The following is a 144179-nucleotide window of genomic DNA, read 5'->3' as shown; positions in this document are numbered from 1 at the left end:
CACAATTGATGCTGCCTCAAATACTGAAGTGTGAAAATATTTTAATCAATAACAAAATAATGCAGGGATATTGCTTGACATAGTTTCCTATTCATGCTGTAATGACATAACAAAATATAATAGCAGATGTCATGAAAACAAGACTCGATTATCAATAGAAATATCTATGAAGTGCTTTGCAGAAACTTCTCAGTTATCAGAGTACTAATGAAAGACAAGCCATCATGTAGAAGTGAATTCTGTTGAGCATCTTCAGTTGTCAGGCAAGAGGAAGGTAAATGTTTTACCGAGCTAAAGATATATTGAAGGAGTTTAGAAAATATATGACGTGGCTTCTTCTTTTCATATGATATGACTGATGAAGTATATCTATGAACAACGTACACGTATCTTTCTTATTTTGGGCGGCATAATTCTTATCCAATGTTGGCAATGTCTGCGTCAACTGGTGTACCTATTAATGTTGGAAATATTAAACATGTATAAGACAAAGATGCAGTAAACATGTATGAGGAAAGAATTTGAAATGGAATGCATGATTTCTTATGTAGATATTGACAGAGAATCATCGTTTGGTGCTTTTAAGAAAACCATACTGTTGGGGTGTCTTACAATGAATAAGAAAATGTCTTGTAAACAAACAAGTCATAATTATGATAGCAAACTCAAAATGAAAGTATGCAGATCAATCTTATCGAATTATAATATAAAATATAACCTTAAACTAACTCTTCAGTTCTTCAATACGCACATCCTTCCATTTCCATTTATAAAGAATTATTGAAAATCCATCCACAAGACATCTAACATCACTATCATCTCATGCGGATATCTAAAAAAAACAAGAGCAACATCTTTCACTTAAAATTACTAATACAAGTTCCCAAGCAAACAAAATGTAAACGAGAATCAGAGACAAAACTAACCTTATAGCATAGCCACTTGAGTACCTTCAAGTCATTGAGCCTAAAAAACTTGGTGGGGCCGACATCTGCTTAAAACAACGAAACAAAATTATTTGTAGTTCTCAGTAGATTCCTCCAAAAGACAAGTATATGGGTTACACAAATGACAAGATCAAGGAGTTGGTATTCATTATAATGAAGATATTATGTGTGCTGTTTATGGATGTGGCTTGGATGTAAATACAAAGGCAATGTGAATAAAAATGGCGGGATCACAAGCACAGCTAGCATATGGATGTTGTCTTGTGCGTATTAATCATGGATGACATGGAGGGACAGGAGGCGCGATGTGAATAAAAATGCAATAGAAAGATGAACACAACCACAAGCATCAATTTATTTACCCTGTTTTACAATCGCCTAAATCGAGAAAGTTGACTCCTACTTTTCTTTTATACAAGGGTTTGATAGAGGACTTTTCAAGCACCCACCAATTAACGAATAAATCTTAAATAATCTCTGGCTTAATTCCGCAAACATGTTGAACTCACAAAATTTCTATGCGAGAAACATGTAAAATCAAGATAGTTAACCATTTGAACCCAACACAAATCTTCAATTATCAAAAGAACTTGGATTGGTCAATAGGATTTGCCATATATAGAGAAATAGTCCAAGACGATATACATTGAGTTATAAAAATCAGAACACAAAAACCAGACCAAAAATTAACCTTGCTCTCTCAAAAGCATTAGTTTCAATCCAGAAGCAGTTAAGCACAAATTCCCAAGTAGAATAGCTAAGGGTTAATTTTGTTCAATTGCACTATCTAAACAGAGGCATTGGTACTGATGAGTGGTAAAACAATTTTGAGATTGTTTCCATTGAAGTGCCGTGAGATTGCTAATATATGGTTATATTTGTATTCTAATATGGTGTAAACAATAATGAATATCCAATGAGTGTCATATGATTTTCATGTCTAGCTTATTCATAATAAACTAGTTTTTGAAATACCTTTAACATCGCAAACAACTTGCATAGCCTTATTGGCAGTGGATAATAAAGACTGATAACCTGGGTACCCCTGAACGAACATTATGTCATCTACCTGCCTAAATTTTCCAGGATCATCGCCTTTCTGCAGTCATTGAAATATACAATAAATAGGTTTATAAGTTTGTTCTCCATAATGGGTTCAGAAAATAAAAGCCTGCTCAATGAGAACCAAGAAGAATATTTCTGAACAAAAGTTTTTCATTATCTTTCATGACCTAGCTAACATTGTAGAGGATTAATCTATCTAACAAGAAGATTTCCCAAAACTAACAAAGCAATAAAAATTACTTGCAAATAGAAATACTGCCCACAAACCTTCATTCGAGCTTCATCAAAGATCGGCAATAGAATGAAAACAGGATCAACTGGAGTGGCAGCATACAACCTACCGTCTGTATCATTCAACCAACAAAAGTATAAAGAACATGCAACTAGTTATTAATGAATGGAGAAAAAGAATGTCAGGGCTCTAGAAAAATTCATGAGAAAAAGAGAATAGAGATTTGGTTGATGGAAGCTGAGATCTGCCAAAATGAATCTGATGAGCATATCCAGTAAGTAGGATGACATAATGCTGAAATCTAAATGCATTTTCATACCTTCACACACATAATCCCCAAGGAACCATGAGCCATAAGATTGCTTAAACCAGTGAAACTCTTGCAGAATTCCATCATTATGCAGGTAGCACATTGTATTCCCTGTGATGTCGAAATACATCTTTTACTATTACAAATAAAATTACAAGTTCTAGACACTCAATTTGCATTCGTGTATCCCATATGTTCTCTTGCATAAGACAAGAATATTAGCAGGAAAAACAAGGGTAGAGGCATAACCCTGCCTCATCAGTCCTTGTAAATAATAGAAATAAGCTAACTTTGGGTTTTAACCTCTTCAAGGGTAAAGACATAGGCCAGGAAATTGAAGACTCCAACAATGAACTAAAAAAACATGGATGTGTAAGATTAATCCAAGCCAAAGCTTTAGGAAGGCTAGCAGAACAAATATACTAAATGTAAGAATAGAAGGATTTAGAACAGATCGTTAATTTTGTTAGTTAATACCTGTTTTGGGATGCCGAAGTGACAAAAATTCACCAGCATGCTTTCCACTGCGAGAAGAATCTGCAATCAAAACTTATAAACTGCAAATTGAATTCAACCCAACCCATTGAGACACAAGCAAGCAATTCTGGGGAAAAGATATGATGATTACACAATAATCTTGTGGAAAGGTTGAAACTTGAAAGCAAAGTTCATACCTTGTGCAATAAGAACACGAGTTTCATTAGCGCCTTCCCACCAAGCCATTCTAAACACACATCAAAAGAAAAGCCAAATGAAGACAAAATAATAATAATAATAATAATAAAAACTCGAAATCCTACATTTGAATGTTTCTAGCCTAGGGCAAGGGCAAGCGCCGTCCTTACCCAGACCCTGCTGTCTTCAGTGCAAAGTGGTAGCGCGCGGGCTGTGTCGCGATATTCAATTTTACCGACTTCGGGCTAATTGAAGAAATCTGGAGCAAAGAGAAATGTGCATTATAACAGTATAAAAGAAAATTGACTTTTGGATTATATTACATAATAGTAAAAGTGTTCAAAGAGTGTGTTTGGTTGAGGCCGCAACTGGATTGGCAGTGCAAACAAACTTTTGGGAGAAGACGAAGACTCCAGAGACGAGGTCGAGGTCGAGGTTGAGGTTGAGGAAGAAAGACGCAGCGGCGGGCGAAAGACAACGAGCACCAAGCAGAGGCAAGACAACGGGCGTTTAATGTCATTTAAGTTTTAAATCTAAATTAAATAACAGTTTCTTTTATCGATTTTCCTCGTACTCCTATTATTATTATTATTTCTTTTGGTTTACTGAACAAGCTGTTGGATCAGTAAAAAATATTAATTTAATAAATATTTGGTAAATTACCTTTTAGAAATAGCATTTTGGATCCAAAAAGTTAATTTATGAAAAGTTCATCTACCGGTGTTTTGAAAGAATTTTTTATTTTAATTTTGGTTATTTTCTTGTTTATCCTTGATGTATTTTTTCAACAAATAAAAAATAAAATTCAAAGATGTAGAAAATATCTTTAAACTTGATTAATTAGCGTCAGAGATTAGGAATCTCTAAACACTATACGGAACATAAGAAAACATAACTGGAAATTAAAATGCTGAAAATTTAAAATGATGATCCCCGAATCTGACTTTACTTTTGTTGAAGTTGATTGAAGATGTCTTCTTCACAAAAATCCAAATCCTTAAATATTCCTCGAAGAAAACGCTTGGAACCGTCGTCTGGTCGGTTACAGCAACCGCCGTCAACCGCCCAAAAGAAACGTTTTGAAACGTCGTATGGTCAGTTACAGCAACCGTCTCGCCAACTGCATAACCCAACCGACTAATCCAGCGACTAACTGGTCGCTAGACCAAAAGACTCCTTGGCCGCCCCCACCAAGCGACCAAACTACTGTTCACTTAAATGGGCAATCAATTACCAGACCTTACTTCGCCCGACTTCCCGACCTATGGACCATTCGACCCACTAACCAACCGACCGCAGACCTTCCGACCTATGGACAATCCGACCCGCTAACCAACCGACCTGACTATCCTACGCAGATCTTCCGACTTGCCTATCCGACCGAGGACCAACCGACCTGCCTATCTGACCGAGGACCAACCGACCTGCCTATCCAACCGCAGACCTTCCGACATGCCGATCCGACCGAGGACCAACCGACCAGACCAACCGACCGAGGACCAATCGACCTGACCAACCGACCTGAGCGCAAATTTTTCTTCTTTTCCAGCCGACTTCGTGCCTAACTTTCTTTAAGATTCTGCTGTCCTATTTTTATTATTATTATTATTATTTGTGCGTAACAATCCTTAAAACTTAATTATTTATTTTATACATATAAATATATTTTCATAGCAATTATTTTTAATATATTTAATTTATTAAATTATATTTTTATTTTTATAAATTTAAAATAATTACTATTATTAATTATTACATATAAATTATTTTATTTGTAAAATATATAAAATTTTAAAACTAAATCAAATAGAAAAAATAAATTTATTAATTTATTTATATATTAAAATAATAATTAACATAATAAAAATATATATACAAAAGATTTATTATTTTATATTGTATATAATTTCAATAAAAAAATTATTATTTTTTTAGTAAAAATAATTTTATCAGATCTAAATAATAAAAATAAAAATAAATATTTTATAATATTTTTCAATTATTAATAACAAAAATTCTTATAAATTTCAAACCAAAATGAAAAAAATTAAATATTTTTAAAAATAACATATCAATGTCCTTAATAGTCATTTTATGTATAAACAGCTAATGTCAAACCGTTGTTTTACTAAACACTTTAATACAAACCGCTAATTGAATCGACTAGTCAAACCAATTAATTAAATAAGCTAACAGCTAAAAGCTATAGCTAATTGCCAAACGCACCCCAAATAAAATACTTCATTATAGAATTAATATATAATTAAAAAATATATTAATAAAAATAATTATAAATAAAAATTAAAATGAATAAATTATTTAATTAAAATAAAAAATATTTCTTCTATCCCAAAAATAAAAGATGATGGTGTCTGGTACCCTATTTAAGGAATAATAATAAATGGGTATAAAGTAGGTATTAAAAGACAAAATTATCCTTAAATTAAATGAATTGAAACAAAAGAATATCATAAGTATTTACAGCGAATTTAGAGTGATTAAATAAAATAAATGTAATAATTAAAAAAATATACATGTAGTAATTAAAAATAAATAAATAAATATTAATCCTTCAAAATCAACCTTTTTTTATTAAAAAAAATTACAATTCAGTAGAATGAAAGCACAAGATGTAAGGATGGAATAGAAAACAACATGGGCTCAGCAGCATGCACAAACATCAAATATAAAGACATTCCAAACCGTCATAAAATGCCTCAATCGACATGCATCTAAACACGACAATTTCTGATAATATAAAACATCAGACTTTCATATATGTCGATAAAATAAAATACTCTACATCATTTTTTGGAGAATACAAAGAATTACATTTCACCAACCACAAAATTCACAAAACCTTATTTATTTCCCTCTATATCAAAAATAGAAGGACAAACATATACTCTCTTAGAGAAAAAAAAAATTGTTTCCCTCCATTAAGAACTCATAAGTAACCAAAGAAACACACCATAATTTCATTTACTTCTTTTTCAAGATGGCCAAAAAGAATTTAAGCAATGAGCAACTCAATCAAGTAGTCACATTTTTGTGTTAAAATTCATCCAATGAGAAGCCTCATCGTGGCAAAATCACGAAGCTGCTACAAAAGTAGGTTTTTCAACAAGGACAATCAGCCGTATATGGAAAAGAGCAACAGATCAACATAAAAAAGGTAAGAACATGTTCTTAACCAACTAAAAAGCTGGCAAAGGAAGAGCGAAATCAGTGCAATTTAATGCAACCGGTTTGAAAGCTATTCATTGCAGTAAAAGAGGTACATATAGAAGTATTGCCAAAGATTTACAAGTGAGCAAAAGTAGTGTTGGGAGATGGTTCAAAGATGGATTATTCAGAGCACATACGAATGCAATCAAACCAAGCTTAACCAAGAAGAACAATGTAAGCCGGCTCAGATTTTGCCTTCAAGCATTAGAGGTGCTAGAGGAGTCCAACATAATAAAGTACAAAAGCATGTCCAATATCGTACACATTGATGAAAAATGGTTTAACTTATCTAAAGATAATGATAGGTACTACCCAACAAACGATGAGGTTGAACCATATAGAACATGTCAAAGCAAAATGTTCATTACAAAGGTAATGTTCCTTTGTGCCGTATCAAGGCCATTATATTATATAAATGGGAAATGTGTGTTTGATGGGAAGATAGGAATCTTTCCATAAACAAAGAAAATGCCCGCCAAGCGTAACTCGAAGAATCGGATTGCCGGGACAATGGAGATAAAAGTGTTGGACTCTATTACAAAAGAAGTAACGAAACAACTACTAATAGATGAGGTAACCACACTATTTATAAGTAATTGGCTTCATCTTATTCAACTCTCAGCAATAATCCAATATTTGTTAGTCATCAGGCATAAGTTACAATAATGAATATAAACTTAGATGATGTGCTTCCACTTTTGCGTGCAATAGCATCAGGCATGAGTTATAGAATAAGAACGTTTAAGGAATATGTGATCAATCGATAGAAATTTAGTACCTTTGAACAAAGTGATGGGCAGGCGAGTCAGAGATATGGAGTTGCAGTGCAATCTAATAGCAATGACGGTACTTCAATAGAATACTATGAAGTAATTGAAGAGATTTTGCAAGTGCGTACGATTACATTATCACATGAATGTGGTTTTGTTCCGTTGTTGATGGGTTGACCCTAAACAAGGCACGCGGCGCCATTATACATATGATTTGGTCGATGTGAACTTTCGGTATCTTCTTAGGACAAAAGAGCCTACATACTGGCACAACAAGCAAAACAAGTTTTTTTTTCGTTGAGTATGCTAAAAAAACTAAATCCAACTCCAGATGGATGGTTGTTATGAAAACCAGGCTACATAATGTGGTGGACGTGATATGGGATGATTTGACGTATCAGTCTGATCGAGTGCAAGGATCCACGACGTGGATAGACTCTAATGCATCTCACAATTTATCTGATACTGTTCAATTTAATGTAAATGTAGCTTTACATGTAAGTCAGTTGGAATCTTTTGTAAGTAAAACTAATGACCGTCATATTTCTGACTGGGAAAAGGTTGATGTACATGAACAAGATAGTGATTAATTTGCTAATTTTGTTGAATAAGTAAACACTCTTGATTTGTGAGTTCTCATATATTATGTTGGAACCATTTATTTGTATTTCTACAGATCAGATGCAATAGAAAATGTTTTATGCCTTTACCTGTTTTTTTTTTTTTTATTTTTTAGTAACAGATAAGGTCAAAGCTTGGCTTCGTGTGATCCTTGGTTTGACAAAGTTGAAAGGTTCATGAGAGGATCCTGGAACATAAATAAAGGTTTGGAAGTTGCAACAAAGATTATTTTTCAAGATATCAAGCTCTTGCATTTATTTTCTTCGATCAGTGTTGAATTGATTTGAAATATGGTTCATGCTCTGAAATTTTCTTATTTCCCAAGGATTGCAACATGAGATGCAGAGAGCATCAATTTTCTTGTTACTACAACTTCAGTGTTCTTTTAAGTTCTTTAGTGCAAAATCATGTTGCAATAAATTCATGGTTTCAGAGATGGGCATTTGATGCCACTGAAAGTTTACCCCTACATATGAGGTTATTAAGAACGAATAGAAGAATGAAATCCGGAGGTGAAAGTAAGTTGTGGGTGACATATAAGAATGGTTAATACAAAATAGGCATTTAACAGTTTCATTTATTTGTCCTTTTTCTTTACAATAGGTGGGAATCAATCTTACAAGTTCCTTATTGTTGGGCTTTAACCAGTTAAGTAAGGTTTTCAAAATCGAATACGAAACATGTTATATTGAAATTTTCTTATGCAGGGTATGACTCGGAAAAATATGCTAGCATTGGTATGGTTTCACTAAGTTATGTCCAAAAAGGATGTCCAGAAAGTGTCTAAAGTCATGATAATCTTGGTTGATTTTGTGGTAAAGTTTCTAAAACTAGTATGTATGGTTGTGTTGAGTTATTTGCATATTAATTTGGTGCTTTTGAGAAGTGTTAGCTTGATAATTTAGACCTGGTGCAGAGAGAAGAAGCTTCATGAAGCTATGGAACTGCCTAGTGTAGCATCTTCATCTACATATTGCATTTCTGAGGAGATCTAGAATTCAGCTACAAAGATGAGTAAGAACCATTTATTTTGTGCATGCATATAAATATACACATACACAAACACATCCATCTTCAGATAATTTCTACCCTTAGATTGTGAGATGTTTTGTCCTTTTTCTTCATGAAGGAGGATCCAGACAATGTCGGTCAGGAAAAGTATATAGTGACTCAAAATATTATTTCTATCTAATCATCTTATCCACCGTATTTAAATTTTTTTTAATTTATTTGCAAACTGAAATTCTCTTATGTTGATTATTAGTAGTATTAGTTATTGTTTATTTGCAATTTGAATCATACATATGATCTTTTTAGTAGAGTGAAGTAATTTCATGCATTTTACTATTGCGTGGTCAATGAATATTCCAAGATATTCATAACACATTTTAGAATATCTTCTTTCAAAATGAAATGCTATACATTATGGGGAAATTGTATTTTTGAATTCAAAAGTACATTTTGTTGAGTTGACAAAAGTAGATTTTGAAGACAACTAGGACATTGTGGATATCTTTGAGAAGGTACTTTACTTTCTAAATTTCTATCTCTTACTCAAAGTATTGATATCTAGTGTTTTGTTGGATGTTTGGTCACTGTAACGTAGATCTTTTTTCTATCATGTAGCATAACTGGTTCATTTTACACTTCAATGTGTTTTCATGTATTGAGATTGTGGCTTTTTGTTTAAGGCTTAGTTTTCTTAAAATTTGATTGTGTTAATAGTGCACTAACATTGTAAGAATGGGATGGATAAACTATTATGAAATCTCTTGCAGCAGTAGGTACTAAAATTCTAGTAGGCACATGAGTCCTTGTAAGTATGTGAATTTTCATCTTTGCATGTTTTTCGATGTATCTGAGTCCAATAGCACCATCTTTTTCATCAGGCACTTGAGGACGGTAAAAGCAACATTATATTGAATTTTTTTTCTTCAGAGCAGGGCATTGAAGCTGACGCAACCAATTTAATTTTAGTAAGGGTCTGCAAACCACTTAACTCAATGTCAAGTGCTTTTTAGAACTTGACAATACCAACTTCAACTTTGCCAGTTTTTTTATTATTTCAATTTATATTGCAAAAAAATTTATGCAAAAATTGCATTCTCAAGTTGGTACATATTATATATCATAATTTATTTAATATATTTTTGTTTATTATTATTGGCGCTGAATTCGGCGCCAATGTTCTATTTTTAATTTCCATATTGGCTCCGAGTTTGGCCTCAAAGTTTTATTTTTATTTTTAATTTTATATTGGGGCTGATTTCAATGCCAAAAGAAAGAAAAAAAAAAGGTACAGTAAGTGCTGAGTTCAGCACCAAGGTGAATTTTATTTTATTTTTATGTTGGCTCCATTATTGACGCCGAAATTTTTTATTGGTGCTGATACCCGCTACTCATTGGATAGGAACCAAGAGTCCGTAACGGAATAATATAGAGCCAAGAACAGTGCCAATTAACTAAATTTGGCACTATTTTGGCACGGTTTCTTCCATGTCTAAATGTTGTTTTTAGAGTAGTGCTAGTGAATGAAAAATTTGCTTAATGACTTACCATTTTTATATAATAAAGCTCTGTATATTTTTTGTGATATTCTATGATTCTTAATTGTCTTAATATGTAATATATCTTAATGTGTTGTTGTAGTTGAGAATATATAATGATCAGATAATAGAAATACAATAATAATTTCGTTATTCAAACTTGAAACCGAGCATGTTGTATAGAACGGGATTGGATCACGTAACTCATTCGTGTTCGCACATATGGATCCCGTGACTAAGGCCACTTCATTTAATTAATTATAATTGCTAAAGTTTAGCGCAATATCTTCCCTGCTAATCAATAATTTCAATAATTTTATATATGATATTATATGTATACACTAATAATTTATATTAAATTATATAATGCTTATAAAAAAATTTGAAAGAAAATAAATAAATTAGATTCTATTTTCATTATTCTGGCCTGATGTACTATAATAAATTACATCTAATTAAAATTAGTAGAATTTGAATATATAATTTATATTTCATATAAATTCAAATAAAAATATATTTATTTTGAATAGCATCATTTTCGGAACAATAAATATTATGAATAAAATTTTAATTAAATATATTTATCCATAAATAAACTTAAATTCAAATATAATTAAATTTTACATAAACATATGAATAAAAAATATGGCGGGAATTTTCCCACATAGCTAACTCTTCACTAAGTCCCAACAAGGGCAAGCGAAATTTTTTTCACTTTCACTCCACTCTCCCATTTACTTCTATCCACGGTTGATGAAATATAATAAATTACATCTCATTAAAATTAGTAGAATTTGAATATATAATTTATATTTCATATAAAGTCCAATAAAAATATATTTATTTTGTATAGCATCATTTTAGTAACAATAAATATTATGTATAAAATTTTAATTAAACATATTTATCCATAAATAAACTTAAGTTCAAATATAATTAAATTTTACAGATACATATGAATAAAAAATATAGTGGGATTTTTCCCTACTTTCACTCCACTCTCTCATTTACTTTTATCCACAATCACATTTACTCACCACTTATTTTACACAATTCACTGATTAAACTGTATTCTGCAAAATATTTATGTTCTCAGACAACCCTGTTCCTGCCGCCGGAGAAACTTGCTGCCACCATCGGATCCATTGTTGACACCGCCAGAAGGACCACCATTGCAATCGTAATATCCTATATTAAATATAATTTTTTTTATTTTAATTTAATCAAATTTCATAAAATGACATAAATTATTTACTCCTGCGTTAGGTATCGCTAATTTGGTCAATTTTATCTTGCGTAATTGAGTAGAGACAAATGATATCCTTCTTATTTGTTTCACTGCTTATCACACTAAACTTTATCAACGATTTTTCTGCACTGCCTATGGCATTTTTTTGACGGCATACACGACGTGGTTAAAGTTACATATTTTCCTTTTTTTATTTTTATTCCTGTTTTGGATATGCGGTAAATTTTTGCTGTTTTACTGTGATATGTTGAAATACGAAACTGATCTTAGCATGGTGATATAATGAAATAGGAAACGGATGTGGATTTGTAGAAGGGAATTGATTGCTATATAATTTGATAGCAAATGTTGCAGGATTTTTTTTTTTCTTTTTCTTTTCAGCACGATGCATATGTCTTGCAGAATGTTAGTAATTAGTTAGATTAATATACTACACATAATGTATAATAATTACTTAATCTTTTTAGGTGATTTATCTCTTTGTTGTTTGCTCAACATGAATGACTGACCGCCATTATTTCCGAATAATAATTCGAGTGATGCTCCGAATGATGGTAATAGAAATGATCCACCTAACAATCTCCATCCGGATAATGAAGTTGGTGTACCCTTCAATGATGAATACACTTTAATTAGTTCATTGGTGTTTGAGTAAGAACATCTATTTATATATACATAAATTTTTGTAATTCCAAACTTTCTAATAGATATTTGACATGCCAATACGTTTTATCATCCATTTCACTTCTTATGAACCAACAACATATATTCTTTAATATAATAGTGCTATCCATGGTTTGGTTGGTTGAATACGAAGCATTATAACTTCGAATTACAATGGTTTCTGAATCTTTTATTCAGATATCCCAAATTGGAAAAGGGATGAGCGGTTTCATATTTTTAAGGTCATATCTTTGATCATTTGGATTACATTTCAAAAGTTTGTATTTTTTTTACTAATTACTTTTTTTAGCACTTCTATCGTTGAGAAATTGCTCATGAGCATGCAATTAGTGAGTTATTCAATAATAAGTGCTCAGACGTCCTACGAAGTGCTTCAGATGCCGCGGTCAAAGAAGAAAGTGCCACACTGGTTGAATTCCATTTACTTTTGTGACATAATAAAGCAATTGGAATAAGAGAGCTATCGCAAACTTCAAAAAAGAAATATTGACAACCGTAATAAGAATCTTGACGCAAAACTAAATAAGTACCGTGGTGGATGCTTGTCGACTGGTCTCGTTAGGAAAAAAATGGTATTGAAATTCATATCTTTGTATTTTTCTTTGCAAATATTCATTATGTTTATATAATAATTTAGTATGAATCTTATTCTTATTTGAATATGTCACATTGAATTATTCATTTTTGTAAGGCGTCAAGTTCCATGACTTTACGCTATGTTTAGATTTGTGTTAATATCTTGAATGGTATAATTGTAAATACTTTTATAGATATATATATGTGTGCGCGTCGAAATAATTTAGTGATGATATATGTTGTAGGATTTATAAATATGCTGCCCATTTTTATTTTTTTTATATGCTGCATTTTTTTATATGTGTTGCATGATTTTTATGTATGTGATGCACGCTATTGTATATATATGTGAGTGTGATGTGGGACTATTGAAATCTTAATATCTTAAATGTTATATAGTTATTTCAATTCAACTCGATGTTCTAAATCATGATATTTCCATCAAGTAACGCTTCTAACTTTTTTTTTTTTTTTTTTTTTTTTCTGATCTTGTGTAAAGTTTGTAGTTTAAGAATTAGAAAATTGTATAAGTATAATCATTAATTGTTGTTAGGATTGAGTTCTGTACAATTTATTTGAACATACCAATGTATGATTCTTCTTAATTTTAATCACGAATAGGAATTGGACCTAGGCCGAATACCCTCAGAGCTTGAAATGCACCGAAAATGTTGGCAAAAGCCGGATGGCACATATGCATCCAAATCGGCGGTTGAAGTCGAGGTAAATTATTCACTTACTAATTTTATGACATTGCACATTTTTGTATATTTTTCGTAATATTCTCTTCTACATATAGGAAACTCTTATTAATTCTACTCAAAGTACTCAAAATAGCTTTGTTCAAGCATCTCCAAATAATCTTGTTTATGCATACAGGGGATTTAATCGTAAAGGTCGAGTGCCAGGGTTAGGATCACGTGGAAAAACGGCTAGAGTGGTGCTTCGTGGTTCTTGTTCTCGAGATTAGAAGTCAATTATAACCGTTAGAATTTTCTATATTAATAACTAATTACTATATTAATTTAAGCATCATGAGTCTGCTTTCATTTATTAGCATTATATATACATATAAGTTCCTATTTATTTTTACCTGATTTGTTATTAAATTGGAATATTATATAATATTTATTTATTGATTATTTAGTACTACTAGCACCGGTATCGTTGCTAATATGAATTATATAACTTTCTAACTTATTAATAGAATAATTATTCCTACAAATCAGGTGCACCAAATTATCCGTCACCTCATTCCACGGACCATTTAGATGAAATTCGCTCGACACAAAATGAGTTGGCTGAACAAAAAAAAGGCACTCGATGAGGTTAGTTTCATATCAAATAAATTATTTGATTATTTTGTATTTTATTTATATAGAATTTTATTAGTAACTTTTGCATAATTACACAGATGAAGAAACGAGTTAAGGCGCTATCTCAATGGGTTATGCATATTCATAATCCTTACATCCATTTTAGTGAAGATACTGGTCCTTCTCAACAGTCGATGCAAGCCTCGAGCCATATGAAAGATCCATCATTTTTAGATGAGAATGATCCTATTGAATTTATTCCAACATATGAACGAGATAATGAAGAAGAGGATGATGATGATAATATGGTGATGAGACAACAAATGGCTCTGTGTCGCATGAGGAGTGAAGGTTTTTAATTGCACTTATTACAAATTTAGTTTATTTCTACTGTTTTACTTTTTATACTTATTACCATGACAATTTATAGTTTTATTTTGGTGTGTGGTAGGATAATTTCAAATATTAGTGTTATTTATGATATTCATATGCATTCATTTTGGTGAAAATAAATAAACTAATCAAATTAATCAACTTATTTTAGTATTAGAGAGAACAATGTAATTTCATGTGTTGCTACAATTATTTTGAAATAAAATATAGTACACGATTTAAAATATTATTATAGTTGTTTGAGACAACATATCATCTCAAAAATTATCACGGTTGTTTGAGATAAAATTTAGCCAAGTTTAAGAGAAAATATAGTCTCGATAATTGTCATTGCATTTTGGAACAATATTTAGTTGTGAAATTTTGGAGACAAAATATTGTCTCAAAATGTCACGGCGGTTCAAGACAAATCACGGTCTCGGCTGTTGTCACGGTTGTAGGTGACAAAATATAGTCTCGGGTGTTGTCACGGTGGTTGAAGACAATTTTAGGTCAGGAAATTTTTCATGAGTGTTAGAGACAAAATATAGTCTCGAATGTTGTCATGGTTGTTCACGATAAAATATAGTCTCGAATGGTGTCATGGTTGTTCGTGACAAAATATAGTCTCAGATGTTGTCATAATTTTTCGAGACAAAATTTAGTCTCGACGGAGTTTGCGGGAATTCTCGAGACATTTTATTGTCACGACAATCTCTCAGTCAACTTGATGAGACAATATATCTCGTCATTTTGTGACTTTCGCTATTGTCACGAGCAAACGGCCACGGAAACAGTTTCGAGACAATTGCCGAGATTATTCAATTAATTGTCTCGTATTCATAAACACGCTGAGACAATTTTCTATTTTTCTGGTAGTGTCAGCTAATAAATATTTAAATAAGTCCCTACATATTACTAGAGGACAATGCACTCCCTATTTTTGCATAATACTTACATTCCACTCGCTACTACTCAATTTGCCCCTGAAATAATGAGTTAGTGTAACGAAATTTTTATATACTTCGGTTGATTTTATATAAAATTATGTTTTCTATTTACATACTCTAAAATTATCCCGTTGTACAAACAGAATTTCAAAGTAACGTATTTGAATTTTTATTTATGTACTTCTATCGGTTACAAAAATAATATAAAATTGAAAAACACAAACAATCTCACGATCTCAATCACTTTTTTTCTTCAAAAATCATTCTCCTTCTACTTTCAGCCCGTTGCCATTGAACATATCCGTGAATTTCATCGCATCAAAGATGAAAAGAGAAGATAAAACAAAAATACACTACCTACTCGAAAATGTCGAAAAATGTTTCCTTTCCGAAATAGAGTTTTAAGGAGTAAGTTAATTTTTTTTTTGTTTTTTCTAAAATCGATATTTTAGTTTTACATTTTTTTTTTATTCGTGATATGTTCCTATCTCTTTGTCTTGTGCCTTTGTTGGGTGATTTTTTAAGTATTAAGGTGTCGGACAATGTCTCTATCCTGGAGTCAGTTATAGATGTATCTATGTTGTCGATTAGTGAAAATTTTTATTTGTTGTTTATATTGTTTGCGAGTGTCTTCCAATGCCTTTGTTGTGCCTTGGTTGTTACGTTATACGTCTCAAATAAAATATTACTTACTTTCGTAGTTATGTCATAAATTTGTATTTTTTTTTGTATACTCATGAAGATATGTCTTTGTTTTAAAATCATGGTAGGCCCGAAAAGAATACAAATGGCTTACCTTCAAATTCTTTATACCTTTCTCTATATAAATATGGTTAAACTTAAAGTTGTGATGAATGATAAACAAATGAAAGCTCTGCAACTCGCACCGTTTGAGTATTTTCTAGATTGCCCGAAAAAAAAAAGTTACATTGACATCGGTTATGACCGATTTCTCATGTGGAATGACTTTTTAAGTATTGAATGTATTTGTTGATTTCTCTTTCACATTGTTGGTTGTTCATGTACTTATTTTGTCGATTTATAAAAATTCTATTTATTTTTATTATTGTGCGTTAATGCCTCCAAATACTTTTAGTTACAACAAATGATATATGATGTGTGGCCTGGTTTTCAATTGACGTTCCTCTATAAGAAAGTTACATACCTATATAGTTATGTCATAAACTTGAATATGTATTGTACATATTCTTACAGGCTTATGTATGTGTTTTAAATGTTGTCACGCCGAACGTGAGAGCCATGATTGTAGAACACTAGTATGTATTTTCCTTGAGAGTTATGCTTATGCAACACAAAAACTTATCATCCTAGAATATGAGCTATCGAATTCGATACGTGTCTGTAGGCATTAAAAATTAAATGTCTAAATTAAATTAAATATATGTTGGAAGAATATAAAACTTTAATAAAATAAATATATGGTATTAAATTATGCACACATGTTAATTTTTGTACAATAAATATCAACCATTAATGCAAAAATCTGCTTAAAATGGAAGATATCGTACAAATATTACGTGCATAAATAGAGCCATAATAAATTTGGCAGCAAAATAAATAAATCTTGTCAATAAAGGAAGTATTATAATTAATATCTTCCGAAAAAGACAATGATATAAAGTTCTTGGCGAGAAAGGAATGTGCACAATCAAATCCGTCAAGAATGGAAAACAACATATGAAGGAAAATGAAAGATTATAAAATCTTCATGTTGGCCAATCAGGACGCGCCACGTGGCACCGTAAAAAAAGGAAGCCGAGACCACCCTTCCCCTATAAATAAGAGTCATGGCCAGTTCATTTGACACACCAAAGTTATATTGAGGATTCAAGCAAAGGGGTAAGTTTCTAGACTCTCTCTGTATTGTTCTTCATGTTCTTTTTGTTCTTCGAGGTGTTCTTCATCGAAAGTCACTACTTTAGACAAATGATCCAATATTGGTTGACGAATCGATGAAGTTAACATTCTTCGTCGTATGCCCAAGTCGGAGGAAGGATCAAAGCTCCCAAAGTCGTTGAGGAATTCGTCAATGCCAAGGGAAAGTCTCCAAAGTTCCTCTCAAAGCTTCAAGATGTTCATCGCGTTCTTCACGAAAGCATCAACTAGGCCCTTTTTGATCCAATAGTCAAAGGGACACGCCGCCAAAAGTGTTATGGAGCACCAAATTCACCTCCTCAAAAGATCAAAGTTTCGGATCGTCCAAAGAAGACATCAAATCCAAAGCCTATGATCAAATCGCCCACACGGAGACCAAAGCCCAACAAAAGGTGGTAAAGCCAAACCAAAGATCAAAGTCGCGGATCGTCCAAATAAGACATCAAATCCAAAGCCGATGATCAAATCCCCCCCCCACGGAGACCAAAGTCCTCCAAAAATGGCGAAGCCAAATCAAAGACCAAAGCCTCGGATCGTCTAAAGAAGACAACAAATTCAAAGCCGATGATCAAATCGCCCACACAGAGATCAAAGTCCTCAAAAAGCGGCAAAGACAAAGCAAAGATCAAAGACTCTGATCGTCTTAAGAAGACATCAAATCCAAAGCCGATGATCAAATCGCCCACACGGAGACCAAAGTCCTCCAGACTCGCCAAAGCCAAAGCAAATATCAAAGTCTCAGCTCGTCTAAAGAAGATATCAAATCTAAAGCCGATGATCAAATTGCCTACACGGAGACCGAAGCACTTCAAAAGGTGGAAAAGGCAAACCAAAGATCAAAGCCACGGATCGTCCAAAGAAGACATCAAATCCAAAGCCGACGATCAAATCACACACACAGAGACCGAAGCTCTTCAAAAGGCGAAAAAAGCAAACCAAAGATCAAAGCCACAAATCGTTTAAAGAAGACATCAAATCCAAAGCCGAAGATCAAATCGCCAACATGGAGACCAAAGCCCTCCGAAAAGGCCGCAAATTAAAACCAGAGATCAAAGCCGCGGATCGTCCAAAAAAGACATCAAGTCCAAAGTCGACGATCAAATCGCCTCCCACAGAGACCAAAGCTCTCCAAAAGGCGGCAAAGCCAAACCAAAGATCAAAGTCGTGGATCGTCCAAAAAAGACATCAACTCCAAAGTCGATGATCAAATCGCCCACACGGAGACCGAAACTCTTCAAAAGGTGGAAAAGACAAACTAAAGATCAAAGCTTCGGATCGTCCAAAGACGACATCAAATCCAAAGCCGACGATCAAATTGCCAACATGAAGACCAAAGCCAAAGCTCTCCAAAAACGGCAAAACCAAACCAAAGATCAAAGCCTCGGATCGTCCAAAGAGGACATCAAATCCAAAGTCGACGATCAAATCGCCCGCACGGAGACCAAAACCCTCCAAAGTCCGGTAAAGTCAAACCGAAGATCAAATCTCTTCGGATCGAATAAGCTATCGAAAATCAAGTTAGAAAACAAATCGACCCGCAAAGATAATTAAAGGACCTATTTAGATAATAGGACCTGCATTAGATTCAAATCAAATATAATTTGTACAAATTTTGTGTTTATTAAGAATAACACAATTTTTTGTCCACAATGTCGAAAAAATTTATTGTGAAAATTTTATCATGAGACCCTGGAGGGATTGCCTAGTATCATTTATCGGGTTTGTATGTTAATTTATATGCAAAAATTGAGAATAATTGAGGTTTGAAGCATATGGTTGTCAAATTGGAGTAGCTCGTCATTGATATTATATTTGGCCAAAAACTTTAAGAATCATCATAGTTTCTAATTAATATATGACATGTGTGGTTCTCTATAAGTATGAACCTTTAATTAGAGGTACGTATACAATGAATTAAAAAATATATTTTGGTGCGCAAAATTTCATGGTTGAACGTAGAGAAACCCCTAAATTTGAACAATGTACCCCTAAGGAAGACATGTTTTCCTTATTTAATTTACTTACATACTTCTGACACGATTGCATATGCTATTATTGAAGAATAGGTTCTATAAGTAACTATGTAAATATTTGACATGTAGTGAAAAGATGTATACTCACCATATTGTCCTGAAAGCATCGATAGACACGTTCAATGTACACTTCAATGACAATACTCATTTATAGTGTGTATAGTTCTAATATGTCTTATGTATAATATTTACTCCGTATACCTTTAACACATTTGTTTGTTGGGATATTTTTTCTAGTCTACAAAATTCTAACATGGACAAAGCCAATAAAGAGTGTAAAGACTAAGACATATCTAATCAGTTATTCAGTAACTCATCGATATATCTTACCATGATCCACAACATCATATGTTATGTCAAACCTATGTGACATTCTAATCCACCCTTAAAAACATGAACAATTGATCCCAATGATCGTTTCAATAATATTGGTTGATAGACACCAATATTCAACGAAATTGCAATGATCTTATTCAACCCATAACCGTCAAAACTAGCCACAATTATAGTTGGGTGTCAAGAGGCCCCTAAGTGGAAGTGGCATACCCACAATAATGATATTTGTTCTTTTATTTCACCAAGTTATATACTTTTGAATTGATTGAATGTACTTGTATTAAGAAACATGCCTTATAAGTACTTATATATATTCGACGTAATTTTAGAAAATATATATTTACCAAATATTCTAAAAGCACTGATTGGCACATTTTATCTACACATCAATAACTAATACATTCCTTGTAGTATGAGATGATTTAATATGTCTCATGCATAACACTATGGGCCATGTTATACCATACCGAGTACTTAAGAGACATAAAGGACCTTAAGTATCATGTAAAATTTAATAAGAAAATTCTTGTGTACTTTATTGTTGTTGCTAACAACTATTACTCTTGATCATATATTATATAATTACAATAACCTGTAACGTACTTTCGTATAAATTCGCATACCCTTATTTTATACTTTGAAAGAATTAGTTTGGACTGATATGTACCACGACATAATAGTTGTGTACACTCAATAATATACAGGGGAATATCATCGAATATAGACATCACGTGTTTCCTGATGGAATAAAAAAACCCAACAAAAAGTAATGACCTTGCTGAGGCACCCAAATATTCAACGACTCGGCTATATTGTTATTTATTATCCCCCAACGAGTATTTTGGAATTATCTTCATCTAATACTAGCAATGCAATTATGCAATAAAGTTTCATACAAGTGTCATGACCTCCACAATATACGTCACGTCATATGCTGCTCAAAATTCTTCTATAGGGGGCATAGCCGGTTTTTTTGAAAATAGACGTCCACCGTTTCTTGTTGCACATCGGAGATCTCCGCATTACCTATATAAAATGTAATTACCTTGTTATATATATCATAATAAATGATACATATATTTTACACATACCTTAATCCAAAAGTTGTCCATTAGGTGCCGGAAACAATATGCGTGGTGGACTTCAGGAAGTCCAACAGGAATGAACTTTACAAGTTCCGAGTGTCTATCCGAAAAAATGTATTCTTTTCAATTATTGACCATTAACGTGAATACCATACTTAACCTCTAGCAAAATCATTTACAATTTTTATCATTTTTTACAGACACCACTATATATCTGTAAAATTTTAACATTATTTAATACAAACAAATAAATACCATTGTATTGGTATTTTGTATATATATATATAATATTTAATTATGAACCCTATTTGTTGAGGATGCGTAATTCAAACGATGAATTTTCCTTTGACATGCTTGCACAACTAACTTAAAATTCAAGGTTTATGAAATGTGGGTCTCGCACCCCCTTTAAATATGCATATATATAAATATATATTTAAGTTTTTCATACTTTATAAATATCTGTTAAATAATAAAAATATATAAAGTAATTTTATTAAATAAAATAAAATAATTTATTTATATATTCTATTTTAATAAATAATTTTTTATCATGTCTATTCAATTTTAAATACTCTTTCAATCTCATCTTATTTGTCTCATTTTATATAGATACGAGAATATATACAACAATATAATTAGAGAATAATTAAAAAATATATTAATAAAAACAGCTATTTTATAATATAAATAACTAATTTATTTAATTAAGATTAAAAAATTTATAAATTCTGAAATTTAAAATGCAATTAAAATGTATAATTATTTTTTAAAAAGACAAATTATATTAAACGGAAAAAAAAATATTGACAAATTATGTGAAAAATAGAGAATAATGATTTAGAAAAACATATATAATTAATAATAATTAATTATGATCCATATTTCTTATACCTAATAAAAAAAGAAAAAAAATTTCAAAATTCATAGAAGAGTTTAGGATTTGTACAACCAACCAAAAACTTAAAAAAAAAAAAAAAAAAAAAAAAAGCAAAATACCAAAAAACTCCTCGGTGATTTTCTGAATTTGTTGAAAACTCTTCATGGTTCTAAAATTCCAAAAAACCTACTTTTGGTTCCAAAATATTGCAAAAGCTCCCCATCCGTTAGGATATTACGGCGTTTGTATGTCACGCGCATGAAATACGATTTTTTTGTTCATAAACTTATATATTTTCCTATAAAATTACTAAAATACCCTAATGACTGACTTTTTACCAAACTTCTTCCTAATTCTCCTTCTTCTTTATTCTTCTGCTTACTTTTAAACACAACCAAATTTGAAATAGATTCCAAATTTATAACACAATTAATCGACCGGACATGGAGACGGAGACGAGAATACGCAAGTTATTACTCAATGGAAGAAATCCCAAAAATCTAAGAAATCAATTTGACATCCAGATCTGTCCATCTTAAACCGGCGGTTACGGTTCAAATAGAAACCGGATTCAAACCGACGGCAACTGTGAAGAACAAGAAAGAGAAAGAATAAGGGAAAGAACCTGGTGTTGCTGATTGCGGCGGCATAAAGAATTGGAGGATAAAGAAGAATTGGGGAGAAAAAAAAAAAAAGGGTGTTGATGTAATTTTTCAACAAAAATAAAGTAAAATTCAAAGATATAGAAAATATCCTTAAACTTGATTAATTAGTGCCTGAGATTAGGAATCTCTAAACACTGTATGATACAGAAAATAAACTGGAAAATAAAAGACTGAAATTTAAAGTGGTGATCCCCAAATCTGACTTTGCTTTGTTGAAGTTGATTGAAGATGCCTTTTCTGACGGATTTGAATCCTTTAAATAGCCTTTCAGAGAAAACGGTTTGAACCGCCGTCTGGTCGGTTACAGCAACCGCTGTCAACCGACCACCAATTTCTCCTCTATTGACACGTATTACAACTTCCTTCAACCGTTCCCACCAGTCACAGAACTCAGACCTGCCTCTTACCCGACCTGCCTGTCCACTGCCAAATTTCTTTTGCCCGACTTCGTCCTTCGCCCGACCTGCTTCTTCGCCCGACCTCACTTGGGCCGACCTCCGCATCAGCCGCCCTCCGTCTTTGACCGAAGACCTCCGCGTCTGTCCGTACATCTTCCTTGCCCGACCTTCCTCTTGACAGACCTCCGCGTCTGCCCGACTTCGCCTTCCATCCGATCTACGGTTTACCCGACTTGGGTACACCTTTTTTTTTTAGACTCCGCCCGACCTTTCTTCCTTTTCCCGACCTTTATTCTGCCCGACCTCCAGACCTTTTGGCTTTCATTCAGACCCTACCCAGAATCCTACTGCCACTTACTATTATTATTATTTTTTGTGCTTAACAATAAGCCTCCTCCTCAAGACTCCTAAACATCACTTCCAGTGATGTTTTAGGAGTTTGCAGGCCGGCATCCGAGGCTACGTCAGCCTCAGATCCGACCTCCATCCTTCGAGGCTACGCTGGACCCGACCTCCATTTATCGCGGAATGGTGCTGGCCTGGACGTTGGTCGATCTTGCACTAACATTGCTTCAGCATCTCCCCCCTGACGGAAGTCATGATTAATTTCTGTAAAAAAGGATTCTAACCTTCTTGTCGTGGATGCTAAACTGGCCAGATCTTGAAAGTCGTGGGCTGTCAGGGCCTCGCGAAGTCTGGTATGCATGTTCCTGACCACCAAATTGGTCATTTCGCTTTCATTGATCATCGTAGGACATCGTCCCTTCATCAATCGCATCCTCTCTATGAATTGGTAGCCGGTCTCTTCCGGCATCTGCGTGATCTCCAGAAGGTCTATCAGTGAGACTGTCGGCAGAGGATTAAAGAACCTTCCATGAAAATCTGCCTCTAAATCTTCCCAAGTTTGCAACTGTCCAGGCGGCAGACTGACATACCAAGAAAAAGCTGTTCTTGTGAGCGACAACCCAAACAATTGTAACTTGTGAAACGGATTGTTGCCTACTTCTCCCAATTGAGCCGTGAAGCGACCCACATGCTCAATGGTAGAGGCTCCGTCTTCTCCCGAAAAAGAATAGAAGTCTGGTGGCCTATAATTTCTCGGGAGAGGATGATCGTTAATGATCCTTTCTGGAAATGGCCTCTGGTAAACCGGCCTGTTCACCGTTTGCGGATTCATTCCGAAATGCACCCACAGAACTTGAGCAATATCCTCCGGATCTACTCTGGGTGGAATATGGTCGAACACTGGAATGTGATCGTGAGTCTGACCTCCCAATCTTTCTTCTCTGGAGAAGGCTGGTTCGGCTGGGATGGGATTATGAGTCTGTCCCTCTAATCTCTCATTCGGCTGGGTATTATCAACCCTCGGTCCCAAAGGAACATTCTCTGGGAAAGTTAGAGGAATCTTCCCCATATCTGTTCGGTTGAAAGTTGTAACGCTTGGAAACGTACTGTCAACGTATGATGGTTCTGCAAACGTTGATCCTGAGAAAGTCGCCTGAAAACGAGAAGGTGACACGGCTGGAAGCATGTTTGGATACAGGGTGAATCTGGAGAATGCCTGATCCAACATGTTTTGCATTAGATTTTGTTGTTCACGCAACATGCTCGTTTGTTGCTCACGCAACAAATTCTGCATAACCAAAGTATGCCGGTTGTTCATTTGTTGAACATAAGACCACCAATCAGTTGGTGGTTGTGGGTTTTCCCCGGCATTTGGCACAATAGGTGGTGGAACGGATTCTCCCGCCGGTGCCGAAGATGATTGCGGTTGTGAACCTGCCATATGGACCCTTCCGATGATTCGGCCGGATCTAAGACGTATGAAATTATCGCCGGAATTGGAATGAGCAATTGTGTCTTGCTCCCACTGTGGTCGCCAATTTGTTGATGTAATTTTTCAACAAAAATAAAGTAAAATTCAAAGATATAGAAAATATCCTTAAACTTGATTAATTAGTGCCTGAGATTAGGAATCTCTAAACACTGTATGATACAGAAAATAAACTGGAAAATAAAAGACTGAAATTTAAAGTGGTGATCCCCAAATCTGACTTTGCTTTGTTGAAGTTGATTGAAGATGCCTTTTCTGACGGATTTGAATCCTTTAAATAGCCTTTCAGAGAAAACGGTTTGAACCGCCGTCTGGTCGGTTACAGCAACCGCTGTCAACCGACCACCAATTTCTCCTCTATTGACACGTATTACAACTTCCTTCAACCGTTCCCACCAGTCACAGAACTCAGACCTGCCTCTTACCCGACCTGCCTGTCCACTGCCAAATTTCTTTTGCCCGACTTCGTCCTTCGCCCGACCTGCTTCTTCGCCCGACCTCACTTGGGCCGACCTCCGCATCAGCCGCCCTCCGTCTTTGACCGAAGACCTCCGCGTCTGTCCGTACATCTTCCTTGCCCGACCTTCCTCTTGACAGACCTCCGCGTCTGCCCGACTTCGCCTTCCATCCGATCTACGGTTTACCCGACTTGGGTACACCTTTTTTTTTTAGACTCCGCCCGACCTTTCTTCCTTTTCCCGACCTTTATTCTGCCCGACCTCCAGACCTTTTGGCTTTCATTCAGACCCTACCCAGAATCCTACTGCCACTTACTATTATTATTATTTTTTGTGCTTAACAAAGGGAAAAAAAAAAAAAAAAAAAAAAAAACTCCTGGTGGTTCATGTACCGCTTCTTCCTCTTCTTCTTCCTCTTGTTCTTCTCCAATAAAAAAGAAAAAAAAAAATTGGAGAAAAATAACAAGAGAAAGAAAAATTGGTGCACGTGTGAAGAAGAATTTGAGGAAGAAGAAAGATGGAAGAAAAAAAATCTGGTGCAGTTGGGAAAGAAAAAGAGAAAAAAGAGAAAAATAAATTAAAAATTATATAAATAAGGGTATAACAATAAAATCTGATCAAATTTAACGTGGGTTACTCAAATTTAGAGAGACAGAGAGCGTGAACATTTTGGAAACCACAAGTAAATTTTTTGGAATTTTAGAACCATAAGGGTTTTCAGTTCATTCGAAAAACTACATGAGTTTATTTTTAGTTAAAAATAATTTTATTTTATTTTTTTTTTGAAATTTTACAATTTTATGAAAAATTATACTACTATAAATTATAAAATTTTGAAATTTTAAAAAAGTAATACTCCCCATCTCAAAATAATTGTGATCTAAAAAATATTAATATTATATTAATAGTCTATAAAAATATAGATAAAAGCTCTTGTCATTGTGTTTTAATCTAAATGTAAAAAAATAGTAATATAATTTTGTGATTATATAATTATTTATGAAAATAAAACTATTATTTTAAAAAAAACAAAAATAATAAACTAGGACTATTTAAGGATATAGTATTTTTTTTTTTAAAAGAAATTTATACTTCCTCCATCCCACAAAATTGGTTCACTTTTTCATTTTTAATTGTTTCACCAAATTAGTCCACTTTTTTTATTTAGAAATAATTAACAAACATATAATAAAATTAAAATATTAATTAATCTAATTATTTTTATCAAATAAATTACTTTCTACATCCCTCCAAATTACTCCGCATTTCCCTTTTTTTTGTGGTTGTAATATAAAATTAGTTCCATTTTCTAATATAATAGTAATTACATTTAATTAAATTACTAATATTTTTTGGTTTTATTGTTTGTTTAATTGTAAATTTAAAAGTTGGAATATAAATTTGAATGATAAAAATTTAAATAAATATTTAATAGTGAAATTTCTAACTTTATGTAATTTTTAAAATTTCAAATTAGTTTTTAATGTGATAGAAAAAATAATGTTTGATTTGGTATTATATGATTGAAAATTTAGTTAGTAGTGACATCTAATTTTGAATTTATTTTTTCTTTGTTAAAAAAGATAAAAATATAAAATTTATTTACCGCACAAAATTATGAAATTATTTTTCATGTTAATATTTCGGCGTAAAATATTATATTTTGACATTGTATATATAATTCGGTTAGTGATGGTTCAGTACGGTATATCTGACATACTTAGTATACGGTACTAATTTTTTTAGTTTGTTTATCGATATCTTAATATTATTTCAAAAATCTTCGTATGTTATATTATAATCAACAACGAAAGGTCATAAGGAAAGAACGTCACAATATCAATTAAATTTGGCTAATCCGTGATTTAGGTCCGTACTAGAAATTATGTATTTTATTTGTAATGATTATTTTTTATTTAGTATTCCTATTACTAGTGTTTGTAATATATATTTTTAATTCAATGAATTTTGTTGCATTTCTTTGTAATATTATTTTTAATTAAATCAAGATATTAAATTTTTTATTTATATTGGTCAATTAAATTTTCTTTTAAATATTCATTTTATGTATGTTACAAGATAATTTATATATTTTTATTTATTTACAAATATAAAATATTATTGTGTGACAAAGATATTTATATAAAAATTACTTTGAATTTATTACAAATGTTTTAATTATTTAGTGAAAAACTTAATACATTTAAAACATAATTTAAATTATAATAAATTAAATATTATAAATTTTAATCACCAATAAATAATAAAAATTACAAATAAACATAAATAAAAATAAAGTTTCAGATTGGTCCGTGCATAATTAAAACATGGACCAATATATAATTTTTTAAATTTTAAAAAAAATAAAAATAACAACGTCGTAAAATAGCATTGCTACAATGAAACACCATAAATGATGTCAAATATAGCGCCATAAAACGCAGACCTAGTGATAATTTTTATCACTTTGTTGATGCTACAATATGATTTTATTATATATAAAAATACTATTATTTGTTGGAACTATAATATAATTTTATTTATAGACAATATTGGGAATAATATCCAAGATTTCGGATTTGAAATTTTAAAAACATAAAAATATTTGACTAAATTAGGTTCCTTGATTAATATTTCATAATGTATCTGAATTAATTAATACTTAAATTACAGGGCAAACTTATTGGTATTATAATTGACAAAATTATTATTTCTTAAAATATGAATATAAATTAATTTTTGTTAATATTTATATGATCAAAGTTGACTAAATTATAACTTTAAAAGCTACCGAAATAGAATTTATATATATATTTTTCTGTAATGCAGATTAGTAAGCAAAATTACGTAATTATGATATATATATATATATTAATAAAATAATATTGATCCATTTTTTTAATTTCGAATAAACAATTCAAATATTTTAAAGGATTAGCAAGTATGAAATATCATAAAATATTATGAACTTTGGAAGTTGTCCATCTTAAAAATACTTTCAGTCTTTCTTAAAAAGACAACTAATAATATGTTGAACGTATTATGATTGTGTTGTGTATTTTAAGATGTTAGTAGAATTGACGTAAGATACTATTTTGAAAATCTTATATTTTTCAATTTAATTTTTATTTCTCTCACCGGATGCTTTTGAGAGAATAAGAAATTTTCATTTTTCTGAAATGATTTTAACATCTAATGAAAAATAATTTGTATAATTATATATTTTTATATTTGTAATGATTAATTTATGCACATAAATAGTGAAATTAATATTCTAATTAAATATATATGTATATATATATCAAATAAAATTCTCCTATAAATATAGGATTTGTTTGTTGAATGTTTTTTATCTGATTTTTTTTTTTTAAATATGAAATTAAGAAAATCGTGTTGGTAATATAAAAAAATAATATTGCAAAGAAATCTATATCTTGATCCATGTATCTATATAATTAATGTAATGATTAAGATTTATTTAGGACGGTTTAGCAGCATAGCCGAAGCCCCAAGAACAGTACCCCAAATCATTTCCCTTTATGCAATAATTGGGCCCAAAATAAACTGGGGAGAGCCCATTCATGGACAGCCTTAAATGACAGCTGTACTTACTTGCGGTGCATTTTTCTCATGTGTACTTTTTTACCCATGGGCCATCCCATCCCATCCCATTCCCATATTACTCACGCAGCTGATATATATATATATTTATTTATATATAGAGAGAGAAAGAGCCACAGAGAGAGAGAGAGGGAGTGAGGGATGTTTGTGTCTTTCTCTCTCCAAAACTGCACCAAGGGCAAGGAGCATGTATCGTGTATGTATATATGTTTGGGATTGCTACTTTTTTTTTTTTTTTTTTCTTTCTTTTTTCCTTCTCTGGCTCCGGCTCGGCTTTTCCCCCGCCCCACCCCAACCCAGTTAGCGTGCTATTATTATTCATTCCCCAACACCAAAATAAACCCCCCCGTCTCTGCCCTGCCAGCCATTTTCGCCTACACAGACACACTTGAGCCTGCCTGCCTATTTCGTCAATTTATCGACGATACCATAGCTTGGATTCATTCATTGCTGGGCTGGGTTTCATTTGTTGCTGCCGGCACTGGTGGTGGTGGTGGTGGTATTTGTAATAACTGAACAATTGAAATTTTTAGGGCTGGGATCTTGCCCCTTTCTACGAATGCTCCGTCATTTTGTTTCGGGCAAGGTAAAAAGCACGGGCTGGAGCTCAATTTGATTTCATACTACCGTTTAAACTTGGGGGATTTTAATTGGACGACTGAGGTTTTCCTTGTTTTTCCATATACATATATTTTCAGATTTGGATTTTGGAAATTCGAAGGCTTTTTGGTTTAGTTGGTGGTGGTTTTGGACTTTTGGAATAATTTCTTCGATCCGATTCTTCTTTCGAAAGCAAATTTCTTCTTTTGCTTCGGCTTTTCGAGGAAAGTTTGCTGCTGGATTTTGGACCTGATTTTTTCGGCAAAGGAACCGGAAATTCACTTTGACGAATTGAATCGGAAATTTCTTGATCGCTTCTTTACAGTTTAGGGTTTGATTTTCAATTGACTCACTGATGGTGGATTTTGTCTAGGGTTTTGGAATCGGGAGGGATCGGATTGCTGATGGTTGTGTATGCACTGTTTCAGTTAGGGTTTTGATCAGAATTGAGGCGTTCAATTGGGAGCTTCCAAGTTTTTAAGTGCTTTGCTGTTTACAGTTCTACTTCTATAGATTGTAAAATCCTATGTGGTGGTGACTTTGAACCCAACAAGTTCAAGAACTCATCTTAGGTGCAAGCATTGGCACTGTGCGGAGCAGTTGGTTATGGAAGAGGATTGCTCACAAAAGTGTACTTGAATGAGACAAAAATAAAAATCCAAGCTTCTTGAATTTCCAAAGAAATGGGTGGCGGTGGGTTTCGGATGTTTATATATTCAGCTGAGGGAATGGTTAGGGGTTTATTTTTGGAGATAAGTTGGGGGCTGTGATTGTAATGATCATTTAGTGCCTCAAAAGGATCCAGTTGGATTGACTGTTTGCCCTCAGTTTATTTTCTCAAGAGCTATAAATATCTGCGTTCTGCTTCCGTAATTAGTTTCCGACTTACAATCAGTTACTGTGGGGCCTACAATTGCAGCAGTGATTGGATATATATCTAATTTGTTTTGCTGTAAAAGTTGCAACGTGTTTTAGCTTAAGCTGGGGACACATTGTTGGGTTCAGTATATATTTGGAGTGACAGGTGAGTGTGGGGAAGTGCAGTTTGGGTATGCTAATCAATGGAACAACAAGCATGTTCTGGAAATCAGTGCAGGATCTTGGCATGGATGGAAATATAATTGCTACTATGTCGCTGTTTTCCTGGGAAAGTAATCCAGGAATATCAGTTTCTTAATTATTGTCTTCTTTCGCTGTGTGCACGTGGAAGTGTGCAATGTCTCGCTGTTTTCCATTTCCGCCTCCAGGATATGAAAGAAAGCATACACCAGAAGATTTAAACTTATTGAAAGAGGTTCGTTTGTTTCCTTCTTTGTCTTTTTATTATTGCTCAGCTCCTTTAACTAAACTTAATGTATTACTATAATAAGTGATTGGTAGAAGTGATCTTAATTCCTACTCTTGTCGGGTAGTTTTTACGACATCTGTTGAGCCTATCTAACTGTAACTTTTTAGTTGTGTTAATAATGTTGATACCTGATATATTATTTGTCGCAGCGATGCAGTTGTGTTTTGGTTGAGTGTTTTGAGTCTTAATTTTGTCTTCTTGTGTACTGTCAGTTGAGATAGACTTGCGTGTTTTTTTTAGATACTGTTTCCTTGATTTTGCTGCATTAGGTTGATGCTGTGATAGTTATATCTATCAATGCCAGCTAGACTTTCTTTAGTGATTTTTTCCCTTTTCCTTCCTTAATTCAGGGAAAAATTATTCTGCTTGCCATTCATAAAATTTAAATCGACATATTACACAAAAATAAATAAATAAATATAAAAGGATGGGTACGATTGTATAAATGCAGAGTTGTATCTGCATTGCATCTTATCTTTTACATCTCCCGCCTCCATTATTTCCTAGCCCTAATATCCCTAATAGGTTATTTTCAATTTAAAAAATGTTCTGATGTGAACTATGATGATTTAAATTTTATTTAGAAAGTTAAAAGTGGCCTCTCAGCATTATCCGGATGCCTTATCATTATGCAATAACATGATGACCTGAATTTATGGGCATTGTTGATTCTAATTCATTAAGTAATGATGGCTGATATAATCGTCGTATAATAAATAGTGTATATCCTGTAATTTTGTAACAGTGAATGGCCCTAAGCTGCTGCAATCATGAGGTCAGCTTTAGATAACATAGTTAGTGTCATTCATATAATATGACATGGAGGGAAATAGAAAAATATTTCTATCCTGGAATGCACTTGGTCTTGGAAGCATATAGCATATGAAAGCAATTTCATAAATTGGTATGAGAACACAAATTTAAGCTGCTTGTGTTTGTTCTATGCTGAATGATGATGGCAAGTGTGACACCCCTGCCTGCAAACCACGTGAAGTCGAGACTGTCGGGATTGTAGACTGGCCCCATAGGTCAATACGAATCATTTCAACGCGCTTCTGTCATCACTTACGCGCATTATGGAAGACTTTTCATCCTCAAATTATCCTAGGGCAGACACGCGTAACTCTAAGAGTTCTTTGAGCAGGGTCTATTAAATTCATTTAACCTCTAATCAACTTCTAATAACCTAATACCGGCTCATCTACACACGGGAGTTGGCCAAGTAACGGCCTAACTCCGAGGGTTATCGCAACAAGGGAAGTTTTTCTACAAATAGTATTTCTTATACATGGATCCTTGCATTAAGAAAAAATAAATTCTGGGAGTAACATATGAGAAACTTAAACACTTTTAGACATAATTTTGTGCTTATTTGTTATAAATCAAGTCTAGAGAGTAGATTCTGATTGTTTTGGTTTTGCACTTGATGGTACCTTATGAGATAGCCAGATAGTTATATGATGATTAATCTGACAATCAGGATTCAGGATTCGATCCCCTCCCTTTAGAAAGTGCCAACAGAACCCAACTGCCAAATTGTTTTGACTTGCTTTGGCGAGACAAGTGTGCTACTGAAATCTCTTGCTGATGAAGTTCATACGGCATTTTCATCCTTGATCGTTCATTTGGAACTCATTGCATTGTTGCTCTTCTCATCTTTGATCTTATTAAATACATAACAAGCTAACTTAATTAAAATTATTCATAACATTGAAATTGATAACAGCATCATTTAAATGTTTGGAGAGAAGAAAAGTGTTTCCAGTTGACCCAGAAATGCTGCTAGATCTTAGTGTTGTTTGATATTTTATCGCGTGGTTCTAGTATGTGATGCATATGGATGTGGGTGTGAAAGTTACATTTCTTCTTGTTTTCATTTCCTTGTTTTATTCATTGCTCATTTGGTTATGAATGTGTAGAGAATATAGTTTTCAGAGGTTGTTTGGTGGACAAGTTGTTTGCCTTTTTTATAGATTCCAATATTATATATGGTACAGTTGTCAATGGCGTGCCATGGCTTAAATGACACATGGTTTTTATACGAGGCACTTATCAGTTATCACTGAGCATTTCTGTCCCATTTGTCAAGGCTTTCATGTATGCCACAGTGAAGGCATTTCAAGCATAAATTTCCCATTATTTTATAAATATTCGTACAAAATTAAACACGAAAGGGGTTGATTTGAACCCAATGGCCATGGTTTATGGCACATGGCACACAACACAGCTGTGCACCACTACAAAGTATATCGCAAATCTTTATAACCAAAAATATAAATTCATGTGGCAATAATTGAACATAGAAAAGTATAAATTTTTACTCCTCATTTGTTATTCTGGCTTTCTGCTAAATAGGGTTTAGGATTAAGTGATTGTTTTTTAGAAGTGCGTATAAATTGTATTATTATTAATAGCTGAGATTTTATATGATTTTTTATTATTAAATTTGATTACTTTTCTATGTGTAGTTATCGCCACATAATATATATTTTTTGTTATAGATATTTGCAACATACTTCACAGTGGCGCACAACTGTGTTGTGTGCCATGTTCCATACACCATGGCCCTGGGGAGCCTTACCATGCTGCATCGTTTGCTGTTCAGAACCATGATCTACTGCATTTTGAAGAGCTAGTAGTCATGATACTTGGGGTGTTTTTCTTTGTGCTTTTGAAAAAGCATTGTATGGCATATGGTGGACACTCAATGCACTGCCAACATCCTCTAGTTAAGCATGGAAGCACTATAGCCATTCTAATTTGTTTAATTTCTTTTCTTTTGAGGGTCACCCATAGGAGTACAACTTGTAGACTTCTCTTGATGGCTGTTTAACATTAGTCAAATAATACCAAAGTTCATTGCATCCCTATATTTGTTCATTGCTTCTAAACTGTCATTAATTATGATTAATTTTGAATCTTAATTTTGTCTTTAATGAAATCAGGAGTTATCCCATTGTACATCATTTAGGTGAAAGGTGTTTTGAGTTGCTTATTATGAAGTTGGCTGCACGGAAGTTTCCCTTCCTTTCAAAGATCCTGAATATGTTTCATGTTATATGCGTTTGTAATAGTTATAATTTATATCTGCAGGTGGAATTGTCTGTCTTGATTATCTATTTCGCTTAATTTATCTTTTTGTTTTCATTTAAATTTTGATGCAAAGAAAGATCTATGGCCTCTGTTAAGAAAACTGCCAGCTGTTTTTAATTTTGGATATCTTCCTGTTCCTGATGCTCTATTATAATGGCATACACACAGCTGCAGATAGGTGATTATTGTTATTGTTAAGATTAAAATGGCATGTTGTTTTGCAAGGTGCAAATTAGTGTAGTGGACTGAGTTTTGGACTTAGATGCTTTTGTGGAAACTGCTAATTTTTTGATTTTATATTCTTGTAAGGCGGGTTATTTATTGTATTTGTATTGCTATCTTGGTTTATAAATTTTGTGTGTGTGTTCTCTGTTCTCTTCTATGGCACTTTCAAGATTTAAGGAATATCAAGGCACTCCAGTCTTGCTACAAAAGGTTTCATGCAGAGAGATTTGTTTTTCTAATTTAACATTAGAGAATTATTTTGAAACTCCCTTGATGTTGCTATATCATGCCAACTATACATAATGAACTCAAACTGCAGTTAAGTAAATATGATTTTTGTATTGACTTCTGTTTCTGTCTGGATCAAAGCTTTATTGTTGGTTCAGTATCTTGTTATACCGATTTTGGGTGGAATGTGGTTCTAACTCCCAGCATTTTCAGGCGAAGCGCAAAGAGAAAAAGCACAAAAAGGAAAAGAAGGACAAGGAAAGGAAGAAGGATAAAGAAAAGGAGAAAGAAGGAGGCAATGAGAAACACAGGGAGAAGAAAAAACAGCAGGAAAAACATAAGGACAGGAAGGATAAGCACAAGGACAAGAAGAAGGCCAATGAGGATCGAGGAAAAGAAAAGGAGAAAAGCAGCATTTCTGAGGAGGCAGCAGTTTCGGGAAAAGTTGACGAACAGAGTGAAGGGAAGCTTCTTTGGAATGATCACAGCAAAAATAGCAATTTGGTCCTCTCTCAGAGCCAAAATGGTGGGAAGCCTTTATGGAGCAGCCCTTCAACCCAGAGAACCGACACTTCAAGATTTGTGCAGGAACCAGATAAGAGGAACAGAGATGAGAAGAGAGGTAAAGGGAGCCAGTTTTTGGATAAAGTTGAACCCATGGGCAGAAAGGATCAAGAGACAACAGCCAGGAATTCTTCAGTTGTACGGACTGAAGAAACAGCTGATTTAAAAATTAAGAGAGTCGATCGGAAAATAGATCCTCAAGGCCCAGGACTAGTGACTGAGAATGTTAACGTTTTGTCACAAAGTAAGCTTGAACGGATCTCAAGACCAATGGAACAGAAAAATTGCAGGGGGTTGCAAGATAAAGAGAAATACAAGGAAGTATGCAACATTACTCCGGGGCACAAGCAGAAAGATAAAGAAAACCATGGGAAGGAAAAGGACAAGGAGAAGGAGAGAAGAATGAAAGATGCAGAAAATTTGAAAGACGAAAATAAGAAAACTGCGCACAGCCTGCTTGAAGATGATGCGAGGAACAATCCTGATGGAGCTATCAGCAATGCAGGCCCATGCCCTGGTTTGTTCAACAATACTGCAGTTCATGAAGCGTACATCAGAAAAAGAAAAGATATGGATACAAACGGTCTAATGCACGGTCAGTTCTCTGGTCTGTCAAGCTTTGCTATCGTATAAAAGAATAATAAGATGTTCACATTGGAAACATAATTGATTTTGGATTGTGTCCGTGCTCCTTTTTTGTTGAAACAATATCTATTCTATGTTTCCAGTTGTGAATAGTTTTTGTTTACAGATAACGAAATCAGGCCACATAAAATTCAGAAGCCAGCTCCAGCTCCAGCTCCTCATCAGTCGGTAGAGAATGGAAGGAAACTCAAAGGTTACCAAACTCCCTGTAAACTGCCTCCTGACAAGCATGTCATCCACAACAACATTCAAGTGGATAAAAGGGACCAATTGGCTAATGGCATCGTCGAAGCCCATAGACCATCTCCATCCAAACAAAATTCTTCAGCGGCAACATTTGTCGGCAACCATAGTGTTCAAGCTTCAAAACTGCCTCCTCAAGATCCCAAAAATTTAAACAAGGCAAGGAAGATTCCAGATTTAGAGGTTCTAATTGGTGAAGCATCAAAGCGGCCTCCCCATCCTGATTCTAAGTATTTGAGCGATGCACTAAGCGTACCCAAGATGGAAGAATGGTCCGAAATTGATGAGCAGGACTGGCTGTTCAACATGAAAGATCCTTCCAGTAGGGCATCTGGGGATAATAATAGGGAGGATCCATGTGTATGGTCAGAAGCTGTACGTCTTGAATCAGTGGACGTGTGCGCTTTGCCATATGTGATTCCTTACTGACAACATTATTGGCCATTAACCTGCTGCTGGGACAAAATGCCTCCGAAAAAGGTCAGCCTATGGTGGAGTCCGTGAAGGCAGGCAGGCAGGCGCTGATCCAGATAGTTGATTCTAATCATAGAGCTGGTAAGAAGTGTCCGGTCTGGTCTGGTCCGACTAGCTGGTTCTGGTTCCTGTTCTGTCTAATATGGATGGCTATGCAGTAAGAGATACGGTCCTGTGCCTAGCCGAGCCAAGAAGATGATGTGAATGCTGCGGCCTGCGTAGACTAGAGTTGGTGATGATATATGGTGGATGGATGGTTATGGCTTTTACATTTAGCTCACAATTTTGTCTCTGGGGTTTTTTTTCTTTTTTTTTTTTTTTTTGTAACATAGAACAACTACTCTAAATTAATGAATGTAAAGGAGAGAGAGGGAAGCGAAACAAGGGAAGGGGTGGGCCATTATTATTCATTTGATTAAAGGAGGAGGAGGAGGACTATGTAATTGCTGTCGATAGTGAGTCTTCATGAGTCTTACTTTTCTGTTCTATTCTATTCTATTCTATTCTTAGTTGTCTTGAAAGATGAAGTGTGATGGGAGTCAATTGGTACAAGAGGGTGGTTAGTAATGAGTAATCATGATGGCTTCACATAACTTCTTCACTTGTCTTACGCTAAACTACTACTTCTGTATTAGATATTGCTCACTATTGTTTCTATTTTCGTATTATCCTATTTTTTAAACTATGATTATACATTTTAATTGTATTTTAAAATTTAAAATTTGTATATATGTATATATATATTTTTTAATTTTAATTAAATTATTTAATTATCTTAATCTTTAATTATTTTTACAAAATAATAATTATTTTTAAGTTAAATTGTACAAAATTCATCTGTGGTTTCAAGAAATTGCACCAAATTTCTCATACTTCTAAAACTGCTTCAAACTCTCTTGTGATTTTATAAACTTTGCGTCTAACCCCCTCAGCGGTCCTTATTTAACAGTATTTGATCTAAATGTGCTCAAACTGAGAATAAATTTTAGAATCTCAATTTCTAAACCCCTAAAATTACAAATATATATTTTTTTATATTTACTCTAAAAAAATAGTAAATATACTAAAAAATAGCTATTTTTCTCATGTTTTAAGTGTTTATTTTTACTATATTTTAGGCTAAATATATAAAAAATAAATATATTTGTAATTTTAGGGGTTTAGAAATTGAGATTCTAAAATTTATTCGCAGTTTGAGTGCATTTAGATCAAATACCGTTAAATACGGACCGCTAAGGGGGTTAGACGCAAAGTTTATGAAACCACGAGGGAATTTGACGCAGTTTTAGAAGTATGGGGGATTTGGTGCAATTTTATGAAATCACGGGTGGATTTTGTGCAATTTAGCCTTATTTTTACTAATACTATTTTTGTTTTTATCCATCTTATATTTTATTTCATTTTTTTTTAATTTTAATTAAACTTATTGTTGAGTAAAAATAATAATAATAATATATAGGGTTTATAAATTGGATTGATATATAGTCCAATGGGCCTGATAATGGTAGCAGGGTCTTAACGGAGATCGGTCAAAAGAGGAAGTCGGACGAAGAAGGATGAGACGGCCGATACGGAGGTCGGTCAAAAGAGGAAGTCGGACGAAGAAGGATGAGACGGCCGATACGGAGGTCGGTCAAAAGAGGAAGTCGGGCGATGAAAGATGAGACGGCCGATACGGAGGTCGGTCAAAAGGAGGTCGGACAAAAGGAAAGGTCTATTAATTGGTCGTTTAATTAGGCGGCCTGTTAATCGCCTGATTGATTGGCCGGTCACTTGGTCAGACAGTAGTTCAGTCGCTTGAAAGGGCGGTTAGTTGGATTGGGCGACCAATGAGTCGTCTGGACGAATGGTTGTTCGACCAATTGAAGGGACCAGATGGTGGTCGCTTGATTGGGCGACCAATGAGTCTTTTGTTCTACCGACCGGTTAGTATCTGGATTGGTCGGTCGGTCGAGCCGATTAAGTCCTGTAATTGGCAGGAGCGGTTGGCGAGACGGTTAAAGACACGTGTCAATGGAGGAAGATTTAGTGGGCGGTTGAAGGCGATTGCTGTAACCGAACAGACGACGGTTCCAAAACGTTTCTTTAGGGAATATTTAAAGAGGGGGTTTGCAACTGGTAAAGACATCTTCAATCTTCAATCGACATCAAATTCAAGTGAATTGCTTTTGGGGATCACCATTTACTTTTTCAGTCTATAGTATTTATTTTTCTAGTTTACTTATGTATCGTACGGTGTCTAGAGATTCTTAAATCTCAGGCATTTTATTTTATCAAATTCGAAGATAATTTCTATTTTCAGATTTTACTTTTTATTGTTGAAAAAATCAATCAACAATTTGGCGACTACAGTGGGAGAAAGGCAAGATTGCTGATCCTACGTCAATAGAGAATTTTATACGAGTGAGGTCCGGCCGAATCATCAGAAGGATCCATATGGCAGGCTCACAGCCCCAAGTATCTTCAACACCGGTGGGAGAAACAATTTCACCACATGCTATGCCAAATGCAGGGGAAGCACCACAAGTACCTGCCGATTGGGTGTCTTATGTTCAACAATTGAACAATCAACAAACTTTGGCTCTGCAGAACATATTGCATGAGCAACAAAATCTCATGCAGAACATGTTAGATCAAGCTTTATCAAGGGTTACTCTGCAACCCACCCAGTCACCCCCAGGGAAGTCACCATCCAGATTACAAGCAAATTTTGCGGGGCCATCAGATGTAGACAACAGTCTTCCAAGTGCCACTACCAGGGTTGATAGGGGAAAGACTCCTCTAACGTATCCAAATAATGTTCCACTGGGTGTCAGTGCCGAACCAGCCTTCCCCAGAGAAGAAAGATTAGGTGGTCAGGCTCATAATCCTATTTCTGTGTTCGATCCTATTCTATCTATAGTAGATCCGGAAGACATCGCTCAAGTTCTGCGGGTGCATTTCGGAATGAATCCGCAAACGGTGAACAGGCCGGCATATAAGAGGCAATTTCCAGAAAGAATCATCAATGAGCATCATCTGCCAAGGAATTATAGGTCACCTGATTTCCACTCATTCTCGGGAGAGGATGGATCATCGACCATTGAGCATGTGGGACGATTCACGGCTCAACTAGGGGAAGTGGGCAATAATCCGTTTCACAAATTGCAGTTGTTCGGGTTGTCGCTCACCAGAACAGCCTTTTCTTGGTTTGCCAATCTTCCGTCAGGGCAGTCGCAAACTTGGGAGGGCTTAGAAGCGGCCTTTCATACAATGTTCTTTAATCCTCTTCCGACAGTCTCACTCACAGACCTTCTGGAGATCAGGCAAATGCCGGAGGAGACTGCCTACCAATTCATAGAGTGGATACGACTAATGAAGGGACATTGCCCGGCAATCATTAAGAAGAGCGAGATGACCAATCCCTCTTTGGAGAAAAGGATCACAACTTCTGTCAAATGGCCATTGTCGATACAGAGATGTATGCACCAGACGACGAACAAGGGGAAGGTGCTGAGAAGTGGGACAGAAAGGATGGCTCATTCGAAGTGGAGTTAAACGACAAAATGGTAGTGCGAGATCGACCACCGTGCAGGCCACCACCAGTCCACGATAAATGAAGGTCGGACCAGAGGCTGACGTGGCCTCGGATGATAGAGGTCGGATCTGAGGCTAACGTGGCCTCGGATGATGGCCTGCAAACTCCTAAACGTCACGAGAAGTAACGCTTAGGATTCGGGCGGGAAGAGGCAAGTTGTTGAGGTAAAAATAATAATAATAATAATATATAGGGTTTATAAATTGGATTGATATATAGTCCAATGGGCCTGATAATGGTAGCAGGGTCTTAACGTTGGTCAAAAGAGGAAGTCGGGCGAAGAAGGATGAGACGGCCGATACGGAGGTCGGTCAAAAGAGGAAGTCGGGCGATGAAAGATGAGACGGCCGATACGGAGGTCGGTCAAAAGGAGGCCGGACAAAAGGAAAGGTCTATTAATTTGTCGTTTAATTAGGCAGCCTGTTAATCGCCTGATCGATTGGCCGGTCACTTGGTCAAACAGTAGTTTAGTCGCTTAAAAGGGCGGTCAGTTGGTCGCTTGATTGGACGACCAATGAGTCGTCTGGACGAATGGTTGTTCGACCGATTGAAGGGACCAGATGGTGGTCGCTTGATTGGGCGACCAATGAGTCTTTTGGTCTAGCGACCAGTTAGTATTTGGATTGGTCGGTCGGTCGAGCCGGTTAAGTCTTGTAATTGGCATGAGCGGTTGGCGATACGGTTAAAAACACGCGTCAATGAAGGAGGATTTAGTGGACGGTTGACGGCGGTTGCTGTAACCGAACACACGACGATTCCAAAATGTTTCTTTATGGAATATTTAAAGAAAGGGTTCGCAACTGACAAAGACATCTTCAATCTTCAATCGACATCAAATTCAAGTGAATTGCTTTTGGGATCAACATTTATTTATTTATTTATTTATTTTTTCAGTCTGTAGTATTTATTTTTCTAGTTTACTTATGTATCGTAGTCTAGAGATTCTTAAATCTCAGGCATTTTATTTTATCAAATTCGAAGATAATTTCTATTTTTAGATTTTACTTTTTATTGTTGAAAAAATCAATCAACACTTATTTTTTATAATTATATAAATATTTATATTATATGATAATTAATTTTTAGAATGTTACTGAGTTTATGACATGCCCCCTGATTTACATTACAAGCAATTGTAGTGGCCCTTTTTTCTCAGGTCCATTTTGAATATTTAGATGTTTTTTCATAGCCCATCTAAAATTTCATTGTCCAATGACCTATTGGTAGAAGTATTATTTTTGTCCGTCAGTGGATGTTACTTGGTGCAGAAGAAGAAGAAGGCGACATCGAGGTAACATGTCAGATTTCTTTTTTTCTCTTCGTTCTTTCAAAATTGATTATTATTTGTATAGCGATTTGTCTGTCGATCAATGTATTGTATGTCGATTTCTCTCTTGCCGGCGGACTGGTGACTCGTCCCACCAAAGGTTCTCTCCGGCCTCTAATTCGGTAATATTTTTTTTTTTTAAAATTTTCATCTATCTTTGTTCGATTCTAGTTTCCTTTTCTGAACTTGGTTTGTGAAATAGGGTTTCGTTGGTGCGATTTGTGGTGGGGGTTTGTGAAAGTACAAAACAATAGCAGAGTTTTCGAAAAATTAATAGCGAGAGAGAAAGGGGGTTCGAGAGCAGAAAATCTATTATGTGCAGATTTTGATAATTCTATATTCTTCAAAGTAAAAGGATTTGTTGGTTGCATCTTTATTGCACAATAATGTTTATTTTTTTTTTCATCGAATCTGTTAAAATGTAATAGAATGAGAATTCAACTGATATTTTATTCAAGAAGTTTTCTTGGGTTGAAGGATAAATTACATACGAAGTGTATAAGAATGAGTCTGGTCAATTATTTTCTAAGTACGGTTTATGTTTTTCCTGTTATTAAATGATGTTAGTGAGTTGAGCATTGATGGAATAAATTTATCATACTTTTTCCAGTATAGTTGTTTTGTTTATTTTATTGAATTGAACTTATTACAAAGGAGAAAAAGACATAGGCTTTGAACGATGAAAGAATGTTTAAAGTTTCACAGCAACTCGTGCGAATGGGGCGATGAAGTTTACTTTTGTTGAAAGAAAGCATAAATCCAAATTGAGTTTCAGGACTCCTGAGTTTTGCAGGATCAACAACTCTAGAAGGTATCTGCGATCCAAACTGGAGGGCATTGATTTTGAGGAGAGAAAGATGACCTAATGAGGTGCGATTAATGTACTTTTATCTATGTGAAACTAACTGAAAGCATAAGCCCAAATTGAGTTTCAGGACTCCTCTAGTGAAACTAATACTATCAAAGTTTTGATTTTGCTACGGTGTAATTGTAAGGTCAGGTAATAATCTTGAGAATGATGTTCCATGTATGAGGGTTGTTCGAAAATCAGCTCATCGAATGTTTAAAATTTTGCGTAATGTTGAATTTGTATGAGGAGTTCGCTGATTAGGCTGTAGGATTCATTGGAAGTTCTCTTCAATTATTCATCATTGTTTATTGGTCTAATTGATTATCCATTAGTTCTTTGATTCCACATATATGATCATTTAATTTTAATGTGTAACACAAGCAAACAGCTAACGTTATATTTGATCAATCCATTGCTACTGAAAATTTATCGATATGAATGCTAGTTTAACAATTTTATTTTAGGTTAAATTCCAAGACGTGTTATGGAATCTGTTGTTTGCATTTGACTGTATTCCTGTTTCAAACATAAATGTCTTCTCTTAGCTACTTTAGCAGAATTTACACTAACAATGATTTCATGGAAAAATAGGTCAAGAAAGAAATTGACCTATGCTATCAACTTATACATAAGCTTGGCAGAGGGGTGGTGTACTTGGGTTTATCGAGGTTGGGATTGAGGCATCCTCATTATATTGCTTTTGTATAAATGAAGTTCATTCCGATAGCTGATTTACTTACTTTTGTTATGTTATCTGAAGTCTGGAAGATGAACTGGTAGTTTGTTTTGATAAGTAGGGGTGATTGGTTAGAAGATATTGTTGTAGAAATTTCTTGTGCTATTAGGTTTTGCTTCGTTTATTTTATGGAATTGAACTTATTACAAAAGAGAAAAGACATAGGCTTTGAACGATGAAAATTGTTTAAAGTTTCATAGCATGATGTGCTTAGTGTCTTACTTTACCCATATACGTTTATATTAGCTATAAATGATATATACTACTGTACAAATGTGATATTGCTGGTTTTGATTTGATTTGATTTTAATACTCCCTCCGTCCGAGATACTATGTCCACGTTGCTGTTTCTGTCCGTCCCACATACCATGTCACTTTCCTTTTTTGAAAAATGATTACACACTTTAATCTCATTTTAAATTTTTTAATTTTATTTTATTTTTTAATTTTAATTAAACTAATTAGTTATCTTAATATTAATTTATAATTATTTATATTATAGGATAATTATTTTCACTAATACATTTTTAATTATCTACTAATTACACCCCTTCTAAAATACCGTGTCTACAGTGTAGCAGACACGGTATCTGGGACGGAAGGAGTAATATTTAATAGATGGACGATGCTATAAGCTAGGCAGCTTATAGGAAAATGTGAGAATAAATGAATTTGATTTAGAATTTAAAGAAGGGTGATGATTAGTAGTTTGTTGCCTTTAATATGGAATTTAACAAATAGGTGGTGAATGGATAATTATTTTGTTTTTAATAATAGAAGAAATTATTGAGGGGGGATTTGGCAAATAGTTTTTGAAGAGCTTTTATCTTATTGATTTGATCAGTCAAAAAGCTAATTTAGGTGTTTGGTAAATTAGCTTTTTGAAATAGCTTTTTGGACAAAAAAAACTGATTTCTGAAAAGCTAATTTATCCAACGTTTTGAAATAGCTTTTTCTGTAAATTTTTTTTTTTATTCTTTATATGCTCTTAAAAATTTATTATACATTTTACACAAATAAATATATTTTAATTATTTATTAATTATATTAGTGTTGAGCACAAAAAATGGTGGATAGGATTTTTGAGAATGGGCCTACCAAAATTAGGTTAAGATTTATTCGAAAAGTCTAGTGGGCTCTTTGAAAGTCCAAGTATAGCTGCAATAACTGGGTCGGATGAGCTTAAGGTCGGACGTTAAGGTCAGACCTGGTCGGGTTAATCCCAAAGGTCGGACGTTAAGGTCAGACTTGGTCGGGTTAATCCCAAAGGTCGGACGGGTGATGAGACTGGACCTGGTCGGGACAATTCCAATGGTTGAATATAATAAGGTCGGGTAGTGAAGCCGGACTTGGACGGGATCTAATAAGGCCAAACATCGAAGTCGGACCTAATCGGCATAAATCTCAAAGGTCGGGCGTGCGAAGATTGGGCATTGAAGTCGGATCAAGTCTAAAGGTCAGGTGTAATAAGGTCGGACACAAAAGGAGACAGTACAAGGTCGGACACAAAAGGAGACAGTACAAGGTCGGATGATAAATGGCCAATTTGCAGGTCGGGTGAGGGGGCAGTTCCTGGTAGTGGAATGTAGTTTCAACTGGCGAGCGGTTTTCAAAGGTCGGACGTGGGAGGACGGTTGACACACGTGTCAATAGGAGAATTTTTGAAGTGGTTAACAGTGGTTATGGTAACCGACTAGGTAGCGGTTCGAACCGCATCTTCAAGGGGTTATTTAAGGATGCTATACCGTACAAAGAAGGGATCTTCAATCGACATCAAATTCAAGAGAATTGCTTTTGGGGATCACCACTTTATTTTTCAGTTTTTATTGTTATTTTTTCTATTTTATTTTATGTATTCTACAGTGTTTAGAGATCTCTAATCTCAGGCATTCATCTATCAAATTCGAAGATATTTCTCTATTTTCGGATTTTACTTTTTATTGTTAAAAAAAAATACATCAACAATTTGGCGACCACAGTGGGAGCAAGGCAAGATTGCTGATCCTACGTCAACGGAGAGTTTCATACGACTGAGGTCCGGCCGAATCGTCGGAAGGATCCACATGGCAGGCTCACAGCCTCAAGCATCTTCGGCACCGGTGGGAGAAACAGTTTCACCACCCGTCATGCCAAATAAAGGAGAAATGCCACAAACACCTGCCGACTGGGTTTCTTATGTTCAACAATTGAACAACCAGCATTGGCCATGCAGAATATGTTGCGTGAGCAACAAATGTTGTGGGAGCAACAAAATCTTATGCAAAATACGTTAAATCAGGCGTTATCAAGGGTTACTTTGCAACCCATCCAGACGCCGCTAGAACTATCACCATCCAGATTACAGGCAAATTTTGCGGGGCCTTCATATGTGGACAACACTTTTCCAAGTGTTATTGCCCCGAGGGTTGACAGAGGGAAGACTCCTCTTACATACCCGAATAATATTCCGTTGGGTGTTAGGACCGAACCTACCGACCTCAGGGGGGAAAGATTGGGAGGCCAGACTCACAATCCCATTCAAGTATTGGACCCTGTCCCACCACCCAGAGTAGACCCAGAGGACATCGCTCAGGTCTTAAGAGTACATTTTGGAATGAACCCCCAGATAGTCAACAGACCTGCGTACCAGAGGCCATTTTCAGAAAGAATCATCAATGAGCATCCGTTTCCAAGGAATTACAGACCACCCGATTTTCATTTATTCTCCGGAGAAGATGGGGCATCAACCATTGAGCATGTGGGACATTTCACGGCTCAATTAGGGGAAGTGGGCAATAATTCATTCTACAAATTACAATTGTTCGGGTTATCGCTTACAGGGACCGTTTTTTCATGGTTTGCAAATCTGCCATCTGGGCAGTTGCAAACTTGCGAAAATCTGGAGGCTGCATTCCATGCAAGATTTTTTAATCCCCTCCCAACGGTCTCACTCACAGATCTTTTAGAGATCCGACAGATGCCAGAAGAGACCGCGTATCAGTTCATCGAACGAATACGACTCATGAAAGGCCGGTGGCCGACAATCATCGAGGAAAGTGAAATGACCAATTTGGTGGTCAGGAACATGCATTCCAGACTTCGGGAAGCATTGACAGCCCATGATGTTCAGGACTTGGCTAGTCTGGCCTCCAAAGTAGGGAGATTGGAGTATTTGTTCAGAGAAAAAGATCACAATTTCCGTCGGAACAGGGTACAACAAATGGCTAGTGTTGATACAGAAATTTATTCGCTAGATGAAGAGCAAGGAAATATCATTGAAGAGATGGCAGCTGAAATTGTGAGTGGCAAACCGTACGTTTGTTCGAAACTAAAGCCTTTGTCAGGAACAGAGGAGAGGGAACAGCCGACCTTCGATGTATCCAAGGCCGACGAAATCTTCGATATTCTGTTGGCAGACGGGCAAATTCGCATTCCTGAAGGGCAGCGTTTGGCAACGAAGGAAGAAATAAAGGGAAGGCCATACTGTAAGTGGCATAATTCCTTTACTCATTACACTAATCAATGCACACATTTCCGAAAGGAAATACAGAAGGCTATCAAAGCAGGGAGATTCAAATATGTAACAATGGGAGTAGAGCATCAGCCCTTCCCAAAAGTAACTACTGCAATGATCTCTTTACGTTCTTCACAAGTTGTGCAAAGTGATGATGAAGAAGACACCAAACGAAAAGAACGCAAGCCTAAAGAACGGGAATCCAATCAGGAAGTGAAGTTCAAAGTTTGTGAAACTAGAGTGGCAGAGAAATGGGATAGAGAAGATGGGTCTTTCAAAGTAGAATTGAAAAATAAAGTCGTGGTACGAGACCGACCAACGCGCAAACCATATCCAGTCCAGGACGTCTGGAGCCGGAATAGAAAGTTTTTTCCAATAGACATTGATCCTCGATTTCCAGGTATGAAATCGCACACAAATTCGTAACGCTAAACGCAGGTATGCAGCGCGGCATGGAAAGCGAGTAGATAAGGGTAAGGAAAAGAAAGAATCATCACCCAAAAGGAAAAGCTCGAATGAGAGACCTGAGGAGCAGTGGCAGATTAGCCAGCCTATCAAGAAGGCCAAATGTTTTCGATGTCAATTCTGCAAGCCGATTAATATTGATCCTGAAATAGAAAATGCAGAGGAACAAACTCCTGAGATAATTTTTGGATCTTTTGCCCCGGAAGAGACGAAAGTCTTGCGCAGCGAGATAGTAAAGCTTGATAAAGCAGGGTTCGAAGTCAGGATGACAGATATGCGATGGTTCATCGAAGAAGAACCAATTTGGGCAAAGTTCGTGGAGGAGGAAGAACCAGAATGGGCGGCGATGGTTGGAAGACCCCCACCTATGGTTTTTCCACCTATACCAGAAGGAGCAATCCCGCATTTAAAACCACTATATGTTAACGCTCACATATGTGGTAAGCCGGTTAACAAGGTTTTTATTGATAATGGGGCAGTTTTCAATGTCATGCCTCTCAAAACTTTAAGAAAATTGGGCAAAGAGGTTGGCGATTTGTCTCCAGTAGACATCGAGATGACGAGCTTCACAGGACAACCGACCAAACCAGAAGGGATGATGGTGGCACCCATTGAGGTCGGACCAAAGGTGATTTCGACCGTGTTTTTTGTTGTGGATGCCAATACTACCTACTCAGTTTTATTGGGGCGAGACTGGATTCACGCTTCCAAGTGCGTGCTTTCTTCTCTCCATCAACAGATTATGTTTTGGGAAGGAGATCGGGTTTTCACTATGGAAGCCAGTACAAATCCGTTCGGTTCTACAGAAGGAGTGGAAGAATCGGTTCTTTATACGGAGTACGTACCACCGATTTCACGGACAACTATGGTAGATGAGTATCCCTGGAAGGGCTGTAAGCTCACTACGCAGGGTTGTGTGTTTCATTAGAAACAATCTTCTGTATTATGGCTCTGTTGTTAGCCAAAATAAACTTTTATTTGAAGTTTAATTTATGGAAGAAATAAATAAATGTGATAAACTGATTAGGCAGTTTTATTTAAACCAATTAATGGTTAGACTACATAATAATAGAATTTCCAACAATAATGTTGGTGAAGAATAAGGTTTTCGCTGGCCTGACCTCTTGGAAAAGACAGAAACTTCTTTGTCAAGTCAGGATCCTCTTATTGAATATAATGTGGGAACCAAACAGATACCCAAGATGGTCAGGGTAAGTGGTTTACTGACGAAAAATAAACATGAGCGAATGGTAGCGTTAATTCAAGATCACAAGGAATGTCTGGCATGGGATTATTCCGAAATGTCCGGACTGGCGCGCAGTTTAATAGAAGATAGGTTGCCTATTATAAAGTGGTTTAAACCTTATAAGCAACCACCAAGGAGAGTGAGTCCAGAATTGATGCCCCAGATTAAAGAAGAAATAGAGAAGTTATTGAAGGTTGGTTTCATTCGTCCATGTCGATATGCAGAATGGTTAGCCAATATTGTTCCGGTAACCAAGAAAAATGGAAAGATCCGAATCTGCATTGATTTCAAAGATCTCAATCTTGCCACTCCAAAAGATGAATATGTCATGCCTATAGCAGACATGTTAATCGATTATGCAGCAGGGCATCGAATTTTAAGTTTAATGGATGGATATGCAGGGTATAATCAAATTTCATTGGCAGAAGAAGATATACCTAAAACCGCGTTTAGATGCCCAGGAGCATTGGGAATCTATGAGTGGACAGTTATGCAATTCGGGTTAAAGAATGCTGGAGCAACTTACCAACGGGCTATGAACACCATCTTTCATGATCTATCTTTCATGATCTAATTGGGCGGTCAATGGAGGTATATATTGATGATGTGATCATTAAGTCTACCGACTTTGATACACATTTGGTTGATTTAAAAAATGCTTTTATTCGAATGAAGCAGTACAACCTGAAAATGAACCTAACGAAATGTTCCTTTGGAGTTTCGGTAGGGAATTTCTTGGGGTTTTTAGTACATGAAAAGGGGATAGAAATTGATGCGAACAAGGCCAAAGCTGTTCTGACAATGCGGTCGCCTCAGTCGGTCAAAGAAGTTCAAAGTTTTCTGGGAAAGGTGAATTACCTAAGGTGTTTTATATCAAACGCCGCAGGGAAATTAAAACCTATCACAAAATTATTACGGAATAAGGCCACCGATTTTTCTTGGGGTCATGAGCAACAGAAGGCATTGGAAGAAATCAAGAAGCCATTGATTAATCCACCTGTTTTGGTCCCTCCAAGAGGCGACCGACCTCTTCGGCTATATGTGGCGAATAGTGCTGGTGTTGTAAGTAGTCTGTTGGTACAAGAATGGGAGGATGGTAAGGAAAGAGCCATTTATTATTTAAGTAAAACTTTGGCAGGACCAGAATTGAATTACAGTATGCCTGAAAAAATGTGCTATTCTCTAGTCTTTGCTTGCACTCGGTTGGAACATTATATTCTGCCAAGAGAGACCGAAGTGGTTTCTAAAATGGATTTGGTCAGACTAATTCTCCACCGACCAACCATGCAAGGAAGATTAATGAAGTGGGCCATTAAGTTGGCTCCTTTTGCATTGCGGCACCGACCCCGCAAAGCTGTAAAAGAGCAAGTTGCGGCTGATCTGTTGGCAGAATTTACAAGTGTTGGGTCATCAGAAAACAGAATAATGCCCTACATCGGCACCAGTCCTTGGAAAATATTTTTTGATGGTTCCCGTTGGAAAGGAAAGTCAGGAGCGGGAGTAATATTAGAAGGACCAGGAGGTGGCAAAATTAATTTGCAACTTCAAATGGAAGAGATGACACATAACTCCGCAGAATATGAATAATTGATTTTGGGTTTGGAAGCACTTATCGCTAAGGGAATGCAGTCTGTTTTAATCTATGGGGATTCTCAACTTGTTATTAACCAAGTGTTGAAACGGTACGCTTGTAATTTTCCTAATTTGCGTAAATACCGAGATGTAGTACTCCATCTGTTACATAGAATTGTGGAGGTAGTTTTTGAGCATGTACCAAGAGCAGAAAATCGGTTGGCCGATAATTTGGCTCAGAGTGCTTGTCAGCAGATGATTGGCAGTGTTGATTCTGAGATTGATTGGAGAACAAATATCATGGTGTATTTGGAATCCCCAAATTCCACCACTCATGTTCGTCCGGTTAAAGGCTTTACGTTTCCAACTTATTGATGGGGTTTTGTATAAAAGAACCTTTGAAGGGATTTTATTGAGGTGTCTGGGACCTGAAGAATCTATTAAAATAATGGAGGAGGTCCATGGAGGAATATGTGGTGCGCATCGGGCAGGTTTAAATATGCGATGGGCTATCCATCGTATGGGATTCTATTGGCCGAAAATTTTTTATGATTGTATCAGATTTGCTAAGGGATGTCAAGAATGCCAGAAGCATGGTCCTTTACATCATCTGCCAACAGTAGATTTGCAGACAATGGTTAAACCTTGGCCATTCAAAGCTTGGGCGTTGGATGTAATTGGGAAAGTTCATCCGGCCTCGTCGAAACAACATTCTTTCATTTTGGTGGCGACTGATTATTTTACCAAATGGGTGGAAGCAGTTCCCTTGAAGAATGCGACGCAGAAAGAAGTGATTGAATTCGTACTCAATCATATCATCTATCGATTTGGAATTCCTCACACTGTCACAACCGATCAAGGGTTGAAGTTTGTTGAGTTTTTGGCTGAATACAATGTTAAATTACACCATTCTTCACCGTATTACCCACAGGCGAATGGATTGGCCGAAGCAGAAAATAAAATTATTGTTGGCATTATTCGGAAAATGGTGGAAGAGAATCTAAGGAAATGGCATACTTTGTTGTCTCAGGCATTGTGGGCTCATCGAAATAGTAGAAGTACTTCTACTGGATTCTCCCCATACAAATTAACATTCGGGCAAGATGTAGTATTACATGCAGAATTTGTCGTGCCTTCACCCAGGGTGACCAGTACAACAGCCTGTATCGATGAGGTGTATTTACAAAAGATGTGGCGACAATTGAAAGAGTTAGATACAGATCGATTGAACGCTTTGGACCAAGTGGTTAGGCAGAGCGAGATTAGGGCGAAATACTATGGGAAAAAAGTGGTCCCTAAGTTTTTTGCAGAAGGCGATCTAGTCTGGAAGACAATTCTGCCGACCTATAAGAAGGTGGATCAATTAGGGAAGTGATATCCCAACTGGGAAGGTCCTTTCATCATTCATAAAGTAATTGGAAATGAAGCCTTTATTATTATAAATCAAGAAGGAAAAATGGTACATGAGAATATTAATGCTAAGTATCTGAAGAGGTATTATCCTGCCTTTTCGGAACTTTGTCATTAATTATTAAAAGAAAAAAAAGTTATATAATAAGAACCCTCCAAAGGGTTCGAACCCATTGATAAAAGGGTTCTCTAGTCATCAGAGAGATTAATGGTATCATCCCAGCCCGCCGAAACCATTTCAGGTTCTTCTTCCAGAAGGTCATCCAAATCCAGGCGATAGCGATCCCATTGGTCTTGCATATCTTGAAGATTTTGTTCAGTTCGGGACTTCATATCTTGCAGGGACTGACTCTCTCGTTCAGCAAGGACACTCAGTCTGGAGAGTGTCGATCTTTGTAGTTGGAAATCGTTGTTCCAACTAAGGTCTGGGAGAATGGCGGTTACATGATGGTTTATCATGTCTAGATGGTAGTCAAGATCCGATATGCGTGTAAGTATGTCAGTATAAGGTTCGTAGCTGGTGGATATACGCTCCATCAGTCAGATGGTACGATGAATGGTTCTCCTGCCTCTACCGGAGAATTTGAATTTAAAATCCAGTTATTTCAAAACCTGTATCATGTCTTCAGCATGGTGACCTATGGGGTGCTTTCCTACTAAGAATGGTTGAAGAGCACCTTCCCAATTGGAAAGAGGAACGCGGAGGCGAGGAGAAACCATATTGAATAAAAGAGTAATGATGATGACGTTTCGAGGTTGGAGGTACGGAGTTTATATAGATATTTTGGTTTCTAAGTTAGGTGATTTAGTAATAGGCAATAAACATGGATCTGTGTTTGCATTTTAGACTTAGTTTAAACGCAGGGAAGATAGGATCTATTTTCTGAAAATAGGAATTATGTACAAGTTAAGTCTGGGGCAATGTATATGATATTTGCATTACATAGAGAGAAGAGCCCGTAAAGAAGTTTTGAGGTCGGTTCATTTTAGTTCTAATTTGATGGCCCGTCGACGTTGGTAAGCTTCTTGATGTCTCTGGACGAGTCTCATTTGTATAGCTGTCTGAAGTTGCTCGCAAAGACTTGTCTGGTTAAGGTAATGTGTTTCAACCAGACGACTTCCTTCCTGAATGCTATCATCTAGAGCTTCCAACTGTTCTTGAAGTCGTCGAAGTTCTTCGGTCTTTTGGGAGATTTCAGTAGCTAATGAATGTCTTTCCTGTCGGAGCTCGTCCAGTCGGGCCCTAGCCATGTTGAGGTCCTGATCGGCCTTCCTCAAATCTGCTTCAATGTTGGTGGGATCTGCAACTAGCCGAGATGAAGTTGCCTCGGATGATGGGGGTCGGATCAGAGGGAGTTCAGCTTGAAGTTCGGTGATCCTGGCCATCATCCGATCAAGAACAGGTGAAGCTCCCGACTCCAAGGCAGGTTGGACCAATAGGGTTATTGCGACTTGGACTAGCGCCGAAAGGTCAGCCACTTCCAAGTCAGCAAAATCCAAGTTGGCGCAGCGTTCCACAATGGTTCTGACGGGAGTCGGGAGGTTCATTCGGGCCAAAATGTTCATCTCTTGGGTAGCCTAAACCAGGAAGAGAATAGTAAGTTAAGGAATATGGTGAATTCTTTGAGAGATAAGGTTAGAAGGTTACTTGATTTAGGGCAGCCGTAGCCTCAAAAGGGGCCATGAGTTGGAAAATTGAAAGGTTGACTGGGCGAATAGTCGGACCAGCAACTGATTCATCCCCTGGTGGAAGATGATGGGCGGCTGCTAATTCCATACCCTGAACAAAGAACAAAATTTTAGCACCATTGGGTGGGCGAAAATTAAAAATAGATAAGAAAAAATACCAACCGGACCTAGCGGGGCAAAATTGACGGAGGCTTCACCCGACTTTGAAGAGGAAATTTCCTCTACATCGTGGGGTGGTAGGTCTGGTTGGACTGGTTCGGGGGCAGCAAGAGGAACCTCATCAATTTGTTGAGCGAATGGGTCGGGTAAAGCCACGACCTGGTCAGGTTCGGGCAATACCACATTCTCAATGGGTGCCTGATCGGAATAGGTTTTTTGAGTATCAGAAGTTTTGTAAAAATACGAACTTTGAAGAAGGTCTAGTACTTGTTTTGGTTCTTCAATTTGAGCGGGAAGGGCAATGAGTTGGTCGGGCATCGATGCAACCATATCTGATGTTGGGAGAGGAAGTAGCCTTCCCGTCGATTCTTCTGGTCGGTGTGCCTACAGTAAAAGGTTTGAAGTTATTGTTTAAAATTGATATCTGTTTGTCTGAGGAATGTCAGAAATCATTTTACCTCTGATTGTCTGGGAGTTGGTTGTTTGGTGGTCGGGACCACAAGTAGTTGTTCTGTGGTCCGGACCACGGATGGTTGTTCTCTGGTCGGGGCGGCAGTTGATCGGGATGAGGATAGATTAATGGGAAATTGTGTCTCGGGTGATTGATGGTCGGTCGGTTGAAAGATGGTCGGACCAGTGGTCGGTGGCAATGAAGGACCTTCTGAAACAGAGAGATTGAAGTTAAAGGGGACCGTACGAAAATGATATAGTGAAAAGAACAAAACTTACCAAATTGTTGCATTAAATACTTTGGCATTCCGCTGGTGTCTATTGGCAGAGATGCCAAGTATTCTTCGATAGCCTATCTATCAATGGCAAGAGTGGTCTTTGTCTTTTGCCTTTTCGCTCCCGACCCGCCTGCAACAGGCCCCTGCCTTTTTCTACCTTTGGCTGCTAGTCAAGGAGAGCCAAGGATCAGGGCTGGGGGTTGAGCAAGTTTCCCGACCAGTTGGTCAGTTGAAGTGGCAAGCAAAGACCAGGTGGCCGACCACCAGGCGGGGAAAGTTTCAGTTGTCGAGGATTTCGGGCAAAAAGGTAGGTATGAATTGGAGGTAATATAGCTGGTGAGTTGGGAAATATAGGTCGGGAATTACTAGTCCCTCGAGGCTTTGAAATATTAGGTGGGGACTGGCTAATGGTCCTGGTATACCCTGACAGCAACCAAATTGCTTCGACAAAAATTGGGGTTGATAATTGTAAGTATAAAACGACCTACGGTTTTTCTTATCTGACCTCCTACTGGAAAAAAGAGATCGGGGTTTCATCGCGACGTCCCAGAAAAAAGTGTAGGTCGGATGAGGGATAGGATCAGGGCGAGTTAAAGGATGAGTTGGGTCAGAATAAAGGAAGAAAAGATCAGTCGAATACTGTATTAAGGTTGTGTATACAAAAAAGCGGGAATTGTTTCGATCTTCAGTCAAAATTTGGGTTATTACAGAATCGGATTATTTTAGACAAGAAGAATTCGGGGTTAATCTGGCTAAGGCATAACCAATAGATCTATAAGGATTGGGAGAAATAGGGAGGTGACCAAAAAATGCAGAAGACAAGTACAGACGGAGCCACAATTCTAGGAACCAGAATGGTCCCGAGGCTGCAGTGTCCGTCTTTTTAGTATCCGTAAGACGGGAACTTACTCGAGTTAAACCTTTAAAGAGGTTAGCTAAGAATAAGGTGCCTAATGAGGAAAATTGGCCGCAGGCCAACTGGATAGCTAGGTCAACTTGAGTAGAAAGAACAAGTTTGGAAGGGGAGAGAATGATGTACCTGTGACGAAAGAAGAAAGAAATTTAAACTCGAATATCCAAACTTTGGAGACACAAAAGAAATTAAAAAGGGAGAAGATATACCTGCAGAGCCAAAAGAGGAGGAAAGCAGTGTGTTCCAACTCGGAAACAAGGGTACCCTCCTTACCCTGATATTTGTTGACGAAGTGTGTCTATCCTCTTTCTCTTTCGGGAAGCTTAGCTAGGGCCCAACCTTGATGGTTGGGAGAAGGTTCTTGATTTCCGAGAGAGACCAGAACGGGGTCCTCGCCTGTGATCGGCAGATGCGCAATAACTGCTACGTCCATTAAGGTCGGTCCCATAGGACCTGAGGGGAGGAAAAAGACACCCATTTGAGAATGCCAAAAGGCTGCCATGGCCATTAAGACTTTATTGTGTAGATAAGGGGGTTGCGTTGAAAGAAGGATAGCTTTATCAATCCCTTGGGTTTTCCATTGGTTTTCGAAACGGGGAAGGAGCCTTGCGTACCATTTGCGATAAGCATCTTTTGGATCAGTCAAGTGAGTCTTGATACTGTTCAGGAGGCGCTCTGGTTTGAATGCATCGTTGTTGACGATAATGGGAGAAACTTGCGCAATAACAGATCTTATGCGCTCAGCATCTGCAGTGGTGGTGCAGTAAGGGCGTACGGTAGGAGTAAGAACTTTGGAAGCCACAAAGGGTACTGAGGGTTCGGTTCCGTCGAAAGGAAGTGCGGGAACATACTGGTTAGCCATTTACGCGAGGATGAAAGAGATAGAAATGAAGTAAATATCAAAGGAGGAAGTTAGATGGAAACACAGAAGGGGATTTTCAGAATTGTGAATGCGTGAGTTTGAGAAGATGAAGGTAGGGTTTAACATAAACCCTTTGATTTGACGCGGCACAGTGTGATGATCACACTCTGTAACCCTAAAACGTCACGTCTTCCGTAGTTCGAGGAGTGACGTTTCGGCGGGAGGAGGCAAGCTGTTGAGCACAAAAAATGGTGGATAGGATTTTTGAGAATGGGCCTACCAAAATTAGGTTAAGATTTATTCGAAAAGTCTAGTGGGCTCTTTGAAAGTCCAAGTATAGCTGCAATAACTGGGTCGGATGAGCTTAAGGTCGGACGTTAAGGTCAGACCTGGTCGGGTTAATCCCAAAGGTCGGACGTTAAGGTCAGACTTGGTCGGGTTAATCCCAAAGGTCGGACGGGTGATGAGACTGGACCTGGTCGGGACAATTCCAATGGTTGAATATAATAAGGTCGGGTAGTGAAGCCGGACTTGGACGGGATCTAATAAGGCCAAACATCGAAGTCGGACCTAATCGGCATAAATCTCAAAGGTCGGGCGTGCGAAGATTGGGCATTGAAGTCGGATCAAGTCTAAAGGTCAGGTGTAATAAGGTCGGACACAAAATGAGACAGTACAAGGTCGGATGATAAATGGCCAATTTGCAGGTCGGGTGAGGGGGCAGTTCCTGGTAGTGGAATGTAGTTTCAACTGGCGAGCGATTTTCAAAGGTCGGACGTGGGAGGACGGTTGACACACGTGTCAATAGGAGAATTTCTGAAGTGGTTAACAGTGGTTATGGTAACCGACTAGGTAGCGTTTCAAACCGCATCTTCAAGGGGTTATTTAAGGATGCTATACCGTACAGAGAAGGGATCTTCAATCGACATCAAATTCAAGAGAATTGCTTTTGGGGATCACCACTTTATTTTCCAGTCTTTATTGTTATTTTTCCTATTTTATTTTATGTATTCTATAGTGTTTAGAGATCTCTAATCTCAGGCACTCATCTATCAAATTCGAAGATATTTCTCTATTTTCGAATTTTACTTTTTATTGTTAAAAAAATACATCAACAATTAGAATATTTTTTTATATTATAATTTTACTTTTATAAATTTAAAATAATTAATTTTTATATAAAAATTAATTTAATTGTAAAATATATAAATTTATTAAAATCAACATAAAATAGAAACTATAAATATTAATAATTTATTTATATATTAAAATTATATTATATAAATTTTATACAAAAAATAAATTAAATTTATTGAAAATTATAAATATAATAAATTAATCGATAACTAACATAATAAATATATACACAAAATATTTATTATTTTATATTTTACATTATTTTCAACAGAAAAGCTATTTATATATTTTTAATAAAAATATATTATTTTTTAAATCTAACTGTAATAAAAATAAATACTTTTATAAAACTTTTACAATTTTCAATAACTAATAACAAAAAATTTTAAATATTTTAAACTCAAAGGAACATAATTGAATATATTAAAAACAAAAATAAAATAGAAATGTCTTCAATTGTCATTTTACGTATAAACAACTAATATCAAACGGTTGTTTTACCAAATATTTAAATACAAATAGCTAATCGAATCAGCTAGTCAAACCAGCTAATTGAATCAGCTAACAAATATCAGCTAATTGAATAATGGCATGTTTGTGCGTAGTTTTGATTGGAAAAGTGATATTAAAAAAAGACTTTTTCCATTATCTACTTTGAAGTTTGGTTTGTCTGTGGAGTTCATTTATTATACAAATACCAAATTTTATTGTGTTGTTGTATCATTTATTTTTGCGTGTCAATACAAGCCATTAACATTAAAAGAAGACTTTCTCCATTATCTACTTTGATGTTCACTGTCAGCGTGTCTCTTATCATTTAGCTGTCACATTCAATATTATATCTAGATTGTCCATATTTATTGCAAATGCAAAGAGTAATGTTTCATCATTATTAAATGGATAAAAAAAAAAATCTTATAATTAATTAAAAAAATCAATTTGATAGATGAAGAAGTCCATATTGATTGCAAGTGCAAAAAGTTATGTCCATCATTATTAAATAGATAAAAAAATAAAAATTAATCTCAGAATTTAATAGAAATCAGTTTGATAGATGAAAGAACTCCCCTCATATTTATTGCAAGTGCAAAAAGTAATGATTTCATCATTATTAAATAGACTAAAAAATTAATCGCAAAATTTATTAATAAATCAGTTTGATAGATAAAGAATAATTTTTTAATTGGTGTTTGATACTTTGATTATTTAATTTATTATTAACAAATCTAAAATAAAATAATTAAATAATAACTTTTTAAACTTAATTTCTTTGAAAACAATCCAACACAAGATAACATCAACGTATTTTAACAATTGCTGCATATTTGAATTTTTAATGGAGTATGTATTAAAGTGATTTATTTAATTCATCAATTAATAGCTCAATAAAGCAGGTAGAAAGGTAGGTTGAGTGAGTGATTTTATATATAGGTTATATAGGGCTGCATGTGTATGTATATATATATATATATGAGTTTGTTGAGTGTAATGCTAATGTAATTTATCCACCAACCTTATAAACATAGCACTCCATCCTTGCTTATTCTAAAGTGCAAAAGGTTTACTTTCTTCTCCATGGACGATCAAGACGATAAGTCTGATTACTCCGACGAAGCAGGTTACTTCCTAGAACAAGATCAACGACATGCGAGGGAGCGACGCCGTCGGCAGAAACAATTACTGTAATTGAAGGGAGAACAATTCTACCGGTGGTTAACAATCTTAACCGCTTCTTCTAATATCGAAGTGAATCCAGCTCCAACACGAAGAAACTACATGTATAGGGATAGAGAAAGAAGACATAAAGAGTTGTGGATAGACTACTTATCTAAAACCCCTTGCTTTCCTGAGTCTTTCTTCAAAAGACGATTTCGAATGCGAAGGGTTGTTTTTCACATAATTTTTACGGAGGTATGTAATAATAATTCTTACTTCAGTCAGCGATCAGATTGTACGCATTTTTTTGGGTCTTTCACCTCTGCAGAAAATTATGTTAGCTTTGCATATCCTCGCGTATTATTTTTGTTTTGACAGTGTTGATGAAGTGATAAAGTTAGGAGAATCGACAGCCCGAGAGGCAACCCTGAATTTCTGTAAAGCGATTATCTCAATATTTAAGGACCAGTATTTGCGTGATCCGACCAACGATGACATCACACGATTATTAGCAGAGAACAAAGAACGTGGTTTTCTTGGGATGATAGGTTCTCTAGATTGCATGCATTGGCAGTGAGATGCGTGTCCCATTGCTTGGAGAGGGTAATACAACGGACATTACGGGTAACCGACACTAATATTAGAGGCAGTTGCTTCCCAAAATTTGTGGATATGGCATGCATTTTTGGGAATGCCCGGAACTAATAACGATGTTACAATTTAAGATCACTCTCCATTGTTTGACAACTATATGGATGGGACAGCGCCGCTGATTGAGTACGAGGTGAATGGGAGGCACTATAACCTACCTTATTATTTGACGGACGATATATATCCTAGACATGCAATATTCATCCAAGCAGTAAAAAATCCTGTTAAGAAGCCTATCGTAAAGATATTGAAAAAGCTTTTGGTGTACTTTAACAAAAATGGCATATATTGGCGATGTCAGCTATGATACAAGCAACAATCGATCTTCTGAATGTCATGACCACGCGTATTGTATTGCATAAGGTCCATGGCCTAGGCTGGCGACCTCCATTGCACGCCGGAGGAGCGCCCACCTAAGGTCGGCCCAAAGTGGTCGAGCCTACGTCATAATTTGTGCATAATATGATTGTTGAAGATGAATGTGGTCAAAACTTACCCGATTGGACCAACAGCTGAAGAAATCAAAATGTGTCTGTCCTTGAGCAAGCGGTTGAAGATGTCCGTCTCTTATATTAGAATGGGCATAATTTGTGATACGGATGTAAACACAAAACTACGATAAGATCTTATTAATCACCAGTGGATGGTATCGAGTGGTGAAAATATTTGAATTTCAACCGATTATTATATCTCTCTTGTGTTTAATTTCAAGTATTATATTTACGTGTATTTCATATCTACTGTTGTATTTAATTTCAAGTACGATATTTGCATGTATTACATATCTAATGTTTATTTAATTTCAAGTAATATATTTACTTGTTTTACTTATCTAATGTTGTGTTTAATTTACGAGTGACGTGTTTAATTTCCAAGTGATGTGTTTAAATATTATTTTACTGCACATTATCAAGCTTTAATTTATATTCTCTTTGTCATTGACTGAAAAAAAAAATGTATTTTTTTATTAATTTTAAAAAGTGAATTTTTTTGGATAACAATAAGTACAAATTTGAATAATACATCAAGTAAATGAATTTAATATATAAATAAATATATGTAAATATTTGTTTTTAATTCTTATATATTTTAAATAAAGCATCATATTCGAACGTTCATAAGTTATCGAGTTTGTCTTAAAATTTCAAGGTACATCTTTAGAATCCTGCAATAGTCATGTCACACTCTAAATAAATAAACAAAACACATATGGACTTTGCGCCTCTGCTGCTTCTACTTCTTCGATCCCATTGGAAATACTACAGGAGCAATGCATAACTTGAAATTGATACAAAATAATACCTAATCAACTCCGAGATAAAATACATCCTGATACAAAACAATATCTAATCAAATCCAAGATAAAATACAGCCTGATCAAGCAGCAAATCTATTCATCGAGACAACAACACTGCTGTCAACAAAAAGATCAGGTAGGCTAATATATTCGATGCCATTACACAAACTCCATACTGCACAAAATGCATTTCAATAAAAGCAAATATCAAACCTTACGGACAACATCAATATAATATAAACTATAAACCGAAATTCTTATGACAATTAGTCATCTTCATTTGGGTGGCGAACTTTCAGAACCACTAGGTTCATTAAAAAGTCGTTTCCTACTATCGGTATGTATTTCCAAAACTTGCTTCGTCAAGTGATTGGAGAGTTGCTTTCAATCCTAGGAATTTAACAACTTTAGGAAACAAAAATTTAGAGTTTCGTAGCTGTAAAATGTAAACGAACTTACTGTGATAAGCATGTGTGTAGTGGTCCACTTGTTCCTTACGCATTGTGTACAGGCTCTTTTCATTCTCAGAGTGTAGATTATCATTGTCCATGCTCATTCAACTTTGCTCGCGCAACCGTTAACCTTTCACCAATATTCTCAATCTCTTTCCCTATGCTTGCATATTCTTTGTTAATTTGTATTGAATGCTGTTAAAATTGTGGAACATAATAGTAGAGAGTTGTCAGCATTACAATTAGTACTAAAAAAATATATCAAATACAATACATATTTGAAGTTACCTTTATTCTTGCTCTTTCGGACACAATCTCGTATTCCTCATTCCTTTGCAAGTCTCTTTTACGATTGCCCTCTTCAATTTTCGACCATCTTTCATTGCTTACAGAATCAATTTTCATCAAACTAGTAGTAATGGTGCGAGTCATCAAGGCTTGAGACTCTTCGTGCCTTTGTATCCGTCGTTGTCGCTGGTTATTTGGCTTGTTACCTGCTTTAGTCTTTTTTTTTTTTTTTTTTTTTTTTAACTCCAATAGGACGTTCCAAATCAATTGCAACATGGCCTCATAGCTTTGAGGGGGACGGGCCTTTTCCTGATGAATTAGTATTTATATGTACCGCCTCTAGACTATCATCAGTAGGGGTGACTGGAGAGTGGCCTAAATGGGTCTCTGAACTTCATTTTCCTCCCGAACAACTTTAGCGAAGGAACTTGACCGCCCATTTTTTTTTGGTTTTCTTTCCTTTAAATTCCATCCACTTCGGCTGATCTTTTAATATATGCCAACATGCCACGAACTTGAAGTTAGATCGATTCCTATCATAGAATGTTTTGTGGCAATATTGTTCCTATAAAATGACTAAAGTTAGTGGATTGTTAATAAATTACTTATTGGAAAAATACAATAAAGAAAATTTAAAATATACTCACAAAGTCTGCTGGGCTCCATCCGCTACGATAATGCGGTTGCGCTTGAACTCGTATGGCTGACCATTTGTTGCACTGTGATTAAATTTCAGTAAATCGATTCTCGCAGCCTTCTGGTGTTCTGTTATTTTCTGATCTACTTAATCCATGGTTCTCTTCCATTAGCCCAAGAAACGTTTCGCACACACGCTCCCATAATCTTTGCTCTTTTTTGTCCAACACCAACTCATGCATCCGTTTTCATGTTACACCATGCAGTAGTCAATTCCAAATCCTCATCGTCACTCCAATTCTTAGATGCACGTTGGTTTTTTTTCCAACAAGCCTTACTGCAGGGTTATGTTGAGAATGAGCATGACACTAACTAGGAGGACGTTAGCATCGAAATGTGATGTATTGGCTTGTGAGGTCTGGGTCTCATAATATGGAACTTGAGGTGAGCCTTCAGGTGGGATAAAGTTCCATATATTTGAGTAAAACATGAGATTATTTCGATGGGGGTAGTATTGCATAGGAGAGAACGCACCACTTAAACTTGTATTAAATTGGCTCGGGAATGTATTTTGAGATGTAGTCAAATTCAGGGTACTTTCAATACACGGAGTTGAGGTAGTTCACATTACCTAGGAATTGTCCTTTGTCTGAGACAAATCCTTTATATCGAAAACAACATCCACCCTTTCTCCATCAAGTCAATCTGTCATGACAGTATTTTCTAGAAATCGCAATGGAAAGAAATAAAACTTATATAAAACAACATCTAATAACATCAAATAAGTGAAATTGACTAACGAATCTATAAACTAGGAAAAGTAACCAATAAGTAACTCAGGCAAATGCACAATACCAAAACGAGAAAATGAATTATCAATACCAGTGGACACATCACAAGTGAATATTTTCTCACATTGACATAAAAGTTTTATGACATTAGAAGTTGTTCTAGCAGCAATTCTTATGTCTGTTTTTTTGGAAACCAACACAATACCATTACTTCATTATAGTAATTCTACAACGACAACGTTTAGAACACTAACTTTAACTTGTTATTGCAATGAAACACTTAAGTGACAACTAAGACATGAAGTCTCGTATGTACTTTTTGAACATACACCAAAATTTAATAATTGTGGTTCCGTAGATATAGACTTATTAACACAACTCATATCCCATCTTTAATTTTGCCAAAATAAAAATGAGGCATACGGTGCGCGTGTGTATACAACATGTAAACAACTATATATGTACACATACATACAAAGTGTACATACAAACTTCAAATTGCTTTAATAGAAAATAGAAAAGCCTAATTTGCTTACCTACGCACAGGAACACACCCAAGCGCGAAAGACACGGATTTGGAAATTATTTTTATCTGAAATCATAGAAAATTTCCCCAAATTATTTTTTTCAATTCAAAATACGTATGGATATATATGATATTGCAAGATGCTAAAAGTTAAGAAAAGTGTAATTTGACCACTAAAGGGTTTGAAGTCCAAATGACGGCAGACCTACGACCTAGTCCCCTTGAAGATTGTGGTGATTGATGACAATCAACTTATCCAAGAATAGGTGCATTGTCTCAAAAGGTTGTTTTTCTAGAGAGATGATTGATCATTTATGTATATTGGGGCTAGACGAATGTGGAAGGTTTTCCACCTCAACAAAATAGCCAAGAAGACGAAGAACTTTTTCTGCCAATCCAAAGGACAATCATTCCCTTTGAAGCTCAAGATCCATTGAAGGACATTAATATGGAAGATGATATAAACCTGCGGATGACAAGAATCAATGCTTTATCGAGTCAGAAACAAAAACACCAGCTCGTTGAATTGATTAAAATATTTTAAGATTGTTTTTTATGAAATTATCTCGAGATGCATGGGCCGGCTCGAAGCTTAGTAGAACATCATTTTCTGACCAAGCCTTCTTTCCGCCCCCTTAATCAACCTTTAAGGTGTTTTAATCCCAAATTTATCCCCAAAATTAAGAAGGAAATTGAGAAGTAGTCGAAGGCCAATTTTATCTGTACATACCGATATCTAGAATGGATCTCAAATACTGTACGAGTACGGAAGAAGAATGAAACAACCTATGTTAGCAGTAGAAGGTTGCTTAAAATCAAGGCTGCTTGAGTGGCCTAATTGGAGAACCTACTAGATGAAGAGTCTGTTCTGAACTCTAACCCTTACTGCATGACCAACTTGTATGAATATCCTTGGCTACCATTAGGAAGAAAAGTGAATGGAGGAGGTGAAATGGGAGAAGAAAATAAGAATTCTCCAATGAAATGATTAAGTTTATGCAGTGAGAAATGATTGAACTATATACCTCCAAAAATACAATATAAAATCGTGGTTATTCATATATTATTTTACACTATATTTTTTTGTGAGGACACTTTTAATACCCCGGAGTTGGGCCGGTGCTAGACCAACTTTCGTAGATGAGCTGGTGTCAGGTCATCCGAGGTTGAATATAGGTTAAATGGATTGAATAGACTACTCATGTCAACAATGTGCACATTTCTTTTAGGGAGCCTTACTGAAAGAACTCATTTGAGGATGGTTGACCTCTTCAGAAGTCTCCCAAGGTGTGCACGTTTTGGATGTTTTTAAAATCAACAATTATGGAGGTTTTAAGATGATTAATAAAATTAGTCAAGCTTTGGGGGTTACTTCATTTAATAAAATGTATTAATGAAGTATAATTAGAGAACAAAAGTGAGGGTGAGGGTACCGATAGAAATTTATTAATGAAGTGTAATTAGAAAATAAAAATTAAAGGAGATAGATTCAGACGGACAATAAGGTACACACCGAAACAACTCCCTTCATAGTAAACTTTGACAGCTTTGCTCATGTTCTTCCGGTATTGCTAGTTTCATAATATATTTTTGTATTGTTTGTTTGTTGCTGGTTCTTGTTTTGGTCTTTATTTATCAATTGCTTAATTAATTAGACACAATATAAACTTCCAAGACTTTTTTGAATTCTTTGGGAAATTTATATAATTAGCCCTTAGATTGGCCCAATTTGTAGGCCATCTAAGAAAAGTTGATATTTAGGGATAACAATAATTAATTTTATAACTTAAGGTAACAATAAAAAAGAAAGTTCATATAAATAAGTACAATAACAGAATTTGTGAGTAACGATAAAAAAAAAAAATTTCATATAAATAAGTGTAATAATAGAATTTGTGAATGTAAAAAGTAAATTGACATAAATAAAGTGAAAATAAAATAGATTGGAGGATTCTAAAATAACTTTTCCTAAATTTAATGATATTTGGTTTAAGACTAGTCACATTAAAATCATGTTCCGAAGTATGATCAAAAGATACAAATGATTGAGCAAATAGGGTCGGTTAGGTCGTGTCTTCACAATTTTATTTTCACTATATATTTATAATAATACAAATAATAATACTAATATATATTTATTTTTTTCAATAATATATTACATATAAATTTAGATTCTATTCGAAATATAATATAAATACGTATGTATATTATTGTAAATTGCACAAATTTTAATTCAAAACTAACATAGCAAAATATTACCAAACAAACCCCTAAGACCATCCGCATTGGGCACTCGCCCTCTTAGGAGATGCGCCACATTATTATTTTTTAAAAATAAAAATAAAAATTAAGATATAGTTTGTCTCCCAACATCTGATGTTATCAAATTGTCATGTGTCCCAATTTAATTGTGACACATGAAACTTATGTTTTGTTTTTTTAATTTATATTGAATTTATTATTATATTTAAATTTTGTAATATTTTTATAATTTATAATATTTTGTATTCTACGAAATGATATCAATATTGAATATATTTTATCAATTTAAATTTTAGAATATATAAATACAAATATTATATAAAAATAAATTTAAAATAAATTAAAACTAAATTTAATTAAATAATAAGTAATATTCCCTCCCTTCGTCCCAATACAATACTCCTGTTTACCATTTTTGTTTGTTCCAAAATAATAGTGTGATTTTCATAAATAATCATATCACTGTAAAACTAGCCTTACTTTTTTCATTATTATTACATAATTACCACTACTTTTTACACTAATACACTCACAAGGGCAAAAAAGTTTTTATCCTTACTTTTTATCCACTACCAATATAATATCAATATTTCTTAAATCCCGTGACAAACACAAGCCAGACTATAGTTTTGGGACGGAGGAAGTATAACTTTTTTCCCATAATTTTATAATAAATCAAAATATTGACAAATAATATAATAATTAAATAATTAATTAATACTAAAAATTATAATTATAATTAAAAATAATATGTATATATAATATGAAAATAAAAATTTATTAAAAAATTAGGATAAATATCTTTGTTGCGAATATAAAATAGAAGAGAATATTTCTGCTGACGAAAGTGATATGGATAATAAAAAGTAGTGGAGATACCAAAAACGGATCTCTTCATTGCGGATAGTAGTAATTTCTACATTCGTACAATTTTAAAAAAATAATAAAAATAAATATGAGCATGCACGGCAAGCATGAACTTTTATTTATTTATTTATTTTTTCAAGCATGAACTTTGGGGAGGAATGGACGCACATTTAATTAAGTGGTAATACGTGTCATCAATAATTTTATTTTATTAAAAAAACCATTTTTATAATTTAATAATTATGCTATTAATAAAATACTTTAGTACCTTATGTAAAATTCAAAATACTACTGTTATCCAATTAATATAAAAAAATAATTAAGTGTGTCCTATTAAAATTAAAATCACTATTACCCAATTACTTAAAAATCCAATCTATTTAGAATAATTAATTTGCATTTAAAAAATATAAGTGTACTTAAATAATACTTATATAATAAAATTTTATATAATACAAATAAATAAAAAAAATATATTTATTTATTTATCATTATCATAAATTAGTTTTATAAAAAATGAGGAGTTTTAAAGGTAGATAAAAATATTTGTTAATTGAGAAGAGATAGAGAAATAAAAAGGTTTTTGAATGAGTTCTACGTGTAAGATATTACAAGTTTAATTAAATTGATTTATATTTGTTAAGTATGTTTAAAGTTGATAAACTTACCAAAAAAAAATAAATAAAAAGGGATCATCTTTTATGAGATATACCAAAAAGAAAATTAGATCATTTGTGGCGAGACGATGAGAGTATTTTAGATTCACTCTTTTGTTCGGCTTCTTCTTCTGAAACAATACATAAGTAATTTGTTCTTTTAACTTTTTGAAATTTTTTCTTTTTTATAGTTATATATATATATATATCGCTAATTATTGAAAATTGTTAACGTTTTATTGAAAGTTATGATGCTTGGATTAAATCATTTTTATTTTTGTTAGATATTTTGTCAAAGATAATAATATATATATTTTAAAAAATGTTGGTAAAAGTTTTTTTTTTTTTTTTTTTTTTCAATCTCTACATCTCCAATATATATATAACAAAAAAATCAAACTATTATACAATTACAAAACACAAAAGTAAAAGAACAAATATGCATCTTTAGAAAATGTGAATTACATAAATGCATTATTGTATAGAAGCAAGGAAAACATTGTATAATATGATGAAGATATAGAGCTGAGGTGCAGTTAGAGAGAGGGTAATATATATATATATATATATATTATACTCCCTTCGTCCCAAATACCGTGTCTGCTACACTGTAGACATGGTATTTTAGGAGGGGTGTAATTAGTAAATAATTAAAAATGTATTAGTGAAAATAATTATCCTATAATATAAATAATTATAAATTAATATTAAGATAACTAATTAGTTTAATTAAAATTAAAAAAAAAAAAAATTTAAAAATTTAAAATGAAATTAAAGTGTGTAGTTATTTTCCAAAAAAAGAAAGTGCCATGGTATATGGGACGGACAGAAACGGCAACGTGAACATAATATTAGGAACGGCGGGAGTACATTAATATATAATGCAGCTGCAGCAGGGGAAGAGCAATTTGCAATAGAATGAATGAATGAATGTGTTTGTTCTTGAATTGCAAAGTCATACAATACTAAATAAGACAACACGCCCGTAAATGATGGTTTGGTGGTGTAGGGAGAAGTCATGGTTCAAATCCCGACACGTCCAGGTCCACCTTGCGCAAATGATAACTATGAAGGAATGAAGCAATCAATGAATGTATGTGGTAAGAATTTGTGGGAAGAAGTAAACCAATCATCTATCATGTTACATTATTTTTCTCTAATTTTGGCTAAAGAGACAAAATATTACAAGTGTAATGCTGCTACATTTTCAGAAAATGCATGAATGACCTAAAAGGGGCTATATATATATATATATATATATATATCAACAATTAATTTATATGTATAAAAATATGGATTGCAATTAAAAATAACAAAGAGAAGAAAAGTCTCTTATTAACTATATATACTCACTCACACACAGCAAGAGAGCATCGAAGCGAATCGATCTCACAACCGTTTGTTCCTTTCTCGTCGCATTCTTGCCCCCCACGTCGATAATGGATTATCGTCGACGCTCTCCTTTTGCATGCTCCTTCTCTTCAGCCCCGACACCTGGTTTTGCCAGCGGCTCTTCCATTCACTCTTGTCTGCAATTTGCTGCTCCTAACGCAACAAATCAATTCATAACACGCGATCAATTATCCGCCAAAGAAAAACGCAAGAGGAAGTTTAGAAAATAAGCAGAGAAACAACGGATCAAGTGCGCAGACTTGTTGTTTGCTATGGAAAATCTGGGTAATCTAGAACATTATTAGCTCATGCAACTAAGTTTACTAAATCCTTAAATTCTTACTTATCATAACTCAAGCTATTGTGATTCAAAACAAATCTATATAACAGGTGATTCAAAGACATGAGTGAACCAAATAAAGCAACACAACAGCCAAAAGTGTGCAGAAATATTATCAGCAGTTCCAATTTATTGTTACACAGATAACAGTTGCTATGAAATCACAAAAAGAGAACAGTTAATTCAAACAGTGCAAATATAAATGGACTAGTAATCTTCAGTCAAAGGAAGAAAGAAACAAAGAAAGAAACGCAGATACAGAGCCCCAAAAGAAACAGATGGCACCAACGCACTGTCAGCTCCAGACAACAAGGCGATAAAATCCAGAATGGCAAAGCTAATTATTTATTAGTGTTTTTTCTAAAAAAAAATAAATGAAGGGTATTTGATCGAACCTCGTCGAATTTGCCCCTTCTTCGGGCGGTGAACGCGAGGTGAACTCCCTTGGCCATGTCGCGGTCGTACAATTCCCTCCTATTCGGATCCGACAGCGTCTCGTAGGCCTCCTGGACCCGAATAAACCTCCTGGTATGCTCCTCCACCCGATCCGGCAGAGACACGTCCGGGTGGTACTTCCTGGCAAGCTGCTTATACGCTTGTTTGATCTCCAAGAGCGTACCGGTTTCCGGTACGCCGAGAAGCTCGTAGAAGGTCCTCACCGCCGGCTCCTCGATGGTCTCGTTGAGCGACGCCCGCACGGAACCACGGGGACCGATCTGGAACGAGACGAATTGCGGCGGCCGCAGTACGGAGGAAGCGAGGAAGGGAGATTGAAGAGATTCGCCGGTCCGAGGAAGAGGGTGCGCTACGGCGGCGTAGCAGCTGCACATTTCGTGGATTAAAAGTGGAAGCTTAATTGATCTGCTGCTTCTAATGTGCTGTGGAGGATGTGATCGATCCTCCCCTTTCCTTTTCCTCCTTCACCTTTTTTCTTCTGTTGGTGCCGCTCTCCTCTCTCTCTCTCTCTCTCTCTCTCTCTGCCTTTATATATATAATGTATGTATGCATACAGTACGCGGGTTAGCCTTACAATTACATTACTTGCATACGTGTATGTACGATAGTATTCTAACTTTGCATACAATTTATATGCTATACAGAGCTGCTAAAAAATTGATCTTATACGACTGGACACAAAATAATTGGGTTTGGGTCAAAGATTTTAATCCGATTATGTATACCGATTGACACGAATTCGACACAATAATAAACGAGTCGAGTTAGAGTTAAGGCTATCAACTCGAACCCGACACGAAAACCCGATTATAATTTATTAATATTGATTAATATATTTATTATATATGTAAAATAATCATATTTTAATAATTTTCTCATAAATTAATTTAAACTAAATTCAATTTTAAACAATTCAACACAAACTAATAAAAATTAACACAACAGACAACACAACAAAAAATTATTTAATTTGAACTAAAAAATTCGACTTACTTATGTATACGGGTCAACCCGAACCCGTCACAATAATAAACGGGTCAACACGAACCTAACACGATAGTAAACGGGTCGGATTAGAGTTGAGTAATTTAACCTGTTTAAAGTATTCAACCCGACACAAATCCGGCACGAATCGACCCATTGTCAGCTCTAATCCTATACATTAACTCTGGAAAGATGACGGCTACGGTGGTACTGTATGCACCATCAAATTTATTTAATTATGGGTGTATTTCTTTTGGTTCAGTTTGAAAAAATTTGGTTTGAGTTTGATATTAAAATAATGTTTGATGGGATATTCCGTGAAAGAAAAATGTGTATATTTTTTCGAGAAACGCAGAGTTCAAATAGTAAAATTTAAGAAAAATTATCTAAAGAAAGATACATCTAAGGTCAATATTAAGTGAAGTTAATTTCATTATTTTATTATATATTCCTGAAAAGATAAAATACTCTAGGCACTAAGACAATAAAGATGCTATTGCAGAATAGCACAATAACATCTCACAGACATAACACAATAGTATTTTCTATTAATGTGTTCTATATACTTGTTATTTAATATTATTGTTTTTAACTAAATTGTACTTAGTTTTTTTCTTTTTTTTTTGTAAATACAAAGAGAATTAATTCAAAGTTCTAATAAATTATAATCAATTAATTAAATTATTTGTAACATAATAAATATATTATTACTAGTTTTTTTAAAAAAAACACAATGATTATATTTATATAAAAAAGCACATTATTAATTGTAAAATAGCACAATAATAATATTTAAAAAATACAAATATTACTTCAAGAGAACACGGTAAAATTTTCAAAACAACACATAATATAAAAATAATAATGAAAATGTATGCATCGACAAAAAAGATCATATTGATAAATCAAAATATATAATTAAATATTCAAATTAATATATATTACAGTCAGTATTAATTAATAACAATAGCAATGAGCAGAAGCCACACAAAAGGTAAGGCTCAATTGAAGATTGAAAAGAAAGTGAGTGTTCATATATATATTGGTGGAATTTTAGAATTTTGATTGCTGTGATTTAGTGATATATAAACAATGTAATAAACATGACAAAAAAAAAAAGAAGAGACACATAATAATACAATAATTATATAATAGGAGTACAATTATTATATCATAAAAGCACAATCATTATATTACAAGATCATTATATTAACTATGAAATAACAAAATAATAATATTCCTTCCGTCCCATAACAAAGTATTCATTTTTTCATTTTAGTTCGTCATATGACAAAATATTCATTTCTTTTTTAGAAATTGTACTATCTACCTAACATTTCCAATACCCTTACAACTTACAATATATTACACAAATGTCATTACCTTTATATCACACGTACTAATAAAGTTATTTTAGTCATTTGTACTTTATTTCTATTATATCCCAATATAATACTAATATTTCTAAAATTACGTACAAAAGCAAATAGATATTTACTTATAAAATGGAGGGAGTATTAAAAAATACAAAAAAATACTTTAAAAGAACACAATAAAATCAAATTGCAGCACATAAGCCACCACCAAAAAAAAAAAAAAACAAAAAATAAAACAAAAAAAGAAAATTTCAAAAAAAGATATAAAAAACACAATGATTATATTACAACCGAACAATAATTATATTAGAATAACACAATTATTATAGCACAAAATTACAATGATTATATCGCAAAAGTACCGTAATTATATAACAATAGTACAATATTAATTATATAATAAAATAATAATAATATTTAAATAGCATAACAGTATACATACATGTGGCAGAGAGACATGAATTTAAGAAACAATTAAAATTTAAATTTTCTTAAAAAAAAAAATCTAAAAAGTGATATGAATAACACACTAATTATATCACGAAAACACAACAATAATATTATAAGAGCACAATATTAATAACAGAAAAATACAATAATAATATTATAATAGCACAATATTAATAACACAAAAATACAATAATAATATCATAAGAGCACAATATTAATTACAGAAAAATACAATAATAATATCATAAAATCACAATATTAATTATAGAAAAACACAACAATAATATCATAATAGCGCAATATTAATTACAAAAAAGTACAGTAATAATATCATAAGAACACAATATTAATTATAGAAAAACACAACAATAATATCATAAGAACACAATATTAATTACATAAAAACACAATAATAATATCATTAGCACAATATTAATTATATAAAAATAGAATAAAAATATCAAGCACAAAAACACAACAATAATATTAATAAATCATCGTCATTGTGCTTCATATAATTTTCTTTCTACTCGTGATCGGTAATCATCGAGTTTCTCTTCTCATGTATTTATTATATTTATTTCATTTACCTACTTTAAATATATAATTACTTAACTCATTTATTAATTAATTAATTTTTAGCTAAAGGCTTGTTTCTTTAGCCCAAGTTTGTACGTCCAAACAATTTGCACAGTGAAAACGCCCAAATCTAAGCTGTTTGTGTTTTGGGGGACAAGTTCGAAAAAGTTGTCTTTTTTTTTAATAAAATTATAAATATAAAAAAATTATAATAATTATGATTGAATAAAATATATATAATATATAGTCCATCCGTCCCACAAGTATAGTCTGTTTTGCACGGAATTTAAAAAATATTGATATTATATTGTTAATGGGTAAAAAGTACGGATAAAAGATTTTTTTGCCCTTGTGATTGTATTAATGTAAAAAGTAGTGGCAATTGTGTAATAATAATGAAAGAACGAGGGTAGTTTTATAGTGATATAATTATTTATGAAAATGAAATTATTATTTTGGGACGAACAAAAATAGTAAACAAGACTATTGTATTGGGACGGAGGGTGTATATCATTTTGTAGAGAATAAATTTTTTTATAATACAAATAAATAAAAATTTATAAATATATATGTATATAATATATATTTATATATTTTATACAAATTAATACACATCTATATTATTATGGGTATGTTGTCTACAGTTTGGCCGATCCAAACTGCAACAGATTTGACTTTATTTTTTCTCTTTTTTTTTTTAAAATTAAAATATAATGTGTGTTTCTTTTGGTTGAGTTTGAGAAATTTTAGTTTGAGTTTGATATTAAAATAATATTTGATGAGATGTTTTGTGAGAGAAAAAAATGTATTTTTTTCCGAAAAAAGCATAGTCTAAATCGTAAAATTTTAAAAAATTGGGGTAAAGAAACATATAATTTATTATAATTATAAGGGAAAAAAATATATACAATATATATGTCATTTTGTAAAGAATAAAATTTTATATAATACAAATAAATAAAAATTTATATATATATATGTTGGGTATAATATAAATTCATAATCAAATCATACAATATAAATTTTATCAATTAAATTTAATATACATTTATATTATTTTATTCATTATTAATCAAATCAATACACATCAAAACTCCCAAAACTCCAACCAAACCCCAATACAAATCAAACAACAAAATTCAAACTCATCCCAAAATTCAAATAAAAATAAAATCCAAATCCAAAAATCCAAACCCCCCTAAAGAAACACAACCTTAGTTTTTTTTGTCTTTCATTATCTGAATTTTTTTTTCTTATATTTATTTATGTTGAGTAAGAAAAAGCCAATGTGCAAGATTTTCGAGAATGGACTTATAAATTGGATTGATGTATAGTCCAACGGGCCTGATAATGGTAGTAGAGTCTTAAATGAAGTCGGGAGAAGAAGGATGAGACGACCGATAAGAAGGTCGGACAAGATGAAGTCGGGCAACGGAGGATGACACGGCCGATACGGAGGTCGGACAAAATGAAGTCGGGCGAAGAAGGATGAGACGGCCGATACGGAGGTCAGACAAGATAATGTCGGGCGAAGAAAGATGAGACGGTCGATACGGGGGTCAGACAAGAGGAAAAAGGGCCCATTTGAAAGAAAGGTCTGTTAATTGGTCGCTTAATTAAGCGACTGTTAATCACCTAATCGATTGGTCGGTCATTTGGTCCAACCGTAGGTCAGTCGCTTGAACGGACTAGATGGTGGTCGCTTGATTGGGCGATTGATGAATCGTCTGGATAAATGGTTGTTCAGTCGTTTGAAGAGACTGAATGGTGGTCGCTCGAGTGGGTGACTGATTAGTCGTTTGGTCTAGCGACCAGTTAGTATCTGGATTGGTCGGTTGGTCAATCGTTGGGTTATTCGGTAGGTTCAGTCGGTGGAAGGCAGTTGTTACATACGAAATTTATAATTAGGGTAAGTGGCCCAAAATAGGAGGAGATGTGGTCCCGTCTCTGGGCCCATCAGGTGGCTAAGGGGTTTTTCGAGGCAGTCATTGGCCTGCAGTCTGTCTCAAGTATAGCGGGTGGTTGAGTAGTCGTTCGGGATCAGCCGTCCATTTAAGGAGGTAAGGTGCCCAGAGGCGGTCGGTCGAGCCAGTTGAGTTCTGTAACTGGTGGGAGCGGTTGGTGAAACAGTTAAAACACGTGTCAATGGAGGAGGAATTAGTGGGCGGTTGACGGCGGTTGATGTAACCGAACAGACGACGGTTCCAAAATGTTTCTTTAGGGAATATTTAAAGATTTGGGTCTATTCTGAAAAACAATCTTCAATCGACATCAAATTCAGTGAAATTTCTTTTGGGGATCACCATTTTACTTTTACAGTCTACAGTATTTATATTTCCTATTTTATTTATGTATCGTACGGTGTCTAGGGATTCTTAAATCTCAGGCATTTTATTTTATCAAATTCGAAGATAATTTCTATTTTCGGGTTTTACTTTTTGTTGTTGAAAATCAGCATCAACAATTTGGAGACCACAGTGGGAGAAAAAGCAAGATAGCTAATCCTACTTCCAATAACGACTTCATACGTTTACGTTCTGGGCGAATTATCAGTAGAAATACAATGGCAGGCACTCAATCTCAGAACAACACCACCGGTGTCGGAGTTTCTGCAACGACATCAAATCCAACCACAGTTGTTCCTACTACAAGAGGGACATCTCAAGTGCAACCTGAATGGTTGACTTATGTTCAGCAATTGAACAATCAACAGATGACTACCATACAAACAATGCTGCACGATCAACATAATTTAATGCAGAACATGTTGGATCAAGCGTTGTCCAAAGTCACACTACATTCAAACACGCCTCCAGCCTTGTCACCTTCTCGCTTTCAGACAACTTTTTCAGGATCAACGTTTGCAGGGCCATCATACATTGATAGTACATTTCCAAGCGCCATAACTTTCAACCGGACAGATAGGGGGAAGACTCATGTAACTTTCCCAAATAATATTCCTTTGGGACCAAGAGTTGATAATACTCAGCTGAATATGGTAAAGGAAGACAGACAAGAAAAACATATGCATGATCCCATTCATATCCCGGATCATCGACACCCTCGTTTGGATCCTGAAGAAATTGCGCATGTTTTGAGGGTTCATTTCGGTTTGAATCCGCATGTGGCCAACCGCCCTGCCTATCAAAGACCTTTTCCAGAAAGGATCATTAACGGCTATCCGCTCCCAAGGAATTATCGACCACACGGCTTTCATGCTTTCTCAGGAGAAGATGGACCCTCCACCATAGAACATGTGGGTCGTTTTACAGCGCAGTTAGGAGAAGTCGGTAATAACCCTTTTTATAAACTGCAGCTATTTGGTTTGTCTCTTACCAGGACAGTTTTTTCGTGGTTTGTCAACTTACCACCTGGACAAATACAAACCTGGGAAGGTTTAAAGATGTCATTTCATGTTAAATTCTTCAACCCTTTACCAACCGTTTCTCTTACCGATTTGTTGGAAATGAAACAATGTCCAGAAGAGTCAGCCTCGCAGTTTATGGAAAAGGTACGATTGATGACAGGTCGATGTCCTACAATAATCAATGAAAAAGAGATGACCAATTTAGTGGTCTGCAATATGCATGTTCGCCTGAGAGAGGCACTCACTGCACATGACGTAGAAGATTTGGCAAGTTTGGCATCCAAGGCTGGACGTTTAGAATATCTCTTCAGAGAAGAAGATCAAAATTTTAGGCGTAATAAAGTGCAACATATGGCTAGTATGGAAACGGAAACATATAGCCCTGATTTTAATCAAACAGAAGAAATGGCAGCCGAAATCATCTCTAGAAAGCCTTATGTGTGCTCCAAATTAAAGCCATTGCTAGGAACTGAAGGAAGAGATCAACCCACATTTGACAGTTCAAAGGCTGACGAAATCTTTGATATTCTGTTGACAGATGGCCAGATCCGAATTCCAAAAGGGCAAAGATTGACCACTAAAGAAGAAATCAAAGGAAAACCATATTGTAAGTGGCATAATTCCTTCACACACAATACAAGCCAATGCACACAGTTCCGAAAGGAGATTCAAAAGGCCATCAAGGCAGGACGGCTCAAATATATTACTCTGGGTGTAGAACAACAACCTTTTCCAAAAGTAACCACAACAATGGTTGACATACGAGCAAATCCCAAACCGAGAAGAGTAGATCAGTCAAACAATTGCCAACAAAAAGAAAGATTCAAGATTTATGAAAAGCCAATGGCAAAAAAATGGGATAACCAAGACGGGTCTTTTGAGGTGGAGCTAAAGGAACAAGTATTGGTCCGAGACCATCCGACTAGAAGGACCAGCCTGGTTGGGGGCAATTGGGTTCGGAATAAAAAACCTCTACCAGTTGATATTGACCCTCGATTTCCAGGTATGAATCGTACCCAAATTCGTAATGCTAAACGCAGGTACGCTGCAAGGTACAGGAAAGGAATCCCTTCAACGAGACAGCCCGAACGACTTCCAAGTCACTTCTGATGATCCAGCAAGAGGTCGGTCCATACAGAAGAGGGGTAAAGAAGCATCAGATCAAAAAGTTGAAGGTTTCAAATGTCAGTATTGTAAAAGGATCAACATCAATCCATCCCTTGAAGAATTTCATTTAGAATCACTGACATCTCAACTTGGAAACGAGGCGGGAGAAGAATTTTGTACAACAGAAGTGGATACAAGATCCGTCAAATCTCGGCAGGGTCCAAGAGTTCCTTGCCGAATGACAGAAGTTCATTGGATTGAAGAAGAACCTTTTTGGGCAAGTCTGGTGGATGATTCTATAGAAGAACCAGAATGGGCAAAAATTTCAGATCCCGATTTTCAATAAGAGGTTCCTCCGATAGTTTTCCCTCATATCCCAGAAGCTACATCATCCCATTTGAAACCTCTGTATGTTAATGCACATATATGCGGGAAACCGATTACAAAGGTTTTCATAGACAACGGAGCCGTTTTCAATGTTATGCCGTTGAAGACCCTCAAGAAGTTAGGGAAAAGAATTCACGATTTGTCTCAAGTGGATTTCAAGATGACTAGTTTTACAGGGCAACCGACCAAACCAGAAGGTATGATGGTAGCCCCAATTGAAGTTGGACCGCAAAATATTTCTTCCGTGTTCTTTGTAGTGGATGCTGACACTACATACTCGGTCCTACTAGGGCGAGACTGGATTCATGCATCTTATTGTGTGCCATCATCACTGCATCAACAATTAATATTTTGGGAAGGTAATCAGGTCTTTAAAATTGAAGCAAATGACGACCCTTTCGGCGCATTGGCGAAGGTTGAGGAATCAGTATTTTATTCCAGTCACCTACCCCCAATGTCTCAGGCATTTATGGCTAGTGAATGCCCAAGGAAGGGTTATAGATTCACCAGCCAGAATTCGATGATCTTCTAAAAAGAACAACCCTCATATGTGGCTCGTAAGGAAGCCAAACCTATGTTATAATATATCTTTCATGGATAGTACAAATTTGGAAGATTGTAGTTTACCTATTAATCAGTTTTACTTAAATCAGCTTTTGGAAAAGGCAGAAAAAATTAAAAAGATGTATGATGTTCATTACCAGGAAGATGAACAATTTCGGTGGCCAAATTTGTTAGAAAAGACAGAACCAGCCTTTTTAGCTCAAGACCCTTTATTGGAATTCAATTTAGGAACCGACTTAGTTCCAAAAATAATAAGAATAAGTGGTTATTTGTCTGAGGAGCAACAGGTAAGGATACTTGAGGTTATCAAAAACAATATTGATTGTTTAGCTTGGGATTATTCAAAAATGCATGGTCTGGAAAGAAGTATGATAGAGCATCGGTTGCTTATTAGAGAAGATTTTAAACCTTACAAACAGCCCCCAAGGCGTATGAGTCCTAATTTAATGCTTCAAATCAAAGAGGAAATCCAGAAAATTCTTAAAGTGGGTTTTATTCGGTCTTGCCGATATGCAGAATGGTTGGCAAATATTGTACCAGTGATTAAAAAGAATGGTAAGATTAGGGTATGTATTGATTTCAGGGATCTTAATATAGCCACTCCTAAAGACGAATATGTGATGCCTATGGCCGATATGCTGATTGATTCAGCAGCATGACATAAAATCCTCAGTCTGATGGATGGTTATGCAGGTTATAATCAAATTTTTTTGGCAGAAGAAGATATTCATAAGACAACATTCAGGTGTCCAGGAGCTTTAGGTATTTATGAATGGACGGTTATGCCATTCGGTTTAAAGAATGCTGGGGCAGCTTATCAAAGGGCCATGAATTCAATCTTTCACGATCTTATTGGCAAATCTATGGAAATATATATTGATGATGTTATCGTCAAATCTTCCAGTTTCAAGGAATACTTGAGAGACCTGAAAGATGCCTTCGAACCAATGAAGAGGTACAAGTTGAAAATGAATCCAACTAAATGTGCTTTTGGTATATCAGCTGAAAGTTTCTTAGGATTTTTGGTACATGAAAGGGGAATTGAAATCGATGCCAATAAAGCCAAAGAAATTCTATCAATCCGATCACCCAAAACGGTCAAGGAAGTACATAGTCTTTTGGGCAAGGTAAATTATCTAAGGAGGTTCATTTCTAATGATGCAGGAAAGGTCAGGCCAATCACTAAATTATTAAAGGCGGGGGCGAACGCTTTCGATTGGGGACCAGATCAGTAGACAACTTTAGAAGTTATAAAGCAAGCCTTGATTCAACCACCTGTGTTAATGCCTCCCAAGGAAGGTCGGCCCCTCAAACTTTATTTGGCAAATACACATGAAATGGTCAGCTGCTTACTAGCACAAGATGGTGATGATGGAAAGGAAATGGCGATTTATTATTTGAGTAAGACCCTCACAGGACCATAAATGAGTTACACTATGCCAGAAAAAATGTGTTACTCATTGGTGTTTGCATGCACCAAACTTGAGCATTATACTGCCTAGGAGAATAGATGTTATCTCAAAGGTAGATCTTATCAAATTAATTTTGCAAAGACCTACCATGCAGGGCAGACTTATGAAATGGGCCATTAAATTGGCTCTTTTTGATTTGCAACATTCTCCATTGAAGGCAGTTAAAAGCCAAGCAATAGCAGATTTTTTGGCGGACTTTTCGGGGGATAATCAAGAGCAGATCGGATGCATATCTTATGTGAGTACCCGAAATTGGTTAATATTTTTTGATGGTTCTACTTCTGGAAATAGATCAGGTGCATGGGTCTTATTGAAAGGACCAGATGGCCAAAAGATCAAATTACAGCTGCAATTAGAAGTCATAACCCATAATTCGGCAGAATGTGAGGCTTTAATCTTGGGGTTGGAAGTCTTAATAGCCAGGAATGTTCAGTCAGTGATCATAAGAGGAGATTCTGAATTGGTAATCAATCAGGTAACAAACAATATGTTTGAAATTATCCTCATCTACGCAGATACAGGGATATTGTGTAATACCCCGATTTTGGAGTGTATAAAATAATATTATTATAGCAAATAAATATTTTTATAATATTTTGGAATTAAGAAATTAATATTCTGGGATAAATCTTATTCCTAATTTATATGTTGATTATGATTGAAAAGACTGTTAAATGAATAAATATCGATAAAGATAAATATAAAAATATAATATATATAATTTAATAATATAATATAATAATTAAATAAAGAGGATAAAGATGTTTATAATAATAATAATAATAATAATAATAACATTAATAATAGTATAATATAATATAATATATGATAATAATAATAATAATAATATAATATAATACAAATATATTTATTAAGTAAAAAAAACAAGCAAACTTAGCTATGAAGCGAAGGAAGGCAGAGGAAGAAACGCGAAGGGGAAGAAAGGAGAAAAAGAAAAGAAGAAAGAAAAAGATTTGGCCGTTCGATTTCGATTCTGACTTCGGTATTGTATTCTTTGTTATACGTAGAATTTAATTATAGATTTTAATATGAATTTCGATATTGGGAATATTAAATTAGAAATTCTTCAAAAATTTATAACTGGCTATTTGGCTATTTAATCGACGAATTTCTTTAGCTAATAGCCTATTCGTAGTCCTAGCATTATATTCTGAGAATTTCGTATCGATCCGAGTCGAATTGAAAACGGCAAGTGTACTGCACCTGCCTGTTTATTCATATCTTTCAGTAATTTTATTTAATAATCGGGCGATATAAATATTATAAGGTATAAGAGTTTTATAGCTAGAACATCGTAGTCTACTAAATATAAAAGTTTGAAACCCAACGAGCTAACTATAGAAATTAGCTTTTGAATAAGCAGGTAGCTCCTATGTATAAGCATATAGCTCAGCTGATTTGAGTAAATAATGGGGCAGGTGTACATTGGAAGAGATTTGGGTGAAATTGCGAAAGCTAGGGAGTGTCGATAAGAGATAAGCAGTAAGGAATTAAATCTAATTTTAAGAAATTAGGTATGCATGTTGCATGCAATTCTGATTAATATGTTAATGTGATATTATGTGGATCATTTTGTCAGTGCATGTATATATTTATATATATATGTGTGCGTATGCATGTGGGAGACTTCACGGTTCATGATATTTGATATACGTATTTGACCGCATTGGTGAATTTATGAAAATGAGGAAAGGTGAGCTGTCTCACCAGCCCTTTTCGGTAAATTTACTTATTTGGCATGTTGCACACATATTGCACGGTTTATCGGATATGATTTATGGATCTATCGTCTAGTCGCCGTGTGCGGTAGTGCTAGGCGAGGGCATCATCTGGGGTTAGGATATTTGACCCCGATGTACCGTAACACTTTGGCGATAGTGGACGATAGTAGTCGGACAACTGGGTGAGTTAGTCGCACGGTCATTCAGGGATTAGACCCATGGTAGTTGAGACGTATTTGGTATAATCATTCGTGTTAGTTTTTGTTCCACTCATTGGGCTGGCCACTGGTGAGGTCTACCGGTAGTTTAGGATCATATGCCAAACTCCAAACGTGATCCTGTTAGGGCGCGCGAGGAGTAGAGTTTCCGGGTTTCCCTTGGGTGATTCTAGGTTGCACGGATTCTACTACATTATACGGGATAGGGCTAGTCAGTGGGGGTCCTATCTTCGCTATCACAGACTATGGGGCGTCTTGTGGTTAATGGCGACAACGTTCGGCTATCCATGTATTGATTGTGGGAGTCGTATGGTGGGTATATGGAAGTGACCGGATGACCGTTATATTATTATGGGTTTATCAGGCCCTTCCTTGAGTCGAGGATTTTTCGGCTATTTATTGATGATGGTTTAGTGAGCTTGTTATTACGGGGCCGAGGGTATTCTGGCTACTCACTTAGACAGATGTAGTGAACCTATGATTATGGAGCCGAGGTTATTCCGGCTGCTCACTTTGGCGGATATATATATGTGGGTGTGCATTGTTGTCGAGTTTGATATCTGTATTGCATTTTCACTATTGGCATGACATGACACGTATTTTATGATTAACGGGAATTAGACTTTATTTTAAAAAGGTGTAAAATGACATATTTCACGTTAGTTCTTAAAATGGATTTAATTCTAGACTGCTTTTAAGAAAATATTTATTTCAAGTATGCATGGCACATCCGAGACAGGGGACGTCTCGGGATATAGAAAGACGGGCTGAGTGAGTGAACTTACGTTTATTTTATTATATGTAAATTTTTAACCGGAAAAACCTCTTGTTAAGGGGTGTGTTTTGTAAATATTTATAAATCAGATTCTGTTATATAATAATGCGCTTTTATGGTAATTTTAGCCTTAACACTGTATTGTGGGGCCCGAAGTAGGAGGTGACGACCTCATGATGCAATGTGGCGGTAGCATTTCCAGTCTGAGCCAACTGGGGGTGTTACATATTGTATGTTGTTTGTTATCAAAAATCTCAGAGGTGATAATTGAGTTCATACCTAGGAAGGAAAACCAACTTGCAGATGAGTTAGCTCAAAAAGCTTGTAAAGGAATCCCGAAAGATATCTGTGCGGAGATCGAATCGGAAACAGAAGATGGGACCGACTGGAGGACAGAAATTGTCATATATCTACAAAATCCAGGAGCGAATGTGCCAATAGGGATACGGTTAAAGGCTCTACGATTCGAGTTGATAGAAGGAGTCTTATACAAAAGGACGTTCGACGGATTACTTTTAAGATGTTTAGGGTCTAAACAGGCTTTGGAAGTCATGACAGAAGTACATAGTGGGATATGCGGAGCTCATCGAGCAGGCTTGAATATAAGATGGGCTATTCAATGTTTGGGTTTCTTTTGGCCAAAGATTTTCGAATATTGTATACAATTTGCCAAAGGTTGCCGAGAATGTAAAAAACGTGGACAGTTGAATCACTTGCCAGTCACTGAATTGCAAGCTATGGTAAAACCATGGCCTTTCAAGTCTTGGGCCATGGACATCATTGGTAAAATACATCCTCCTTCATCCAAACATCATTGTTTTATTTTGGTTGCAGCAGACTATTTCACCAAATGGGTAGAGGCGGTTGCTTAAAAAATGTGGATCAAAAGGAGTTGATTGATTTTGTGCTGAATCAGATCATTTATAGGTATGGTATTCCTCATTCTATAACCACCGACCAAGGTTTGGTTTTCACTGGGGAGAAATTTCTAAGCTTCTTGGCAGAGTTTGGTATTCGGATAAACCATCTTCGCCTTATTATCCCCAAGCTAATGGGCAAGCAGGGGCGGCCAATAAGATTATTATTGGAATTATAAAGAAGATGGTTGAGGGGAATCCAAAAAAGTGGCATTTGCTGTTACCTCAGGCCTTATGGGCACACAGGAATAGTAGAAGTTCGACCACGGGATTCTCACCATATCAACTTACTTTTGGGCAAGATGCTGTGTTACCAGCCAAAATTCAGGTATCATCTGGACGTATAAGTTTTGCTACTGGAGAGTTTACTGAAGAATATCAGCAAGTTATGTTGCAGGAGTTGGAGAGTCTGGATGTCAACCGACTCCATGCAATCGATCAGATTGTGTAACAGAATGAAATCAGGGCAAAGTCTTATGGAAAGAAAGTCCTTTATAAGACTTTCCAATAAGGAAATTTGGTTTGGAAGACCATTCTTCCTACATACAAGAAGATTGATCAATTAGGAAAGTGGTCTCCGAATTGGGAAGGGCCATTTATAATTCAAAAAGAGATTGGAAATTGTGCCTTTATTATAATGAATCAAGAGGGTAAAAGAGTACATGATTGTATTAATGCTAGATATCTAAAGAAGTATTTTTCTGCCTTTTCAGATAAGAAGAATGCATGAAACAAGAAATTTTATTCAAAACCCAAACATAAGGGGTTCGGACCCAAAATAGGGTTCATTCATTATCAGACATTGATATGTGTGGGGGACCTCCTTCTTCCGAGTCAGAGTCTTTATCCCAGTAATTAGAAATTAATTCTGGTTCCTCATCAAGAAGGTCTTCTAAATCAGGAAGGCAGCTTAGGATATGACGAAGAGTTTCATATCCTCCCATAATGTTTTCTATCAGAAGAATAACACGATGAATGGTCTTTCTTCCTCGTTGGGAAAATCCGAATTTGAAATCCAATTGCTTGAGTTTGTGTAACAAGTCTTCAGCATGGCCACCGACGGGATGGTTACCCATAAAGAAAGGTTGAATGACACCTTCCTAGTTTTTTGAAGGACCATGGGGTCGATTGTGTGACATTTTGATTAATACTTCAGGTATGTCCCAATTTTAGATTGTTTTCGAAGTTTGTTTGTTTTACCACAAAGGGAAATGATTTTTATAAAGGAATTAAGTTTGATTTGGTCCCTAGAGATTCGGAGTACGGAAAGTGATCCTTGTCGATAGGAGAAACAAAAATGTTTACTAAGTCAGAATTTACAAAACTTTACAAAAGGACCCCCAGGGAAGTTTTGATTGGGGACCATTTATCTTCGGCCTTGGACAACCGCGGTTGTCAGCAGCCGCCTGATATCTACTGATAAATTGAGACCGGGCTTGAATCTTTAATTCTTGATTCAAGTCGGCCTCATTTTTTCTTGTATCGCTCAATTAGGGGCTGTTTGTCAGCCACGTGGCCCTCAAGGACGGACTGTTCTTGACGAAGCGCCCTCAATTCTGCCTTATTCTTCTGAATCGACTCATCTATTTGAGTCTTGGCGCTGAGGAGTTCCTCCAACCGTCCAGTAGCTTACTGAAGGGATTCCTTGGTTTTGGCTAACGAAGCCTCCAGACTTATTTGATCCGCACTTGGCTGGGATGGTTCGGCTGAATAGGAGTCGGACGAGTAAGATGTCGTTTCGAAGTTCAGTCAATCTCTCCATCAGCCGATGCAGAATTGGGGCGGCCGCCGATTCCGAAGGGGTTTGAAATAAAAGGCCACCAACCGCCTAAAGGAGAATTTCTAGGAAGGCTGACCCCAAGTTGGGGAAAGGTCGGTTGACGGCTTGAGCAAATATGGCCTGAGTATCCTCCGGAATCGGAATGGCCGACCAGAGGGGCTAGATCAAGATGTCCTTAAGAGAGAAGGGTTTTACATAAACCCCACAATGTGATGTGAAACAGTGTAATGATAGCACTATACTGCAAACTCCTAAATGTCACGAGAAGTGATGCTTAGGAGTCGGGCGGGAGGAGGCAAGTTGTTGAGTAAGAAAAAAACCAATGTGCAGATTTTTCGAGAATGGACTTATAAATTGGATTGATGTATAGTCCAACGGGCCTGATAATGGTAGTAGGGTCTTAAATGAAGTCGGACGAAGAAGGATAAGACGGCCGATAAGCAGGTCGGACAAGATGAAGTCGGGCAAAGGAGGATGAGACGGTCGATACGGGGGTCAGACAAGAGAAAAGTGGGCTTCTAGGGGCCCATTTGAAAGAAAGGTCTGTTAATTGGTCGCTTAATTAAGCGACCTGTTAATCACCTGATCGATTGGCCGGTCATTTGGTCAAACTGTAGTTCAGTCGCTTGAAGGGACTGGATGGTGGTCGCTTGATTGGGCGATCGATGAATCGTCTGGATAAATGGTTGTTCAGCCGTTTGAAGGGACTGAATGGTGGTCACTCGAGTGGGTGACTGATTAGTCGTTTGGTCTAGCGACCAGTTAGTATCTGGATTGGTCAGTTGGTCAATCGTTGGGTTATTCGGTAGGTTCAGTCAGTGGACGGCAGTTGTTACGTACGAAATTTATAATTAGGGTAAGTGGTCCAAAATAGGAGGAGACGTGGGCCCGTCTCTGGGACCATTAGGTGGCTAAGGGGTTTTTCGAGGCAGTCGGTTGGCCTGCAGTCTGTCTAAAGTATAGTGGGCGGTTGACTAGTCGTTCGGGATCAGCCGTCCATTTAAGGAGGTAAGGTGACCAGAGGCAGTCGGTCGAGCCAGTTGAGTTCTGTAACTGGTGGGAGCGGTTGGTGAAACAATTAAAACACGTGTCAATTGAGGAGGAATTAGTGGGCGGTTGACGGCGGTTGCTGTAACTGAACAAAGGACGGTTCCAAAACGTTTCTTTAGGGAATATTTAAAGATTTGAGTATATTCTGAAAAACAATTTTCAATCGACATCAAATTCAGTGAAATTTCTTTTGGGGATCACCATTTTACTTTTACAGTCTGCAGTATTTATTTTTCTTATTTTATTTATGTATCGTACGGTGTCTAGGGATTCTTAAATCTCAGGCATTTTATTTTATCAAATTCGAAGATAATTTTTATTTTCGACTTTTATTTTTTATTGTTGAAAATCGGCATCAACAATTTATATAATCTATTATTTTTTTGTTGTTTGCTACTGAAAATATATAAACATACAATGAATCAATTATATGGGCTGAATAAGAAAAAAAATAAAATGGAAACGTTGACAAAAGAAGAATGGAAACCATGTTGCAGAGAGTAGGAAGAAATGTATAAAAATTAAATGACTTATTTACCCTTCTAATTAATGGAAATTTATAAGATTTTAATATTTTTATAGTTTTATGTATAAAGTAATTGTATGTGTAATGATATATTTATAATTTCGATTAAAATTAAAGAATATTTTAATACAAATGTATAATTATTTTTACTAAAATAAAAAATTATTTTTTAATTAAATGAACAAAAATAATAAAAATGTTACTATGAATTTGGATTGAGAAAATATATATATTTTTAAATATTAGACAAAAATTACTTATAATCTATCGTTATTAGTTTTTCTTGTGATTTAAAAATTGAATTAAACTCGTATTGTTTAAATATTATATAGAATTTTTAAAAAATTGTATGAGATCCTTTCGTACTTTAAAAAATATGAGACCGATACTCTTAAAAAAAATATTGTGTAATATATTATAAACAACGAGGGAGTTTCATATAATTTTTAAATAAAAAAATAAAATATTAAAAAAAATTTAAAATCCTAGATGAATTATGAACTATTTTTTATATAAATGTTATATTGATTTCTTCACTTAGCATCTCCAATCCAAACCCATTTAATTTTCAATCGACGCCAAATTTTATGTCAATTTTCGACATTGTTACAGTACAACGCCAAGTTTGGTGTTGCCTTTATTTTTAAAAAATTTTTTTATTAATTTTTTAAAATATAAATTATAAAAATAAAAACTTTTTTAAAATGATATAATAAAATAGAATATTTAAAAAATATTTAGTTTAAAATAGAGTTAGATTGAAACAAAAATTTTGTAACAACTATATTTATAAAGTTAAAATTTGTAAATGTATATATATTCTAAATGTTATGTTGGGTTTTATTTTTCCCTTTTATTTTCTTTCTTTTTTATTTATTTATTTATTTTTTATTTGCAATAATGTTATGCTGGTTTGTTCTCTATTAATACATATAAAACATTCTAGTATCACCATTTTTTTTTAATATAGTATGATACAATATAATACTAAATAAAAAATATATAAATATGTTTCATTAATCTATATTGCTAAAATCAATTGTATATGTGGTGTCAATTTATTATATTACATAAATTAGGGATAATAAAACTACTGGTACACCATTAATTTAATATTAGCTATTGAATTAAAATTTTTAATTCAATGACTAATATATAATCAACATAATGCTGATGCTTAATGATCAGCATGCAATCCCACCACATCTTATATATATCTTATCATACCCAGATTAATATATATATATTTAATACTTAGTAATATTAAGACTTTTGCCTATTTTGTTTTTGGTAAGTTTTATTTTATATTATCTATATTATCCATTTTCTATACTATGAAATCTTGCAAAATTTTCTTTTAAACATTTGTCTCTCACCAGCAATAATTATTGACTTGGTCATTGGATGTAGAAATGCATATGGTTTCTATATGCCTTGTTCGTACAATTTCCAGTAAAAATACGGCTACAAGACAAGATCGGGCCAATGCTATTATTTCCATTTGTCACAATTTGGACACTCCTTTACAGTATGAATATTTGATGGCGAAAGATCCACTTGATTTATAGAATGAATTGAGGGAGAGATTTGTGCACTTGAAATATATTACTTTACCGAAAGTCCGACATGATTGGCTTAACCTGCGATTGCAGAATTTTAAAATTGTTATAGAGTATAACTTTGCTATCCATCAAATTACATCTCATTTAAAACTCTGCAGAGAAAGTGTTATTGAGAATGATAAATTGGAAAATACTCTCTCTACATTTCATATTTCTAATGTTGTACGCTGCAACAGCAGTATCGTGAGAAATTTTTTCAAAATTACTCACAGCTCATTGCATGTTTTTTATTAGCTGAGCAAAATAATGAGTTATTGATGAAAAATCATCATCCTGGCCCACTGGTTCCAGTCTGTTCCCTTAAGTGAACGTGACATTTTCTAAATGAGGATAAGGACGTGGTAGAGGCCGTGGACGTGGTCTCGGTCGTAAGAGTCAATGCGGTCAATATACCCATTGCAATCGCCGTAGTTTTGACATTAACATGATGCCGATAAACCCCAATATGAGGATGTAGCCGAAAAGGCTAAACAGGGAAAGAGGCCAATCATCATTTATAATCGATGTGACATTGAAGGCCATTGAGCCAATACCTGCAGAACAACCAAACACCTAATTAACTTTATCAAGCCTCACTGCAGAAAAAATATGAAGGAGGTCGAGACTAATCACGTTGATATTGATGATGACCCCGATGATGATATTTTGAATTACGACTCAACGCATCTTGATATAGCGGACTTTGTCGTAGATCAAAAAATTCCCCAGTGATAGACATATTATGTCATTTTACATTATAATATTTTATATTTTGTAATCTTTAAATTATTTCATATTACCTTTTTGTAATATATTTTGTAATATTTAGATTTTTCTTTATTAATACTGTATTTATTATATTTGAAGATTAAATGGATGTCAATCAAAATGATGCAAATATGTGTTTCCTTGACAGTTCAACAACACATATTATATTGAAACACAAAAATATTTCTCCCATTTGAAAAGGGAAAAGATGAATGTCAATACAATAAGTGGCAGTACGAAATTAATTGAAGGCTCTACAAAAGCCATTATATTTCTCCCCACGGGGACGAAAATTGTAATATAATATGCATTGTTGGCCACTAAAGCTCGAAGAAATTTACTGAGCTTTCATGACATTCAGAAAAAATGGTTATTACATTAAAACTATGAGTGATACCGATGGTGAATTTTTATTGATCACCAATATCATTGATAAAAAGAAATGCATAATCGAGAGATTACCCTCACTCTCTACTGTTTTATATTATACCAGATTAGGTGTTGTTGAAACACACCTTACGGTATATCAAAAGACTACCGATTTTCAAATATGGCATGATCGCCTTGGGCATCTTGACAGTATAATGATGAGACAAATAATTAAGAATTCACATAGTCATTCATTAAACTCAAATGATGAGACAAATAATTGAGAATTCGCCTTGGGCATCTTGGCAGAAAGTGTTAAACTCAAATGAGTTAACCTGTGTTGCCTGCACTCAGGGAAAATTGATAACCTGACACAGCCCTAGTAATTAAACTATACTAATTGAAACTTAAAACTAAATTCGAATGAAAACGAAGTAAATAAAGAGAGATAGTACCTGTGTCCGATTCGTCAATCGATCGGATGTGAACCCAAACATTGCCTAGACCTAACACCTCTAAACCAATTGAGACTCGAACGATATGGTTAGAAACTCTGGTCGGTTTCGGAAGCCACGAACCCAAGGAATCAACCCAAGGACCCGATTTGAGAATGATACGCGTATGCAAGGGAAACCCTCACTCACACACTAATTCCAATATAGTGGAATAAAAAAAAAATTTTAATTGATATAAATTTCCAGGTGTCTTACATATGAGACAACGTGCCTTAATTTATAGGGGATGCTAGCTTGACAAAAGACTCTACAACCAATGTGGGACAATAAGTACACATTATTTAAAGCTCGCTAATTAAAAATAAAAAATAAGGCCCAACTAATTAAATAACTAAGAAAGGTCCAATTAATTAAATTAAAAGGGCTCACCTAATTAAATAAAATAGAACACCTATTATCCCACATGGGATAATATGTGAGTAGCAACTCCCATGAGTGTTATAAATTGTGGTCATCAAGGAAATGAAGTGCATGGATCGTGAATGCACGCCAATGTTGGTAACGCTCTTCCCATTGACCTCCATGTTTCCACTTTATGCATGTTCTCGTCTTCCAAGTGTAGAACTAATGCCATAATATTAGTTTAAAACTTCTTGGAACGGTTTCGAGTAATCGGATCGAGTGGTAGTGCAAGTTCATCATCGCTTTTGATGACCTCGTCATGACCAGACCATCGCCAGCTAAATTAGGTATTAGATCACATACATTTTTTGAAAGAATACAGGGGGATATATGTGGACCGATAGACCCACCATGTAGGCCATTTAACTATTTTATGTTGCTTATTGATGCATCTACCAGATGGTCCCATGTCTATTTATTATTTACCCACAATATGACATTTGCGAGATTGTTTGCCCAAATTTTTAAATTACGGGCACAATTCCCTGATAATCTAATTAAGACCATACGTCTGGATAATACTGATGCATATTCATCAAATGCATTTGACGATTATTGCATATCGATTGGAATTAATGTAGAGCACCCAGTTGCTCATGTTCATACACAAAATGGTCTGGCATAATTACTTATTAAAAGATTGGAATTGATCTTTAGACCATTATTGATGAGGTCTATGTTGCCTGTTTCAGCTTAGAGGCACGCAATCTTACATGCATGAACACTTATAAGAATGAGGCCGACAAACTATCATAGCTATTCCCTAATGCAATTAGTATTTGGTCACAAACCAAATATATCTCATCTATGTATTTTTGGTTGTGCTGTTTATGTTCCTATTCTAACCCCCAAACGTACAAAAATGGGTCCTCAACGTAGATTGGACGTTTATGTTAGATATGAATCACCATCAATTCTAAAATATCTTAAACCTATGACGGGTGATTTATTTACTGCAAGATTTGCAGATTGTCATTTTGACGAATCATAGTTTCCGACATTTGGGGGAGACATAAATGAACCAAAAAGGAATATTAGTTGGAAAATCCCATTGAGTTTTTGTGATCCTCGTACAAAGCAGTGTGAACTAGAAGTTTAACGCATTATACATTTGAAAAATATTGCAAATATGTTACCGAATACTTTCAATGACTCGAGCAAAGTAAGTTGATCATATATCCAAGCTACTAATGCTTTGGCTAAAATAATTGTCCCTGATGGACAAATTGCAAGTGCTAATGAATCAACGACGAGCTTAAAGCGTGATAGACCACTCGGTTCCAAAGACAAACATCCTTGAAATAAAAGACGAATGAATGATGATAATCATGAAAATATCAGGATTGATATTAATAAACCTCAATCTAATGAGGAAGTCAACAATGAAATATTTGCTGCAGAAGAGCACGATCTTGAAGAACATGATATTATTGAAAACTCATCAACTATGTTACTTCAGAAAAATGTTGGAATTGTAATGAGGCAATACTTGATAGTGCCTTCGCATATAATTTAACACTTGATAAAATGCAAAAAAAAAAAAAGAAGGATCCAGAGCCAAAATCGGTTCATGAATGTCGGCAAAGAAATGACTGGCTAAAATGGGAGAATGCGATTCAATCAGAGCTTCACTTATTAAATAAAAGTGAGGTCTTCAGACCAATTGTTCAAACATAATATGGTATAAAACTAGTTGAATACAAATGGGTGTTTGTAGAAAAAAGAAATGAGCATAATGAAATTGTGAGATATAAAGCCCGTCTTGTAACTAAGAGATTTTCACAAAGACCTGGAGTAGATTTTGATGAAACATACTCCCTAGTTATTGATGGAATAACATTTAGATATGTTGTGAGCCTAGTAGTGCGAGAAAAACTCGGTATGTGTCTTTTAAACGTAGTTACTGCATATCTTTATAGCTCATTGGATACTGATATTTATATAAAAGTTTATGAGGGATTCAATATGCCTGAAGCATAGAAATTAAACCCAGGGGAATAATATTCCATCAAATTGAAAATGTCATTGTATGAACTTAAACAATCAGGGCGAATGTGGTATAACCGTCTCAGTGAATATTTAATAAAGGAAGATTATAGTAATGATCCAATATGCTCATGCGTTTTTATAGATAAACATGGGTGGGTCAAATTTTATTATTATTGCAATATATGTTGATGATCTCAATTAAGTGAAACTCATGAAGAGATCCAAATTGCAGTTGAATATCTAAAGAAAGAATTTGATATCAAAGATTTTGGAAAGATAAAATATTTTCTTGCCGTACAACTGTATCATTTCAATAATGGGATATTTATTCATCAATCAACATATACCCAGAAGGTATTAAAATAATTTTATATGGATAAATCTCACTCTCTGAGTACACCAATGGTGGTCAGATCCCTTGATCCCAATAAAGATCCATTTAGGCGAAATGAAGATAACGAAGAAATACTTGGCCCCGAGGTACCATATCTCAGCGCTATTGACGCATTAATATACCTTGCGAATTGTACCAGACCAGATATATATTTTTCAATAAATTTATTGGCCAGGTTTAGCGCATCCCCCACAAAGCGCCATTGAAATGGTATCAAACATATTTTCTGTTACCTTCAGAGGACTCATGACCTTGATCTATTTTATTCGTGTGAATCTCGAAATGAATTAATTAGTTATGCTGATATTGGTTATCTGTCTGATCCACATAAAGCAAAATCTCAAACTGGATTTTTATGTACTTGTGGTGGAACTGCAATCTCTTCAAGATCTACTAAACAGACGATAACAACTACTTTCTCAAACCATACTGATGTTTTAGCAATTCACGAAGCCAGTCATGCATGCATTTGGCTGAGGTCTATAACTCACCATATTTAGAAAAATTGTGGCTTGATCTTTAATGATGTAATACCTCCTACATTATTATTTGAAGATAATGCAGCTTGTATAGCTCAATTAAAGGGATGATATATTAAAGGCGATTGGATAAAGCACATATCTTCAAAATTCTTTTTCACTCATGATCTTCAGAAGAGTGGTGAAATTAGTGTGAAAAAATTCGATAGTCTGAATATTTTTCAGATTTATTTACGAAGGCGCTACCAACTGCAAAATTCAACAAATTGGTGTAAAGAATTGGAATGCGTCGGATGAAAGACATCAAATAAAGTCCAAACAGGGGGAGCGCATTAATACAAGAATGATACTCTTTTTCCTTCACCATGATTTTTTCTCACAGAGTTTTTTCATAATAAGGTTTTAACGAAGCACATTCTTTGTATAAAAATATCCAAGAGGAAGTATTATGACACGTCAACGACATCAAACATACTACATATCGTGTACATCGACGTGATGTGGATACTTTTACATCATTCAACCACCGACTTACGCTTATACATACAAATATATATATATATATATATGTATATGGGTAAAGGCAAATCAAGAAAGGATAGTCATAACTAGTGTACCTCATTTTCATTCTCTCAATTTACTCTCTCTCTCTCTCTCTTTAATATTAAACTATATATCCATACATATCTTTATTAGTTTCGTCATTACAGCTATACATATATTATCTTATATATATAATATCATACAAGCATCAATAAATATATATTTAATACTTACCAATAATATTAAATTTATTATGTAACAACCGACAAATTTTAACTTCTTTGTTATTTCATATTTAATAATTATTTTCACATATATTTATTTTTTTAAAAAATTTATAGAGAAAAAAATATTTGGTCCCAATATAATTAAAATTTATCAATTTTGGTCTCAATATAAAAAATTATCAATTTTAGTTCCATTATAAACAATTTCAACCAATTTTGGTCTCATCGTTAAATAATAAACGGAAATTGCTGACGTATAGGTAATGGGGTTGACGTGACAGCTGACCTAGAAACAATACGACCGTGTATAATTTAGTGTACAATATACGGCCATGTTGTCACACGGTCATGTTTAATTCTAAACGGCCGTGTACCTTTTTATTTTGGTCTATTATATTATATTTTTTTGTTATATATATTTTTAAAAATATTGTAAATTTAGAATATTTGATATGGTTAAAATGGAAAAAAAATCAATAGTAATCATAATATAATTAAAATGTATCAATTTTAGTTCAAATATAAAAATTTATCGGGTATGTTCTTTTGGAAGATTTTGCCTAAAATTCTACTATTCATCAAAATTTTTCCACTTACAAACATCAAATTACACAACTATTTTTTATTTTTTTATATTATATTAAAAATTTATTTTACATTTCAATACAATTTCAACATACACATATATAATTATATTGAAATGTAAAATTAATTTTTAATACTAGAATATAAAAAAAAAATAAAAAATAGTCGTGTAATGAAATGTTTTCAAGAGGAAAATTTTTTGGTAAATAATAGAATTTTAGGCAAAATTTTTCAAAAGAACATACTTGATAAATTTTTATATTTGAACTAAAATTGATACATTTTAATTATATTAGGATTACTATAGGTTTTTTTTTCATTTTAATTATATCAACTATTCTAAATTCAAAATATTTTTTTTGAAAAAAAATAGAACATAAAAAATAAAATAATAGATCATAACAAAAGGGTACACGGCCGTGTAGAATTAAACATGGTCTTGTGACAACATAGCCGTGTATAATTGTACATTGAATAATACATGATTGTGTGATAAGATGACCGTGTATAATTGTACATGACCGTGTTGTTTTTAGGTCAGATGCCACGTCAACCCCGTTATGTCCATGACAACAATTTTCGTTAGTTTTTTAACGCTGAGACCAAAATTGATTGAAATTGTTTATAATGTGACCAAAATTAATTGAAATTGTTTATAATGAGATTAAAATTGATGAGTTTTTTTTTTATATTCGGACCAAAATTGATAATTTTAGTTATATTTGGACCAAAATTGATTTTTTTTCCAAATTTATAATATCATAAGAAAGGCGGCGATGTCAACCCAAAAATATAAGAAAAATTCAAATGAATATACAAGAGTTGAACAATAAACTTACTTGAATGTAAAATTTTTATAGAATTTGTTGAGGAGGATGATGAACAAAAATGAACTTTGATGAATAAGGATGAATAAAATTGAACTTTGATCTTCTAATGAGAGAAAATGAGAAAAAGCAACAATAAACAATGGTAGAATTATGATATACCTAGGTAGCCAGCATATGTAAAATAAAAGACTACATACCTTTTTATAAACTAAGAGTCTAATAATACAAATATTATATTATATAGCGGTTGGTGGAGATTTATATATAATATTTTATTTAGGTGGATAATGGAGTCCTTATTTAATGGATTTTTAAGTGGTAGGCAGGGTCTATATTATAATAATTTATTATATATATACTTATTATAAATTGTACGGATCTTGAGCTAGATATCTTAGGAATGGATCACAGTTGGATTCTTCAGTTGAGTCCACATTATTCTTGTTATGTTGAGTGATGAATTCCATACTTTGAGGATTTTTCCGTAGAATCTCCATAAACTTGAGTATATTCTTTTGAGTATCTTCTTATGTTAGAGGAGTCTTTGGATCTTCGGGATCTGTTGTCTTACTTTGTGGAGTTGATGATATCTTGCTAATTTGAGCCTTTATTGTTGGACTTTTGAGAACTTCTTTTTTATTACTTGGAGATAGAACTTCCGAGATTTCTTTGACACCTTTCATAAATTTCTCTCTAGTTTGAACATAATGAGCAATGGCTTTCTGGTTGCAATATTGAGTCTGAGATTGATTCCACAATTTGATTTTGAATTCTTGAACCAACGAAAATGGATTTGGATCATCAAATACTTGAATAAACTTGAACTCCACCAAATGTTCTGCGCTTTGAATTCTAAATGAAAAAGAATTAGCTTTTGAATTTCTTTAGCTTTTTACTTTTGTTGAATAATTGCAATGCTATTTGTATTTCAAGAGGTAAAATTTCCTTTTGTGGACCATAAAATATCCAATAAAACCAACTTGTAAAATCTTTGAGACAATTTGAATGGAATGTCATAAACTATGAATGATCGAACGTTCGGTAAAGAAAAGCTTTGTACCAAGCCATTATATAATCATGATATGAATACCATTTTGGTGAAAAATTGACTGAAAATATTTTTGTTGAAAACGGAGAGGCCTACTTACATTGTGAACAAACATTTTTTATGACACACTTTGAATATGCAACACGATATGGAGTTTTTGAATCTTTGTTATAAACTAATTCAACATAATTTGAATCGACCAAACTAAGTTCATAAAAGTTTTTAGTTTTCAGAGGATTATCCGGACTCCAGTTCCATCCCTTTGGAAAAAATCTTTGAGTAAACTGTTTTAAAATATCAATGTCAGGAATTTCTTTAAAATGAGTTAAATGACATGTTCAGAAATATCTGTTTTAAAATATAAGGAATGAATAGATTGTTTGCATAGAGTTGAAGATTGAGCTTTAGACATATTTGAATTTTGTAATTTTGAAATAATTGGTGCAGTTTGAGTTGCTTGGGTATAGGTTAAAGGAAAAAAATCATAAAATGTTGAAATCTATTTTAATTAGGAAGCACTCTTATGAGAGTAATTTTTTAATTTTTGGCCTTTTTGAATAGAGGATTGAGTTTGACTGCTCGTTCCGGCAAAAGTAAAAAATATTAGTATGCAATAAAATAGTTTAACATTTTTTATGTCATAGAATTCTTGAAACATAAATTTCTTTTATTTATGTTGTAATAAATTTATTTGATTAAATATAGAAATTTTTTAAAGTAGTGATAACTCATTTTGTTTAACTTGTTGCAAAAAATCAAAAATTATACTTTTACCTATAACACTAGTATGAATGGCTTGACTATCTACAGTGAATGGATAAATTTGAATTAAGAAATGAGTTTTTAAAATCATATCTTGACTAATATAATTTATAATAAAATAATGTATGTTTGAAACAATATTCATTATTACGAATATATCATTTTGATAATTTGTACTTAACTTTTAAATGAGACTCATTGACAGTTATTAATTGTTTATTAGTTTTATCACAATATTTTGTAGGAATAATGATAATTAATTTTGTTTAACTTGTTGCAAAAAATTAAAGGTTACACTTTTATCCATTACATTAGTATGAATAGCTTCACTATCTATAGTAAATGGATAAATTTGAATTAGGAAAGGAGTTCCTAAAATCATATATTGACTAATATGGTTTCTAATAAAAATGTATTTTTTAAAAAATATTCATTATTACGAATATATCATTTTGATAATATGTACTTAACTTTTAAAGGAGACTCATTGACAATTATTAATTGTTTACTATTTTTATCACAATATTTTGTAGGAATAATACCAATTTTGATACAATTTTGATCTGCTTCACTATCAATTAATGCTACAAGTATTTATTTGAAATCATCAATGTCTAAAGTAACTAATGCATACAATTTTTTAATGGTGATTTTCTCTATTACTTGTAAAAATTGAGAATCACGAGGAATATATGTTCCTATTCTAATTTTAGTTGATGGTGGTGTACATTCATGATGAATAGTGATATTTTTTACTATAATTGAAGCAAATCTAGCATCTATTTCTAAATATTTTATTTTTAATGAATGCACGTCTTTTTTTAATTTATTAACTTGACTTTTTAATGTATTAATTTCATTTTGAATTTCTTGTGAAGAATTTTTCTTATTGATAAACAAAGGGTTTGAAAGATACTTATCTAAAACTTTTAATAAACTAAAAGGTTCAACTAATTTGACAGGTACATCCTCATTTAGAACTAAGTCTTTTAATTTTTTTTAAGTATTCACTTTTCACTTCATGATCTTGAATTTGATCTATACTATCAAACAAAAAATTTTTATTTTTCTTTTGAGTAATTACATTAATATCAACCTTATACATAGTATTACATGAATTATTACTACTTGAATCAGACAATTCCCTCTCATTATCAGTACTTTAAATTAAAAATGACATCATTTTATCCTGTATTTTGAAAAATTTCATTAATCTTCTTTTTTAGATTTCATTTGTTTGCTTTGTGATCTAATCTGCCATATTTTCAGCTTGTTATATTGTTACAACTATTTCTTTTATAAGTATATGAATAAGTTTTACGTTTCCTATTTTCATCATTCTTGTAATGATGTTTGTACTTTTTATTTTTAGGAATTTGACACGAAGGAGTTTTCATTCCAGTTACACCAAAAGTTTGACAAAATGAATCTACCTCTCTACGCTTAGAACCATATCTAGATTGTATTTTTAATTCTGAACATACGGCTAATATTTATTTTTTAATGAAAACGAATAATTGACCAAATATTGTTGATTCAAAATGAATAATTTTAGTTCCTAATTCTTTTTTAAGATTATTCATAATGTGTTGTGAAAATAACGTTGGTAATCCGGTTATGACTTTTTTTTTTTTCCAAAATGAAGCATTGCAATAAGGTCTTCTTAATACATATGTTAAAATATATCTTTATACCATCTAAAATTTGATAATTTTGTAAATTTTAAATTTGTTAAAAATATTTGTGATGAAATTTAATTCTTCAGTGGATTTTCTGCAAAATACATAGCTATAGTAACTATTAAGCAATAAGTTGAATTGGGTTTAGATGATACATTTCCTAATTCATCTTCGGTTTGTATTCTAAAATTGTAATTTTATCTTAAAGATATATTACATTATTCCACCAATATTTAAATTGACCAGTAAAATCTTGAATATTAGACAGGTAACATTTTTTCTTCTACAGTTCGAAGTTTGTAGGCAAGTCTAGCCATGCCCATTTCTCGAAGTCTATTTAATATTTCATATTATGATTTTCCATCAATATTTCATTCATAAATTGGTTGACCGTCATATCTACTAGTATTAAATTTTAATATTTCTTCATATTGAATATCAGGTAGTGTAGGTTTATTATAGTAATTTCTTGATTGTTTATTTTTCTATTTTGAGGATCTTTTAAATCTATTTCTCATTAGTTTCTTAATCTCAATATTTTCTTAAAATTTATCTTCTATTTGATTAATATTTCCTGATAATTGTGATTCTAATTCGGTTTCTTCTAAAGATGATGAAGTAATTTCTTCATTTTGACTACATTGATCTAAACAACCAATTTTAGGTAATGAATTCTTAGAGGAACTAGCTAAGTTGGCTTCGAATTTATTTAGACTTTGATTAATTCTTTTCAAAACCATAATATTTGAAGATAATTTTATTGATTATACTATTTCTTTTTTGTAAGCTTCTTGTTTAAAAATGAGGTTTAGAAATATCATTAAAATTTTTTGATTAGGAACTGAATCTATCTTTTTTGAAATCACTTCTAAATAACTAGACATTGAATATAACATTTGATTTGAGTAATTATTTTGATGATATATTTTCTTAATATCTTCTATATCTATGGCTCTCTGTCTTTTTTAAAAGAAGAAACTTTAATTTCACTTGTTTGAGTATCAATTTGAATATACTGAAAATGTGAATGAACACTAGTTACAATAGTACCATTAGTTAAATTCTATTTTTTTTTTATATATAAATTTGTTTGTACATTAATTTTAGAAGTTTCGTAAGGATTATGAATACCTATTTTAGTAATCCAATATTGAAACAATCCCATATTATTTGTGTTTTGGGATTTGATTTTAAATAGTAAAATTTTGAATTGAAATAGTTGTTTGATGTGATATAAATATATATTGATGTGATGTTTTAAATGTAAAATTTAATTTTAGTGTAATATAATAAATAAAACATAGGTATTTGATTTGATATTTATGGAGGGAAAATATTGTTGGAATAGTAAATTATTAATTTTTCTTCTAAATCTTCCAATTGGAGTTTAAATATAGAACTTATAATTACATTTATATTATTTTTCATTTGAGAAAAAATTGGTGAAGAAGGAGATGAATTAATTGGTTCTGGGTTTTATAATTACATTGTACTGAATTTTCTAATTGAATTGATCTTGTACCTTCTAGAAATGAATTTCTCTACTTTCAATCACACTAGCATTCGTACTAGAGGGATGAAAAAATATTCTTTTTAATTTAGCAGCAAATTTTCTTTTAATATGTATTTTTAATTAATTAATTATGCTAGCATAATTGGGAACAACACTAAAATCACATTTGGAACACCTAATCACAAGGCTGACCAACGGATTTACTGGTTTATTAGGTCTTACCACTTGTTATGTAAACAAATTAATCAAAAAACACACATAAGATAGAAATGAACTTTTAAACAAAAAATCATACATTTCACGTGCCTTTGATACCAAGAAGACGAATGGACTAAAACATGTAAATTATAATATAATATTAGTCGGGACAAAGGGAACATTATTTAATCTCATAGAATATCATATATGAACGGTTATAAAAAAAAAAAAATCAAATTAAAAATAAAATAAAACTTCAAAAGAATAATCACAAAGTCAAAATATAGTAAATTTTATTGGTCTAATTGCAAGTGAAATCGATCATTATTAATTGGGAGCTATTATGGTATGTTTGCTTGTGTTTTTATTTTGGGTTTGATTTAAATAATAAATAAAGGTAATATTTACAAATATATATATTTTTAAAAACAATAAAAATTGTATAATAAAAATAGATAAAAAATAGTGTAGAGTTTGTTTGATAATGATGTTTTCAATTTTTTTTATTATCTATTTTTTTAAAAAAATTATTTAATCATATACTTACAGCTTCTTTATTTTGTGTTTATTTTTATTATATATTATGACTTTAAAATTTTATGTGAAACATTGAAAATTAAAATAAATTCCAATTAATAAAGTTTTAATTTATCAAAAATATTAAGATAAAATAAACTTCCATTCAAAATATTATTTTTAAAATTATTTGTATCACGTTAAAAATATTTTTTTCAAAAGAAAATAAAAAAAATACTAGTTTGGCCGATTCAAGAGGAATCCAAACATCTAAAAAAAGAGACAAAAGGACAACTCTAGATAGATATGGATGTGGAGAAGAGAGGCGCAAGAGTAGATTCTGAAGGCATCATCGTGAGATCGGATTCATGGAGAAAAATGACGAATTGACAGTATTCCGACACGAGAAAACTTGCCCAGATGTTATTCTTGCACATTTTCTTTATTCTTTTATTTCTTTTTTTTCATGAGTAACTAAATTTCTTATCTAGTCAAATGATAGATTCAATGATTTGAACTCTGTGGTTTTGTAAGATCGACTTTTTAATGGGTAAACTAATGTTTTAGTACCGTAACTGGACCTTTTATCATTTTAGTCCCGTAAGTGGAATATGTCGCAAACTAGTCCCATAAGTGAAAATTTTTTGTTGTTTTAGTCTTCTGGCGTCGGAGACACCTGCGTGGCTCGCCGGAGGCTACGTGTCCGCCAGGTCAGTGACACCTGGCGGACACGTGGATTTTATTATTTTATTTTCATTTTTTAAAATTTTTTTAAAATTTATTTTTAATTTTATTTGCATTTTTAATTTTTTTTATTTGGTCCAATTGAAAAAAAATTAAAAAAATTAAAAAAAATAAAATCCACGTGTTCGCCAGGTGTCGCTGACCTGGCGGGACACCTGGAGGACACGTGGCTTCCGGCGAGCCACGCGGGCGTCTCCGACGCCGGAGGACTAACGAAAAGTTTTCACTTATGGGACTAGTTTGTAACAGACTCCACTTACGAGACTAAAATGATAAGGGAGTCCAGTTACGGGACTTAAAAAATAGTTTACCCCTTTTTAATTAATAATTTATATTGACTTCTTTGGTAATCGTAATTTATTTTTTTTAGTTGGTTTTTTTTCTTGATCTTATATGATGGTTACATATTTAGGTTTAGTTATTAATCTATAGTCAATTGAATAATTGGATATGTAATTATGTGTATTTGATCTAGTGATAATAATATGCTTACGAACGATTTTAAAAATTTACAATATGATTGCAATCATCCTGCGTAGGAGTTATCGAATCATAATTGGGCTTCTTTAGGGTTTAATGTGATAGAGAAATTCAAATTCGTGGCCGTACCCGGTTTTCGTTCTTCAATTAGAGAATTAATTAATGGTCGTACCTTAATTAACAATTAAGTAAGGAAAAGCTGAAAATTTGGCGCATGTTGGCTTCTATAACCAATTTATCTATAGATTCAATAGAATAAAATATACGATCGATAATCAATAACCCGAAATTCAGTTCTGAAATCAATCATTGGGCTATGAATTTTTATTGTTTATATTTAAAGTTCTTGATTTATTTGATTTTTTTTTATTTCTTTGATTTCATTGGTTCACTTTGCTTTTTCTTTTATTTTATTTTAGGATTTGATTCAAAATTAGAAAATCCCAATTCTTAATTTGATCAGATTGAATAAAAAAAATAAATCAACCGATCCCTGTGGAAATGAACTTGCTTATTATACTCCAATTTTTTGATTAGAAAGTAGAAAATTTGATTTCATGGCTGAAATGTTGTTATTAACAATGAAATATTTATCAATAAATCTACATGAAGATATTAAAACAATTTTTATATAGATAAATCACACACATTGAGTATACCAATGATGACTCTGAGATACACTTAGGCTAAGAGAAGGAGATGAAGAAATATACTTAGATAAATCAGTTATCCAGTGACTTTAATAGATCTATTACTGTAGACCATCTCAACATTTTTTATTTAAATTCTATCGTAAGTGACATTCTTCATCCATCATCCATCATTGAATGTATGGGTAGGTTCTTTCGTATGTTGTCTCGGAAGTATCCCCTACTGTACACTCACTGCCCAGAAAGTGGATATGATGTAATCAACTTGTAGTTATTTGATCCAACAACAGTCATTGCTAAATTTTGACCCTTTTTGTTAAATACCCATGTTCAAATTAATAATACCTGCACTCAAATATGAATACTTCCATACACAAACATGTGCCCGCTTACTCGTACTATGTATCCCTCTAGTATTAATGAATATACTTCTCAAACGTCATAGAATACTCGTATTGTCATTGTAACAAATCCGTTAAAAAATTAAATACCTACAAGTGATTCAATGTTAATTTAATTTGAGATAAATGGTGGGAAAACACTATGAGTCATGTTATACCATAAAGAGTATTTTGGGGACACAAATGACCTCTGAATATAATAAGCTAAGCTCTATATCTAGTGTATTGTCGTCGTTGATAATTGTTATCCTTGGTCATATTTTATACAACTACAATAACTTTAATGTATTTTCATTGTGAATTCACATACCCCTGGATACGACTAATTTGCAATTAATTTGTAATGATACATACCTCCACATATTAGTTGTGTACGACGAGAAATATAATGGGAATATCATCTAATTTGGAATCATTCAATAATGGTCTTGTACAAAGATTTATTCAATGTACAATCAGCCAAAAATAAAAGGAGATTCCAGTCATATGAGGAAATCAGAAATACATAAGATAAATCCTTCTTGCAACTCTGTCGGTTATGTCCTTGGCGACCACAACAACCACATTTTTTAGATTGTTTTACCTATTGTGATTCAACCGTCTTTTTTTGGCTGACCTGGTTGGATAGGTGTTGTAGAAGGATATATCTTTGCTTGTAGGTTGTTCTGTGCCACATCCATATCATGAGTCGGCACCGGATTAATGGGTTCTTCGTAAGCAACTTTGTTGAAAACGGACGTCTATCTTTTTTTTTGGTTCATCGGATATATTTGTATTCCATATAACAAATGTAATTATCTTGTTGCACATATCATAAAAAATGAAACATATATTCTACACATACCTATGTGCGAAAGTTGTCCACTAAGTGCCAGAGGCAATATGCGTGGTGGCTCCAAAAAATACGCCAGAGATAATTTTAGAAGTCTCGAGTGTCTATCCAAAAATGTATTCTTTCCAATTATACCGACTATCAACGTGAAGAAAAAAACTTAACCTCCAACAAAACAATTCCTAATTTTCATTATTTTCGGCAAACACGACTGCATAGCAACAAGTATCTATGAGCCATCAAATTTAAAAGCACATGGATATATACCAAGGTTCATACATGAGTAGTCGTAGTACATATAAAGCAAACAATGGCATCTTCAAAGAAATAAAACATACAATATCAGACAATATAGGTATAAGATTAATAAATATAGGTATACTCCACCAGAGAAAGTTTTTTTTTTGGGGAAAATGCCCACATATATTACCATTAAATTGCAACAATCCTCTTAAAACTTTTTTCTATACACAATGTCTTATACTGTAAAAAATTACCACATACTGCACAAATAATCTCGAACAAAGCACAATCACCAAAGGATTAATAAAATAATAGTGAAGATAATCGATCATACCTTAGTTTCGATCTTCGTCTTCAGTGGAACATGGGTAGGATCGATCGTGAGCCCTAACAACACCACTATAATCAACCAAAAAAAAAGGCAAAATAGCAAAAAAAACCCTTGTGGTTTCCCGAATTCGCTGAAAACCCCTCGTGGTTCTAAAATTTCAAAAACTTACTTGTGGTTTCCAAAATGTTGCATACTCGCCCCTCCCCTCTAAATTATACTAACAGACATTAAATTTTATCATATTTGACCGTTATGCCCTTATTTATATTTTCAAATTTATTTCTCTCTCATGTTCTTGCTTCCCTCTTCTCCTAGATATCCACTCTCATATTCTTCTTCTCCTTCTTCTCCCGGGCATTCACTCCCATCATATTCTTCTTCTTTTTCTCAATTTTTTTTTTTCAAAAGATCGGTGAAAGAATTGTAGCGCTAGACACAATTGTTTTTCGGAGTCGAAGCCGTCACTGCGCCGGAGGAGCAGTCGCTGAGAACAGCCACCGCTGCCGGTGGTCGGAATGGGCTTGAGTTGTTCGCCGGTTTTTCTTTTCTTTTTTTCCCAATTTTTTTTTCTTTCTTTTCTTTCCCAATTCTGCTTCAGGAGAACATGTTATTTTTTTTTCTTTTTTTTCCCAATTTTTTTTTCTTACTTCTTATTCTTTTCCAATTCTTCTTCAGGGCAAATGGTTCTCTTTTTTTTGTTTTTTTTTTTTTTTTGTTTTTTTCCAATTTTTTTCCTTCCTTCTTCTTCCCCAATTATTCTTCAAGCGAACATGTTATTTTTTTTTCTCAATTTTTTTCTTCTTTCTTCTTCTTCCCTTGTTCTTCTTCAGACGAACAAGTTATTTTATTTTTTTTCCAAATTTTTTCTTCCTTCTTCTTCCCCAATTCTTCTTCACGCTAACAACGTTATTTTTTTTCTTCTTTTTTCCAATATTTTTCTTCATTCTTCTTCTTGCCCAATTCTTCTTCAGGCGAACAAGGTTTTTTCTTTTCTTATTTTTTCCCAATCTGTTTTCTTCATTTTCCTTCTTCTTCTTCAATTCTTGTTTAGGCGCACATATTCTTTTTCTTCTTTTATTTCTGCATTTTTTTCCCCTTCTTGTTCTTCCCCAATTCTTCTTCAGGCCTATCAGGTTTTTTCTATTTCCTTTTTTCATTCTTTTTCTTCTTTTTTCTTCTTCTTCTCCAATTCTTCTTCAAACGCACCAGGTTCAAGAACCGGCAGTTTGGAACCTGATAGAGAAGGGGGATGAGAGAAGAGAGAATGAGAATGAGAATGAGAGAAGAGAGAATGAGAATGAGAATGAGAGAAGAGAGAAGAGGAAGAAGAGAAAGAGTGCTCAGAAGGTCATTTTAGTAACTTGCAGAGATATTTATCACTTTTTGAACAAAAAACTCTCATTTGATGCGCGGTCATATACACTTTCCGTTAAGTTCTAACGGAAGGGGGGGTTTCATGCAACGTTTTACGAACCACAAGTTGGTTTTTTGGAGTTTTAACAAATTCAGCAAACTACTAGAGAGTTTCATGCTATTTTGCCAAAAAATTATCACAACTTGAAATCAAAACTTTTCTTTACTAGTGTATTCCTTGTGCAAAATAAACCTAAAGATTAAAATTTGGATTCGACATCTCCATCGATCATGAGCGAAAAAAACAGAAGGTTGGACAGAAACTGCTTCGCACGAGAATAACCTAACAAGGAGAGTGGAATATTTGAAATGATAAAATAAATTTTGGAGAGAGATGAAGACAATATTGTAATTGAGCTTTGGAGTAAGGAGTTAATGCTAATAATTATTAAAAAGTGAGAAGTGCAGTGTGTGTAAAGTGTGGGTGGAGACTTAACTTAAATACCTAAATAGGGAGAGTGATTTTAATTCAATTATCCGATTAATTAATTCATTGATTGTATAATATGTTAAAATAAATAATTTTATGCATCATAATTTCGTCATTCAAAATACCACATATATATATATAACGACACATACATACGTTATTATTGCATACGTTATTATAATACATTTATATACATCCACACGACACACACAACCTATACATATCTTCTACTTTTTTAATCCCAAGAAATTGGCGTAAATTGCAGAAAATATCTTAAACGTATACCCTATTATCACTTTTGTCCTATATTTATCTCGTTGGCAAAATATGTTCCATATGTTTACAAAAGTCGTTATTTTTATCATTTGGCTGCGCATGACTGCGCATGATTGCGCGTAAGGGCGCGTGGTGTGAAGGGTCAAGCGCGGGCAAATGACATAAATAGTGACTTTTGTAAACATGTGGGATATATTTTGTCAGAGATAATAATACATGACAAAAGTGATAATACGGTATAAATATGAGATATTTTTTGCAATTTTCTCCGAGAAATTGTGTCAAGTCTTTATTTTTTGTACAATTGTTAAGAAAGTTCATACTGAAAAAATTTATTATTTTGTATTTAATTGATATGATAATTTTAATAGAGTAAATTATTTTTATTTATTTAATATGTTATGAATAATATAGATACTTCCTTTGTCCTAATAAAAATTATCTATTTAGTTTTATAGTGGATTAATAAAAAATTATATTATATTAATTACTAAAAATATGTAAATATTGCCTCGTACAGAAAAAAAAAAAAAAAAAGAAAGATACTTTGTAAAAATTGAAGATTTTTTACTATATTAAAAAATAAATACTTTTGAATTAGAAATATGGTAAAAAAAAATTCATTGAATTTGGATCTAAGAAATATTAATTAATCTCGGCGCAAATAATTTTATATTTGAACAAATTATTAGTGTAATTAATTGTACTATTACTAAAACTTAAAAAAAATATAAATTTAAATTATTAGTAACAAATTATTGATGTGATTTATTCTTATTTTTATTTTCATGTGTCCTTAAATTTACCCAGTACTAATTTTGACAAAGTAAAAAATCAATATTTAACTATTGTCTTAAATTCAATATTTACTTATAATAAATGTCACTATAATTATAACATTATTTATCTTTATTTTCTTTAATTACTAAGTAAAATTTTAAAAATATCATCAATTATCTTTTTATTTTTCTTACATTTCTAATAAAATATTTCTTCCGTTCCAACTGAAAGTACCATTTTAACCATTTCGTTAGTACGACTTTTGTATTATAGTAAATGTAACCACACACTAATATAAAATTATATCTAACTTTTACATAAATTACAAACATATCATTATATATATACATAAATTACGAATGTGAAATATCAAAATTATTTTACACACTTTCACTAATTAATAAAATATTATTATTTTTCAATCTATTACAAAAACTCAAAAAAAATACATTTGTCTTGAACGGGGGTATTAATTTTTTTAATCTTCATTTTGGATCCAAATGTGTTATTTTTACACGATGGGGGAGCATAAATTAAATATTATTTGTGTTTGGTTAACTTCCATAAATATTTTTATTATTTACTAATTTTTTTCACCTTAAAAAATACCCAGAGGTTGTTGACATAATTTTTTTTAAAGAGCTTTTGGCTTATTGAATTTTCTTTTTTAGTTTTGACCAGTATATCAGCGAATTTTGGTTTTGATGTTTAATAAATTAGCTCTTTCAAATATCTTATTGGGCTCAAGAAGTTCATTTTTAAAACGCTGTATATCGGAAGCATTTCAGATTAGCTTTTTAATTTTTTTTATTTCTTATTTACCCTTAAAATTAATTAATTTTTTTATATATTAATATTTTTTTATTATACTATTTATTAATTATTTGAATGTATTTTCTTCTAATAACTTATAAATTTATAATGATTAAAATAATTATTGTTTTATATGTCAATTTTATTTAGAAAATTTTTAATTTTGTTAAAACAAAGATAAAATAAATATATTAATATCATTAATTCATTTATATATTGTTTTTCACATAAATGTTTTATTAATAATGAATATATTTATTTAAGTTATGAATTAATTAAAATATATTAATTAAAAATTAATATAACAAAAATACATATTCTAATAACTTTTGTTTTTTTATATTTATACTGTTTTATAAAAGTATTTGCAGTATTTGAATAATTCAAACTGAACGTAATTAAAGAAAAATACATTAATATAAATATATCATATTATAAATATAAAATTTTAAAATATAATAATATAAATATATTCGGTTTGATTAACCAAAAAAAAAAAAATACATATAAAAAATCGAAACTAAATCGAATCGATCAAATATCATATATATACAATACGTATTTTTTATTTGAATCGAATTCATTTGATTATTCGAAAATTCAATTTGATTCAGTTCGCACTGCAAGAAATTATCAATTTTGTAACGAAATTTTTTCGTTACTAAATTCATTTTTTATGTTATTAATGATATTATAGATGGAATTACGTTAGCTACGTAAACTTTAGGAATAGAATTCCGTTACAAATATACTAATTTTTTTGTAGTGTCGGTTCGGCAGTTCGAGTCGACACACCCCTAATTATTTACGTAACAATTTCAATTTAAAAATTTATTGTTCGAACCTCGTTTTCCTTTTGAAGAGTTGATTTTAGTTTAAAAAGGGATCTAAAGTCAAGGACAAACTATTTGTTTATATAACAGTGGAAAGTTCTTCAGTTGGACAGTTGTACATATAATTGTTTTGATTTCATTTGATTTGATTCCTTTTAAATATGATGAATCTTAACGAATAAATGGAATCCAACTATCAATGACTTTTGATTATAGAGAAGCAATAATATATTATTGCTGCAGAGTGAGAATGAACTGTATGAAATATAATATAAAAATAACATTGTGTTATTTAGGACAGTCTACCAATGACTGATACATGTTCTTAGACGATAAATATAGACTTTATAATATTAATAAACATCTTATTATATTATATAAATATTATTTTTTTTGGAGCTATTGTGGATAATATATCGTCACGTCAGCGCTAAATAGATTCAAAATAATCACATAAAAAGTTTAAGAAAAAAAAATCATTTGATGTTGATAGTTTTCCATTTGATGTTGATGTATTGTCGACTGATCAACCGCGTTGGAGTAAAATTAGCACCGACGAACCTACTAAGCGACAACGTGACAATTCAAGTAACAAATGATAATTTCTGCCAACTTTTTACAATTGAGTACTATTACCGTGGGTTGAAATTTTCCAACTGTATGATATTCTTTTTAGAAGATTTAGAATGATTAAATCTTTAATTCGTACCAAACGCAGTGCCCAGATGTTTGATAATAAAAAAGGAAAGACGAAGAAAATAGGAGAAATTAAAAATAAATTGCAGGGAATAAAAAAAAATAATAAATTTGATTGAGATGTTGAATATGAGTTTTTACAATTATTACAATGTCTACATATAAAATCTAAACAATGCGTGCAAATCAACGCAACCCTTAACTCTATCAACAATGCGAATAGATGCAACTATTCGATACAAAAATAAATACAATTAAATTATTTTCTAACTTTCTAAATTTAAAAATCAACTTACTAAAATAGATCTAATAAAATAAAATATATTTGAAAATATATCCAGCCTTCTGAAATTAAAATCACGCCCACACATTTGTAAATTAAATCTAACAACGCCCGAATTATCTAATATATATTTGTCAGCAAGCCCACACCTCTGTAAATTAAATCTGACAGCGCCGGACTATCTAAAATATATATGGCAGCACCCGCCTTCTGAAAAATAGATTTGTAAATATATTGAGCCTTTTAAACTCATAAACACGCCTCTACCTTTGTAAATCATATATGATGAAATGCCTGAACATTTGTAAAATAAATCTGGTAGCGCCTTGCCTTTTGAAAAATAAATTTGACAGTGCTCGAACTATCTAAAATATATCTCACAGCGCCGCGCCTTCCGAAAAATAAATCTGTTAATTGGGTCAAATTTTGAACTTCGCGAGCCGTAAGTCTATCTCGTAAATGCGGCAATATGTTCCTAATTGTGATGTTAGTGAGCTCGGATTCACTAATGATCACTAGGCATCGAGCCTTAGTGCATCTGAGTTTTTCGATAAAGGATGTGGCCGATTCTCCAAATTCCTGTTTCATTTTCATAAGATCTGTGAGAGTAGTTTCCGGTATGGGGCTGTAAAATCTATCATGAAATTATCGCTCCATCTGACTCCAATTTTGTATTGAATCAATACGGAGGGAAGAGTACAATGTAAATGCGGTTCTCGTAAGAGTTAACGAGAACAACTTTAGTTTGTAAAATTGATTAAGGGATAATTCCCCAATTAGGATTGTGAATCTGACCACATGCTCAATAGAGAACTGGCCATCTTCTCCGGAAAACATCAGAGATTCTTGAATCCTAACTTGTCGAGGCAATGGATAATTGCATTCTATCCATTCTGGGAAAGACTTCTGGTATACAAGACCGTGAGGTCCTTGGCCTTGGGCGCCAAGGTGTTGGTGTACTGCATCTTGCACCATTTGCATGACATCGGGATGTTCTATTTTGTACTATAGATTGTTGATTCCACTATGGTGGTTCTAGAACGACGTTAGGTCTTTGAGCCGCGGGTGCCTGAGGCTGGTGAATGTAAGGTGCGGCTCTGGGGAGGTTTTCGTGTGCTGGAGTGATCCGTTGTTGATGAATAGGCTGCTGATATGGTTCGCCATTGTGTACGGGTGCCGGAGCATAATAGCTCTGGGCATGCCCTATGTTTTGAGGCATGCCATAAGTTTTGGGCAGTGGTGGCATCTGTAAATAATGGTACAGGAACTTGCGACCATTGTTGGCCGTGATTTCCAAATTTGGGTGGTCATAATTGATATATTTCAATACTGCCTTGGATCTGAATAGTCGGTGGGGTCGTGCTCGCTATCCGATGGGCTATAGCCAGAAAATTGTAGATGAATTGCTGGAAAATTCCTTCGCATAGTACTGTCGTACTACCGTGGTGGCCAGCTTTGATGCTTCCTAGCCATTAGATGACACCGGTCTTTCCACCTGAGTCGGAGTGAATCCTTCCGGGATGGATGCTAGGGGGTGTTGGAAGACCTGAGGATGTCGTTTGGACGACATTGGTTTCTTCCGCTATTGTTACTGTTTCAAAACGAGCCATCAGGCGACACACAAGTCTTCCTGATTGTGTAGTCTGATGAATTCAGAATGCGTGATGAACAAATTAATTGTCCCACTGGGCATGACAAAATATTACCGTGGGTTGAAATTTTCCAACGTGATGATAACCAAGGGCTTCTTTCTGGAAGATTTAGAGTGATTAAATATTTAATTTGTAGCAAACATAGTGCCTAGACGATTGATAGTAAAAAACTAGGGAAAAATAAGAAAATGCGAGAAATTGAAATAAATTTGCAAGAAATAAAAATAATAATAAATTTGATTGAGATGTTGAACCTGAATTTTTACAATGATTAAAATATCTATTTATAAAATTTAACAAATGTGTGCGAATCAACGCAATCCTCTACTTTATTACGCAACCCTCTACTTTATTAACAATACGAAGAGATGCAACTTTTTGATACAGAAAAAATAACAATTAAATTATTTTCTAACTTTTTAAAGTTAGAAATCAACTTCCTAAAATAGATATGATAAATAAAATATAATTATGTTAGGGGCATTTCTCTTCTATAAAGTACGCCCTAACATTTGTAAATATATCTGATATTCTGTAAATATGCCTAGGCCTTTGTAAATATATTTGAAAATATATCCAGCCTTCTAATAAAATAAAATAAAATAACTATAATATTTTAATAAGTTGGGGCGCATCTACTTCTGTAAAATACACCTAGATTTTTGTAAATATATCTGAAAATATATCCAGTCTTCTGAAATCCAAAATCACACCCACACTTTTGTAAATTAAATCTGACAGCGCCCGAATTATTTAAAATATATCTTCCAGCACGCCCACACCTCTGTAAATTAAATTTGACTGCGCCTGGACTATCTATAATATATCTGGTAGCACCCGCCTTCTGAGAAATAAATCTGAAAATATATTCAGCCTTTTAAAATCATAAACACGCCTCGACCTCTGAAAATCATATATGAAGATACGCCCGAACATATGTAAAATAAATCTAGCAGCGCCCTGCCTTCTGAAAAATAAATCTGACAGCGCCCGAACTATCTAAAATATATCTCGCAGCGCCCTATTCCGAAAAATAAATCTGATAGCGCCTGAGCTATCTAAAATACATCTGGCAATGTCTGTCTTCTTAAAACATGCCCGAGCCTTTATAAAAATTTCTGATTACGCCCACACTTCTTGAAAAATACGCCCAACCTTCAGCACTCATATGATACCTGCCTATACACCTATTTGGGCGCCTTGCCTTCTATCCTGGTAGCTTCTACATCAGCTCGGGTAACTTTCACGTCAATGGAGACGACTTTCGCATCAATCCGAGCAACTTCTGCAATACTTTAAGCAACTTCTTATGTAACCCGAGTGATTCCTGCATCAGTTCATACAATTTTTTGCATTAGCCCGGACGATTTCTGCATGAACCCAGGTGATTTTCGTATCCACCCAGGCGACTTTTGCATTAGTCTGGGCGCCATATGCTTCAGACACCATTTGTATATGTCTGGGCACCATTTGCAGATGTTCAGACACCATTTATATCTGTCTGGGCACCATTTGCATCTGTTTGGGCGCCCTATCTCGGTGTACTACGCTCGGGTGGTTCCAGCTGCTCATCACGCCTGTTAGTCTTTCACAGGACATAACTTTATGTTGAGTTGTGCGTAATTAATTTTAGGTGATAACAGGTACCGAATATATACAACTCTAATTACTGCACTAAAATGATAAATACAAGATTGAAAAAATCGTTCACCCATTTTGTATTTGACTGTTAATATATCACCAACCAAACATAGTACTTCCTCCGTCCCAATTACGTGTTAACAGTGCGAATGGAGATCGTATATTTTTATAAAGATTCGTGATGATTGCATAATAAATGTGTTGATGTGTGAAATTCAACAATAAAAAGTAAAATTTGAAAATGTATTTCGACTTTGAACTAAAGAGTGTTTGAGATTACAGATACCTAAACACAATACATAATGGTGCTAAGGAAAAACTAAAGACTAAACAAGCAACTGGAAATATGAGAATGATGATCCCCAATGAGATTTTTTCTGAAATTGTTGTTGCTTAAGATACCTTCACCATTTCATTGAAGCCTCTCTTATATACGCCGACTCGAACCACCTTAAACTATTTCTTAGTCGGTTACCCAGATCGTGCACTGAACCATCGTTGGTTACAACTCCCATGATCCATGATCAACTTTTCTGTTACAACTGTTGTTGACCACCAATCCATAAACTTTTGTCGGCACCTTTCTCAAAAGTCAGCTGACCATATAATTCTGAGTTCGATAAGCTTTTAGAAATTAATCGACTGACCAATCAATCAAGCAACCATTCGGTTTCAACACCTCATTGAGCTCCCTTCATTCGGATAGATCTTTACTCAGTTCAAAAACCCTACCAGGCCCACCACGGGGCCCATCTCTCTTCTGCATTTTGGGCCCGAACCCTAATTCCGAATTTTGAATTTTCTGCACTCAACAAATTGCCAACGTTCATCACTATTTTAAGTAAGTTTGTCATGGTTGGTACAAGTATGAATGATTGTAGTAGCAGGCTACAGAAATATATAATGACTACGAGCAGTTTTTTTGGTCAGATTTGTTGGAGAAGACGGAACCATCATTTACAACACAAAGTCCTCTTGTTGAATACAATATAAGAACCGACTAGGATCCGAAGGTGGTCAGAGTAAGAGGTCTTTTATCTAGGCATAAAAAAACAAATGGTTGTTATAATACAAGAAAATTTCGATTGCTTGGCATGGGATTATTCAGAAATACTAGGATTAGAACGGAGTCTAATCGAGCATAAATTAACCATCAAAGCCGGGGTCAAGCCATACAATAAGCCACCACGACGTGTTAGTCCCTAATTAATGTTGTAAATCAAAGAAGATTGAGAAGCTTCTGAAAGTCGGGAACCATGTCGATATGTTGAAATGTTAGAAAATATCATTCCTATAACCAAGAAGATTGGAAAAATCCGAATTTGTATCGACTTTCGGGATCTCAATTTAGCAACTCCTAAAGATGAATACATGATGTCAATGGTGGATAGGTTGATTGACTCAACCGCAGGACATTGAATCCTAAATTTTATGGATAGGTATGCGGGCTATAATAAAAAAATTCTTGACCAAAAAGGGTATCCCTAAAATGGCTTTCAGGTGTCCCTGGGCTTTAGGAATTTACGAATGTACCGTCATGCCATTTGGTTTGAAAATGATAGGGCTACATATCAAAGGTCTATGAATGCAATTTTTCATGACCTTATTGGTGAATCTATGGAAGTTTATATTGATGATATGATCGTCAAGTTGGCTGATTTTGAAGGTCATTTGGATGATTTGAGAGAAGCATTCTGTCAGATGAAGAAGTATATTTTAAAGATGAACCTGATTAAATGTGCTTCTGGCGTATCAACAGGAATTTTTTTGGCGTTCTTGTGCATGAGAGATGGATTGAGATTGATGTAAATAAAGCAAAAACAATTCTAATGATTCAACCTCCCAAGTCAGTTTAGGAAGTACAAAGTTTGCTTGTAAAGGTAAACTCTTTGAGGAGGTTTATCACCAATGCCGCAGGAAAAATGAAGCCGATTACAAAATTGTTGAAAACAAAAGCAACTGATTTTTCTAGGGGATAGAACAACATGAGGCTTTGGAAGCTATGAAAAGGTCTCTGACTGAGCCAACTGTTTTGGTGCCTCTAAGAAGAGATTGACTTCTCAAGTTGTACTTATCAAACACTCACAATGTGGTTAGTTGTCTTTTGGTACAAGATTGGGAACACGATAAGGAGCAAGCCATTTATTATTTGAGCAAGACCCTCACAGGACTTTAGTTGAATTATACAATTCCTGAGAAGATGTGTTATTCATTGGTGTTTGCAAGTACCAAACTAAAGTATTACATTCTTCCTCGGGAGACTAAAATCATCTCCATGGTAGATTTGATTAAATTGATTTTGCATAGGCCAACCATGAAGGGAAATTAATGAAATGGGCCATTAGGTTAGCTTCATTCTCATTAAAACACAAACCCATCAATGTTGTGAAAGGACATATGGTGGCTGATGTGTTAGCGGAATTCATTAGGGACGGACAAGAGGAAGCATAATCTATACCATATATTAGAACCCGATCTTGATGCATGTTCTTTGATGGATCCAGTTTGGGAGGCAGATCAGGAGCCAGGGTCGTTTTAGAGGAGCCCGACTCTCAGAGGATCAAGTTGCAACTACAATTGGAAGTAATGACTCATAATTCAGCGGAATATGAGGCTTTAATTATGGGTTTAGAAGCTTTGGTCGCAGTAAAAGTCCAGTCGGTTGTTATCCGAGAAGATTCACAACTAGTGGTTAATTAGGTAACAAAGCGATAGGCTTGTAACTTCCATCATCTACGGAAGCATAGAGATTTGGTGTACCGTTTGTTATCCAGAATTTTGGAAGTTGTTATTAAGAATATCCCAAGGATAGAGAATCGGTTTGCTGACGGTTTGGCCTAGAACGTATGCAGATGAATGCCAAGTGTGGCCATTTGTGACATTGATCTGGAGGCGGATGTACTTGACGACTGAAGGATAGACATCGTTGCATATCATAAAGAACCAAGTTCGGCTACCTCTGTGGGAACATGATTGAAAGCGTTGCCATTTCAATTGATCGAGGGAGTTTTATATAAAAGAACTTTTGAAGAGGTGTTGTTAAGATGTTTGGGACCCGAAGAGTCGGTAAAGGTTATGCAAGATGTTCATAGTGGAATTTTTGGGGCCCATCTAGCAGGTTTGTATATGAGATGGGCCATACATCTCATGGGATTCTATTGTTCAAAGATATTTGAAGATTGTGTTAAGTTTGCAAAAGGGTACCAAGAGTGTCAGAAACATGGATCATTGAATCACTTTCCGACTGTCAAATTCCAAACAATGATCAAACCATGGCCATTTAAAGTCTGGGCGATTGACATTATTGGTAAAATTCACCCTGCTTTTTCAAAGCATCATTGTTTCATTCTTGTAGAAACCGACTATTTTACTAAGTGGGTGGAAGCTATCCCACTAAAGAACGTGACACAGAAGGAGGTAACCGAAGTTATGCTGAATCAAATTATATCGATTTGGGATTCTACATACTCTGATCACCAAACATAGTTTGATTTTCACTGAAGAAAATTTTATTGAGTTCTTAGCAGACTTCAATATTTGGTTACATTATTCTTCACCATATTACCCACAGGAAAATAGACAAGAAGAAGCAACAAAAAAAATTGTTATTGGTGTTATCAAGAACATGATAGATGAAAATTCAAGAAAATAGCATACATTGTTGCCACAAGCTCTCTGGGCACATCAGAATAGTAATAGTTCGGCTATAGGCTTCTCACCCTATCAACTCACGATTGGACAGGACGCAGTGCTACCAGGTGAACTGCGTATACTATAGGTTTGAGCAGCTAACACCGTACTGGACATCAATGAAGAGTATCAGCAAGGTATGATGCAATATTTGGAGGATGTGGTTACCGGCCGACTAACAACGGTTGATCGGATGATCAAGCAAAATGAAATACGAGCCAAGTACTAGGGGAAAATAGTTTGCCATCGGACGTTTAAGGGATAAGATCTTGTATGAAAGACCATATTGCTAAATTACAAGAAGGTCGATCAGTTGGGAAAATAGTCTCCTAATTGAGAAGGGCCTTTTGTGACCACAAGGAAATTGGGAATGAGGCGTTTATTTTTATGGATCAAGAGGAAATTGGTACATGATAACATCAATGCCAAATATCTGAGAAGTTATTGCCCTGCCTTTTTAGGTAACAAAAGCTAGCTATTTATTCTAGGTTATTCTGGAACTCTATGAGGGTTCTAACCCATGAATGGTTCATTCATCATTTGAAAGGATGATGCAAGTATGATTTTTTCTTTCTGGTTTGGAATCCTTATCCCAGGTGGTGAAAATCAGCTATGGTTCTTCATCCAAAAGGTCTTCGAGGTTAGGTCGGTACCGGTCTCATTGTTCTTGCATTTCTTCAAGATCTTGCTCGGTCCAAACTTTCATATATTGTAAAGATTGAAGTTCTCGATCTACAAGAACATGCAGTCGGGCGAAAGGTGATCTTTTTTAGAAAACACATTGTTCCAACTACGGTCTGGAAGAATTTCCATGACATGATGTTCTATCAGATCCATGTGATGATCGAGATCAGGTATTTGACTGAGGATATCACTAAGTAACTCATACCCATTTGAGAGGTGTTTCCTTAAATGAATCACGCGATGCATGGTCCTCCTGCCTCTCGAATAAAATATACACCAAAAAATCACTTATGGTGCTGGTAATCCACAACGAAAAATTTTATTTGGATATATCATATAAATTATTTATTTTCTTTTATAAAAATATCATATTGAATATCCTATTTTTTACCATTGTTATCCAAACAATATTTTATGGTAAATAATTGGTACAAATCATGAACCCCAATATGTTTTGGAGAGAAAAGGTCAATTCTCATAGCCTATCAGTCTAGCCTGGAAGTCATAAAATCTTGGCCCAAACTAAAGTCTAGCAAACTGATTGACCTATTCCAATCGATTTTGTATTAGGTGTAGAAGTGGAGCAATAAGAGCATTAAGAGAAATATAAAAGGTTGAATATCCCATTATTTTAGCAAATAAAAAAGAACAAAAGACAACATAAAAAGTAAAGAAGTTAATTCCATTCAAGAGCATAATCTCCTCCCTTTTTTAATCCCATTTATATGTTGATTCATAATATAGTGGCAGGACGAGTATGGGAGAAAGAGGATCATGTTCCAATACTGTTACCACTTAAATTAATTATTTGGATACATCAAATAGTTGAGGCTCCTAGGCATTCCAATGGTGGTCTACTCTCTAGAGGCCACGTGGGCATGCAAATTAATTAATAAGAACATCTAACGTGTCAATCAAACATGTCATACTTTTAGATTGGCATGTCAGACTTGCAGATTGATAGTTAAAATTTTAGATTAGCATGTCAGAATTTTTAGATTGATGCATCAAATAAATTTAGGTTGAATGTAAGACTTTTCAGATTGATGTGTGGCATATCATAGATTTAGCCTGACCGTCATACTTTTTTTTGGCACGCATCAAATAAATTTAGGTTGTATAGTAATGCCTCTTTCATACCTTTAGATTGATACAATAGAGTTTTCAGATTAACGCATCATATGAATCTGAGATTGACTGTCAGACTTTTGATTGACACGTATCTTGTCAGACGTTTAGCCTGACTGTCAGATTTTTTAGATTGACGCACCGGATGAATCTTGGATTGACCGTCAGACTTTTAAATTAACTCGTCAAATGTATTATGAAGATTACATGTGTGGATGTATCTACAACACAGGCATGTCAGAGAAATTGGAATAGATGACAATTTTATATTAAAAAAGTGGAACATTCAAATTTAATTAGGCTACAATTGGCTGAATCCTAATTTTGGATAACATATTAGGTTATATTGTCAATATTTAAATCTAAAATTCTTGATTAATAAATAATATCTTGAATTTTATTAACAAAATATTAAAATTTATTACTAAGATTACAAGATATCTAATTTGGGAAGTTAGAGATAATTTTCAAATTTAAATATAATTAAAAAAATAAATAAATTCTATATATAATTAGAATAACATGTCGATTTGTTACACCATTTAGACTATATAAATAGGTTTGATGTATTTGTTGTAAACTCAGGTCCAACATCTCAATCAAATTTATAATTGTTATCTTTATTAAAGTAGATACTTTTTCCCTATTTCTCATTCTTATCTCTATTTACTATCAAACTTCTGGATACTACATTGGTACGAATTTAGGTTGTAATTACTCTAAATTTTCCAAAAAGAAGTAATCGGTTATTATCTAGTTGAAAAATTTCAACTCATGGGAACAAATACATACGGCAATCTTTTCTCTCTCCCTGGGGAAATTATGTTTATACTATATGTAGTAATTCTCGTTTTGAGAATTTAGGAAATCAAATCACGATTGAATATTTAGTTTATTTTAAAAATTGAATTATTGTAAGTGAAAAATATATAAGATAATATGATTATCTATATCACATAATTATGTGCCAAATCAAGTTGCGAATTTAGATCAGGCGTTGGACCGAGTCAGTGAGCTCACGGGTCGAATAGATAAGATAATATGATTATCTATATCACATAATTATGTGCCAAACCGAGTTGCGAATTCAGATAAAGCGTCGGACCGAGTCAGTGAGCTCACGGGTTGAATAGGGATATCCGAAAAAACTCTATACATACCAAATGGATAAGTCATATCTTAAAATTGATTTCCATATCCAAATTTGAGATCATATCTTATGAGATTTGACTATTGATATCACTAGGTACGCCAATTGGAAATATTGCCTAATCACATTCTAATACAGAAAATCTCAATTCAAAATAATTACTACCTAAAAGGAGCAATGAGAATTGATTGCCTAACCCCCGGGAACGGACTATTCAACCTAGTTGTCACCTATTCAAGAATCTTTAAAATACAAGGATCAAAACATTACCATCCCTCAAACTAGAAAAATATCTATTTCATAATCAAATAACAAAGAACAATAAGGAAAGATAAAGTCATAGTCGAAAGAGAAATATTTTCTTTGATTTGCTCTTGCACGATCTATGAATTTGTTAGTCTCCTGCTCATGTGCGTATATGCTTCTAGCCATCTCTCTCTTCTTTCATGTGTAACTCCCTGCTTTTCTCTTATCATTTTGCCCTATTTTTTGTAGCACTTTGGCTTTTGGGCATTCAATTAAATTCTCATATCAAGAGGGTGTGGTTAGTCATGGCCATGACTAACTCGATTTTCTAATGCTGATTTTTTTCTATATTTTTCTCCAAATTCACCAAATTTTCTTTTTCTCTCATGTATGCGGAAATAAACAATACACGTAGAAATTAGGTAGAATCCAATCATAATCAATCAAATATTGCATATGATATAAACATAAAACGCATGCGATTTTGAGCTATCAACAAAATATAGGTGATAATGAACCCTACTTATTAATGGATAGCCTCTTCACCACTAAGACCTCCAAAGTTGCCGCCAGTGCCAGCGCCACCCCAGCGCCACCTTTAACGGAAGACAAAAAGGAAAAAGAGAATTCCGTCAAAGTCTGTGCCGCCTCGAAAAAAAATGATCCCCGTTTTGTTAACCGTTGGATTAAGCTGAAAGTTTTAAGGAATGTTTTTGACTTAGTATTCTTCCACTCCAATGGTGGGATTTTGTATAAGATGTATGTACATTCACCAAAAAATTACAGAACTCGGTTGTTGGTTCTTGTGCACGGTCGTCAGCAGACTTGGTCTAAAGATTGGATGAACGATCAAATCTCTCTCTATCGTTTGGAAAAAAACATGAATAGAAAAGTTATATTATGGCTTACCTTCTTTTAAGATTGCTTGTATGACATGGATGTCCGAAGTCAAGATTCAAAATTCCAAAACTTCATGTCGGACCAGCTTCAGAAACCCAAGAGACACCATACATTAACAACTTACAAGGTTTGATGATGAAGTTTGAAAGTTTAGGAGCAATTGAAGTCATGTTGCAATGGCCAAAGACATCGAGGGATGCCGATGTTGGAGCATGCAATGCCTCAACTGGACAAATAACGGAAAATTTGTGTAAATTTAGGAATATGCTAAAATAGAGGTTTAATATGTAATTATATAAACTTACGATTCTACATGAACTAGTGGGGGACCATCCCTTGGGACCACGTCTATATAATAAGGAACCTCACATGCCTTTCACATGCATGGGTGGGGGACCATGAGGCTTGTTGTCAATCATTAAGAGATTATATTCATCCTACTTTGGAAACTCTATCAATTTTCCCTTTCGCCAACTCCTATAAATAGATCCATTTGGGTGCTTTGTAGAACATACCAAGCAAAATTATATTTTAATAAATATTTGATCATTAATGATCATTTTCCTTTTATGAAAGTTATGCTGATAACAATACTTCTATTTTAGTCTAATATTTCATGGAATGCAATTCTATTGCATGCTTTATGGGGTTTAGTTTTAAAATTCGGGTTTGAGTATAGAGCCTCAAGTTCGTGGCATTTAGGGAAGGTGGGAGAGCTCTCTAAAGTGTCGACCGAGGTGGTGCCTTTGTAGAGGATGGTTTGATGATAAAAGGGTATCAGATCATGCTTACGTTAGTGCTTACTTAGTTTTAATTCTCTTTCGATTATCCCTTTTTTTCTCGTTTTATGTGTTTCATTAGTTAATTCGTTTCTTTTCTTGTTTAATTAGTTCTTTTTTACTTGTTCTTTCTTCTTGTTTTATTAAATAGTTCCATTTAGTTAGTTTATTTTGTGTCTTGTGTAGTTGATCAATTCGGTCCATGACATTGTATGCTTTCTTAATTTTAATCTTTAGACTTTAAATTATATATTTCAGTTTCGATTTGATATTATTAATTTGGTTTTCCTGTTTTCACTTATTAACTCGTATAACTTTTTATTTACAAGATATTGTTCGAAAAACCTGATCCTGGAATGGATGCACAATAATATTGTCAGAGTCTGCAAGGTTAATCAATTGTGAAACTAAAAGAAATTTTTTGGTTCAAGTTTGATAAGACTCGATATGTGGGTAAAATGCTAAACTCTTCTATCTTAAATTTCCTGATATATTTGTCCTGTAAAATTGTTGATAACATGCTTGAAATCCGATTCGATTAACTATATATCCTTTCTTCGTAATTAGATAAATTTCTTGGAATTGATTATGATTTCCTTGAATTTTCTTGTTGAATTTCTTGGAAAAACATTTTTGTTCCTTGATTGCTTTCTTGATATGTCTTTTAGGTTATTTTGTTACCTTAATGAAATTTTGGTAAGCTATAGTCAATCGTTATATTCATAATGATCAATTAAAGTTGTCTTTTGTTGTCAATTTGTGAATCACTAGAGAGATGCACATGCGTGGTTATTTGAAGAAGTCGTTATCCTTTGAAGATAACACATCCCTTCCAGATAAGCTGAATGTGATTGATGGAGACAATGAAATTTGAACTTTTGTGCTTATATTTATTATGAATGGTCTTTATGATTCTTTGTACTCTGTATATCGATATGTAAATAATACCAAAGAGGTAAAGAATAAAACTGAGAATGTGTGTACCGAGAGGTACACCATATCAAGAAATATGTCGTACGAGATGGTGAACATATACTTGGTTGTGGAAAAAGTACAAGAGTTTCAACTCTTGATACATGATGTCCTAACCGAGGGGACGTTCTCAATGCTTTTAATGTGGCAGTAGTTATTGAAAGATTACCTCATCTGGAGAACTTTAAGAACTACCTCAAACTTAACCGAAAGGTTATGTTAATTGAGGACCTGGTTGTCAAACTCCGCAATGAAGAAGACAACCAAAATAAGAGTTTAAAATCGAAGGCCTTTAACAATAGGTCAACTTAGCGGAGTGAGGCAGCCCCTCGAAGAAAATGAGAATTTGACTAAGGTTGATGGGGGCAAAAGGAAAGAGCCTAAAGTTTCTAGAACAAAAAGTGTGGTTCTCAAACTTATAAGCGGAAAAGACTTGAAACTGAAAGACGTGATGAATGTCTTACTGATGAGTTCTGGATTATCTCATAACATGTGAGGGGAAGCCTATTGACGGCAAGTAATTCTCATAACAATAAGGATGCATATCCTTATTTCATGTAAAAAGACATTGAATCTTCTACCTGATGTCTCAAGACATGTGGGGGAAAGTTGTATCGATAGTAATGCTATAATATCCCTAAAAAGGTAAGGGTGTAATTCCTTACAAGTTGTGGAAAGGCTGCAAGTCTTCCAACAAGTGCCTTAGGGCAAACGAGGGGGAGCCGTATCGATAAAGAGTTAAATTGTTAATTCTTCTAAAAGAAAAGGATGTTGATCATTTCTATTTATGAAAAGGCTATAATCTTTCTAAAAAATACTCCAAAGTCTGGTGAGTGTTTGGCTAAGGTGGAAATACCTCTGTCAAAGAAACTCACCATTGATCCAAAGATAATTGACTGTTTTATTACAGAGTTGAGTAGTGATATGAGTCGGTGAGGATATGATACACAATGTCCAAAGATATAAGGTTGAATAGCAGTTAAATGGATTGAATAAACTAGTCATGTCAACAATGTGCACATTTCTTTTTGAGAGTCCTACTAAAAGAACTTTAGAGTTAAGAGTGCTTGCTCTAGAGTAATTTGAGGATGGGTGACCCCTTAGATGTTTCCTAGGGCGCGCGTGTTTGAGGGCAGAAACGCATTAGAAAGATTTGTATTGACATGTAGGGCCTGTCTATGATCCCGGCACACCCGTCTTTGCGGGGCTTGTGGCCCAGGGTGTCACAACTGTGTACTTATAGGCTATGCTTTTAATAGTAAACACGAACTATTTTCTCGTTCACAAGTTAGAAATCTTTGACATTAGTGAAGGGACAACTATGGAATCAAGGAATGCAACTTTCTTTGAAGATGTTTTCCTTTATAAAAATAACGATAGCATTCTTGAATGTTCTCAAAAGAGAACATGCGAGATGACTACCAGATCTAATTTCTCGGAAGAAGAACCGAGATGTAGTCAGAGGATAAAAATAGGATTACATCACCTATATGTTGGATGATGAGCCAAGGACAATGAAAGAAGCATTGTCAGGGCTAGATGATGAATTCTGACAGTAAGTGATAAATAATGAAATTGATTCGACCATGCAAAATTGCATTTGGATCTTGACCGATCTCCCAAAGGATTACAAGCCCCTAGGGTATAAATAGGTCCTAAAAAAAATACAAATCTGATGACTTGGCCGTGATGTTTAAAGCTCGATTGGTTGTTAAGGGCTTTAATCAAAATGAGAAAGATAACTTCTTTGACACATATTCCTCCGTGTTTAGGATCACCTCAATTAGGGTGCTTCTTACTATTGCTATCCTTGCACAATCTAGAGATTCATTATATAGATATTAAGACAACGTTTTTTAATGGTAACCTAGATGAAGAAATCTATATGGAACAATCCATAGGATTTGTAGTACCTGGCCAAGAGGGTAAGGTATAAAAATTGGTCAAGTCCCTATATGGGCTTAAGCAAGTGTTGAAGCAATGGCACTTGAAATTTGAAAATACCATGTTGTCGAATGGATTCAGATACAATGAGTGTGATAAATGTGTTTACTCCAAAGGGGATTCCATTAGCTTTGTGTTGGCCCGTCTCTACGTAGACGATATGCTGATCATGGGAAAGGATCAAAGACATTGTTTGGATGAAATGGATGTTGAAAGGGAATTTGGAAATGAAGATTTAGGGTTGGCCGATGTGATCATTGAAATCAAAATAGTCAGGCACCTAGAAGAAATCTCTGACATAATCCCATTATATGCCAAAAATATTGACTAAGTTTTGCGCCAATGATGGGCCAACAACGAAAACCCCGCTTGATCCAGCGTGAAGTTGAGCAAACATCAAGGTGATCATGTAGCTCAAAAGGAATACGCAAGAATAATTCGCAGTCTTATGTTTATGATGAACTGTACTCGCCCTGATCTTGCATACTTAGTAAGAAAACTTAGTAGATACACTAGAAATCCAAGTAAGGATCATTGGAAAGATATTGTAAGGGTTTTGAGGTATCTAAGACATACTCAAAACTATGGGCTATGTTATTCGAGATATTCTCCAGTGCTTGAAGGATACTCTAATACTGATTGGATATCGGATCAAAATGACTCATTTTCTACAAATGGATATGTGTTCACAATCGAAAAATGTGTTGTGTTGTAGAAATAAACTTTCGCAGACATGTATAGCCCGATCCTCCATGGAATTTGAGTTTATCGCCTGGGACAAGGCAGAAGAGGAAGCATAATGGCTTCGACAACTATTACGGGAGATTCCATGTTGGAAGAAACCTATGGCCACAGTAACTGTATACTGTCACAGCCTTGCGACTATTGGAAGGGCACAAAACGTGTGTACAACGGTAAGTCATGACACATATATCATCGATACAATACCATGCAAAAATTGATCTAACAAAGGGTTATCTCATTAGATTACGTAAATTCTAAGGATAACCTAGCGAATCCACTAACCAAAGGTTAAACTGAGATTAGTTTCTAAAGTGGGTCGAAGGAATGGGTTTGAAAAACTACACTTGAGAACAATTATAGTGGATATTCAACTATGATGAGTGCAGATCCCACAAACTTGGTTCAATGGAAAAACCAAGCTACAGAAGTTCACGTTGCAACACTTGGAAGACACGTCTTCAACCATTCCTCTTGACAGAAAGAACAGACCAACGAGTGTTGACTTTCCTGTAAGTGGTGATGGTTAAGTGTTGAGCTTTTAATGACTCTATACAGATCATAGGTAGAGTATGACAGGAAACTCTTGGAAGGTCACCTATGCAAGTGCGAAGTGGGGGTCGCTTTAATTAAAGCACTTTTGAAGAAAAAAGGTATTTTTCATGGCCTGAAATGGAAATAAATGTGAGAATAGGTGAGGGGTAAGGTGCTTTCATTTTCGATAACGTTGTCTAGGTGTACCTAATGGCAACGTACTTCAAGACGAAGTTCACTATGCTACCAGTATACTCGAAGGTGTCAAGAAGGGGAAGTTTAAACCCAAAAGCTACCTTGCCAAATATGATGACATCTCTTTGAGGAGAGTTGTGCCCCTGCAACCTTAGTATTGGCAATTTCCACTCATGTGGCGGATTGTAGGAATTCTTGATTTGAGAATTTAGGAATCAAATAATGATTAAATGTTTAATCTATTCTCAAAACTGAATTATAGTGAGTGAGAAATATATGAGATAATATGATTATCCATATCATATAATTATGTGCCAAAATGTGTTGTGAATTTGGAGCGGACGTTGGGCCGAGTCGGTGAGCTCAAGGGTCGAATAGAGAAATCTGGAAAAAATCTATCCATACCAAAGGGATAAGTCATATCTTAAAATTGATTTTCATATCCAAATTTGAAATCATATCTTATGAGTTTTGAATTTTGATATCATATCTTATTAGATATGATTCTAGATATGAGTGATATACCATATCTTTAGAGAATCCCGCAAAAGTTTGATATGTGGAGAGTCTATAAATAGGCATGACTCTGACCCTAAAGCATATATACAAATAAGACTACATACTATCATCTTGAGATACTCTCATCTCCTCCCCCTGCAACCTATTCTACTCTCTCCCTATTTGTCAGGCCTCTTGCTTGTGGTGTTGCTTCGAGAGGATATAATTATTTTTACATTTGGGAGTGATACGGGTACACCGCAACACTACCGGCCGTATTTTGCTCTCTGGAAAGAGGTCTTCCTCGACTCTACTTCCTTCCTGCTGCTTCATTATCATCCCATATTTTCCAACACTATATTCACGGGTCTTTTGAATTTCAACATATTTTTCAATTGTATTTTGAAAACAATTTTTTTCTTCAATTTTTAGATTTAATTTCTTTCTCAGAATTTAAATCCTTTACAACTTATTGCATTTTTTTTATTGCATTCTGATTTATTAGTTTTATCTAATCATCAACATAGTTTCGGATAGTTTTTCAAGATATCCAAAGGGCCTACCTGGTTTTCGATCATCAAAATCTGATAGTTATTGAAATATTTCAATGCTAACATAAATGACATGCTCAGTGGGAATGGCCTTGTCTCAATCTTTTGATACTATTGTGCAGCTAAATCTCGAACAATTCAATGGAATCAAAAAATATTTCAACCACCAAAGATAAGGCTCAAGTAATGAACGAAGCTTAACACACCTAAAAGTATGTCTGGCCCTGAAGCCTCTATGTCTATCGAGTTTCAGGGCAAGGAAATGATTACGATGCCTGCGAATGTACAGTACGATGAACTCGGAGTAGAAATCCAGGTGTCCCTCCATGAATTGGCACTTTGGATCTTGTAGTACCTATCATATGTTCTTCGCCTGAAAATAAGAAACAAAATCGTGTGGTTTTGGGAGAAAGAGCTAAGTAAAGGAAATGCTCTTATTGATACTTCCGACCATATCAAAGCGGCCTCATCCATATGCCTCCCTAAGCTAAGAATGTCTGAAGCTCCTGTGTAATCCCCTCTATAGTTTGGTCAAGCTGCCATCCTTCATAGGGAACAAGATATCGATGGTTTGCAGTTTTGTCTTGCTCCGTTGCAGGAAAGAAATCATTTGGCTGAGGGAGGGGTCATTGAAAGTATTGAAAAGCTTCAAGTAGTCCTCATAGTGGAGCCACAACACAAGTTTTCTTCCGGCCGCATCAAAATCAAATGCGCCCACAATCGCAGAGTTCCCTACCGGTAACTCGCTGCAAATCAGAGTTCGTCTGTGCTTTGGGGACATAGGCACTTCTGTCCCAAGCAACTGCAATCCCTCCCGTTATGACTGATGCTTTATGATATACATTGGTGGCATATTTTGGTTTCATAGCTAGGGGATAGATATAGGGCCCTTCAAATGAAGTCCTTCTAGAGCCTCAAAGTTCTACTAGATATAGGCCATGCGGCGGGGTTTAACCCACTATAACCAGTGATCCCGCAAAAAATGGGATTTGGTACAGTGTTGCTGACTCCTTCGATAGGAGAAATCCATGAAGAGAACCACCCTCAAGAAGTTTTTAGAGGAGGTGCACAACCTTCGTAGACTATCGCTGGCACCTAATGCTAATCTATGAATGTTTGGAGGCACTTAACAAGCAGCCTAGGGCAAGCCACTTAGGGGGCATCTTCTCAGCGTGTTCTTGCTTGGCCGTACTATCAACAACCATTTCTTGAGTAAATACCGGATGAGCATCCTCTTCCACATAACATAATCATTCTAAAGTTACTTGATTCTTTGGGGAAAATTCTCAGTCCATGATTGAGTATATTAGCAGGTTCACCGTTCAATGCAATGGAGAATTAGGGAACAACGATTGATAAAAAATTTTAGTTATTCTTACTCTCTTTCATTGAGCTGGGATTTAGTTGGTATGGCACCCTTCAAACTTCTATTAGCGCCAGGTCATTCTATCTTCCTTGGTTTTAGACTTTAATCTAGGGGGAAGAATGAGAATTTATGGAACACAAACCCAGTTCCATTCGTTCTTGGGGGGAGTTGGAGTTAGCCTTCTACGAGTGGTTCTATATCCCTCAGCTGGAAGTTAAAATATATTATCTCATCAGCCTGCAAAATAAAATTGATGAATTAGTCAAACAGTTCCTAGATAGCTTTAAATAAGCTGAGGGCTGATTCCAAGTTCACATTCACAAAGATCAGGTCGTGAGTATGGCCATTGACAACATGCTTCCTCACCTTAAGTTGTAGAAGAGGATAAGTAGTGTTTATGGTTTGTTGATGCAATGGTCAATAATAACCCAATGAAAGAGTTACTAGTTGATTTCTTCAGTAAAATCCCACTAAAGATAGGCTTGCTGTAGGAATGAGTAAACAAACATTATGTGTACTTTACTATATCATTACAAAACAGTCACAAATAACAACCATTCGTTGAATAATTAACTCTATGTAGTTTCATAATTTTCTCATATTATACTCATAGTAGTTGGTCATTACAAGAAGAAAATAATATTTTTGCGATGGTTATTCTCAATCATTTTTTTCCATTACATTTTCTGTATTGCGGATTTCAAACTCATTTAAGTTGTGAGCTCCGGATGCGGTGAGGGAAGCCATCTCGGCAGCATGACAATCCTTCAGACATTTTTGCGTGCAGATCTTGATTATTATGACATCGGCACATTGCTTCTCACAATACAACTTGCAATCTTTTGCCGATGAGACAACAATCACCATTAACACAATAAGGATAACAGCTTCGATCTTGATCTTCTTGCTCTCCATTTTCCAATTATCATATGTGTTTTTAGTCTAAAGAATTGCGTTTATGCTTGTGTGAATGGACCAGAGGGGAGTGATTTATATAGATAAAATTTTAATGGTGGATTTTAGTAATGAGATTATGTATTTATATAATTAGATTTCATATAAATATTATTTTGGATTTTCTTAACAAATGCATTCACATTGATTGCAAATAATATTCATTACTCTTATACATTAAATTGGTAATTTTTGCCAAATTATTCAATTATTGAATATAATTTAACAAAAAATCACCATTTATTTATTTTAAATGCACTTTATTTTACAAGGTTAAAATAATATCAAACAAATCAACCTTATTCTAATAACCCCAACCGGATTACTAATATAGTCAGTTTGTAATAAGATCATGGCAACCTAAAGCTAAATTTATATAATAAAATTATTTATTATTGTTAGCTAATTTGATTCTCTCACCGTGCAAGTGTATCAAAAGGAGTTTAAACTTTTATACAATGGTTTTATCATGGCGCAACAACACTATTTGTCAAAGTCCCATAAGCGATGCCCTGATGGTGTAGGGGTTGGACTTGTGACCGTGAGGTCGTGAGTTCAAACTCCCGATGCCTCAAGTCAGTTACCACACATGATTCTCCCCGGGGGTTTACCTAATATAAGGAAGCTTAGATTTTTTTTTTTTTGTTTATGGGTAGCATCAAAAGATATATTAATACCCAGAAAATAAATGTACACCGGGCAAACCCCGGAAAAAAAAACAAAAATTTTGCCTTCAAACAAAGTGTTTGCCCACCCAATAAATCAAATGGAGTAGCTCACGGCAGGAAAAAGAAAACCAGTGAATTCAGCCTGATCCCGTAGACAATCATAACGCCAAGGGACCGAACCTTGTTCAAGCTTTCTAGCAGCCAACTTGCTTCCTGATGAGCAGCTCCAAACAACCTGCTCCATCATCGTGTTCGAGTAGTATCATTTCTGCAAAAGATCCTAAATAAAAAAATAATATGTTTTGAATTTTTTTACGGAGACGTTAGGGTCAAAGAAAATTTTTTCAGCATACATCAATTTTTGGGATAATCGATTAATTAATTAACTAATTAATGGAATTTAGCATTTAAATTAGGTTCATCATTTTCTAAACAGATTATGAGGTGAGTTGAAATACATGTACATTATATATTGATTACTATTAATATAATTTAGTCATATGAATGTCAGTAAGCCACAGGCCCACGTGCCACGCACTAGGACTAGATAATGCATGACATGTACATGAGCATGAGTGTTATCTCATGCTTAATGGTCGAGGTCGGGGGCCTTTCTCAAAATGAGTGGAACGCAATTACCCACTGCCCTAACAAGTTAGGATTTCCTACCCTCTCAAGTTCTCGGGAGAAGATGGCCAATCATCTGTAAAACATGTGGCCAGATTTACAATTCTAATTGGAGAAATATTCTTTAATGAATTTTATAAACTACAATTGTTCCTATTAACTCTTATAAGGACCGCCTTAACATGGTACTCGTCCCTTCGTACTGACTCCATAATAAATTAGACTCATAGATCTTATAGAAACAAAGCAAGAATTTGGAGATTCATCGTTATCATTTATCGAAAAACTCAAAAGAATTAAGGCTCAATGCCAAGTCATCAATAGTGAATCCCAACTCTTTAATATTGAAATTATGAATATATGTTGTCACATTTATGAGATAGACTTACGGCCCATGAGTTTAAACTTTGGCATAATTGACAGCCAAGGCCACACGCCTAAAACGTAGTTTTCATGAGAAAAGATAAAGAACAAATATTATGGACATTAAGTTGCAGTGATTGATGTCGAGGATACAATTGATAGGTATAAATTCCCGATATCATTGAGGAGGCAACATCAAAGCTTGTACCGGGCAAATCCTACACTTGCTCTAATCTTAAGCCCTCGAAAGGTAAAGAAATATCCAAACTCCAAAATAAGAATTATTTGTTTGATGTTACACAAGCTGATGCAGTTTTTGATGAACTATTGAAAGACGGCCAAATCTGAATCCTTAAGGGCCATAAATTAGTCTCACCTCAAGAAATCCAAGGATAAATATATTGCAAATGGCACAATTTATTTCAACATGCCACTACAAGTTTCCTTTACTTTAGGACGATCATACATAAATCTTAGAAGAATAGACATCTCAAACTTTACGGTATGAAAATAAATAATGAACTTTTCTCTAAGGTTCAGATCGCCATCATAACAATACGACCAAATTCACCGGAGGAGTATCCCTTTGGGACGATATAGTACCTCGAGGACGATCTGCATATAAGTGTGACAAAGGCAAAGCAAAAATTGGGTATATCGATGATTAAGATCTATCGTCAGGCCAACAAGATGGCCCCATGAAAAACACACAAAACACCTTAGCAGGTGGACTTTGCCCTAAAAAATTTCAAGAATCCCACCAAATAACTTCGTCCAACACCAGACCAACCAATGATTTTCAAAAACAAGGCGTTGTGTCTTGGTTGACAATACTATAGCCAAATGTATAACTCGGCACGATGATCAAACATCCAATCGGATGTATCAGTTATATGACAACCCAAGACAAAATGATGGAAGTGCACAACCTAAGTCGGGAAATATTAGAAATGTCATTCACCAAGTTAGGGATTGGATTTATTTTTCTCATTACGTCCCATCCACTTTCCACCAATAATTAATATTTTTTTATAAAGAGAAGGTTAAGATGGCGGAAATAGATGTGACATCTTTTGAACACAACACCGACCATATAAATTAATACTATATTGGAAACATAAAACTAATCATGGCCACAATCTGTATGGAAATTAAGCTTTGGAATTCGTGTTAGTTTACATACCAATAATTTTGGATGATATGCCCTGCCTCTAGAACTTAAAGAAATAGTTTGATGACATTTTCAAGTCCATATCCTTAGCCGAGATCTGGATTGTTATGTACCAACCCAAGATAGACCACAATGGAGCAATGGATGATGATAATTCTTTTTCTATTGTCAAACTGTACCCCATGATAGATTCCAAAATAAGTCTTCGCGGGTGTGGACTTCCTAGTTTTTTGGGATGTTATTGTCACATGGCTTCAACAAGTTCAGCCGTATGACAAGATGGGGGTCTATGTTATCCCGCAAAATTAAAATTAAAATTAGAGAATACAAGGACTGGGTGGCGCTCAAACAAAGTTCAGATGTGATGAGCGTCTAGGATTTAATTCATTGTTTTTTTTTCATATGTTGACAACGGTTGAATATCGACTGTCCGTGATCAGGGATCGATAGGTTTACTATATTAACTAGCGCTGGATAGTAGCAAAAGACACCCAATAGTGTGCAGGGATGCCCAGACAGATGAAAATGGCGCCTGGATTGATGCAGAGTTTCCCAGACCAATGCATAAGTAACCCAGACTGATGCAGAAGTCGCCCAGAATAATGAAGAAATCACCCGGGATGATGCAGAAGTCACCCGGCTGATGCAAAAGCCGCTTAGATAGAATGCAGGGTGCTCGGACAGGTGTAGGCGTAATAAGATGATTTCAAAAGATTGGGGCGTATTGTAGACGGTTTGGGGCACTGTAGAATGGTTTGGGCATAAGTTTAGAGGTCTAGACATTATTCTGTGTTGCAAATAGTTTGACTGTATTTTTCAGAAGGTTGGGCGTTGTAAGATATATTACAGATGGTTTTGGCATATTTTTTCAGAAGGTTGGGCATTATCAGATATATATTTCAAAAGGCTTAGTGTAATTTTCAGATGTCTAGGTGCTTTAGGAAGAATTAGCGTACAAGATATATTTCAAAAGGTTTGGGCATTTTAGATATATTTAAAATTCTCGAGACGTGTTTTAAAGAAAGGGGGCGCCCATAACTCTAATTAATACTCCATTCGTCCAAGTAAAAAGTGTACATTTACTTTTGGCGCGGAGTTTAAAAAATAATAGTATTTTGATTATAGTGGGTAGGTAAAAGTAGTGTAATGACATTTTTGCCCTTACGTTTTGGTATAAAAGTAATGATGTGATGTAAAGTAAGGGTATTTAATGAGGGTATTTAATGAAATGGATACTTTATAATTGAACGTCCCAAAATAAAAATATTTATACTTTGTAGCTGGACGGAGGGAGTATATTTTATTTATCATAAAAATCTTATTTAATTTAGAAAATTGGATGGTTTCCAAATTTAGATATAAATTAAGAAAATTAGAAAAATAACTTAGATAACAATAATAAGTTGTGATTACTTTTATTTTGAAGGGTTGCGTCCCTTTGTTTTATTAGTTAGATTGAAACGACGTGTCAATTCACAGACACCATTCAAATTTTATAAATAGAGCTTGATGTATTCATTGTAAACTCATATTCCAACAAGTCAATCAAAGTTATTATTTCTTTTTATTCCCATAATTTATTTAATTTCACGCACTTTCTTCTTTTTCCCTAATGTTTTACTATCGAATGCCTTGGCACTGCCTTTGGTACGAATGAATGATTTAATTACTCTATATTTGTAATTACCCCAGAGTTGGGCCGATGCTAGGCAAACTCCCGTGCATGCGCCAGTGTCAGACCATCTGAGAATGAATAGTAATTAAGTGGATTGAATAGACTATTCATGTAAATAATATGTGCATTTCTTTTTGGGAGCCCTACTGAAAGAACTTTAGAATTAAGTGTGCTTGCTCTAAGGCTATTTCAGGATGGGTGATCTCTTGAGAAGTCTTCCAGGGTGCGCGTAAGTGATGATAGAAAAGCATTGGAAGAACCCGTGTTGACTTGTGGGGCCATTCTACGATCCCGATATGCCCGGCTTTGTGTGACTTGCAAGCTGAGGTATCACAAAATCATCCAGAAAGAAGCCCTTGATTATCATCCGGTTAAAAAATTTCAACCCATAGTAACATATACCATTGAGTATGGGGATGCCAATGTACAAGAATATTGTGCGCCATTGGAAGCATTTATCAAGGTGGTATTGAAAGAGATGTTGTACGTGATCGCCCGCAAGGAGACGGATAAGGAGGCATGAGACTATATCAAGTCTGTACTAGTTGGATCCAACCACATTTATCGGGCAAAGTTACAGAAGTTGTGTGCCGAATTTAAGACAATCAAATTTAAGAAATGTGAAGATCCAAAAGATTTTATGCTTCACTTGAGCAATTCAGTTGGATAACTTGCAAAGTATGTCCAATCCGCCAATGAGCAAAGGGCTGTTGAGAAGTACCTATGTGTCATTCCACCTAGGTTCGGCCATGTCATCTACAAAATGGAGACCATGCTAGACCTTTCCACCTTGGCCATCGAGGAAGTCACAAGTCATCTAAAAGGTGTTGATGATTGATGTTCCTCATATCTAGCAACACCAACCACCACGGCAGAATGTAAACTCTTACTAACTAAAGAGGAATGGTTGACTTGTCATAAGGAAAAACAAAGCACCAAACAGACATAAAAAAAAAATAATGATAGTCGTATTCAACATGGCGGAAAAGGCGTCCGACAACTATCTAAGAGCAATGGTGATTACAACAATAGACATGAACGCAATATCAGTAAAGACATGTGCCAAAACTGTGGAAGTTGGGATATTGTTGAGAGATTGTCAGCAACCACGACGTGAGCAGACACACCTCACCAAGGAAGATGATGAGGAACCGACACTTATGATGGCATAAATATGCTATATCAATAACGACAATCAGACGACTACCCAAATTTGTCAAACTCTATAAATAATGCGCCCAAATCAACATTGAAAGTGAAGAAAAAGTGTTGCAATGACCTGGGGTACCAAGATACAGGTGCTAGCAACCATACGATTGAAAACAATGACCATTTTGCAAAGTTGGACACAAGCGTCATCGGATCAGTAAAATTTAGAGATGGTTCTATCATCAAAATCCATGGATGCAGTATGATGATATTCACAAGACAAAATAGAGAGCATCGTGCAATCACAGATGTCTACTACATCCCAGAGCTGGAAAAAAAAAAAACAGCATTAGGAAACTTGATGAGCTAGGGTATGAGGTGTTGATTCAAGAAAGAGTATTGTGGATTCGTGACGAAGATCGACGCCTACTAGCCAAGGTAATACATACTAAAAACCATTTGTATATGTTAAATTAAAATATTGAGAGGACGGTGTGTCTAATGGCACAATGAGATGACAAGGGCTGGCTATGGCATGCACGATATAGTCATTTGACCTTCAAAACTTTGAAGATGTTCGCCAAAGATGACATAGTATGCGGGCTCCCAACAATCAATCATCCCGAGAAAATTTGTGAATGTTGTCTCATTGGAAAACAAAGGTGTACTCCTTTCTTGGTAGCTACACACCATCATGCAGAAGGTATTTTGATCTAGTGCATCGTGATATATGCGGACCAATCATACGAAGAACACACGGAGGGCACAACTACTTTTTACTTCTAGTGGATGATGAAGTTCAAGTCCAGTGTCGAGGTGGAAACATGGCGACGTCTGCGGGCACTGTGAACTGATTGAGAGGAAGATTTAAATTCATTCAAGTTTAGACAGTACTGTGAAGATCAATGGATTTCACGACAACTTACGACACCATATTCACCCCCAATAGAATGGTGTCATGGAATGATGCAACCAAACCATTGTCGGCATGGCATGAAGTCTGCTCAAAGTAAAAAGGAAGCTGATAGAACTTCGAAGAAAAATTGTCGCCACTGCAGTATTTCTACCCATTTAAATGAAGAAGTTGGGTGACTATTAGTAAAGCCAATTCAGTTATCAAAATATTCTAATGTGGGACAAATAATGCTCACTTTTGTTATCTTTCTCAACAATTTTCCCACAAATGAAAATACCCATTTAACTTTAATTTGGGGCATTGACAGCCGGAGCCGGACATTGAAGCAGTAATATCTTTTAATTTGAATTAATAGTAAAATGACACAATTTGATCAGATGGTGAATATAAATGAAATTTTGATTTCCAAGTAGAGTTTAAAATTAAAGAAAAAATTGATAAAGAAAGCTTAGTTTGGCTCATTCGTTTTAAATGAGTTGATCTCAAAAAAAAAAAAAAAAAACTAAGTTGATTTTGTTAATGAAGGAACATGAGCTATGTTCACAAAGTTTGACAAAGTTTTTATATTTTTGCTACGAAGGTGTTTTTACATAAATTGCTAAAGTCTAAAATAACTTTGAATTCACGGAGATTAAAAGTAAAATGTGAGATAATATTTTAATAAATAGAAGTAAGAATATAGATAAATTAGTAATTAGATAAAATTATATAATCGGTAAGTGAAAATAAGCTATTTATTAGGTATAAGACAACTTTAAATCATAAGTGTAAATATTTAGTTGCAACAGAGATAGGAGTTTTTATTATGTTCAATAATAATTTCTAATATCTTTCCATAGCATTGTTGGCTTAAACATTTATTTTCTAATTTGTTAGATTTGACTCCTTTTCTATTTACTAGTTGTTGAGCACAAAAAATGATTGATAGATTTTTAGGGAATGGACCTGCCAAGATTAGGTTATTTGAAACATCTAGTGGACTTTTTGAAAGTCCAAGTATGATTGCAATAACCGGGTCGGATGAGCTTAGGGTCAGATGTTAAGATCAAACCTGGTCGGGTTAATCCCAAAGGTCGGACGGATGATAAGATTGGACCTGGTCGGGACCAAATAGTTCGGATGTTAAAGTCGGACCTAGTCAGGACAAATTTCAAGGGTCGGATGTAAGAAAATCGGACGGATGATGAGATTGGACCTGGTCGGGACTAAATAGTTCGGATAGTGAAGTCGGACCTAGTCGGGACAAATTCCAATGGTCGGGTGTAAGAAGGTCGGACATTGAAGTCGGACCAAGTTCAAAGGTCAGGTAGTAAAAGTAGCTATCTTGCAGGTCAGGTAAAAAGCAGTTTCTGATAGTGGAGGGTAGTTTCAACTGGCGAGCGATTTTCAAAGGTCGGACGTGATAGGACGGTTCTCATACGTGTCGATGGAAGAGAACTTTTTGGGGAGTTAACAACGGTTATGGTAACAGACCGGATAGCGGTTCGAACCGTATTTTCAAGGGATTATTTAAGGATTCCGTACTGTATAGAGGAGGGATCTTCAATCGACATCAAATTCAAGAGAATTGTTTTTGGGGATCACCACTTTTAATTTTCCAGTCTTTTATTTTATTTTCCTTATTTTACTTTATGAATTCTACAGTGTTTAGAGATCTTTAATCTCAGGCACTCATCTATCAAATTCGGGGATATTTCTTTATTTTCGGATTTTACTTTTTATTGTTGAAAAAACGCATCAACAATTTGGCGACCACAGTGGGAGAAAGGCAAAATTGCCGATCCTACGTCAACGGAGAGTTTCATACGATTGAGGTCCGGCCGAATCGTCGGAAGGATCCACATGGCAGGCTCACAGCCTCAATCATCTTCGGCGCCGGTGGGCGAAACGGTTTCACCACCTGTCATGCCAAATACAGGAGAAATGCCACAAACACCTGCTGACTGGGTTTCTTATGTTCAGCAATTGAACAACCAGCATAATTTGGCCATGCAGAATATGTTGGGTGAGCAACAAAACCTTATGCAAAATACGTTAAATCAGGCGTTATCAAGGGTTACTTTGCAACCCATCCAGACGCCACCAGAACTATCACCATCCAGGTTACAGGCAAATTTTGCGGGGCCCTCATATGTGGACAACACTTTTCCAAGTGTTACTGCTCCAAGGGTTGACAGAGGGAAGACTCCTCTTACATACCCGAATAATATTCCGTTGGGTGTTAGGACCGAGCCTACCGACCTCAGAGGGGAAAGATTGGGAGGCCAGGCTCACAATCCTATTCATGTATTGGATCCTGTCCCACCCAGAGTAGACCCAGAGGACATTGCTCAGGTCTTGAGGGTACATTTTGGAATGAACCCCTAGACGGTCAACAGACCTGCGTACCAGAGGCCATTTCCAGAAAGAATCATCAACGAGCATCCGCTTCCAAGGAATTACAGGCCACCCAATTTTCATTCATTTTCTGGAGAAGATGGGGCATCAACTATTGAGCATGTGGGACGTTTCACGGCTCAATTAGGGGAAGTAGGCAATAATTCTTTCTATAAATTACAATTGTTCGAGATATCGCTTACAAGGACCGTTTTTTCATGGTTTGCAAATTTGCCACCCGGGCAGTTGCAAACCTGGGAGAGTCTGGAGGCAGCATTTCATGCAAGATTTTTTAATCCTCTCCCGACAGTCTCACTCACAGATCTTTTAGAGATCCGACAGATGCCAGAATAGACCGCGTATCAGTTTATTGACCGGATACGACTCATGAAAGGCAGATGCCCGACAATCATCGAAGAAAGTGGAATGACCAATTTGGTGGTCAGGAACATGTATTCCAGACTTCGGGAGGCATTGACAGCCCATGATGTTCAGGACTTGGCTAGTCTGGCCTCCAAAGCAGGGAGATTAGAATCTTTGTTTAGAGAAAAAGATCACAACTTTCATCGGAACAGGGTACAACAAATGACGAGTGTTGATACAGAGATTTATTCGCCAGATGAAGGAAATATTCTTGAAGAGATGGCAACTGAAATTGTGAATGGCAAACCGTACGTATGTTCAAAACTAAAGCCATTTCCAGGAACAGAGGAGAGGGAGCAGCCGACCTTCGATGTATCCAAGGCCGAAGAGATCTTCGATATTCTATTAGCGGATGGGAAGATTCGCATTCCTAAAGGGCAAAATTTGGCAATGAAGGAGGAAATAAAGGGAAGGCCATACTATAAGTGGCATAATTCCTTTACTCATTACACTAATCAATGCACACATTTCCGAAAGGAAATACAAAAGGCTATCAAAGCAGGAATATTCAAATATGTAACAATAGGAGTAGAGCATCAGCCCTTCCCAAAAGTAACTACTGCAATGATCTCTTTGCGGTCTTCGCAAGTTGTGCAAAGTGATGATGAAGAAGACACCAGACGAAAAGAACGCAAGCCTAAAGAACGGGAATCCAATCAGGAAGTGAAATTCAAAGTTTGTGAAACTAGAGTAGCAGAAAAATGGGACAGAGAAGATGGGTCGTTCAAAGTAGAATTGAAAGATAAAGTCGTGGTACGGGACCGACCAACACGCAAACCACATCCAGTCCAAGAGAAATGGAGCCGAAACAGAAAGCCTCTGCCAATATACATAGACCCTCAATTTCCAAGTATGAATCGCACACAAATTCGTAATGCTAAACACAGGTATGCAGCGCGGCATGGAAAGTGAACAGATAAGGGTAAAGAGAAGAGAGAATCGTCACCTAAAAGGAAGGACTTGAATGATGAAACAGAGGAGCAAGGGCAGAACAGCAAGCCTATCAAGAAGGCCAGATGTTTTCAATGTCAATTCTGCACACGGATCAATATTGATCTTGAAATAGAAAGTGCAGAGGAGGAGACCCCTGAGATTATTTTCGGATCATTTGCCCCAGAAGAGACAAAAGTTTTGCGCAGCAAGATAGTAAAACCTGATAAAGCAGGATTCGAAGTCAGGATGACGGATATGCGATGGTTCGTTGAAGAAGAACCCATTTGGGCAAAGTTCGAGGATGAGGAAGAACCAGAATGGGCAGCAATGGTTGGCAGACCTCCACCTATGGCTTTTTTACCTATACCAGAAGGAGCAATTCCGCATTTAAAACCACTCTATGTTAACGCTCACATATGTGGTAAGCCGGTTAACAAGGTTTTTATCGATAATAGGGATGTTTTCAATGTCATGCCCCTCAAAAATTTAAGAAAATTGGGCAAAGAGGTTGGCGATTTGTCTCCAGTAGACATCGAGATGACAAGCTTCACAGGACAACCGACCAAACCAGAAGGGATGATGGTGGCACCCATTGAGGTTGGACCGAAGGTGATTTCGACCGTGTTTTTTGTTGTGGATGCCAATACTACCTACTCAGTTTTATTGGGGCGAGACTGGATTCACGCTTCCAAGTGCGTGCCTTCTTCTCTCCATCAACAGATTATGTTTTGGGAAGGAGATCGGGTTTTCACTATGGAAGCCAGTACAAATCCGTTCGGTTCTACAGAAGGAGTGGAAGAATCGGTTCTTTATACGGAGTACGTACCACCGATTTCACGGACAACTATGGTAGATGAGTATCCCTGGAAGGGCTGTAAGCTCACTACGTAGGGTTGTGTGTTTCATTAGAAACAATCTTCTGTATTATGGCTCTGTTGTTAGCCAAAATAAACTTTTATTTGAAGTTTAATTTATGGAAGAAATAAATAAATGTGATAAACTGATTAGGCAGTTTTATTTAAACCAATTAATGGTTAGACTACATAATAATAGAATTTCCAACAATAATGTTGGTGAAGAATAAGGTTTTCGCTGGCCTGACCTCTTGGAAAAGACAGAAACTTCTTTGTCAAGTCAGGATCCTCTTATTGAATATAATGTGGGAACCAAACAGATACCCAAGATGGTCAGGGTAAGTGGTTTACTGACGAAAAATAAACATGAGCGAATGGTAGCGTTAATTCAAGATCACAAGGAATGTCTGGCATGGGATTATTCCGAAATGTCCGGACTGGCGCGCAGTTTAATAGAAGATAGGTTGCCTATTAAAAAAGGGTTTAAGCCTTACAAGCAACCACCAAGAAGAGTGAGTCTAGAATTGATGCCCCAGATCAAAGAAAAAATTGAGAAGCTACTAAAAGTTGGTTTCATTCGTCCATGTCGATATGCGGAATGGTTAGCCAATATCGTTCCGGTAACCAAGAAAAATGGAAAGATCCGAATTTGCATCGACTTTAGAGATCTCAATCTCGCCACTCCAAAAGATGAATATGTCATGCCTATAGCAGACATATTGATCGATTCTGCGGCGGGACACCGGATTTTGAGTTTAATGGATGGATACGCAGGGTATAACCAAATTTCATTGGCAGAAGAAGATATACCCAAAACTGCATTTAGGTGTCCAGGAGCGTTGGGAATTTATGAATGGACAGTTATGCCATTCGGTTTAAAGAATGCTGGAGCGACTTACCAACGGGCTATGAACACTATCTTTCATGATCTTATTGGGCGGTCAATGGAGGTATATATTGATGATGTGATCATTAAGTCTAACGACTTTGATTCACATTTGGTTGATTTAAAAAATGCTTTTATTCGGATGAAGCAGTACAACTTGAAAATGAACCCAATGAAATGTGCCTTTGGAGTTTCGGCGGGGAATTTCTTGGGGTTTTTAGTACATGAAAAAGGAATAGAGATTGACGCGAACAAAGCCAAAGCTGTTCTAACAATGCGGTTGCCTCAGTCGGTCAAAGAAGTACAAAGTTTTTTGGGAAAGGTGAATTACCTAAGGTGTTTTATATCAAACGCCGCAGGGAAATTAAAACCTATCACAAAATTATTATGGAATAAGGCCACCGATATTGCTTGGGGTCGGGACCAACAGAAGGCATTGGAGGAAATCAAGGAGGCCTTGGTTAACCCGCCTGTGTTGGTTCCTCCAAGAGGCGACCGACCTCTTCGGTTATATTTGGCGAACAGTTTTGATGTGGTAAGCAGTCTTTTGGTGCTATAATGGGAAGATGGTAAGGAAAGAGCCATTTATTATTTGAGTAAAACTTTAGCAGGACCTGAGTTGAATTATAGTATGCCGGAAAAAATGTGTTATTCTTTAGTCTTTGCTTGCACTCGGTTGGAACATTATATTCTGCCAAGAGAAACCGAAGTGGTTTCTAAAATGGATTTGGTCAGACTAATGTTGCACAGACCAACCATGCAAGGTAGATTAATGAAGTGGGCTATTAAGTTGGCTCCCTTTGCATTACACCACCGACCTCTCAAGGCTGTGAAAGGGCAGGTTGTGGCTGATTTGTTGGTTGAGCTTACAAGCAATGGGTCATCAGAAAAAGAAATAATGCCATATGTTGGCACCAGTCCTTGGAAAATGTTTTTTGGTGGCTCCCGTTCGAAAGGAAAGTCGGGAGCATGAGTGATACTAGAAGGACCAGGAGGCGGCAAAATTAATTTGCAGCTTCAAATGGAAGATATGACGCATAACTCCGCAGAATATGAACGACTGATTTTGGGTCTGGAAGCACTTATCACTAAGGGAGTGCAGTCTGTTCTACTATATGGGGATTCTCAACTTGTTATCAACCAAGTATTGAAACGGTAAGCGTGTAATTTTCCCCATTTGCATAGATACCGAGATGTAGTGCTACATTTGTTATATAGAATCGGGGAAGTAGTTTTTGAGCATGTACCAAGAGCAGAGAATCAGTTGGCTGATAATCTGGCTCAGAGTGCTTGTCAGCAGTTGATTGGCAGTATCGATTCTGGGACTGATTGGAGAACAGAGATTATGGTATATTTGGAATCTCCAAATTCTACTACTCCTATTCGTATTCGTTTAGAGGCTTTGCGTTTTCAGCTTATTGATGGGATTTTATATAAAAGAACCTTCGAAGGGGTTTTGTTGAGGTGTTTGGGACCTGAGGAGTCTATTAAAATAATGGAGGAGGTCCATGGAGGGATATGTGGCGCGCATCGGGCAGGTTTAAATATGCGATGGGCCATCCATCGTATGGGATTCTATTGGCCGAAATTTTTTTATGATTGTATCAGATTTGCCAAGGGATGTCAAGAGTGCCAGAAGCATGGTCCTTTACATCATCTGCCAACAGTAGATTTGCAGACAATGGTTAAACCTTGGCCATTCAAAGGTTGGGCGTTAGATGTAATTGGGAAAATTCATCCGGCCTAGTCGAAACAACATTCTTTTATTTTGGTGGCGACTGATTATTTTACCAAATGGGTGGAAGCAGTTCCTTTGAAAAATGCGACGCAGAAAGAAGTGATTGAATTCGTACTCAATCATATCATCTACCAATTTGGAATTCCTCACACTCTCACAACCGATCAAGGGTTGATGTTTACTGGGGAAAATTTCGTTGAGTTTTTGGCTGAACATAATGTTAAATTACACCATTCTTCACCATATTACCCGCAGGCGAATGGATTGGCCAAAGCAGCAAATAAGATTATTATTGGCATTATTCGGAAAATGGTGGAGGAGAATCCAAGGAAATGGCATACTTTGCTATCTCAGGCACTGTGGGCTCATCGGAATAGTAGAAATGTCTCTACTGGATTCTCTCCATACCAATTAACATTCAGGCAAGATGCAGTATTACCTGCAGAATTTGTTGTGCCTTCACCCAGGGTGACTAGTACGACATCCTGCATTGATGAGGTGTATTTACAAAAGATGTGGCGACAATTGGAAGAGTTAGATACAGATCGATGAACGCTTTGGACCAAGTGGTGAGGCAGAGCGAGATTAGGGCAAAATACTATGGGAAGAAAGTGGTCCCTAAGTTTTTTGCAGAAGGCGATCTGGTCTGGAAGACAATTCTGCCGACCTATAAGAAAGTGGATCAATTAGGGAAGTGGTCTCCCAATTGGGAAGGTCCTTTCATCATTCATAAAGTAATTGGGAATGGAGCTTTTATTATCATAAATCAAGAAGGGAAAATGGTACATGAGAATATTAATGCTAAGTATCTGAAAAGGTATTACCCTGCCTTTTCGGAACTTTGTCATTAATTATTTAAAAAGGAAAAAATATCATAGGGACCCTCTAAAGGGTTCGAACCCATTGGTAAAAGGGTTCTCTAGTCATCAGAAAGATTGATGGTATCATCCCAAAGTGCCGAGACCATTTCAGGTTCTTCATCCAGAAGGTCATCCAAATCCAAGCGGTAGCGATCCCATCTGTCTTGCATGTCTTGAAGATTTTGTTCAGTTCGGGACTTCATGTCTTGCAAGGACTGAATCTCTCGTTCCGCAAGGACACTCAGTCTGGAGAGCGTTGATCTTTGTGGTTGGAAATCGTTGTTCCAACTAAGGTCTGGGAGAATGGCGGTTACGTGATGGTTTATCATGTCTAGATGATGATCAAGATCCGATATGCGTGTAAGTATATCGGTATAAGGTTCATAGCTGGTGGATA

At 34.7% G+C, this 144179-nt stretch overlaps 4 protein-coding genes and 1 long non-coding RNA gene across 13 annotated transcripts in view; 3 read left to right on the top strand and 2 right to left on the bottom strand.

The window, feature by feature from the left end:
* The window catches only part of LOC127249386 (uncharacterized), a 5047-nt gene extending 1305 nt beyond the window's left edge, over positions 1 to 3742 (bottom strand). The window contains exons 1-10 of one of the 5 annotated variants that reach the window (XM_051272156.1): positions 3599 to 3742; positions 3355 to 3488; positions 3229 to 3278; positions 3032 to 3111; positions 2564 to 2665; positions 2280 to 2356; positions 1923 to 2046; positions 927 to 991; positions 385 to 454; positions 1 to 23 (exon numbers count right to left, since the gene is read on the bottom strand). The exon at positions 1 to 23 is cut by the window's left edge and continues 53 nt beyond it. In XM_051272156.1, coding sequence (XP_051128113.1) covers positions 1 to 23; positions 385 to 454; positions 927 to 991; positions 1923 to 2046; positions 2280 to 2356; positions 2564 to 2657 — 453 coding nt within the window. In that variant the 5' untranslated portion in view covers positions 2658 to 2665; positions 3032 to 3111; positions 3229 to 3278; positions 3355 to 3488; positions 3599 to 3742. The remainder of the gene's footprint in view (positions 24 to 384; positions 455 to 926; positions 992 to 1922; positions 2047 to 2279; positions 2357 to 2563; positions 2666 to 3031; positions 3112 to 3228; positions 3279 to 3354; positions 3489 to 3598) is intronic. The other 4 variants (XM_051272152.1, XM_051272154.1, XM_051272153.1 and 1 more) reach the window with 4 other exon arrangements.
* Positions 3743 to 28928: 25186 nt separating this feature from the next.
* LOC127249156 (uncharacterized) lies at positions 28929 to 36490 on the top strand. 3 transcript variants are annotated; one of them, XM_051271850.1, is made up of 4 exons: positions 28929 to 28943; positions 29721 to 30641; positions 34455 to 35400; positions 35557 to 36490. In XM_051271850.1, the coding sequence occupies exons 2-4, from the start codon at positions 30564 to 30566 to the stop codon at positions 36120 to 36122; spliced, it is 1590 nt and encodes a 529-aa protein (XP_051127807.1). In that variant the 5' UTR covers positions 28929 to 28943; positions 29721 to 30563; the 3' UTR covers positions 36123 to 36490. The 3 variants fall into 3 exon arrangements, with proteins under 3 accessions (XP_051127807.1, XP_051127806.1, XP_051127805.1); XM_051271849.1 differs by lacking the exon at positions 28929 to 28943 and adding an exon at positions 29001 to 29333; XM_051271848.1 differs by lacking the exon at positions 28929 to 28943 and adding an exon at positions 29001 to 29333 and having other exon boundaries at positions 29446 to 30641.
* A 4551-nt stretch (positions 36491 to 41041) lies between these two features.
* Positions 41042 to 42781, top strand: LOC127248997 (uncharacterized). Of its 2 annotated transcripts, none has more exons than XR_007838225.1 (3): positions 41042 to 41193; positions 41865 to 41941; positions 42513 to 42781. It is a non-coding gene; the product is annotated as an uncharacterized LOC127248997 (long non-coding RNA). The 2 variants fall into 2 exon arrangements; XR_007838226.1 differs by having other exon boundaries at positions 41726 to 41941.
* Positions 42782 to 44161: 1380 nt separating this feature from the next.
* Positions 44162 to 140735, top strand: LOC127249109 (uncharacterized). Its single transcript, XM_051271743.1, has 2 exons — positions 44162 to 47645; positions 140457 to 140735. The coding sequence occupies exon 1, from the start codon at positions 44864 to 44866 to the stop codon at positions 46574 to 46576; it is 1713 nt and encodes a 570-aa protein (XP_051127700.1). The 5' UTR covers positions 44162 to 44863; the 3' UTR covers positions 46577 to 47645; positions 140457 to 140735.
* Positions 67291 to 69124, bottom strand: LOC127249110 (chaperone protein dnaJ 20, chloroplastic-like). 2 transcript variants are annotated; one of them, XM_051271745.1, is made up of 2 exons: positions 68541 to 69124; positions 67291 to 67952 (listed from the first exon to the last, which is right to left on the bottom strand). In XM_051271745.1, the coding sequence occupies exons 1-2, from the start codon at positions 68973 to 68975 to the stop codon at positions 67803 to 67805; spliced, it is 585 nt and encodes a 194-aa protein (XP_051127702.1). In that variant the 5' UTR covers positions 68976 to 69124; the 3' UTR covers positions 67291 to 67802. The 2 variants fall into 2 exon arrangements, with proteins under 2 accessions (XP_051127702.1, XP_051127701.1); XM_051271744.1 differs by having other exon boundaries at positions 67296 to 67958; positions 68541 to 69121.
* Positions 140736 to 144179: the final 3444 nt, after the last annotated feature.

This window comes from Andrographis paniculata, unplaced genomic scaffold (genome assembly GCF_009805555.1).
Source record: "Andrographis paniculata isolate CXL003 unplaced genomic scaffold, ASM980555v1 Contig35END, whole genome shotgun sequence".
Taxonomy (NCBI): Eukaryota; Viridiplantae; Streptophyta; class Magnoliopsida; order Lamiales; family Acanthaceae; genus Andrographis; species Andrographis paniculata.
This window is presented reverse-complemented; position numbering and strand designations above follow the sequence as displayed.

Coding starts and splice junctions, on each gene's coding strand:
- LOC127249156 (XM_051271850.1), top strand. CDS start 30,564: ATGTCTCGCTGTTTTCCATTTCCGCCTCCAGGATATGAAAGAAAGCAT. Junction 30,642..34,454: donor ATTTAAACTTATTGAAAGAG/GTTCGTTTGTTT, acceptor CAGCATTTTCAG/GCGAAGCGCAAAGAGAAAAA. Junction 35,401..35,556: donor TACAAACGGTCTAATGCACG/GTCAGTTCTCTG, acceptor TTTTGTTTACAG/ATAACGAAATCAGGCCACAT.
- LOC127249109 (XM_051271743.1), top strand. CDS start 44,864: ATGCAGAATATGTTGCGTGAGCAACAAATGTTGTGGGAGCAACAAAAT.
- LOC127249110 (XM_051271744.1), bottom strand. CDS start 68,975: ATGTGCAGCTGCTACGCCGCCGTAGCGCACCCTCTTCCTCGGACCGGC. Junction 67,959..68,540: donor GAAGGGGCAAATTCGACGAG/GTTCGATCAAAT, acceptor TTGTTGCGTTAG/GAGCAGCAAATTGCAGACAA.